Source organism: Rhyacophila brunnea, unplaced genomic scaffold (genome assembly GCF_057557595.1).
Source record: "Rhyacophila brunnea isolate RB1 unplaced genomic scaffold, BYU_Rbru_1.0 scaffold_3, whole genome shotgun sequence".
Taxonomy (NCBI): domain Eukaryota; kingdom Metazoa; phylum Arthropoda; class Insecta; order Trichoptera; family Rhyacophilidae; genus Rhyacophila; species Rhyacophila brunnea.
Genome location: NW_028232965.1, coordinates 15823480 through 15967658, shown reverse-complemented (window position 1 = coordinate 15967658; position 144179 = coordinate 15823480). Strand labels below are relative to the sequence as shown.

Below are 144179 nucleotides of genomic sequence, written 5' to 3'. Positions count from 1 at the left end.
TTAAGGGGGTCACCGGTGACCGGCAAAGAAGACCTGCCTTAGAGTTGTTCTACAGTGCCGGCGGACACGCGCGCAGTGCATTTTTCGATACGCGGTGACCGGCATGGCCCTTCTGTATATTACTGCCACTTGGCCTGAAAATATGTCTTCCCAGTCACAAAATATAGGCTCACTAATGTAAAGAATGTACATAATGAAAAAAAAAGTTTTCCTTTTAAATTGTAAATGTGTTTTTATTGATATAAAAATAAAAATTAAATAGATTATAAAAATGTAGTTAAGTTAAAAAAAATATGTAAATAATAGAAAAATAGAATTACAAAAATGATTATAAGGTATGTATACGTATATTTCCAGTTTATGTGTATCCAGGTATTATATACTATCCAATTTGAAAACTTTTATTCCGTATTTGTGCCTTTTCTGTTTATTATACTATCTAAATCTAAATATAATTCGACCGCGAAATGGCACCATGCTCTCGTCAACACATATGGATAGGTGACCGGCGAAATGGCCGGCCCGGCGCAATAGAATAAATTAACTTGTTGGCGCCGCGACGGACACATGTGGCCGGCACATCATAAAAACCAATATTTACGTAAAAAATCATCAAAATGAAAAAAAACATTATATTCTTTCATAACCTATCAAATAATACCTTAGAAACAAATAATCATTTTTTAACTATTTTGTGTAAAACTAGTTGGCGATCAATTTGTTAATATACATAAGTAGTACAATTATTTCATTATGATATAAAGGCGAAAAAGAGGGATCTCTAAAAGAGATAAGATTTGGTTTGAATGCTAAATACAATTAGAAATTACAATTAGGTATTATTAATTATGGCGCCTCTAGCATAGTGGTCTATGTGCATGGGCACGAAACCCGAGAGATGCAGGTTCGGTTCCAGTACGCCATTAATATTCCTTTTTGCAAAGATAGATAAAGATTCCTGTGGGTATCATGTTGGACTTCTGACATTCAAAATATAATTCCATAATACTGTGTATCAGAGGAAAACAGAGCTTAGTCTAAATTCACTCCTTTTCAAGAAGATACAGTTTTTGACAATTTCATATGTTTCTGTGTAAAATTACTAATTTAGAGGTGTTGATTTGACTCACCCCATTTCTCACATATATAATATCATATGCACATGTGTTGGACCAGGTGATCGACAGACCTTTTCAAAATTCAAAAATAACAAATACTACTCATTCCCTCTTTACTTTACTTGATACCATGTTTACACGTGCATGGATTTACTGCTGACAGTACGTATTATCGCGGCCATAATGAGAAAATGCATGTGTAAATATGTATTATCATGCAAGTTGCAAGATTGCATGCATGAATCAAGAAAGTTCGGAAGCTTCTGAATTTTCACGCGACAGTTGGGATTGTTGGGACAGTAGAACGATAGTGGCGAACCTGCCGGTAAAAAAACGAACTACACCAAGCAGACTCATTTTTAGGTTAACCAATATTCACAACCTGTCAAATAGTACCATAAAATGACAACATCGCGTCTCGCTTACTCTTGAAAAATGAGATTGGCGAGACAGTCAGCACTTTTGAAATATATATATTTTATATAAATATATATATATATGCGATAATTTTAAATACACACTATTGCTGCAAATAAAACCATGCACGTGTACAGGCGCTATTACTATAGATATTGTTGCTATAATTAAGATGAATAAAATTAAGTTCTATGTACTTAGTACTTATACACTTTGGTAAAATAAAACATTGGGTTATTTATTATGTTTTATAACAAAATTGAATATTTTATTTTTGGCCAAATAAAAATAGATTTCTATAAATATAATGAATTAAACAGATGTATTTATCAGTTTCTCCAGCTATTAAGCACAATCCCCAATTAATGTGTTTTGTTCAATGACATAATTATTTTATGCACTGTAGTTTATTTCGCAATTTGACACATTTTCCAAACTGCAAAACATTATCTCCCCTTTTCTCTCAAACACAGTTTTTTGTTTTGTATTGGACTATTATTATGCTATTTTGCTAGTGTGCAACCATAGAGTGGCCATATTGTGTAGCATAATGGATAACAATATAAAAAATACTATTAGGATATCGTCCTATGGATGGTTGTATATACAGTACACTCTCAGTAATCCGCCGCTCGATTATCCGACAACTACTATAATCTGCCGTTATTTTTACTAGTTGAAAGCACAAAATCAAGCTCTATAATTCACCGGTATTCGATTGTCAAATTCAGTAGTCCACCGCGTACAACGCAGATGAGACAGGATTATTTTGGAAACTTCTCCTTCATAAAACGTACGTTCATCGCGAAGACTAATGTACCAAGGAGGAAAGTGCCCAAGGACCGCATCACAATTATGCCGTGCTCCAATGCAACCGGGACACAAAAACTGAAGCTTTTGGTCACAGGGAAAGCCAGGAATCCTAAGTCATTCAAGAATATCTGCCTCACTGAACAGCTGGTTGTGTCAAGTGATTTACTGTTTAATATTGAGTTAATAAACTTAGTTTACAAATATGTATAATTTAGTAAATACTTGATTTTAATTATAAATCAAACTGTAATTTGCTAGTACAAATTTTTCAAAAAAACTGTTTTTACGAAATACCTGTTTTAATTTTACCATATTTTTTATGTATGCACTATAATCTGCCGCTTTCACTAATTGGACACTTGTCTGGTTTTTGCGGTGGCAGATTACTGAGAGAGTACTGTTTTATAAATGCTGAAAAAAATTATAACTTACCTACCCTTGTTTCATCCTATGTGTGAGACGATACCGCCACATAACAGATGCATCCGGCTACCTTAGACACATTTTAATAAATGATTATTATTTTCAGATCTCATCATACAATTAATTCACTGGAGGAGCGTCGTAAGTCCTTGCACTCTCAATATAAATTTCAATGCATGTGCGAGGCGTGTGTCAATGATTGGCCTACTTTACTTAATTTACCCCATGTTCACACCTCTGACAAAATAAAGGCGATGTTCACAGCTAAAAATATGATGACCAGTGACTTGTACAAAAGCCTGATTAAAGGTAATAGAAGTGTCGCTCTTTCTATAGTCCAACAATTATACTCAGACGCTACAATTCTTGAGGAATATGTTCCAAATAGTGAATTGGCACAATACCAAGAAACTATTAAGCAATGCTGGTCACTTTTTGGTAATGTTATTAAGATGAAATAAACTCAAAACTAATTATTTGATTTAACTTTGTTCTTGCATTTGTATCAAAACTTTTTATATTAACATATTGATAAGTGACACATGTACTTTCAACAATTGAGGTGTTTAAAATTTTTAATTTTAATATTTTGACTATTTTTAATATTACATGAGAACCTCGGGTTTCTGGACTACTTTTTGATTGTCACTTTCATTTGATTGTAAGACAAGGGTACATTTAAAATACATAATTAAGTAGTAAAAAATATATTTTCAAAAAATACTTTTAAAAAAGTTTACTTACCTATTCTAGAATTGAAATAAATTGATATTTTATTATTTTTTTCGATTATCCGGTTTTATCATTATCCCAATTAGTTTGGAATATCGAGGTTCTAGTGTATATGAGTACCTTTACATAAGTAGAGAAGTTACTTGGGTACTTAATATTCATAAATTAGTTTATAATATTAAAAGTATAACATATTATATATTTTTTTATGGTATGTAATGTTATTTAATTGTCCACTGTTTTAAAAATACTAGGCGTCCCAATGAAACCAAAGGCACGGGTGCCTTTTTGGCTGATTTGACTTAAGTGCATGGATTGGTTAGAAATCGACCAAATTACATTATGCCAAAGACATTGAAGTGCTACTGGCTCTAGAATTGGGCGAAATAATGACCTTATTTTTCGTATATACTAAATACAAATTAACCAAAGGCACTAATATGCCACATTCGTGTATGAAAAGTAAACGTCTATCTTTTTCGATGTACCAAAGACACTGAAGTATCACATTTGTTATTTTGGCATAATTCAATCATTATTACCCATATATTTTTTTCGCGAAAGTGGCACATACATGACTGGCTTTTGTAACTTGAATATTATGAGTATTTGAACACATTGGTAAAAATTTTCAGATAAATTTTATTAAAAATATGTTGTATTATGATGATTGATAGATTCATGAATAATGAGCAGTTTTATTATTTATCCATTCTTTTTCAAACTGTCAGTTGACAAAGTATAATAAGGGGCTGTAAATGAACATCGAAAATTGCAGATTGTCGGCGCTATTGCCAGAAAAAATGGTGAAACTATTGACCAGTTGCTGAGCAATGTATGACCCGACATCAGTGCCGGGCAAGTGAGGCCGATATATTTTGTGCGTACACGTGACTTGAGATAAAGCAACAATGGCTGACAATGAAGTTTCTGCAGCATATCGTCCTAAATAATCACATTCAAAAATCAAAGAAAGATTTGGATCCGGTCCTACTTATACAAACGTGCAACAATAAGAAATATAAGCCAGGAATTAGTTATTGATAATTTTTTATTTTAAAACTTTACAAGAATGTCAAAAATTTACTTTGAGTAGGTATTTATTAACTATAATTGAGCCCATATCCGGAAAACGAGCGTTATCCTGAAAACGGCGTTCAAAGATATTGACAGTTAAACATTTCAGTTGATTGTTGTGGAGATACCCGTTATTGAAAATATTTAATTCTGATGAATAAAAGTAGTTTGAGTAATTGAGAACACGGTTTATTAAACAAAAAAACTTTATTGGATAAACCATCATGTTTATAATAAAATATACGGTAACAAGTTTAACGCTATTTTCCCGTATAACATAAAATAATCGTACAACTTTGATTTTGATAGTAACATCCTTTACCCTAAGTTTTTAAGTGAGTCACTTGAAGTGATGTCTTCATCAGATCCATTTCCAACATTTATTGGGATAAATTCGAATAAACTTTTTAATTAATCAGCACTTTGTTGGCTTCACAAAAGGCAAACAAGACAAAAAAAATGTCTTCCATTTATTTTGCATCCCGTTGGATTTTATTTCCCATTTCCCAAAACTTGGAAAATAAATTATTTTATTCAACGGCTGAAAAAAATGTATTGCACAACTTCTGACAGCACTTACCCACATACATCAAAGTATATTTTCTTGATAATCTTTCCTTTAAAAGTTTTAGAATTTTGACCACTATTCGTTTTTGACGTAATAATTAGTTTCATCAATGACACGCCTTTCTTAGAACAAATAGATTCAGATTTTTTACTCTGAAGAGTAAAAAAATATTTATCGCAATAACAAATGGTAAGGCTGCGAACGTCTGTAAGCACGAATTATGTGTACAGTGCCGCAAACTTATGTGAAGAATTGATGGGGGAACCACAGTCGAAAATTACCCAATCAAGACTCGCAACTGGACAGAATCTGACATTGGAATGGCGTATTCAATATGGCGTCCATATGGGTTCTAGTAGTTCCATTTTTGACCATTATTCACATTATTACAGTTGGTTGGACGGTATGTAGTGTACGGCATAGGTATTATGGCATACGAATAAACAGTGTGTAACGCGTGGTCAGTTTGGACTGTCTACTGCCGCCTATTGTTAGAATATCAAAGTAATATTTGGTGAGTGCATGCATAGGTGTAACGCTCGTTTTCCGGATATGGGCTCAATTAGTGCAAAGAAAAAGAAAGTAGATACAGTTATGAAAAAATCAACACCGATTACTGCAATACTCCCAATAACGATTTTTAACAACTGGAGACTCATTCAGGGTGTTCAACTGTTCGGGTCACATTGTTCCAGATTCAGAAATTTGTGCAGCTTTGACAGTTACCCTTTTCATATTTGGATCTTTATATAGGGAGAAGAAAATAGATTTCTCTAGGAATTATTGCCGTATTTTCGATTGTGTTCGGTATTCGATAAATCGACCTACCGTGCTGCCAGAAAGTATGCGCAATATATGGAAAAATTCGGCACCATAGACTACTATTTTCATGTTTTGCAGAACTATTAACGGCAACACAATTATCGTATCATAGTGCCGTATAGAGTTGTTTATTTACGAGCCCCATTAGTTTATGGTTGATGGCTTGCCATTTGTTTTCAGAATATTTGGGAATATAGATTTTAATAATGTGAATATGTCAGGAAGAGCTGAAAAATGGTGGAACTAGCAAGAATGAAGGTTAATGCTGATAAAGATTCCAAGAAGACTCCATCCTCTAAATGTCAATCTGTAATATAATTACACAGGCACATGAGAATCTATAAATGAGCGTGACTTAAATAACATAAATAATTTGTTATCTCTTTTGGAAGAAGGACTTGCAACTTTTCAATGATGATGATTATGACAGGACTAATAATGGTAAATATCTTTTTACAATATAAGGTCTACTAAAATGTTTTAATTTGATTCAATTTTAATACTAATTGTCTTATTTTATGTTTTTCGCCTACTAAATGAAGAATGTTTTGTGAATTTACAGAAATCGTCAATATGGATGATAATCAACTCTTAGTATGAATGTGGAGAGTGATTTGGATTTTAGTTGTGACACCAATGAATCGTCTTCCTCCGTCTAGTAATGACAGTAGCTCCAAAAACGATGGGAAGTTTGGAAAATTATCTCATTTTATTGTTTATATAATATTATAATCTACTCTTTTACTTTTACATTTCAGATGAAATCCCTAATACTGGTGAAACAGCTGATATACCACTGAAAAGAAAAAAAATCCGAAACTTTGGGTAAAAAGTATTCATAAAGATAAATGGTTGAAAGGACCATCATATTTCAGTAATAAAGGCGTAAAAAGATCAAGTCGTAAAATGTTACCTTCTCTGTGTGAAAGGAAATCCAAACATCTTTATAACTGAAGAAATATATGATCATTTCCGACAACTTTCTTCCATTGATGATCAAAGACAATTTATATTTGATCATATTTCTAGAATACCAAAAAATAGAACTACTAGAGACAACTAATTCTCGAAGAATTATTACAAATAAGTATATTTTCACTTACGAAAACATTAAATTATTGTGACTTTTTCCAGCGCACTTTAAATGTAGAGGTAGACACATTCCTCACAATGAGTGACACCGAGTAGGATTGTATTAAGCATATTTTTTTCGTTTTCTTCAGTTGAGTCGCATTATTGCAGACAAAAATCTAGTCAGAAATATTTGGATGCCTCGCTTGACTATAATGCATCACATATACAAAACAGAATGTGAGAAAAATAATGTTAAACCTGTTTTTCTGTCAAAATATAAACAAGTTTTCAACCTAAATTTTCATAAACCCAAGAAAGCATAATTTACAACAATATGACGGAAGATGAGAAGACAGGAGAAAAGGAAATACATAATAAACACCTTGAACGCTGTCACGACGCTCGCGCTGAAAGGAATCGTGACAAATGCTTAGCAAAAGAAAATTCAAATGTAATGAGTATTAAATTTGATCTGCAAGCAGTGCTGAATACTCCAAAGGGTCAAGCTGGTCAAATATTCTACCTGGGAAAGTTAACCATATTTAACTTGAGTATTTACAACTTGGCGAAAAATATCAACCTGTGTTTTTAGATTTGTTATGTCAAATCCTGAGATACAAACTATTAACATGATGTCAGATGGATGTGGGCTCAACATAAGCAACGTATTTGTTCCTCTTAAAAGAGCATCCAAATTTGGAAACAATAAATTACAAATTTTTCGAGCCAGGCCTTTCAGAAATGGATTGCGATTCAATACATTCCAAAATCAAGCGTGTTTCAAAACATGTCCCCGTCTATGTGCCCGAAGGATGGGCACAATTAATAAGAGTCACACGGAATCTAAAACCTTTTGAAGTGATGACTTTAGGTTATAATTTTTTTGTTTTCAAACGTCTTGCAGCAAGTAGAATCTGGACCGGATTATCATTCCAAAAAATTTGGTGGTCGCAGTTTAAAAAAAATAATACATTTCCAATTGACTGAATTGGAGATTGAGACAAAAAGTGAAAATATATCGATAACAAAAGCTTATTCATCTTTAAAATCATGTCGCGGAGTCTGGGGTTGTTTGCCCGAACCTGATTCTACTGAAGATGATACACAAAATTATAATCTAACTATATAAATGTAAATGTCCTCGTAATTATAAAAATATAGCTTTTTAGTTAACCATAAGTCATAAAATATTTATTTTTTTATTATTTACTCCAAGTACCCTAAGTATAATATAATATATTATGTTAAAATATTATAAAATAAAGCAGAGAATATCAGTTATATAATTTTTAATTATTTTAATCCATTTCCTATAAATCCCGGTATTAAAATAAATAGAATTAGCGCAAATGTTACAGAAATATTAAACTTATCTAAAAATCATGAATGTGTCGAAACTCCGTAAATATTATTTTTTTTATAATTATAAACTAGACCCCGAATAACTAATATTATTATACTACATCAAAATTGTAAGGCTAATAATAATCCAAAGGTAAGGTAATGAATTCCCAAAAATGTTTAAACTCAATTATCTCAGAAGTGTCATTTTGCACATTGGTGACTTTGGCATGATTGGGACGCTAGGTTATAAATACTTTTGTTCATTATTATGTACATAAAAGTTGGTCTCAACACAATTCATCTGTGTACTGTCAAACAAGAAATTCTTGTCCACGTATTAAAACCGTGAACTAATTGTGTTGTGACACTTCCATTTTCAAATGAGAAACCCCCCCAAATTTCTCATTTCATTTTATGCTCCCGTGGTGTATGGCTACTATTAAAACTTTATATAATAAAAATATGTCTAAACTCTTAGGAGTGATGTTAGAAATAGTATTAGTAAAGTTTTGGCGTATTGCGAAGAAGAAAAGGAGTGGCATCTAAAAGGAGGGCCGATACAATATTTCAACACTCCTCTAGCACGCGTTACCGCCATGACAGCTGCATCAAAATGCAGTGTTGCAGTACTAGCAATATTTCCCCAAATACTGGGAATGATGTTTGTATATATTATATTTGTGTGTATCGTAATTGTGTTTTATTAATATTTTGATGTGACGAAACATATGTGTATAACCTAATGATGTTAACAATATTATAATCTTATTTGTATTTACCCCTGTTTATTTTCATTGTATTTAAACAGATACATATTGTTTTAAAATTTATAATAATGAGTTGGTAGGTAGATATTTATATTTTTATAGAAAATGATTTTTACAGTAAGTATGTGTTTTTTCAACAACTTTACTAAAAATACCAATTAAAAGACATTATTTATAAATTATAAAAAAATGTGATTGGGTCGTCTATATATTTAATATGGATAGCTTTCACTTTTACTTATTAAGTCATAACTTGTGTTCTCTTAATTATTTAATTAATAAATACTGACAGTAATATTATCCTCTAATGTGGGTTTAATGATTTATCTCCTTCCAAACTCAATAACTACCCTGTGTTAATTAATCTAACTATCATAATAATTAAGATGTGAAATTATTTGAATTTATTTTTCTATTATTTAAATTAAAAACCTAATTTCACAGGATTTGTTTTCTCAAAAGAAGTATTCTACATGTGACTACAGCGATTTGATATTGTCAGACAATAGTAGAAATTTGATTGCCTTGACGGAATTGTTGTATGTATATGATTTCACAATCGACCAAAGTGAAGTTTTTGAAAAAAATACATTATTTTAGTTGCTTATGCAGGATACTGTAAGGAACCAAAGTCGACGTCCAAACCAAATGGATTTTGGTAGGCGCTAGGTACAGTAGTATAGCACTTCATGTTTTTCTTATGTACCTATAGGGCAAGCTAATTTATATGAAAAAGTAAGGACTCACGGACCTTTCATTAATGTGGCACTGTCAGCGTTGGATTTGTCGTTTTTCTCTAAAGGTAAAAAAATATTGACATTGTAACCCATGGGAATAGGATAATATTAAGTATATTAAAATACATTACTACTTATTATATTTATAAGCTTATTGTTATACAACATTTTAACTTGTATTCTATGTATATTTTATTATATAAGTACAAATAATTGTTGGTAAATAATTAAACTTTTATTAGAAATTTTATTGAGGATTGGCACTTGCACTTGGACTATGAGACTAATTATTGCGGTATTGCTTAATTATGCATAATCGTAGAGAACTTTAAAGATTTTCGTCGTTTATCCTTCCTTGTCCGAGTTTTTGACTTGTATTTCGTCCTCGAAAAAACCTTTTTTATACAACTTGGGTGTGTCTATGTGGGTTGAACCAAAAGACTTTGCCGGAGGTTACGCATATTATGATGTACGTATTATGAGTATAACATTATTGCAACGACCATGTCTATTATCACATAAGGAAGAAACTGCAAACGTAAAAAGTATTCATGCTACTACTGTATCCTACATAGCTTGCCTTTCTTTGGGCTTTAGACATACATGGATGGAAGCGAGTGCTAAAGGAGTCGTAAGACCCGTAGAGTTATAGCGCTGAGAAGAAGTCAGTGCATACTTGGTACTCTGGCTGTGCAAGTTCCAAGTTAATTTATATGTAATTGAAGATCTTAATCTTCCACATCAATTAACTGTAATTATTTACTTACCATTTTGACTGTATCTTCATGTATGTATATTAATGTTATGTAGATCTACGCATTCATAATATATTATTTTCATTGCATATTTTTCAAATATTATGTACATACATATTTTTAAATAAATTTTCTTTAACAGTTTTTGTGTTTTTTTTCCTCACCAACAATTTGACCAAGTAATTCATTTATGTCCTTTCATTGAACAAAAATTTTCGCTGTCTTCTGTTATAATACCCAAGATGTTTAGTTCTCCAATTCGTCGTTTACCTATTTTTGGCAGAAAAATTAATGCACCATATTTAATATTTAAGGTCACAGGAGTCGATCCATAAATTTATTTAATTTCTACAACCTGTATTATTAATTACTAGTTCTTTGTGTCATATTAGGTCACTTGACTGACATTTATTTCATAAAAGCATCTTTACCCTGGGGGCTAAGTGGTTTTACATTGTCTTCTTCTGTGAGGTTTTTTTTTGATTAGGAGCTACCTTCCGTTACCTGGTTTGTTAGTGGAGCTGTAGTTTCTCCATTTGCCCATATCTCTTATCAGTCGGACCAGTGGTATTGCTATTATTGCACATGGTTTGCGGAGCTCCAATGACAACATGCTTTCGAGATATGTCTGTATCAGTGTACCATGAAAATATCCGTGTCTGTAAATTTGTATGTATGCAGTTCGCCGTATCACACTTCACCGTGAAAGTTATATCGGTGATATTATATGGACGTATATTAAAGACCGTCCAACCTCTTTGGGTCATATAGTACTGAGGTAAAATTCATGTCTAAATAAAACACAGTTCTTGTTGGTTTACAGGAAGTCAGCGGCAAACAAATTTTGAAAATAGCCGATATACTGGCTGATTTGTTAGGTTTTCATTCTTGAATTCATGAATTTTGCTAAAATCAGCTGTGAAAATTGAATTTATGTTCATATTGAATCTAATAAAATTGGAGCCCGTAAAGTATACGGTCATCTCTTTCCGATAGAAAGCTTACGGTGAAATGTAACAGAAAATATTCTGGGCTGATCACATTACCAATGAGGAGAGTTAGACAAACCAATAAACCTTTGGTTACTATCGAGTGGAAAAAAGCTGCATACTTAGCCATGTTTTCTGCAATGACAAGTAGGTATAATTAATTCGTAATGCAAGGAAAGCAGCAAATGTGTGCGTGGAAGGAGATTCTCTTGGTTGTGTAACCTCTCTAAGTGACTCAATTTCCAAGCCGTTGGGAATCTTAGGAAACTAGCTGAGGATAGCTATACGAGTAGATAAATAAATATTAAGCACTAAAGACAATTATTTGTACGTAGGTAGAAAAAAAAAAAATTCTATCGAAAGTATTCGTTTCCTACAAATATTGATTTTATTTTAAATCCTCGCCATTTCTTGAACAAGTAAGATGATGTGAGTGAGTTTTGATTCTCAAATTACAGCAAAATAATATCACCGTATTTACCTTTTCTCATAAAAAAAATGCAGTCAAATTCGCATAGTACCTACAACACCTCTTAAGTATGCTTACGGGGAACACAGAATTAATGGGAAATTAACTGAAATACTTAACTGGTATGGAGTATCAGGCAACCGATCTCGAGTGTGGAAGAGTAGGGGATCATCTTGAACATGTGTCAAGAAAACATCATTCCTTCGTTCTGACAACTGCTCTCGGTTTATGCACTGATGCTCATTCAATATTGGTGTATTTGAAGGTCGCAACACACTATTGTATGTCTATAATATGTGGTTCATTTTCGTAGGACAACCACACATTCAAATCCTGCATCAAAATGTAGTGTATAGGGGTATAGCCTATCAGAATTATATTTATTAATCTGTTCTGTATATGCTTATACACCTACTGAGTTGTCTAAACACTAGATGATATTTATATTTGGCCATTTTTTTCCGATTTATACGCGGTGAAAATGAGAATTCTGCCATTCTTGGTAGTATTGACCCATGTCCCTGATAACTATCTTAAAAATTGGGAGCATCAGTTGTTTGTTCTCCCAATGTGCAGAACTAACCTGCCATCTGTAATGCCGATTGGGAGGGCAATAACTTTGTTCAACCAAATCACTTTGGATAAAACTTTGAGCGACCAAGACTTTCCATCCTTCTCGGTCTTCCGCTTCTCTCAGGGCAGAATGGATGGTGCCCCCAGTAAGCTCTTTCACATGGACATATTCCACCTACGTGAGGATGAGTATTAATAGGTGGACATTGTTTTATAAATTCCTAAAATAGGGTCTGATTGGCTCATTCGGTATACTGGTGTAGGTATGTACCGCAAACAATTTTTTTAACGGTTCACAAACTTGTCTAAATGCAGTCAATAGTTTAAAATTTAACGCATGTTTATACCTGCCAACCAATTAAGTCGAATATTGTGGGAAACTTCAGTTTCGCCGAAAAGAATGTTATTTTGTTTAAAGCATGCAAATTTGGACAAAACTATTCAAACTATATTTTTAGTAGGTAGGTAGGTACCTAATTTCTTTTATTTTGTTAACTGTCAATTCATGGTGGAACTGCATTGTATTGTTTTTATTTAATAAAACGCAATTTTTTTTGTAGTACTTACTTATTCCACTTTTATATAATAGATTAGGACCGGTTTCGTCTGCCTCTTAAAATGTCCCTCTGAGGCGTACGAAACCGGTCCTAATCTATTATATAAAAGTGGAATAAGTACTACAAAAAAAATGCGTTTTATTAAATAAAAACAACAATAGGTAGGTACCTACCTACCTAACACAATTAATGGGTGAAATTAGAGCAATATATTTTCAAAACATTTTGTAGGTACCTACCAATGTTTTAAGTCTATTTTTTTAAAATGTACTTACCTAAGTCATGCCGCATGACAACATAAATTTAGTATTATAATATCATGGTATTTTTGTGATATAAAAAAATTCGATACCTACTACTTTACATGACGGCCCTATCTATGTCGCAGTGCCGTCAACCGTACTATGGCGATAGTACAAAATGTACTATAATTTTGATTCCGCAAAAAATGTAAAATAATTATAAATCATACTGTAATTTTATACGAAATCGCTTATCGTTTGCATAATTATTCAATACGAAAAATAAAATATTACATGTCCTATTTTTACTACCTCCCTACATCCTACAAGCCATAGAGGAGTCCAATCTCTTTGTCCTACCTATTTTTTCCAGAAATACCTACTATAATAGTAATAATTTTACACATTAATAATAGTATTATAATAGTGTTATATATAACATTGTTATTGATCGATATAATATTTATCGACGAAAAACACAGAATTACTAACTCGTAAATATCAACTTTTTTTGATAATGGAGAAAAAAGTATTGATACCGTCAAAACTGGTAACATTGCCCGCTTTTTTGATAAAAAGTTATTTATCGACACATTTTCATATAGTGGTGTAAATTGGTAAGCAGCTAGGTATGAAGTTTGAATGATTGTTTACATGTTATTGCATGAAAAACTGTTTTTTATACTATTATCGTGCCATATACCATTTTTTAAAATGGGCAAAATAAGCCAAACTTCGGGTAACTTTGCCCACGATTATTTAATGTACTATTTCAAGACTTATGGCTATTTATTTAAAATACTCGATTTTGTGCAGGGTCTAGTTTACGTGGTACCTTATATTACCATTAAATTCAGAGTGGTATTCTTAAAATCCATCTTGGGTAAAGTTACCAAAGGTACTTTGAAACTTTTCATACAAATGTCCAAAACATCACAGGGTTGGCAAAAAATAATAATGATAGTGTGTTATTTTTTCAGATTTATTTAAGTACTTACACCTTTTTTGAAAAAAGAATTAGGTCCAAATAATAGGGGACATACAAAAACTTAAAATTATATTAGTTTAGCTGAAAATCAAACAATAAAATTTTCCAATAACAACATGCAATAACAATATTTTATATTTTGACATGTTTGTTTGAAATTTCAATAGACCCCTCCGAATCTGAGGTTCTGGCATAATTTTCACAATGTCAAATACCTATATTAACAACCGAAATATCCTCAACTCTGGGCCAAAAAATGTGTCAGTATTTGGCTTCTTTCTTAAAAAATTTGCAGTTGCACTGTTTTCGGCAACTTTTAAAATTTGACCCATATTGAATTTTTCGCTTTTGACAGTTAAAAACTTTACCAATGCATACATCTCAGGTTTAATACTATTAGAATTGCATATTTTTACTAAGCATTCCTCATTTTTATCACCTGCGTCATCTGTTAACAATTCTAGCTCATCTTCTGTTGAATCCTCTGTTGTACTCTACCATTACTGTCATAACATGTATGATTTCTTTCGGCGTATTGACTATAAATTTAGAATAGTTTTACGGGGATTCTGAATAATTGTGTTTCTGTATCACGGGACGTCATCTTTTTACTTGCAACCAGTTCCGTTGCAATACACAGCGTTTCAGAGTTTTAGTTATTTTATGGTCTCGCTCCTAGTTTTCTGCGTTCTATTTTCATCTTATTCACGGCTGGTGTGATGACTTCCATTCGGAAAATAAAGCATAAATAAAGTAAATAGTAGAATCTAATTCATTGCAAACACATTCATAAACATTCGCTAACCAATCTATTACTTAAAAATATATAGTTGGCATCAACAAGGATGGTTTTTTGATAACCCTAACATGCTTTTTCGGCGGGAAAGGGCGTCCAGCATAGTGCTTTGGAACTATTGTTAAGATTGCCCAAGAAGAAAATATGGGCTATACCTTTGAAAAATGCAATAATTCAATTATAATTGTGATCTCAGTTATATATTTTACGACACACTTAACATTTTACTCACCTGACTTCCATAGTTTAGATGTATAATCAAAAGTTTGACACAAGAGCAGACGGGCACCAAAACAGTAGTTTACTTCAGAGTAGGATATTTGGCTTTTAAATGAAGTTAGCGGGAAAAATGGTATCAGTGTAGCAAGTAAACAAATATATTTTGTCATAGATATTTGGTCGACTTTATTTGAAGATGCCTTGTCGGGTAAAATCACTTTTTTGTCCGACTAATTCTTCTTGGTAAAGTTACCATGGAAGGGCAATGTTACCAGTTTTGACGGTACATTTTTGTTGGCCCTAACCATAGATAGTACACGTTATAGTGACATTCTGTCCCATTATTATTGGGGAATATATATTCGCACAATTGAATAGACTATTTTCACAAAGCGTTGACAACATTTAAAAAGATGTTCGTCACATCGGAAATGGATGATATTCACAAATCAACTACAACAATCAAATGATCGATTTGCACTAAGGAAAAAGTAGTCTTCACGTATCAATATACTATTGTAACCCAATTAATCGTAAAAGAATATAAACACTATGAAAATTAGGTTTAATGATTTTAAACAATATTTTGGCAAAACATAAGTATGTATTAGGTACCTACTTTCTGATTCAAATAATACTATAAATACCTATTTAAAAAGTGACGTTAATTAAAACTTAGGTAATTGTGCCGCAGATGCCATCATGAGCTTTTATGATTTTTTTTTTACGAAAACAGTTTATTCCATGTAGACAATTATAATAAATACCTTTTTCTGTCGGCGCATAGGCTTTTCGATCTAATAATTGTTAATTTAAAATGCTCATAGATTTTGATACTTACTTCATTATCACAAACTAAGATTATATTCATTTCGGTAATACTAGGTTGGGGTAGGTTAGGTTAGGTTAGGTTAGGTTAGGTTAGGTTAGGTTAGGTTAGGTTAGGTTAGGTTAGGTTAGGTTAGTTCAGGTCAGGTCAGATTAGGTTAGGTTAAGTTATATTAGGTTAGGTTACGTTAGAATAGGTTAGGTTAGATTAAGTTTAGTTAAAAAAAGATACTTATACAATCTCATGACGGCATCTGCGCCACATTTACCAAAATTTATATCGATGAACCGAAAAAGATAAGTATACCTAGGTGGTGTTATTTGGTTGTAAATTTACATCAAATAATATATATATACATATTTATATTACTGCGTTAAGCATTAATTATATTGACACCTAAGCATCATTATTCGAATTTGACTTTGAAGTCCTTGAGATAGGGTTTGCTCTTTCTTCTTCGCGTGAGGATATATTCTACTAATTTATTTTCCCTTTTCTTGTCGTTGGTCGTTCCTGTTTTTATTTACTGGTCATACCCGCGCGTAAATTTTTTATGTATGTAATTTGGGATTCTTTTGTCTTCATTATGGATTTGCCTTTTGACAGTTTCAGATGTAGCCTATGATTTGACGTTTCTAATTATCAAAAAAAAATTATCTTGGACGAACGTTAAGTGATAGTTAAGTGAACGTTAAGTGATCAGTGATTATGGCGCAACATCTGAATTACCGTGAGGAGGATATTCTAAAAGCAATGGACAACAGACGGCGAAGCAGAACTGCTACAGGAGGAAAAGTTCAACGTAGGTACGAGCGTCGATTAAGATGCTAATGTTTGAGGTATCCTCGTTACGTACCTTATTTCAGCAGGGGGACCAGCAAGGAGTGGCACAACGCCCAAAAAACAATTCTTGCCCCTACGGTCGTAGAGTAATAGATGACAAGTTGCGTCGGTGCGACCACTCGTCATCAGCTAACCATCTGACGAAGAGGACCATCGCGGCCCTCCAGAATGCGATGTTTTCCCATCGGGACAGCTTCTGAAAGCGTGTGGAAGGGTTAGTGGATTGAGCAACCAATCCTCAAAAAATCATAACAGCGATGAGCCTGTACCAAAAAATCGAAGGGGGTTTTGGGGACAACACATAATAAAATTTGCGAGAACATGACTCAGATCCTTACCGGAAGGATACCTTCACTCGGGAGGCACTATCAAGGATTCCTCCGAGCTTAAAGTCCCGGAAGGCCCTCGAACTCAAATTATGGCCGGGGTACTCCCAAGGGGCGACGTCCTGTGAGAAGGGAGTTCTCCATCGGAGGTACGGGCTCCACCAGGGATCCGTACTCTAAGCGAAGGTGACCGCATCTGGACGACCAATAACATTGGGGACCGCCTAAGAGACTTTCAGGGAGTCTGAATGGCGTAGTGTACCCCCCCCCCCCCAACATTGGTAAAAAATAATAGCCGTAGCCCGCATACCTTTTGTGCGGATACCACTATTGGTAAGTCCTTCTTTACTTTTACGGAAAGATTTTAAAACGCAACAATCAGCAGAGGTCACTCTCGAGATCGAGGACTTAAAGAACTCAGGGGTTCTAGAAGAAGCGGGTTAAACCCCCAGTTTTTTCTCTCAACCCTGTTTCTGATCAAGAAAAAAGACGGGGCTCTATGCCCTGTTTTCAACCGAAAGCGTTTGAATGCGTTCCTACAGCCAAAGCCATTCAAACTAATTCACCATTACGAGGTTGCAGCCGTCTTACAAACAGAAGACTAGCTAGTAATAATAGATCTAAGCCAGGCGTCCCTCCAGGTACCAATGGCTTCTCAACATCGTCGATTTGTTCGACTAGCCTATCAAGGGGAGCTCCTACAATTCACGATTTCCCGTTCGTGCTGCCAACCGCTCCGATTATGTTGGCATCCCTGACCAATTGGGTCGCCGAACACCTACGAAAGAATGGCTGAGAATATTCACTTACCTAGACGACTTCTTAGTAGCCAACCAATACGAGAAACAGTCTCGGTTGAGGTGGAATACAGGATAACCTTCCTACAGTCTTTAGGGTGGTTAATAAATATTAAAAGATCCTGTCTGAACCCAAGCCAACAATGAGGGTCCCTGGACATCACGTAGGACACACACACCAAGCGGAGGTTCCTGTCGCCGGAGAATTGTGTAGCACTCCGTCACCATCTGCTAATGCAGGTACAAAAAGGCAGTTGGTCCCTCAGACAGGCACATATCCAATCCCTTCTGGGGCGACTCAACTTCACATCCTACCTCCACGAGGAAGGTTGCATTGCCGACGGCTACAACGCTCCAGTCATCAATATGGCTGAGGTCCCATCCTCGCCAATTGATGACAATCCCACCACAGGCCCAACGGGACATCACGTGGTGGCTCTAGGCGATAGGATCCTCAGAGTTGACATAACGCAGGTACAAAAAGGCAGTTGGTCCCTCAGACAGGCACATATCCAATCCCTTCTGGGGCGACTCAACTTCACATCCTACCTCCACGAGGAAGGTTGTATTGCCGACGGCTACAACGCTCCAGTCATCAATATGGCCGAGGTCCCATCCTCGCTAATTGATGACAATCCCACCACAGGCCCAACAGGGCATCATGTGGTGGCTCTAGGCGAAAGGATCCTCAGATTTGACACAACGCGGGTACAAAAAGGCAGTTGGTCCCTCAGACAGGCACATATCCAATCCCTTATGGGGCGACTTAACTTCGCATCCTACCTCCATGAGGAAGGTTGCATTGCCGACGGCTACAAAGCTCCAGTCATTAATATTGTCGAGGTCCCATTCTCGCCAATAGACGACAATCCCACCACAGGCCTAACAGGACATCATGTGGTGGCTCCAGGTGATAGGCTCGTCAGAGTTGACACACATCAATCACTTCCTGATGACAGACGCAGCTGACACAGGCTAGGGAGCCCAACTGAATGAACACCACCTATGAGGTACGTGGGAACAAGACCAGTTACCATGGCATGGCATTCCAACAGGAAGGAAATGTTTGCAATTCAATCTCAGGTACAATCAATCATAGGATCAGGTCTGCTTCTGGAGACAGACAACTAAACAGTGGTGCCATACATCAACAACGAGGGCGGCACAAAATCTGTCACCCTCATAAACCTATGCCGACAGACACTAGTATTTACCAGTCTAGCCAACATCATGTTTACTACATTATACACAACTGCGTGGCAGATCATCTCTCCCGCAGACAACTCATTCCCGAATGGCACCTCATCAACACCGCAACCACCCCCCTGTTTCTGTTCCCGAGGTGGATTTATTCGCAAGCGAAACAGCACATGTCATTGCAACGTATGTGTCACGAGACGTTACAGACAGTGGCGCGCTGTTTCACGACGCCTTCAGCCGAGTGTATGACTTCAGATTGGCGTGAATATTTCCCCCACCAAACTTAATTTCACGAGTCCTAGCGCACCTGAACTCAGAAAAAGGGAAGTACTTACTAGTGGCACCGAGCTGGAAATAATGCTTTTGGGGAGTGGACTTACGAAAAAGGGCGATAGTACCTCCTTATACAATGCCGCACCTACATACGACACTAGTAGGTATGGAGACCAACCGTCCACCTCCAAGGACCCAGGACCTGTTCCTTCAACTATGGCTAATTTCGGGTGGGGTGGAAATAACATCAAATTGAATGGTGGAAGAAAGGGCACTCCTTACTTTCAGATGGCGGCCTTCGACTCTAAAAACTTACAAACCAGCTTGGAACAAATGGAAGACAATGACATGAGTAACAAGAACCTAATGGATCATAATAGCCCTCAACGAATGGAATTGGCCAGATACCTAGGCAACATGCACAACAAAGAGGGTTTGTCGTACAACACCATCCTGGTGCATAAGTCAGCCATAACCACTTTTTGCAAACCGATTATCATTGTAGATATCAGCATCAACGTGGTAGTACAACACGATATGTTACAGGCAATTTCGGTACATAAAACGAAACCCGTCAAACCACCGGTTTGGGATCCAGGACGAGTGGTAGATCATCTTAGGATAACAACACCGGTGGAGTACAACCTATTCAAAACCTCTCGCAGGACAACTACCTACTCGGCTGCTTCTCGCATCGGGGCGAAGGGTTCATGGCCTCACACTACTAATAGTAGACAATGGATTGGTGGAAAAACGTGACTACATAATTGTAAGGCCAATGTTTGGCGCAAATACAAATACCGCCAAGCATCGTCAATCGGAATGGAAGCTAAGCGCTTCCACGTGTCAAAACATCGACCCAGTATTATTCTGGCGTAGTGAGTCAACATTTCACGACAACTACCAGAGAACGATGGATACACCACCATCAGAAGGGGAAAAGAACCCATTAACTTCTCTATTCAACCATATACATGGAAAGTCACGATGGTCTTTTACCTCGTCAATGAATCATTGTCACATACAGGAATTTGGCATACCCAACACCAGGTGATAACAAACAGATATCTCAAGGACTTCAAAGTCAAATTCGAATAATGAAAGGAGTTTTACCTACCAATAAAACTCTTATTATTCATGTTGACTTTGAAGTCCAGGTAACTTCTACCTGGTTCCTTGAGTCATATCATAATGAAGACAAAAGAATCCCAAATTACATACATAAAAAATTTACGCGCGGGTATGACCAGTAAATAAAAACAGGAACGACCAACGACAAGAAAAGGGAAAATAAATTAGTAGAATATATCCTCACGCGAAGAAGAAAGAGCAAACCCTATCTCAAGGACTTCAAAGTCAACATGAATAATAAGAGTTTTATTGGTAGGTAAAACTCCTTTCATTTTTGCGATTGCCTTCTAATAAAATTGTATTGTTACAATTATTAGTTTGACATTTGTGAATTTCTACCTTTTCTTTGTGCGATATATTATTTATCGGTGAAAACAATTTTACAAATGTGTGCAGTTGTCAAAATTGAGTGAATTTATATTTACAATGAGTGATTTATGATTTTTGTTTTGTGAAACAAACTATTTTATGTGATTTCATCTATTTATTTGTGAAATCATTTAATATATGTGAAAACTATTTTCCAAATGTTAAAGTTATTTTTTTTTTTGTGAATTTTGATTATTGCATTGTGCGATTAATTCCCACCCATTATTATTTCCATAGATAAATTTTATTATTTCTTGGGCAACACAGAAAACTATTTGACATTTACACTTGACACTGACAGTTACTGCTGGCGCTAAACGGCAGTACAATAATAGAGAAATAATTTATTGATAATGATGAAGTAGGTAGGTGGTATAGATAAGATTTGTTTAACCTTTGACAGTCAGCGCCATCAATACTATTACACCATACTAAGTATTTATTTACTATACATTTGTTGAATATCTTCAAAAATGGCAGTCATTGGACGTTCATTAAAAGCTTTCAATAGTTTTATTCAAATAAATATGAACGTCAGATTCTACAGTGCAAAGACGGTGTGTCTTACGTACTCTGAATATGGAGACCCTATTAAAGTCATTACTCCCATGGAACAGGAAATATCAAAGCCGCAAAAAGACCAAGTTCTAGTAAAAATGATTGCTGCACCAGTTAACCCAGCTGATATAAACATGATAGAAGGTTAGTTATTCTAAATTAAATTTAAGTACTCCTGATTATAGATCCCTATTGAAGAAAGTACTCTCCTATTGTATTGCAAAGTGACAGTTTGTGTGGGTGCACCGTACCAAAAACCCTACAATTTTATTGATAAACTTTACATATTGTCTTATTACGACTCTGTTCTAAATAGTATGCCTAATATATTGATGTTTCAATTATTCTATCATTTATAACCTGTATTCCAACCTAATTATGTTACAGAAGAGAGCATTCGATACATCTTGTTAACTGTAGAAAAGTCTTGTTAGTTTTTGTGACGTTGCTCCCATGAGGAGGGATTTATCAGTACTCGGAGTGCTAAAAAAGAAAACCAAATAGCCAATACTAATCCATTAATTGCTGCAGAATTATTATCTTCTCTGGAAACATTTATTGTCGAGTAACTGAATACTTATTTCGAAATCATTTTTGAAAAGAAACAAATTTATTGCGGAAGCAAAGGCCTTCTACATAGAGCATTGTCCTGTGATGTATTAGTGTTGTGGAATTGCATTTTACGTGACATACTTAGAGAAAAAAAATGAGGGCATTACACACTATTGAATACCTACTCATTAGATATTGCTTGTGTCTATTTAAGGCCATGCATTAGTTGAGGCACGGTCTAAAAAGATCGTTGCTAGGCGATGTGCGGATTGCGGGTCGCGGGTGCAAAAGACGCCTGTCAAACGAAATATTATTTCTCATATAAATCCAACATATGTCCATTTTATGTTCTGTTTATTATTCTATTAGTAACAATAATAATATATTCATTGACATGTTTTCTTTTTAAAGTAAATGGGTAACGTTTTTAGTCATCTTTACACGATTTTAGAATTAATTGGCCCGTCGCCATCACGCAGCAAAGTGACGTATGTCTGACTCGACGTTCTCTCAAGGAATGCGAAGCGAGTACAAAATTTCGTCGCGCGTACAGTTGAAAATTATTTGGCGTTTCACTGATGCGTCACCTTAAGCAATTTAATAATAATTATGAACTGCATGTTTTCATACTATTTGTAGGCAGTTAAATTTGGTAAAAATATTCTTTTACATGGATCCCTAATTGGTGCTGTGAGTAGGGCCCCTGAATGATTAAATTCGTCCCTGCTTTTACTCCAACCTTTCGTAATGAAACGTCTTGATTCATCTTTGTAAAATTGTTTTAGCTGTGATTTCTATTTTGTAATGGCAATCATAGCAATCGAATTAATTGAATATATTATACATTCAAATGTGACCATTTTTATTTGTGCGATGAACGCCTTGAAAAAATGCATGTACCTACATACGTGACATGCAATCATCGCATAAGTGAAAACTCCACAGATTTTTAGTTCAATTTGAGACATGAAGTGATTCATTTTTTTATTGATGTTGGAGAAACTAATAACTAAATAATATTTACATGATCAATCGTAATACTTTATATAATTAGTATAGTTCACCTACAAAGCTTCGCTGGAGCTAAAGTTAGATGGTCTCTGGTTAGATTTTAGTACTGCTGTTATAATGGTACCTCTTAACATTTTTTTAACCATGTCCGATCCTGATAAGATCATATGGGCCTCCAGAGTGGTGGTTTTGTATTAACAGATTTTTGTTATTACAAGAAATGGATTTTAGCCACTCGCTCAACCTGTTGGGTCCATACTCTTGACTCAAACAAAAATTGAAAACAATATGTGTATTTGCTAGACCCACAACGTTATAGGCCGATGCGTAAGCCGCTCGGCCATCGTGGGGCCGTAAACAATTAAGGTGTGCAAAATCAATTTCTTCCCGTACACCGAAATTAGGCAAACTATGTTCATGGCTGCAATTCCAGACAGTTTCTATAAGCATTCCAGACATTTCGATTTAGTTGGGCTCAATTTGGTTATTATTGGGACATCTGTAGGCGTGTCTGTGAACCTGAAGATCTCTTCACTTAGATCGTTAAGCAGTTTTTTATTAGCTTTTCTCACTTATTACTATTTTTAATTTGTGCTCTCTCCCATGGGCAATTTTAACTTAGTCATGTCAACTCAAAGTGCACTCGAGTGTGTTGCGACCTGTTTTGAAAAATTAATTGCTTCTGAGACATTCTCATTCATAAAAAAATTACTGATACTTAGGAAACATAGGGTTGTGTTGCAGGACAGGTATGGTTTGGTGGGATCATTAACTTTAATATAGGCATGTCAGGTGAGATAATTAAGTCAGTTAATGTAGGGTGACATTCTCACGAAATCCAGACATCTGTAGCGTTATTGGGTTGTCTTCTGTCGGTCGAGTTCTTGGTGTGAATAGGTATGTGTGGATATGTCCATTAGCCACTTTTTTCTTTCCTTTACATTAATAGACATCAACCGACAACATTGGACCATCTGAAGGCAACAATTAAATTAGTCTCATCGGTCTGACCATGGGCTCAACCGCTAAAACATACTATATTATGTTCAGCGAACGAAATCGGAATGTCTTGATAGCGTTTTATATTATGCCTGTTGTATCACCTTGTTTTGTTCGACACTAAAACCAATATTAATTGTTTCCTACTCAAAGTATCGAATTTTAGTCAAAATATTATGGTACATTTATAGTTTTGTTTGTTTATCTATTTCTATGCAAGCTTAGCTTTTTATTAAATTGTCAAATAAGTAAAATTATTGTTTTCAATCAGAACTAATTTGTGAAAGAAAATAACTTTTATTACCATATAACTCGTTCAAGAGGTTTTGTTTCTTCTTTTTACAGGAAAATACCCAATCAAACCGACGCTGCCAGGTATTGCAGGAAACGAAGGCCTTGGGGAAGTAACTGAAATTGGTGACACTGTTACCAGTTTAAAAGTTGGAGATAGAGTTGTTCCAGGAAAATCTGGTCTTGGAACATGGAGAACTTTTGGAGTCTTTTCACAAGCAGACCTTATTAAGGTGCCAAACGATCTTGACGTACCCCAAGCAGCAACTTTTACAGTCAATCCCTGCACTGCGTACAGAATGTTGAAAGACTTTAGGCAATTGAAACCAGACGATACGGTAATACAAAATGGAGCCAATAGTGCATGCGGTCAAAATGTCATACAAATTTGCAAAGCATGGGGTATCAACACTGTTAATATTGTCAGAAATCGACCAGACATTGCAAACCTCAAAGACTACCTGACCGGCTTAGGAGCAACTTATGTGTTAACAGAAGAAGAAATTCGCACAACTGATATTTTCAAAACTAAGAAACTCCCCAGACCGTCTTTGGCATTGAACTGTGTCGGCGGTAAAAGCGCATTGGAAATATTGCGTCAATTAAACCATAGCGGAGCGATAGTAACATACGGGGGTATGTCTAGAGACCCTCTTACCATTCCTACATCGGCTCTTATTTTCAAGAATATAACGGCATGTGGATTTTGGATGACTCAATGGATTGAAGATAATTCATCTAACCCCTTGAGAAAACAAATGTATGATGAGCTTATTGAATTAATGACTTCTCAGAAATTGCGTGCTCCAGCTCATAAATATATAAAATTTGATCAGTATAGAGATGCCATCTTGAACACACTCTCCATCCAGGGCTTTGTTGGGAAGAAATATATTTTAGATTTCGAAAAATAATGTGACTCATTTTAAATATTATTTCTATTTCATAACAGAAAATTATGTGTAGGATATTATTTTTATATCCTTCTAAAATAAAGTTTTGTTAATGATTTTCATAACCACTTATGTGTTTTAATGATTTTTTTACTGCCCCTATGATCATCTTAATAATAAAATACGGGAAACATGTTTATTGATTTGACGTTATGCGCTTATCACAAAATGATAGAATCAAATACAATTATTAACCTATAATAAATTATAAGTTTGATCTTTTTAAAGATATTTATTTCTTGATATAGGTACATACAATGACAACTATAAATATTTTATATTTTGTGCCTCTGGATATTATTTATAACTTAATTTACTTTATTATTATGCAGTTTATACAAATTGGAAGCCTGTTGAAGTCTCCATTCATCCAATTATTAATGTTTGTCTCGAATAGACTCTTTATTTATTTTTTATAGCTTATAGCTTACTGGCCCAAAAGTTTATACATACTTCAATCATTATTTTTCTGCTAAACATCAATTCAGAAAACAAAAAAATTAAGTGCATTCATATGAAATTTAATATAATGAAAAGAGGCGGATATAACTAGTAACCATTGCTCATTAATCTCCAAAAATAAGCAAAATACCTTATATATTTACGAGGGTGGGTCAATAAGTCCTTAGAAAAGCCGACAGGTGGCGCAACTAGTACTGTAAGCGGTTTGTTTTCATGCAGCGGCACTACCGATTCAGTATGCTGCGAAGTTTCAATCAGATTGGTCGGGTTGTTGTGTGTTTCTCGTACATTTAAAAAAAAAATTTGCTTGTGGAAAATGGAAAATGGAGAAAATTGAGTTTAGAGCTGTTATTAAACATTTTAATATAAAAGGGTTAACAGCAAAGGAAATAAAAAATGAGTTGGATTTAGTTCACGGCATATCTGCTCCTTCACTTGCAACTATTTATAACTGGTTAAATGAATTTAAACGTGGTCGTACATCAACAAAGGATGAACCACGCTCAGGACGTCCTGTAGAGGTGACTACACCAGAAATGATCAATAAAATCCACGATATGGTGTTAAGTGACCGAAGATTAAAGTTGAGTGAGATAATTGAGGTTACAGGGATCTCAAAAGGTAGCGTCATTTCTATTTTACATGACAAATTGGGCATGAAAAAAATTTCTGCAAGATGGGTGCCGCGTTTGCTCACAGTCGACAATAAACGCAATAGGGTGGTGGCCTCTAAAGCCCTGTTGTCGCTCATGCAACGCAATCCGGATGAATTTTTTCGTCGCTTTGTGACTGTAGATGAAACATGGATACACCACTATACTCCCGAGACGAAAGAACAGTCAAAGCAGTGGATTGCGAAAGGCGAACCATGTCCAAAGAAGGCGAAAACCGTAAAATCAGCTGGTAAGGTTATGGCTACTGTGTTTTGGGATGCACGTGGAATTATTTTCGTTGACTATTTGGAAAAAGGAAAAACAATAACAGGGGATTATTATGCATCTTTATTGGACCAGCTAAAAAACAAAATTGAAGAAAAACGGCCTCATTTAAACAGGAAAAAAATCCTCTTTCATCAGGACAATGCCCGTGTTCACACATGTTTACGATCAATGGCTGAAATTGAAGAATTGAAGTTCGAATTGGTCGATCACCCACCGTATTCGCCAGATTTAGCCCCCAGTGACTTTTTCCTTTTCCCAAACTTAAAAAAATGGCTAAGTGGACAACGTTTTTTTTCAAATGAAGAAGTCATCGATCGGACAAATGCTTATTTTGAGGACCTTCCGAAAACTTATTTTTCTGACGGTTTAAAAAAAATTGAGAAACGTCTAACCAAGTGTATTGAGCTCCAAGGAGATTATGTTGAGAAATAAAAAAAAAAATACAAAAATAAAAACTGTTTTAATGCTTTTTTCTAAGGAATTATTGACCCACCCTCGTATTATCTATATACATGTGGTCAGAGCTTGTGATTGAGAAATCTCTTCTCGAGAGATAATCAGTACAGGTATTGAATCTCAATAAATCAATTTTCTAAAACTTTGAGAACTTTCGTTTCTCAAGAAATCAGCAATGAAAATATCGATAAATTGCTACTAGGAAAAATAACAGAAAAAGGAAGTCGGCATCTTTGATCTGAAACGAAATATTGAAACATTCCATGAGGGAAAAAAACTTCGACTTCGAACCCCAGAACAGAATTTTCTAAATTCGCCAGTGGAATTTGTGTTGGCAAGAAAAGTTAACAGTAAAAAAGTTTTCAATTTGATGTCAAACGGATTCCGCCAACAGAAAATTTGGACTAGATCAGTTAAAACAAGAAATAAAAATACTGCTCAAGAAATCAATAATCCAATCTCGAATTCTCGGGAAGAAAAATATTATTGAAATTGAGAATACTCAAATCTCGAGAAATTAAAAAAGGCGAAAGATCACATGCATATAACGCCCAAGTGAAGTTATTAGGTGTAAGGTTAGTATAAATAAAGTAAATCATAAACAAATCTGCATTCTTTGTACAGACATTCAACATATTATATCGAATGCAAAAAATATTATCCCAGAATGTCTGGGGATAATAAATCTATATCCTTAAAATCAATTGTGCAGTTTTTTTAAATTATTTAAAGAAAATGGAATGTTTACAGAATGACTGGTTGCTTAATACTATTTGAATTGGGAGGTCCCACAGAGTACACGTAAATCCACCCCTGCATGAAGACAATAACGTGCTGTCAGACACTAAAAATATTCTCAGTAGGTACTGACATTGCTTTGTATTCATTTTTATTGGTACTTATGTAATCTGAATCAATAGAATTCAAAGTTACTGCATATCGTCGGCCTACTATGCAAACCTTCTATGTCTGTTTTATGTAAATGGTCAGGAGAGAGTTAAAACGTATTATTTATTACAATTCTTTTATAAATAAAAAAGTTTTAAATTAGTGATAAGTATATAAAAAAGAGTGAACTTTTGCGATAGTGCCCATCAAACGGCAAGTCGGCTCTAAATTCATTTTCACAATGATGTCAATGTGCTAGCGTAGTAAGTTAATATTTGCAATGAGCGATGTAAGCGCACTGTGTAGAATGAATTATAATATGCGGAATAACCGCGCGCCTGTACAACGACGCTCCTGACAGCCGAGTAAATTAGAGACCGTCGCGCCCCTTTCGCTGGTCACATCCAATGGGCCGTGATGTATTTGAATATATAGTATTTTCGTTTTATTGTCGTGCTATGACGTCAAAAGACGCCGCGCTCCACTCAGTGCGTGTTGAAATATAAGGCACGCGAAGCGTTATGTTCGTCATACGCTATGTACGCTGTATTGTATTCTTGGTGATTCACCGTCCAAACTGCAAAATATGCGCGAGCGCCCCGCACGCCCGATTCTATGAGACCGGTGCCTTAAATAATATCTAGAAAAAACTTTTTTATTTATAAAAGAAATGTATTAGTTAATACGTTTTAACTCTCTCCTGAACATTTACATAAAACAGGTATAGAAGGTTTGCATAGTAGGCCGACGATATTGTGATAATGCAGCTAAACAAGTAAGCATCATCAACAATGAAACAATAGGTATATTACTTAAAGATAATTATATTAACTGCATAAATGAATCTCAATAATACTTGTGATTTAATTGATTAATGAAGCAGTCTTTGATTATTATCACAAAGTAAAATGGCAGGTACTTTTAATAAGACAAATAAATAGTAAATATTTATTTACTGAATTTTTGGTGCTAAAGAATTAGTCAGTAAATGTGCAGAAGATAATTGACCAGCTTTTATTATAAAGCAAGCGGAAAGGTAATCCGTACTTCACTTAATGCTCTCCGTATCGAGCATCGTCAGAAGGTCCTCGTGTAAAGTTGATACAGGTAAATTTACTTCATCAAATTTACTCAAGATCTCTATAGATTTTGAGGTATCCCTCATATGAGAATTCGGTTGGAATTTACACACGGAGCTGTGGCCTCCCGATATTTCTGAGGCTCCGTCAGAAGCGCCACCTCCCTGATGAAGTAGTGATAGATTAATATTTTCTTTTTTGTAGTCATTTTCACCTAATATGTGATGAACCAAAAAGGAAACCTCCGATACGTCTATGTTATGGTTATCGTGTGTCTTAGAACCATTTTCCAAATTATCTACTGAAGGTTGATTATCGGGATATGAATAGATGTTATCCCCCAAATCTTGTAAAAAAGTATTAATGTCATTATCCGCATTGCTCGCTTGGACAAAAGAACCATCATTTCTTTGCAAACCCAGTCTGAGTAGCAATGATACTTTGGTACGAAAATCATTCAGCCAAAAAATTAAAGAATTCCTAGTTAATATAATGTGTTCCATCGAAGACTGTTGCATTAATTTTTGAAACCTGTCTAAAGTGTGTTCCACTTTGACTGCGACAGGCTGCCCAGAAATTAATTGCAGAACTCCTTGCAAATGTCGAACTGTGAGAAAATATAATTTGTCTGGCTCAATACTTGTAATTTGCCATTTAAAAACCATTGTCATCAATTCCCACAATTTAGTCATAGAGAATGGATCTAGGCGCATTATTGAAACGGAAGCAATATCTTCCAGTAGAATGCGAATATGTTGTTGGCTGCTTAAATGTTGTGCTTCAAATAATTCGTCTAACAACCGAGGATTGAACAGGATTCCAGTTATATCTGTAAGTACTACAAAAACATTGATAATCTTAAATTCATGTTGACATGTCAAATTACTTGAACCTTACCTACTTACGTACCTATTTATAATTTCTATTTTTTGCTTACCTCGTAATCCCTTATCGGTTGTCACCTTTTGTGCTCTTAATCGTTGATCTATTACATATAACATTTCGCACCCCAAATTGATAACAAGAAATAAATTTCCGTGTTTGGACATTTTGCTGATTGTGAAATATTACTGTTTACAGGTTGAAATTCCAAAATAATCGATATTTTGGCACATCCACATAACCTCAAAATGGATGACGTTTTGTATAATATTGACAAATTATACGAACATGTACTCCATTTCATAACGAAAAAAGGAGAAGTTTCAAGTTTTTCCCAAAAGCTTCTGAAACTTGATTCTGAAGCTCAGAAAGTTGAAATGGTCTATAATTTGCTAAAAGACAATAACCTATTTGCAAAAAAGATAGACATCCAAAAGTCTGCAGAGAAGTCAACTTTATTACGAAATATTGGCAATGATTATTTCAAGAAAAGAAATGATAACAGTGCTTTGAAAAACTACAACCAAGCCGTTTGTTATGCTCCAAATCTCTCAAGAGAATTATCATTAGCGTTTGCTAATAGATCAGCTGTGAATTTCACATTTAAGAATTACAGAGAATGCATAAGTGATATAGAAAATGCACTGGAGATTGGCTATGATGTAAACTTGAAACCTAAACTCTTAAAACGCAAGGCGATGTGTGAGGACGCTATTGCAGTCCTAGATGAAACGGACAATATAGAAATTCAATGCAAACGGCAGTTCCGACTATCCAAAGAGCGGAATCCTTTGATTCCTTGTGCCGCGAATAACATTGAGATAGCTTATAGTGAAAGAATGGGTCGAAGCATCGTTGCAACAGATGATATAAAAGCAGGAGATGTCGTAGTCACGGAACAGCCATACTGTAATGTTTTATTAGAGCCGTTTTATTTGCAAAATTGTTATGAATGCTTCAAAAAGAGCGACGCATTACTTCCGTGTGAACATTGTTGTATAGTCATGTTCTGCAGTGATAGATGTCGGAAGTCGTGTTGGGGAAGGTTTCATAAAATGGAATGTCCTATAATGCCCCTCCTTGTGGCTATGAAATTCTCTAAACTTGAATTGCTGGCTATTCGAACAGTGATACAGGCGAAATGCACTCTGTCATCTTGGGAAAAATTAATTGCGACCATCGACGCAGCAGAATCAGAAATAAATCCCCTGTACCAAGGATTTTCAAGGAAAATCGATTCTGATGGAAACGAAACATTGCTTTTCGATTCTTTAAGCTATACTCCAATCCATACTCTGGTCACCAATATTGAAAAACGATCTATAAGCGATGTATTCCAAAAAAGTGTTACTGCCGCAGTGTTCTTACATTTTCTCATGGAATATACTGACTTCTTTTCTGATTGTGTCGACAATAGTCGCGATGATGTCAATAATGTTATAATCGATAGAAACAAATGTATCAAACTTACAGGGGGGCTTTTGTTACATCATAACATGACGGGTCCTTCAAATATGCACTCGATAGGCGCTCTTATGGAAGACGGAGAGAAAAATTTTGTTGAAAATGTTAATTGGGGTGGAGGTGCATATGCATTTTTAAGTCTCTTCAATCACTCATGTGCACAGAGTGTAGTGAGATATTGTAACGGTACAACTGTATCACTTGTTGCTCTGAGACCAATTAAGAAGGGGGAACAGCTCTTTGATAATTATGGGTGAGTTGCAAAAATTTTTTTCTTCTACATTTTTTTTCAATTAATTAAGTCGTTCAATGCGCAAACCGCACCTGGCGCTTAGCAATTAACATTATAATTAAATGTGGTCATTAAGTGGTCAGCAGTTAACTACTTAGTACTTACTTACTTTCAAAGAGCGCGATGCACAACCATACTTATGCGCATAAGTCCCTAAGATACACGCCTAACTGGGGCCGATTTCAACTACCTAAGTTCAGTAAGAAAAACATATATAATGTTCTTATTAGAACTCATAAGTAGAAGAGAGAAAGAACCTGTGATGTATTTTTCTTGTTGGAACGGCCGCTCAACGTCAATGGTTCTGCATTGCATGCAAAGTACTTATTTAATTCCTTAATTAAAATGGCGTTTACAAGGTAGCACTGAGATGTCTTTTCGAAGGATATAGATACATACATTTTTTGTTATATGAGTTTTTTTCGCCCACTTTTTTCATTTCTTTACATTAAGGGCTTGCGCAGACAGAGCGCGGTCAGGCGGTCTGCGTTCCGCGTTCGGCGTTCTTTGTACTGTATGGGTACACAGCCGGCGGTCAGACCGCGCCGGTCAATTGGAACGCTAGAGTTCTGGAGTTCTATGCCCGGAATTACAAAGAACGCCGTACCTCCCGTCCAGTGCCGTCATAGGAATTTGAGCAGTCACACAACATAGAGCGAAACCACACGGGGGAGTGAGTACGCAACAGCGGTGCTTTCTCACTTCCACTCGCAGTCGGAATATAGCGGTCTCGCATTATGCAGCGCTTGTGTCAGTACAACGTTTGTAAACAAATGGAACGCTTATTGTTGACCGCCACCTGTCTGCTGTCCCTGAACGTTAGCGGTCAACGGTCGGTTGAACGCAGAACTCCGACCGCTCTCTGTCTGCGCAAGCCCTAATGGCTAACACTGCTGCCAAAGCAATCCCAAATTTTTGGTTTTCCGATAAAGATTAGTGATATGTTTTTGTACATTCTGTTCAGGAAGCATGATGTCTGGAGGCAACACCTGATTTGGTTGCAATGTACTCAGACTTAAAAAATTATATTACATGTTGGTCAACCAAATTGGAACATCTGGAGGATGTTTGATGTCTACGGACAATACCACTGCCTAAAGTGTGATGCATTTAAGGAAAGCTAACATTTGGAGAACTAAACTGCTCACGGTATTCCGGTAATACTCATGTAATGACACTAGTGCCACTGCTGCCCTACTTATTAATTGTAGCCGCAATCTAATGCCCAAGTTACATGAGCAGCATCTACTACTCCCACCGAACATCTCGCCAAATCCAGAAATGCCACTTTGAATCCTTTTGACGATCCAACTCAACGATATAGTTAGCGTGATTTTATTAATCAGTTAGCAAAAAAATATAACACAAAAATAATATTGAGCTAGTATATCAATAAAATTACTTGGCAATAGTTTGCGGTGAAATTTGAAGTAAGAAAATATGAGGGAACACCATTTAGTGTAGCCACCGGCATATATAATATTTTTTGGTTTATTATATATATATATATATATTATATTGTATATATTATATTGTATATATATATTGATTGCTAATGATGATCTACGTGATTCGTCGAGTCTGTGAATCTGCTCATGCAATCAGAGCGTAACGGATATTTATTTTAATAAATGATTTATCATTTTCAGATTTCATCATGCGATCCATTCACTGAAGGAGCGTCGCGAGTCCTTGCTCTTTCAATACAAATTTCAATGCATGTGTGAGGCATGCGTCGATAACTGGCCCATGTATGTCAATTTACCCCGAGCTCTCGTCACGGACAAAAAAAAGGCGAGGTTCATAGCTGAAAAAGTCTTAACCGATGACTTGATCAATAGCCTAAAAACGGGAAACAGAAGAGTCGCTCTTTCAACAGTAGACCAACTATACCCACATGTTACGATTCTTGAGGAATTTGCTCCAAATGTTGAATTGGCGGAATATCAAGAGACTATTAAGCAGTGCTGGTCCCTTTTTGGTAATATCATTAAGATGAAATAAATTGACCTTATTTGATTGCATTTTCTTCTCGCATTTGTGCCAAAACTGTTTTGTCGAAAAATATTAAAAGTTAATAGGTAGAATACTTTTAAAATTGAGGTGCTAGAAATTTGTATGTATATCCTACAAACATAGTTGTATTTTTCATGACAATATTTGACTGTTTTAAAAGAATATATTATTATATTATGTAATGTATGTAATATTAATATAGATGTGTACTGATTTTATAAATTATTTACTACCATTATAAGTTTATTATAAAGCATAATATAGTTTCGAGGGTTTAATTTCAAACAACACTATCTACAAAAGTGCAAGTTTACAGGAAAGCCAAAAAACGTTTATTTAATTTCTTGTAACTCAACAAAGAAGATTTTTATTTAAAACCTAATGTTCATATTTTGTAATTTATTATGTATTGTACATGTATCTTGCTTAATATGGTGATGTTAAAATACGAGGGTGGGTCAATAAGTCCTTAGAAAAGCCGACAGGTGGCGCGACTAGTACTGTAAGCGGTTTGTTTTCATGCAGCGGCACTACCAATTCAGTATGCTGCGAAGTTTCAATCAGATTGGTCGGGTTGTTGTTTTTTATTTTCGTACATTTAAAAAAAAATTTGCTTGTTTACAAAAATGGAGAAAATTGAGTTTAGAGCTGTTATTAAACATTTTAATATAAAAGGGTTAACAGCAAAGGAAATAAAAAATGAGTTGGATTTAGTTCACGGCATATCTGCTCCTTCACTTGCAACTATTTATAACTGGTTAAATGAATTTAAACGTGGTCGTACATCAACAAAGGATGAACCACGCTCAGGACGTCCTGTAGAGGTGACTACACCAGAAATGATCAATAAAATCCACGATATGGTGTTAAGTGACCGAAAATTAAAGTTGAGTGAGATAATTGAGATTACAGGGATCTCAAAAGGTAGCGTCATTTCTATTTTACATGACAAATTGGGCATGAAAAAAGTTTCTGCAAAATGGGTGCCGCGTTTGCTCACAGTCGACAATAAACGCAATAGGGTGGTGGCCTCTAAAGCCCTGTTGTCGCTCATGCAACGCAATCCGGATGAATTTTTTCGTCGCTTTGTGACTGTAGATGAAACATGGATACACCACTATACTCCCGAGACGAAAGAACAGTCAAAGCAGTGGATTGCGAAAGGCGAACCATGTCCAAAGAAGGCGAAAACCGTAAAATCAGCTGGTAAGGTTATGGCTACTGTATTTTGGGATGCACGTGGAATTATTTTCGTTGACTATTTGGAAAAAGGAAAAACAATAACAGGGGATTATTATGCATTTTTATTGGACCAGCTAAAAAACGAAATTGAAGAAAAACGGCCTCATTTAAACAGGAAAAAAATCCTCTTTCATCAGGACAATGCCCGTGTTCACACATGTTTACGATCAATGGCTAAAATTGAAGAATTGAAGTTCGAATTGGTCGACCACCCACCGTATTCGCCAGATTTAGCCCCCAGTGACTTTTTCCTTTTCCCAAACTTAAAAAAATGGCTAAGTGGACAACGTTTTTTTTCAAATGAAGAAGTCATCGATCGGACAAATGCTTATTTTGAGGACCTTCCGAAAACTTATTTTTCTGACGGTTTAAAAAAAATTGAGAAACGTCTAACCAAGTGTATTGAGCTCCAAGGAGATTATGTTGAGAAATAAAAAAAAAATACAAAAAAAAAATTTGTTTTAATGCTTTTTTCTAAGGAATTATTGACCCACCCTCGTATTATAGGTATGGTTTTAAAATAATATGAAAACAAGGTAACTTTATGTAGTTGACGTTAATTACTGACGATTTAAGAAGAATCTAAAAAAGATTGACATAAAGTTGTTTGACTATCATGTAGCCGAGAATGTAAAATAAGGTTATCTAAAAAAAAATGTTATTTCCTTCTCCATTGTTTCATAATGATATATTATAAAAAAAAAGAAGGCAGTAATATATAAACATTTTCATTAATTTTATTACAGAGAAGTTTAGTATTTTATAATAAGTGGAAATTTTTTCTCACTATATAATATAATTTTGCAATGTTAATTTAACTAAGTAATTCAGTGGTTTTCAAACTTTATGTTGCTACGCAAACAATTCCAACAAAACCTATGTAAAATCTATAAAAATTTCATATAAAAAAAATGTTTTTTTACTCGAAATTTAATACACAAAGCAATTAATGATTAAAGGTTAAACTTTTCGCCAGGGCTTCGAACCGTTATTTTTTTCGTTTCAGTTTTCGATCCGGTTCAAGTATAAAACTATATATCGGTTCGGTTTCAGTTTTCGTTCTGAAAAAGATAACGGTTTTTCCGGTTCTCAGTTTAGCTCCGAGTGATTAATTTTTAAATGTTTTTATCGGGTCTAGGACGATTTGGCGCCGGGACAACTGGACTCTACGCAATTCGAAATTAAATAGACGTTAGGTACTTATAGTAACTTTAAAAAAAATATTTAATATTATCATTTATATTTAAATTATTGTATTATGATTTATTAGCTGGTGAAAATTTAAATATGCACTCATAAATAATGATTTAATCGTGCATATGTTTAAGTTCCAACGAAAAAAGAGTTTTTTATTTTATATAAAGCCTTAGGCATGGTAATTCTCAATTCGCAATAAAAAAATCATTATGTTAAGAGTAAAGCGAATTAAAACTACTAAGTAGCAGATAGAAACTGATTAAAATTTCTCGTCTACGTTCTGTATACGTATCTACGACAGTGCGGCGTCCAATTGTTCTGGCGTCCAGTTGTCCCATTCCCTTTTTATCTGTATTAAAATTTTTTTTTTTTAAATAATACATTATAAATTATGAGAATTATATCAAGATGCATCACAACTGAATGACAACTGAATTGGGGAGTAAGATCATGTTAACGCATGTGTTTGAACATGTACCAAACCGAAAAAAACCTATATTTTTTTCTGTTCGGTTCCGGTTTTCATTCTGACAAAGATATCAGTTTTTCTGGTTGTCAGTTCAGTTCCGGTTCGAAGCCCTGCTTTTCGCGCCCTCCAATTTGAAAACTGCTGCAGTAATTGATTACCAACAAGTGTTCTGCGGAAATTTTAAGACTCTTAAGCTGATCATCCGTCCTGACTGCCCCCGATCGTGAAATGTCATTCTGGATCGTTCGTTAGAGTCATGGCTAAAATAGATTGACTATTTTTCGCGCATAACTCAATCGTCGGTCGGTGACAGTTGAGTCGACGATTACCGTAAACACAATATGGTAATGATCGACCCGACTATTCCAATCTTCGATTGAGTTGTAAGGGAAAATAGGAATAATTCTATTTTGACCACGGCTCCAGTGAATGATTCAAAGCAACATTTGACAATCGGTACAGATGATCAGCGTAAGAATTTTTTAGATTAAATAATTAAATACATTGAAATAAATATACATATTATATATTCTTTTGTTAATACTACAACAGGCCATGTGGCCCAATGACAGTAGTGTAATTAGTAATACACCCAGACTTTGAGAAAATCACATAATTATTGTGACCTCACAGGGTCAAGCCCGGAGCCCCCAGATGTTAATTAAGGAATGAATACGAATAATAAGTATAACTTTTGGCTTGATTATGTGGACTTCTGTGGAAATACTGTTAAAATAATGTGTATCAGAATTTTTAAGATTTTCATTGTATGTAATGCATAGCCACTCAGAAATAATATATTATAGTTTAAAACAAATTTAAATAACATTTGAGATTAGAAATATTAATGGATGGAATATGGTCTGCTGAAATGTGACACTTCATCTAGATATGTCATTATTAGAGACCGCATTATATGCAACATAAAAAGCTTGAAATATGCATGAAAAATGCTCAAAATATGCATGAAAAGTGTCAAAATATGCAACGTTAAATAATAAAAAAATAGTGATTTTTAGTTTTTTTATTTCAATCGATCATTATTAAGTAATTATTATTAATTAACAATTATTTAACATTTTGTTACTCTTGTAAATGTTAACAATCAGGTACTGTTCCAAATGTTCGATAGTAAGATTGTGTCCTTGATCACTCAACATATATTTATAAGTGGAATAGGACCGTTCCACATCCATTGAGGTAACTGGGCAGTATTTGAATTTGGGTGCTATGTTAGCAATTATTGTTTCTAGCAAAAGTTCACCCGTCCCATTAATAAAACCAATTTGACATAAAGGTTCAAAGCCTGGGTTATTGTTCAAATTGTTTTAAATCTTTTCTCTAAGTTTACGTGGGAATACCTCTGGCAGTGCGGAGTTCATTCGGTGGATTTTATTCATTAACTGAATAGATTCAGTCTAAAATATAGCTAAAATATCGCCACTGTTCTGGCAGAAGACACTAATTCGAAAAAATGACATATTGAGTTAGTTATACCAAAATGTTCCTTATTTCAAACTTTACCGTCTGGAAACCTTCTTAATAAATAAACAGTCTTTATTTTAAAGTCATCCTTTTTACGATTACTTAATAAACTCACATGATAGACCATTTCAAACATTTTAAAAGCTTCAAAGTCAAATTACTCAAAACTAGTATTCTCCAGTTAGTGTGTTCTGCCAGAACAGAGACGATATGCATCATCACTAGATTTTAGGTAAAATATGCAATAACCGGTTTGAATGGGCTAAATATGCAAATGCATATATTATAATCCGGTCTCTTGTCATTATATACTGCTTTATGTGTCTCTTACAATTTACCCCTATGGACCTTAGTATCAAGTATAAAGCATATTATATTTTGTTATGACATTTAATGTCGTCACTGTTCCGACACTAATTTGAAAAAATGACATATTGAGTTAGTTATACCAAAATGTTCCTTATTTCAAACTTTACCGTCTGGAAACCTTCTTAATAAATAAACAGTCTTTATTTTAAAGTTATCCTTTTTGCGATTACATAATAAACTCACATGATAGACTATTTTAAACATTTTAACAACTTCAAAGTCAAATTACTCAAAACTAGTATTCTCCAGTTCTGCCAGAACAGAGACAATGTTATTTCTTGGCCACTGTTTTATACTGGTATAATATTACAACAAAAATGGTGAGGTACCTACCTATTCAATTTTTTTAATTAATTACATTATGTAAAAATTGCTATAGGATTTGAACATTAATGAAAAGTTTTGTTTCTCACTACACTAATACTTCGCTTTATGGCCAAAATCGGCAATAAGAGCTGCATGTGACAGTTTAGACCTAACTTATTGTAACAATTATTATAATACTCAATGCATAAATATGATAAACTACTGTCGATAGCCGCGTTTTGTATAGAATAGACCCACTGGATGGAATCAAAAGTTAGATGACTCCAAGTCCCCCGAATCTCCAAAACACTATAGTTGAAGCTTCAAGATCAAGTTGGTGCATACTTGGTCCAGTTTGACTGTGCAAATACTAAGTTATTTATATGTAATTGAATATCTGTCTTCCTTGTAGATTAACATTTTACTTGCCATTTTGACTGAAATTTATTGCTCTATTAATATTATTATGTAGATCTAAGCGTTCATATTTATTTCATTTTTGTATATTTTCCATATTCATCCTTTATTGTGCGAAATAAATTTTATTTATCAGTTTCTGTGTTTCCTTTGCCCATCAACGATTAAACTATGCATGTATAATGTAGATCAAGTGACATTTTCATTATTTACTTACTTATATAAATAATATGTTATTCATTAGCTTTAATATTGAAATATAAGGTTTTACATGTCTGCAAATAGAGTTACCTACTGCTAATTTTCATGTTCCTTGATCTGTGAATGTGTAAGACAATCTCATAAAAGTTGATAATAGCAAATAATATTTTTATTGGAAGAAATACATTTTGCGAAATACTTGCGATTTTACATCCATAGATGATATTTTGAACAGAACGCAACCAGCAGACAATAGATAATAGATGTAAACACCAGACATATTATATAATAATTTTAATAGAAAATCTACAGAGAAACCCACTAAAAACAAAGAACACGCAATTTTTACATGAGTCGAAAATGTGTGGGCCTGCAGAAAATAGAAAAAAAATGTTCACTGACTAGTGCGGTTCATGATGTAGCGCGATACGCGTGAGGTGAGCTCATTGTTCTGGCAGATTTTGCTAACTGACAATGTTCGTTTAATTCAAAGGTTCAAAATGTGCTACGGGATGCGGCATCAGTCTGATAGCATTTTAAATACCAAGAAAACCGAGTCTACACATTATTCCCACCTTAGCGGCAGCTTAAGGTTCAAATAAACTATATGACGATCGGGCACATATATGCTAAAAGTGATTGAGTGTCTATGATAATATCTATGCCATTCCGATATATTATACATACACTAGCTGACCCGGCAAACGTTGTTCTGCCATATAAATTATTTCTAGTGAATATTTTGGTTGTTAAATAAAAAATAACGAATCTATCGTAAGTCTGTGGGGATGGGATCTATGACAGAAAGAGGAATAGAGCGCTGTAGACGATGACCGCCGATAAAAACAAAAAAACATCAACCATTCATTTTCTCAATTCAAAATGAGTAATGATGTTCATAATGAATGAATTACCTGTGACAGGATCTCGTTGTTTAATGTTTATGCAATATCCGTCTTGTCCCTTCCAGAAAATTTGCGGATATTGGAGAGCGTCGTATGAACTGTGTGTGTCAGTGATGAACTCCAGATTATTGTTTCTTCTTCGAATCACGATGTGCGGTCGCCAACCATGATTCCAGCAATGTCGTCAACAACAGTCGCATTGAATCGACGTACATGCTCTCCAGCTGGTGTTTTATCAGGATTGATGACAATAGCGTGATTGTCACTTTGCAATTCGTGTATGTGTGCTTTGAAGAATTTCAATAATTCATTGTGCTCATTCAACAGGGCGTCCAGTTCGCCGACGATGCGCCTGGCATTAGGCGAATTGAGGCTATTGTAGCCGCAACGTGCATCCACATGATTGATGTCTTTACCGCCGCGCCGCGTTGATTTTGAACGTAGAATAGAATTTTTGACCATTTGCCGCAGTATTGTGAACTATTTCTGTTGCTCCGGACGAAGTCATTTGGAAGCATGAATTAAATGTGCGAATGGACTTCAGGAACAGGTTTGAATCTGGAACCGTGCCGATGAGCAAGCCGTTCAATGGTTCTGGTGGTATCTCAATTTCTGATAGTTGCACTTTTCCTGATGCGCAACACATCCCGGCTGACTCATGTTTGAATTTGAGCGCATGACAATGGGGACATTCTTTGTCCATAGCACCAATCAGCACTTTCGGATGAGCGGAATATTCAATATCTGGCTCGTACTCGAATGCGAGACGAAGGAACGAAGCGGATGTAAATGTTCGATGTACTTGTTGGCGTTGTCGGTCATTTGCTCTGCGTGTGTTAACTACGAACCGGCGCGCTTGGCTCCGTTCCAATTGTCGTTGTTGATTTCGTTCAGCTTGTGCCTCTTGTGATTGAGATGCACGCAATTGCGACATGCTTACACGCACGTTTTTGTTATCTTGTTAGATTTGTTCGTCTATTCTTTCTGCTCTACTATTTCGCATGTTTGTTGCTTTATTCGTTCGACGGCACAAATGGCCCCCCTTGCGTCTTGCTGGCACTGTGCACTGAAATACACGCACATAAAAATAGATAAATTAAAATAAATCGTACAAAATTTTGCACGCACTGCGTTGTGATATGCCGAATGAAATGTCAAAATGACGCGACGCTTCTCTTGAATTCTTCTCGGACGTAGCGCCATCTGTCATTCAACAACATAAATAATTTCGTTCTGTTTGAAATACGAACGACGGTTAAATTTGTTCATACAAAAATAATAAAATCGCGATTAAAAAATGGGAGGGTGGGGGTAGGAGGGTGAAAATTTTGGGTTATAGGTATTTTTTTATGCCAATTAATAAAAAAAATACAAAAAAAAAAAATTGTCAAAAAAATAAAAGAAAATTTTTCTGGATAGAGATACCCTAATCACCTAGCGTTATGAAATATACTTGTTGACCTATTCTCATACCTAACAAATATACATAAAAAAATTCATAAAAATCGGTCGAGCCATTTCGGAGGAGTTCGACCACAAACATCGTGACACGAGATTTTTATATATATAGAGATATTGTATGACAGCTATGACATCGTATTTACACTCTGTGACACCCTGTGACACCCTGTGACACAGTACCCCAATATAAGAAACGGGTTTTTCGGCATTTATATGACAAATCGTCATAGTCTGTTTTTTGAGCCATTACTATGACAGCACGTGACCGCACGTAACGTTATGATAATGTATTTGAAGCATTAGTCGTCTAATTGGAGAAGAATATGAATTGGTATTAGGCGTAACTACCTGCATTATTATAAAATTAAAAATTACGAAATGTGGTGTTCGTGTCATTCGCCATTTTAGGTTTTTAGTCAAAAAATTACATTTAAACAAAGAAATATGCTTACCTACATGTTTTCTTAATGAGGCGAACATTTTACTATCACGTCGCATGCTGTCATGCTGAGAAATTGAGTCTATGGTTTCGTCATTCCGCGATATATTTTGAATGATAGCAACCTCTATAAATCCATATATGGAAATTGCCTACTCTAATTTATTAATATTTTAAATTATTATTCATGATTCATGGTAATTTCAATTAATTTCAACAGTTTCTACGTTTGCGTATGTAGGTACGTTAAAATTATTTACGATATTGCATGCATAGATAAACAGAACCCAACCAGCAGAATAATCTACGAGGGTGGGTCAATAAGTCCTTAGAAAAGCCGACAGGTGGCGCGAATTGTACTGTAAGCGGTTTGTTTTCATGCAGCGGCACTACCGATTCAGTATGCTGCGAAGTTTCAATTAGATCGGTCGGGTTGTTGTGTGTTTCTCGTACATTTAAAAAAAAAATTTGCTTGTGGAAAATGGAAAAATGGAAAATGGAGAAAATTGAGTTTAGAGCTGTTATTAAACATTTTAATATGAAAGGGTTAACAGCAAAGGAAATAAAAAATGAGTTGGATTTAGTTCACGGCATATCTGCTCCTTCACTTGCAACTATTTATAACTGGTTAAATGAATTTAAACGTGGTCGTACATCAACAAAGGATGAACCACGCTCAGGACGTCCTGTAGAGGTGACTACACCAGAAATGATCAATAAAATCCACGATATGGTGTTAAGTGACCGAAGATTAAAGTTGAGTGAGATAATTGAGGTTACAGGGATCTCAAAAGGTAGCGTCATTTCTATTTTACATGACAAATTGGGCATGAAAAATATTTCTGCAAGATGGGTGCCGCGTTTGCTCACGCATATATAATCTATATCTATCTATAATCTATAAACGCAATAGGGTGGTGGCCTCTAAAGCCCTGTTGTCGCTCATGCAACGCAATCCGGATGAATTTTTTCGTCGCTTTGTGACTGTAGATGAAACATGGATATACCACTATACTCCCGAGGCGAAAGAACAGTCAAAGCAGTGGATTGCGAAGGCAAACTATGTCCAAAGAAGGCGAAAACCGTAAAATCAGCTGGTAAGGTTATGGCTACTGTATTTTGGGATGCACGTGAAATTATTTTCGTTGACTATTTGGAAAAAGGAAAAACAATAACAGGGGATTATTATGCATCTTTATTGGACCAGCTAAAAAACAAAATTGAAGAAAAACGGCCTCATTTAAACAGGAAAAAAATCCTCTTTCATCAGGACAATGCCCGTGTTCACACATGTTTACGATCAATGGCTAAAATTGAAGACTTGAAGTTCGAATTGGTCGACCACCCACCGTAATCGCCAGATTTAGCCCCCAGTGACTTTTTCCTTTTCCCAAACTTAAAAAAATTGCTAAGTGGACAACGTTTTTTTTCAAATGAAGAAGTCATCGATCGGACAAATGCTTATTTTGAGGACCTTCCGAAAACTTATTTTTCTGACGGTTTAAAAAAAATTGAGAAACGTCTGACCAAGTGTATTGAGCTCCAAGGAGATTATGTTGAGAAATAAAAAAAATACAAAAATAAAAAGTGTTTTAATGCTTTTTTCTAAGGAATTATTGACCCACCCTCGTATCAAAAAATCCGTAGACCTAACCAATAAAATAAAGATCATCCGGTTTTGAAAATAATAATAATAATTTGAAGAAAATAATAAAAAGACATTCACTAACTCGTGCGGTTGACGATGTAGCGCGAGGTGGCCTCATTGTTGTTTTGGCCATTTTGACAAATTTTTTTAACTGACAATATTCGTTTTTGGTTCAAAATGTGCTACGGGATGGGAACATCGGGTCTGATAATCTAAACGATAAATTTATCGATTTCACGAACCGGAACGCGCTTAGCTGCGCTCCGGTCCATTTCGAGCCCTGGTGCTAGGCCAGACTGGTCGAGTGGACGGCGGGGCGGCAGCGGCATGCGAAACTCAAACGCTTATAATAATTTGATATTGACGTATAATATAAACAACTAAAAATGGACGAGATGTTATTAGATATTGACAGACTGTGCAAAAATAATGATCTTATAAGCTTTTCCCGAAATCTCGCGGAAGTCTCTAAAGCTCGGAAAGTCAAAATGGTTTATAAATTATTGTTAAAAGATAATAAACTCTTTCATAAAAAGATTGAAATCACAAAGTCTGCAGAACAATCAACTTCTTTTCGAAATATCGGCAATGAATATTTCAAGAAAAAAAATGATAACGGTGCTCTGAAAAACTACAACCGAGCCGTTTGCTATGCTCCAAATCAATCAAGAGAACTTTCGTTAGCTTTTGCTAATAGATCAGCTGTGAATTACACATTTAAACATTACAAAGAATGCTTAAGTGATATAGAAAACGCACTGACTGTGGGCAGTGCTCGAAATGGAAAATTTCACGAACAGGAACGCTCTATAATTTTCCGAAAAAACGGTATGCTTATTTTTTTCTTTACATACGTACGTACGTTGGATGTATAAATGCAACAATAAACTTTGAAATTCTTACGTGGATGTATATTGAGCAAGTGGGCAAGGATTGTCAGCGCCGCAGGCGAAAGAACCTAGTCTCAACAAAGTATACCATCAAGAATTGTATTATTCTTTACTCTTACTTTATCTACCACCCACAATCAGCAGGCATGTTACTTCTACCACCACTCGTCACTGCTTATAACTTATATTACTGTCTCATTTGGGATAGTTCAGTTTGTTAATTAATTAAACTTAAAAAACAACATATCCACATACCTACCATAAAGATTCAAATTAAAAATTAGTTTACATATGAAAAATTTTACAGATTATAGATTCAAGACGAGCACAGAATATTTTTAAAAAAATCAAAGAAATAGTATTAAAATAGTGTTTAAAAATAAAGAAATAGATGCAGCAACTATTAGAAAAAATAGTAAGTACCTATACAGAGACGAGTAAATACAAAATTTATACAGTACATATCTGTACACCGATAGAGCTAACTACGCCATTTAATTATTTAAGAAGTTATAAAACAAAGAATTATAATTATTATAATTATAATAAATCGTTCACATAAACTCGTTCTCACGCAGGAGGAATATACCAATATCCGAAGCAATTTGGTTGAACACAGTGTGTAAGCGTTCTTAAGATAAATCAATCGGATAAAGCCATGGATGGCATCCACACAGCTTCAAACAAAGGATCCTCAAAGATTTCTTTTGAACCTTCTCCATTAGGCCATACCTACTTCTAAGAAAAGGTTCAAGCCATCATCACCAAACTACGTAATTATAGCATTTTAAATTACCAATGGTGTATCATTAATTATCGGCTTTTGAGCTTTGAGAATCGATGTCTCCGCCGAATCTTAGGGATACATTGGTACGACCGCGTTACAAATACCCGAGTTCGTGAGCACAGCAGCCTTCGGTGATTAAAGTTATCACGAAGAAACGATTTACGTGGCTGGGACACGTATTCCGGATGCCGCCAAAGAGTGCGGCACTTCGTACCCTTGTGGCACAGCCTCAAGGGTTCCATCGCCGTGGCCGCCTCTCCCTCACCCTGCAGCGGTGCTACAAAAGCGACCTATTTGCTGCAGATCTGACATGGCGGGAGGCGCATGGCGATGGACCGAGGGAAGTGGCGCCAATGCTTGCCCTATGCCCCAATATTAGGACATGACAGGGTAGAAGAAGAAGTATCATTAATTATATAAGATAAAACATGACGGAAGGTGCAACTCGAGTTGCTAAACACGATTCCTATAGAATAATATAAAATTGTCATTAATCAGTAGGTACCTACCTATATTCAACATTATAAGGACTAATATTGTAGTGTATGTATATACCTATACCATAGGCCCCACATCGTGAAGCTGGCCCCCAAGCTAGGATCTTTGGTGGGGCCCCCTTCTTATCGCTAAGAATAAAGGCAGTATGTACGGGGTAACAATAATCTGTATATTTAGTGTTTTATTGTATATTTTAAAACATTCATACGAATTATGGAGATGTCCGGTATTGATAAACAATTAAGAATTGTTTCGTATAACCACATAACTATAAATAATAGTATTGTAAGAAAATTCTTTTTTTTACTATTAAAGCAAATTTGTGATGTGTGTTTATCTCACTTATCTGGTCGATTCGCCTCGCCGGGCTCCTCCTGAGCACGGGCTCCCAGGCAAGAGCCCTCTCAGCCCCTCGTTGTGGAGACCATGACCTATATGTTACAATGATGATGCTTTGGTTACCATTATTGTAATATACGTACACTTACCACCTCAGATTAAAGAACTTACCACCGTATTTATTTAATCTATGACTACCATCTAAAATTATTTGTTGTCCGCACTGAACACGTACTGTGACACCCCCGTATGGTCCCCATTTGGGTGTGTCTTTGTGTACCTGGAGACGCCCGAATCGGTATCAAAGCCAACAAATAATAACGGCTGATTGCGAAAATAATTAAATAATGTATAATACCACTAATAAATAATATCTGACCGGCAACATTGTCCAAAGAAAAAAAACACGTATGGCAACGTCGCATTGTGCACAGCTCGCGAGTCCAACGGTTTTTTTTTTTTGGCGCTCAGATCGCGACAAGCAGCAAAATCGCGAACGCGTACATTTTGCGCTCCGTAGAATTAAATGATAAAAAATGTAACCATATAGTATAAATTAACACCAAATAAACCTCGTCGTTTCCGAAACCATTCCAGTGTGTCAATTATCCACCTTCATCCCAAATACAGACGATAAAAAAGAAAACTAAAAATAAAAGTGACAGTTGAGAAAAATTCACACACACACGCAAAATGGAGGGGAGTGATAGTACCTACCTAATTTGTGAGTGTATTTTAAACTAAACGATTCAATTTGTGTTGTTTGTCCTTACCTAGTCTCATTATAGTCATTATTATTGCCACGGTGATGAATAATGATATATTTTTTTTTTTTTTTTCGACCATGTCCGATCCTAATAGGATCATATGGGCCTCCACAGAGTAGAGGTTTTGTATTAACAGATTTTTTTTACGAGAAATGGATGTCAGCCACTTGCTCAACCTATTAGGTCCATACCCTGACTCACACACATATTGAAAAACAATATGTGTACTTGCCAGACCCAGGATTCGAACCTGGGACCCACGGCATGATAGTCCAACGCTTATGCTTTATTTTAAACTAAACGATTCAATTTGTGATGTTTGTCCTTACCTAGTCTCATTATAGTCATTATTATTGTCACGGTGATGAATAATGATAATACAGAACAATAATTTATTATTATGATAGTAATAAAATTTTATTGGCGGATATTCCTTTTTTTTTAAAACAAATTTACAACAAAAATTAACTAAAAGTTCTCTACATAGTAGGTATCTATTATTTCTATTATTTTTAAAGTAGCAAGTTACAACGTATGTAATTATAACACAATAGAAACGTCCCTTAAAAATAAACTAATTACGGTAGGCTATTCAATAGTTTCATACCAAAAACATTTTTGTAGGAAAATGGCATAATGGTGCATTTATTTATTATTCACTGTAAAAATAAGGGTTTACGACACGTCATAAATATTTTTTAACACGTCGAGTCAATTGTCGAAATGACATTGAATCAGAAAACCCTGTTTTAACTGTATTGTCGATCTTAAATGCTTATCGGAGTGAATTCTTAATGTTTTAGCAGATTTACACGAAGTACCTACTACTTAATTAAACCTTCATAAAATTTATAAATATCCACTCATATTTATCATTTTCAAAACGAAAAAATTCTGCTTGTGGCCACTGGTCAACAGCATTATATGTTAAATCAGTTTGGATACCAACGACAAATAATTTAACCAAATTTCAAGAGAACAAATTTAAATAATACAAAATGTTTTAAAAAACAAGCGATTATCACTAATAAGTATATTTTAGTGGAATTGTACGATTTAAATTACCAAACTTTATCATATTAATTTTACCACCGAAAATTTTGCCCGCAAAAATAGACGTGGGTATAAAATTAACACGGCGATTAGATGGCGATGAAAATAAATAAGTTTTATCACTCACAATAAAATATAAGTAATAAATTAGTAGGTAAGTAAATTCGCAATGCATACCAGTCAAAGGTAAAAGCGAGACTGTACTGAGATATTTCATACTTTAGAAATTATTATACAAATATGTAGGTGCCAACTTTATTTTTTATTGAATTTAAGTTATTTATATACAAAAGGTTTTCAAACAATGTCAGTAAAGGCACAATTCTTTTGTAACTTGCAGCTGTAGTTACTTTTTTTATGTAAGTATGCAATTATTTGGAGTGCTTAGACAATGCATTTAGACACGGATGTATCGACACAAAAAAGAAAATTGAAAGAAATTTAGGGATGTCATAAATTTTATTTTTAACCCTTGCACGCCCGGCATGACATAACTTCGTGAATTTTTAATTTTGAGAAAAACTTTAAAAGATACATTCACACATAAATATCTCAATCTAACGAACCGCAACGCAATTTTAAATGAATCCACGAGCCGGAACGGTATATTTTGGAATTCCACGAACCACAACGGCGCTCCGGTGCGTTCCTGTCCATTTCGAGCGCTGACTGTGGGATATGATGAGAACTTGAAACATAAACTTTTTAAACGAAAAGCCATGTGTGAGGAGGCCATTGCAGTCCTTGATGAAACGGACGATATAGAAATGCAATGTCAACGGCAGTTCCGACTGTCTAGAGAGTCGAATCCTTTGATTCCTTGTGTTTCAAATAACATCAAGATTGTTTACAGCTAAGAAATGGGTCGAAGCATTGTTGCTACAGCTGATATAAAAGCAGGAGAAGTTGTAGTTACGGAACAGCCATATTTTAACATGTTATCAATCCATTTCTATTTGCAAAGCTGTTGTAAGTGAATGAATGTCGGAAGACGGGTTGGGAGAGATTTCATAAAATTGAATGTCCTATAATCGTGACTATGAAATTCTCTAAACTGGAATTGATGGCTATTCGAACGGTGATAAGGGCGAAATGCAGTATGTCTTGGAATACATTAATTATGACTATCAACGCAGCAGAATCAGAAAGGCATCCCCTGTACCGAGGATTTTCAAAAAAAATCGATTCTGACGGAAACGAAACAATGTTTTTCGATTCTTTAAGTTATACTCCAATCCATACCCATATTGAAAAGCAATCTACATTCGATATCCTCAAATACAGTCTTACTGCCGCTGTGGTCTTACATTTTCTTATCGAATATACCGACTTATTTTCTGGATGTGATGATGTCGATAAAAACAAATGTATCAACCTCATAGGGGGGCTTTTATTACACCACAATATGACGGCGCCTTTAAATATGCACGGAATAAGCGATCGAATGGAAGGCGCAGATAATAATTTTGACTATGATGTAAGTCGGCGGTGGAGGTGCATATGCATTTTTGAGTCTCTTCAATCATTCATGTGCGCATAATGTTGCAAGATTTTGTAACGGCACAAGTATATCACTTGTTGCATTAAAACATATTAAGAAGGGGGGAACAGCTATTTGATAGTTATAAGTAAGTTCAAAAAAAATCTTTTCCCCATATACCTACGTACCTACATATTATATAATTTTCGGTAACCGGAAAAAAATAGAACGGTGACAAAACAGAACATGACAAAACAGAACAGCCAGAGGAAAAATAAAACATTCATTTTTATGGGATCTATTTATTAATGAAATACGTATAAAACTTAAGTTTATAAACGAAATATTTATAAACATTTAATATTTTTAAAATTTTCAATTTTTTAGTAAAATCAACTGTTTATCAGTGGCGAAGGGTGACTTTTGGAAAGAGGTAGGCTGTGGAGTAACCAAGCTTGTCAGATATATTTACGGAAAATAAGAAGATGACCCTATATTACTACTGATGAATAGGTACACTAAATCGATGAAATTTCAAAATCTCAATTAGTTTGATATAATTAGTTTATAAATAAGCAATTAGATTGAATTATGTATTTTCCACGTAACATACGCCCAAAATAATATATTATCTATCATCTTTGAAAATATCCGTTGTTGTGTAGGTATAATATGTTCCATAACAATTTATAATTCAACCCGTAAAACTAGACATTTTAAAATACTTATATATTTAAAAGACAGACTTAGGTAAGTATAAATAACTGATAAATAAAAATCGCGAGATAAATTATTTTATATTTTTAACACCAATCAATATTTATGTGTGATTGAATCCCATAGAAATTATTTTTTAAATCATCTTATTAATTATTTTGAATAAATATGCGGATGTAAGCGCTAACTAAACAGCCTATGATTTCGGAATAAAAAGCTGGACAGAGACTGGCGTCAGTGGCGTCACGTGACTAAAAACGCATACAAACCACTTTTTAAATTCCCATCGAATATTTCATAACATAGTTGAATCCATGCGGCAGTAGTTATGGTTATAAACCTTACTAATTTATAAAATAAAGCTATGTACTTCTGAATTTCGACGATAGATGACTATCAATTATCTTGGATTTTTCAGTGTATTTTTTTTTTTTAATTTAAATTATTTGCTTGAAGATCTATTTTTCTTAGTAGGTAGGCTTTAAATAATCGCCTACTATGGAGCCTTCGCCACTGCTGTTTATTAGGTATAGGTATATACCTACATTTTTTTTACAAACCCGTTATTTTGAAAATAATGCATTTTTTTTTATATATAAAATTTTATAATGCAATCATTGCATGTTGGCCATTCAGCGTATAAACCTCAATAATTTATCTGTTTGATTTTGTTAGGTAATCATGCACGACTGATACTTTTCTTTATAACTGCAATGTGGCCTCAGGCCTGTATGAGCTTGGCCAATAATCAGTGCTCGAAATGGAAATTTTCACGAACAGGAACGCTCTATAATTTTCCGAAAAAACGGTATGCTTAATTTTTTTCTTTACATACGTACGTACGTTGGATGTATAAATGCAACAATAAACTTTGAACTTCTTACGCGGATGTATATTGAGCAAGTGGGCAAGGATTGTCAGCGCCGCAGGCGAAAGAACCTCGTCTCAACAAAGTATACCGTCAAGAATTGTATTATTCTTTACTCTTACTTTATCTACCACCCATAATCAGCAGGCATGTTACTTCTACCACCACTCGTCACTGCTTATAACTTATATTACTGTCTCATTTGGGATAGTTCAGTTTGTTAATTAATTAAACTTAAAAAACAACATATCCACATACCTACCATAAAGATTCAAATTAAAAATTAATTTACATATAACAAATTTTACAGATTATAGATTCAAGACGAGCTCAGAATATTTTAAAAAAAATCAAAGAAATAGTATTAAAATAGTGTTTAAAAATAAAGAAATAGATGCAGCAACTATTAGAAAAAATAGTAAGTACCTATACAGAGACGAGTAAATACAAAATTTATACAGTACATATCTGTATACCGATAGAGCTAACTACGCCATTTAATTATTTAAGAAGTTATCAAACTAAGAATTTATAAATCGTTCACATAAACTCGTTCTCACGCATGAGGAATATACCAATATCCGAAGCGATTTGGTTGAACACAGTGTGTAAGCGTTCTTAAGATAAATCAATCGGATAAAGCCATGGATGGCATCCACACAGCTTCAAACAAAGGATCCTCAAAGATTTCTTTTGGACCTTCTCCACCATAAGGGCCATTAGGCCATACCTACTTCTAAGAAAAGCTTCAAGCCATCATCACCAAACTACGTAATTATAGCATTTTAAATTACTAATGGTGTATCATTAATTATCGGCTTTTGAGCTTTGAGAATCGATGTCTCCGCCGAATCTTAGGGGTACATTGGTACGACCGCGTTACAAATACCCGAGTTCGTGAGCACAGCAGCCTTCGGTGATTGAAGTTATCACGAAGAGACGATTTACGTGGCTGGGACACGTATTCCGGATGCCGCCAAAGAGTGCGGCACTTCGTACCCTTGTGGCACAGCCTCAAGGGTTCCATCGCCGTGGCCGCCTCTCCCTCACCCTGCAGCGGTGCTACAAAAGCGACCTATTTGCTGCAGGTCTGACATGGCGGGAGGCGCATGGCGATGGACCGAGGGAAGTGGCGCCAATGCTTGCCCTATGCCCCAATATTAGGACATGACAGGGTAGAAGAAGAAGTATCATTAATTATATAAGATAAAACATGACGGAAGGTGCAACTCGAATTGCTAAACACGATTCCTATAGAATAATATAAAATTGTCATTAATCAGTAGGTACCTACCTATATTCAACATTATAAGGACTAATATTGTAGTGTATGTATATACCTATACCATAGGCCCCACATCGTGAAGCTGGCCCCCAGGCTAGGATCTTTGGTGGGGCCCCCTTCTTATCGCTAAGAATAAAGGCAGTATGTACGGGGTAACAATAATCTGTATATTTAGTGTTTTATTGTATATTTTAAAACATCCATACGAATTATGGAGATGTCGAGTATTGATAAACAATTAAGAATTGTTTCGTATAACCACATAACTATAAATAATAGTATTGTAAGAAAATTCTTTTTTTTTACTATTAAAGCAAATTTGTGATGTGTGTTTATCTCACTTATCTGGTCGATTCGCCTCGCCGGGCTCCTCCTGAGCACGGGCTCCCAGGCTAGAGCCCTTTCAGCCCCTCGTTGTGGAGACCATGACCTATATGTTACAATGATGATGCTTTGGTTACCATTATTGTAATATACGTACACTTACCACCTCAGATTAAAGAACTTACCACCGTATTTATTTAATCTATGACTACCATCTAAAATTATTTGTTGTCCGCACTGAACACGTACCTACCTAATTTGTGAGTGTATTTTAAACTAAACGATTCAATTTGTGATGTTTGTCCTTACCTAGTCTCATTATAGTCATTATTATTGTCACGGTGATGAATAATGATAATACAGAACAATAATTTATTATTATGATAGTAATAAAATTTTATTGGAGGATATTTCTTTTTTTTTAAAACAAATTTACAAACAAAAATTAACTAAAAGTTCTCTACATAGTAGGTATCTATTATTTCTATTATTTTTAAAGTAGCAAGTTACAAAGTATGTAATAACACAATAGAAACGTCCCTTAAAAATAAACTAATTACGGTAGGCTATTCAATAGTTTCATACCAAAAACATTTTTGTAGGAAAATGGCATAATGGTGCATTTATTTATTACTCATTGTAAAAATAAGGGTTTACGACACGTCATAAATATTTTTAACACGTCGAGTCAATTGTCGAAATGACATTGAATCAGAAAACCCTGTTTCAACTGTATTGTCGATCTTAAATGCTTATCGGAGTGAATTCTTAATTTTTTAGCAGATTTACACGAAGTACCTACTACTTAATTAAACCTTCATAAAATTTATAAATATCCACTCATATTTATCATTTTCAAAACGAAAAAATTCTGCTTGTGGCCACTGGTCAACAGCATTATATGTTAAATCAGTTTGGATACCAACGACAAAAAATATACTTATATGTAATATATAGAAAGGTATCGCCTGCTGAGATGTTTAACCAAATTTCAAGAGAACAAATTTAAATAATACAAAATGTTTTAAAAAACAAGCGATTATCACTAATAAGTAGATTTTAGTGGAATTGTACGATTTAAATTACCAAACTTTATCATATTAATTTTACCACCGAAAATTTTGCCCGCAAAAATAGACGTGGGTATAAAATTAACACGGCGATTAGATGGCGATGAAAATAAATAAGTTTTATCACTCACAATAAAATATAAGTAATAAATTAGTAGGTAAGTAAATTCGCAATGCATACCAGTCAAAGGTAAAAGCGAGACTGTACTGAGATATTTCATACTTTAGAAATTATTATACAAATATGTAGGTGCCATCTTTATTTTTTATTGAATTTAAGTTATTTAAGTACAAAAGGTTTTCAAACAATGTCAGCAAAGGCACAATTCTTTTGTAGCTTGCAGCTGTAGTTACTTTTTTTATGTAAGTATGCAATTATTTGGAGTGTTTAGACAATGCATTTAGACACGGATGTATCGACACAAAAAAGAAAATTGAAAGAAATTTAGGGATGTCATAAATTTTATTTTTAACCCTTGCACGCCCGGCATGACATAACTTCGTTAATTTTTAATTTTGAGTAAAACTTTAAAAGATACATTCACACATAAATACCTCAATCTAACGAACCGCAACGCAATTTTAAATGAATCCACGAGCCGGAACGGTATATTTTGGAATTCCACGAACCACAACGGCGCTCCGGTGCGTTCCTGTCCATTTCGAGCGCTGCCAATAATAATCGCTGGCTAAAAAAATGCATTATTGCCATGTTCTGTTTTGTCATGGAACTATCATTTTCTTAGTTTGCCATAATAGTATTTATTTTTGCAGGGAAACATTTTTTTTCTATGGTTAGGTAGGTATTTTAAGTTTCTGACATTCAAAATATAATTCCATTGAGCGATTTCTAGGAAAAGTATCGATTTTATAATGTTTTGGTTTTGAGATAATAGGAATAAAACGCACATGTTTAAAAACCCAAAGCCGACTATATCAGCGCTCGTAATGGAAATTTTCACAAATCCTAAAATTACCCAAAACAGCGACTGCAGTACCTCTATATTTTTATAAGCTTATTCGCTGTCTCAAGTACCTACAACAGTTGTTTTATCAGACAAACGAAGATCGATCTCAGCCACCGTCTTACAAGCAGAGGATCCACAGGGTCCAAATATCTCAAAATCCAGAGGACATACGATATAATTTCGTGACATACAGTCATATTTTTTTGACTTTGTTAGACTTGGCTAAAAGAGCTGCTGAGCCTTGACGATTCAACTGATTTTTTCAGATGAGGTGGCGCAAGTGTATCCACCACAGTGGCATCCCAAATCGTACATTTTCCTCCCCTCTATGAAATCATCGTGATACAATCAGGCCGCTTGCCATCTTGTCGACAGGCACCAAAAGGCTCCCGCCTTGATGGAACTCCCGATGAAACGACAGATCACATTATAAAATGGTACAGGCAGTCTTCTGGCAGCATAATCCATGTCAACCATGTAATTAAATTAGGTGGGTACAAGGCACCAAGGTACCTAAACTAAGTCGAATGGTACAAAAGAAATGCATAAGGCATCATCATTCAGAAGGATGCCGATGCTAGGACATGGATAAGCTGATAAGCATTTAACCAAAGACCCGACTAACTCCGTGAAACTGCCATAAATCGAACAGTCTCTGTAGAATCGTTTAAAGAAAAACAGTTGCTTTCTTTATAACTTCGACAGTTGGATTGTCCCACTCGTTTTGTATAAAAAATATCAGGTACGGACATATTCGTGAAGTTACACGACTTTTCTAATGGGATACTAGACATGCAGCACTCGAAATGGAAAATTTTACGAACCGGAGCGCTCGATAATTTTATGAAAATATTAACGTAGCTATCCAATTTTATGTCAATATATTTTATAAAAATAAGTGGGCTCGATTTTTTTCTTATGTAGCCTATCTAGCTCAGACGATCAAATATTTTTTCCCATGAGACGAAGCGATAATTTTGGGGGTTTTATGAACCGGAACGGCGCTCCGGTGGGCTCCGGTCCAGCGGCGGCTCTACCTCAAGGGTTCGTAGGGACCATCCCCACATCGTTATGTCAAAAATAGAAGTTCGATATTTTTATCACTGTCACGACTCACGATATACATACTTATTTACATGATTAAATGAACTATTTTATTTGTTTTATCATACTGGGGAGCGAATCAAATGACCCCATGGTGAGTAAAAACGCTCGCTGTACGTCGTTGTTCATAACTGATAATGGTAAATCTATAATAATTATTAATAGGTATTAATTAAGTTAATATTTTTAAGCACGCTTTTTCGATGTGACTAAGGACGACTCAGATAATCACATTATTTATATATAGGTAAGTATAATTTGTATAATATGAGAAAGTAGGTAGGTATGTATGTATATTTAATAATTAATGGCTAAACCCCACCACCTAGAAAGTCGGCGAGCCGCCACTGCTCCGGTCCATTTAGTTTTCCCAATCAATGGTTGGGAATATGGCCGTGGTTAAGTGAATCTAGGACAAAAAAGATGGGAGAGTTATTTCATCTGTCAATATGATAGGTAGGTACCAATTTGTTTCTTATAGCCATGCGGAACCATGGAACGCCACATTATTTGCGATCGTTTCAAGGCTAGACTTAAACATAATTTCACAAGTCACAAAAAGGAGAATGAGGAGAGTCGGCTATTTCCATACAGGGAAGACTTTAAAGTAGGTATAATTAATTTCATATCACGAGATTTGAAAGGTTTATTAGTTTGTTATTGTTTGGTGAAATCTTGAATTTCCCATTGTATATTGTGGTGGTAAGTTACAAATTATTCTAGCAACAGTCGAACGCGATGGCACAATGCTTTCCGTCCGCAAACGACGTGACGTGAACCCCAGCTTATAGAATACAGACTCTAGAGCAATGGTTCCCAAAGTGGTTCCTACAGACCCCCAGGGGTCCTTGCGACTCCTGAAGGGTCTGTGGAAAAAAAAAAAATTTGGGGGTGCCTGGACAACGTCGGGGGGGGGTCCACGAAAGGTTTAATATAAAAAAATATTTGTGACACATTTATATGACTGACTTATTTGCCTAAACTAATTTGAAGCTATAAGGTGATCAATTAAATTTAACCAAAACTAAAACTATAATATCTGCGTTTGTTGCAAAAAAAAGAAATCGATACAAACAAAACTTGGGGAGAGGAGAATGCTTTCAGTTTCCAAATCTTTCAAAATTGCAAAAACGAGATGATGATTAATTGCTAGCTTATTAGAGGATACCACAAATTCTGGTTACAAAAACAAATACCAATTTTATATCCTGCATTATGGGTCACTGCAGTGGCGCACTCAGGATTTAATATTGGGGGGGGGGCCCAAGGAGGAAAATGTAAATTAGTCCCATAGGCTCTTTTTCTTCATATAATTATTTTTACATACTTTTACAGTTTCTCCTAGTTTTTATTAAATTTGAGGCATAGTGGCGGTAACCGTTGAACGTGTCATCAGCGACTGACGGATTGGAAGTGACTAACAGCGACCATGCTGGACATGTGCGCCTAATATGCTAAAACATTACTCAAATACTATCGGCTGTGCTACCCGCTTGGTCTAGAGAGCTACATTATTTATGCCGAATCCACTGAAAAAAATGTTCTTTTGATTTACACCATCACCGACTGTAGTGGGTGTAGTCGTTCTTTTCGCCGAATGTTTATCGTCGATTTTTGGTTTTTTCATTGAGGTTCCAAAATATTAATTGAAAATGGACAAAAAAAAAGGATTATTGCATTTAACTTATATACAAACCTACTCAACACAACAGCCTAATTTCTCGTTTATCGGTATTTTGTCTATTGCACTCGGCGTACCTACACCATGGCCCCCACATCCTGAGACGGGCCACCAGGCTAAGATATTTGGTGGGCCCCCTACCTACCGCTGAGATTAAAGGCAGTGTGAAACACTACATTAACGTTTTTCAAATTGTGTTTTAGTTCAAATTAAGGTTATCTACTTATACGCTGAACTCATCCCATCCATGACCTACACCACCCCGGAATTCGGGTGGACACCGAGAATTTTTTGACAGTTCCATTAGGGATTGGGTTTCTAAAAAAACCCGACATTAGTGTTTCGAAATTTTTGTGCTAGAAATTAAAATCTAAGAAATTTTTCTAAAAAGGGTGATGGAGAATAATTACAAATCATTTTTTTGCCGTGTTTTTATTTGTCTAAGCCCAAGGTATAGTTTATTGCCTTTCAATTCCAATGTTTAAAGTCATTCTGATAATTTTCATGTTTGGGGGGTGCCAGGGGCCCTTGCTCCCCCCCCCCTGGGTGCGCCACTGGGTCATTGTAAAGAGGCTGTTGATTGCTTTCCCGTCTTCATATTTAGTAGAACGTAGATTTAGTGCAGTAATGAACCTCATCACGAAAGAAAGAAGCCGACTAGAAATTAGTGCTCATGGAGACTTGCGAATGTTACTCACAAACATGCTACATGTAGTACTAAGTACGTACTTCAAATATCAAAATGTATTATTTTTATTTTATTTTTACATGACAATTTGCCATTCATTCATTTGAATCACCACTACCTCGCGCTACAAAGAATTTTCCAAGGTTTGTGCAATCCGAATTGCCGAATCCAAATGCATTTTTCTCAGCCGGCACAAATTCCCTTTTTTCGTGCTAAAATGAGAGCAGGCGTGCTCACAAGGGTCCAGATCAGTCTCCAGTCCCTGTTTTGTCCAATTTTGATATGGCTGAAGAAGTAGTGCGGGATGGGTATAATTTGGTTGGGCCATTAACTCCTACTCAGTGACATACATAGGCAAAGTACTGCCCTTAACGGCCCACATGCTCAGCGTAGGTCAAAATGGAGCTTTTATGGTATTTTCAGAGCATAACCCTGGACATTTCTTAAACGTTATAGATAATCTATTTATATAATTTTGAAGCCTTATTATCCTTTATATTTATTTTAAACATTTGATGACTGCATTAAGTGTTTGTATTACATAAAATAGTATTCTTTTAAACCTCTCGCTCTAATGTTTTAGAATATAGGCATATTTCAGTACATCCATGTGCAGTGGTGCTAAGATTTATTAATTTTTAAACGCATTTACAAAACCATTTCACACCAACCAAATTAATGTTAACATTAATAGTGACATATTTACGATAAAAAAATATATTTTATAATCTTTTTGATCCCAAATTTGACAAGAATTATACATTTTATTATTCAAAAATGGGCACGATTAACATATTTGAAGATAATTCTAAAGATACTGATTATTAGTTATGTCTTTGACCTTTCAAATGTGATAAACATCCTATGAACAATGTTTGGTTTAAGTATAATAATTATTGACCTAAGAATAAGGTCGTATTTTTTTGAAATACGCCATTTCTATTGGCATTTCCCAGTGGCTAAGCTACAACATACGGCTGTAGCCATAAATCGACAAACGATAAATGAAGTAGGTAGTTTTCGTGCAAAATTTAAAAAAAATTAAAAACAGAAATATGTAATATCAGGAGCGTAGCAAGGTATTTTAGCGCACAAGGCAGTAATAAAAAATACGCCCCTTACGTATGCAAACTATAAACTATAGGAATATATTATTATATGTAGTAAGTACCTATGAATATTAGGTTCACGTATTATGTTTGATTACTATTAACATATTATTATATTATGTTGAAATAATTTGGATTAAACATATTATAATAATATGCGCATTCACCAATGGTTAATGCACATTGTCAACGGATACAGTTAATTCTCGTTTACATACTATATAGTACAGCACTCGGAATGGAGCGGAACGCCCCGGAGCGCCGTTCCTGTTCGTGGGATTTCCAAGGATGGCGTTCCTGTTCGTTAAAACCTCGAAAATGGCGTACCGGTTCGTAAAATATCCGACGGACAGCGAGTCGTCTAGTAAAATCCTCAAGCGTCATACTTAATATTATTACGTTCCGGGTTAGATTTAAAATTTACGATAATGAATTGATAGGTACAAAAACATAAATATTTTTTTTTATTAAAAAATAATTTTACTGGTTTAGAACCACTGAATTTTCTATGACCCGTACATAATGTACTTAAGTTTTTTTGAAATAGTGATACGAGTAAATATAAGACAACGTATTTGAGAACTAACCTTTTTCAAGACAATACTGTTTTCAACGAATTTGGCATTGAATGCACTAATAGACAGACCCTTTTGCGTCAAAATTTTATACAAAGAAAAGCACTGGGTAAGATTTCTTGCATTGTCGCACGTTATGGGACAATAATTTATTATGAAAAAAAAAGGTTTTTATGATTGTTAGGAAAGGTTGCAAGCTATTTTACATTAGAATGTAGATTTACTGTAGTATTAATTTATAAAACGAGACATTTATTTTTTTGCAAGTTCATACATATTATTTTAATACAGTTAAGGTTAAGGTACATGCCTAAATATAGTGAGTTAATAACGTAATAGTTATAATGCACACTGGAACTTTTAAATTTTTAAATGAAACACACGTTTATGATCAATACGGCAGTGGTAGGCAATTGTTTTTTGTAATGAAACTTTAAATTTTGTATCGAGACAACCATAATTGACCGAATTGTCCATTTATCATATTATTATGTTAGCGAAATTTACACGGGTTTGACGCGTTCATAGTTTTTGTATTTCATAATGCAATCGGGGTCGTTCATTGGTCGTTTATCAATATTTAACCCAATGCTTACGGGCCCTTTTAATTAATTTTGTAATTAACGTGTTAATTTGCATTTGAAAAGTAATTAGCAAAAACACAATTTTGTGCGGCCCGTAAACATTGGGTTAAGTTGTATGCAGCCAATGATAAGCGTTTTCATCAGAAGAAGCGACAAAATTAGACTCCTTATTTTTCCAAATTTAATCATTTTAAGTTGTGTTTTTTTGGTTTCTCATTACCTAATCCCCCCCCCCCATGCTTTGCTGCTGCTCTACACTAATTTATTTTTTATATTTCTTACATTATTGATGAATTGATGAAGTTCAACGGAAATACTTTGCAGTGAAAAACTAAGTAGGTACCGAGAGAGATGGAATAAAATAAGGGAGGCCTTCATCCAGCACTGGATCGACCGAGGTTGATGGGTTGGGTTCTAAATAATTATTATTGCATACATGAAAAAACCTAACGATTGCAGCTGCTTTGCTAAATTTTTAAATTTCCGAAAAAACTTGTGCTCTGACATCGTTTAAAAACTCTTTGTAGGTACTTAATAGCTTAAATTGTTGTTTAATAATTTCTAAGGGGGTAAAATATTTCATATTAAATAGTAAATACAGTCATGCTTTTCCTTGTGACCAGAACATACGTATTTGCTGTTTTACCTACCTACTCAACGTTACGGAATCGCCAGATAATAATTATTTATCCTAATCTACGAGGGTGGGTCAATAATTCCTTAGAAAAAAGCATTAAAACAGTTTTTATTTTTGTATTTTTTTTTATTTCTCAACATAATCTCCTTGGAGCTCAATACACTTGGTTAGACGTTTCTCAATATTTTTTAAACCGTCAGAAAAATAAGTTTTCGGAAGGTCGTCAAAATAAGCATTTGTCCGATCGATGACTTCTTCATTTGAAAAAAAACGTTGTCCACTTAGCCATTTTTTTTAAGTTTGGGAAAAGGAAAAAGTCACTGGGGGCTAAATCTGGCGAATACGGTGGGTGGTCGACCAATTCGAACTTCAATTCTTCAATTTTAGCCATTGATCGTAAACATGTGTGAACACGGGCATTGTCCTGATGAAAGAGGATTTTTTTCCTGTTTAAATGAGGCCGTTTTTCTTCAATTTTGTTTTTTAGCTGGTCCAATAAAGATGCATAATAATCCCCTGTTATTTTTTTTCCTTTTTCCAAATAGTCAACGAAAATAATTTCACGTGCATTCCAAAATACAGTAGCCATAACCTTACCAGCTGATTTTACGGTTTTCGCCTTCTTTGGACATGGTTTGCCTTCGCAATCCACTGCTTTGACTGTTCTTTCGTCTCGGGAGTATAGTGGTGTATCCATGTTTCATCTACAGTCACAAAGCGACGAAAAAATTCATCCGGATTGCGTTGCATGAGCGACAACAGGGCTTTAGAGGCCACCACCCTATTGCGTTTATTGTCGACTGTGAGCAAACGCGGCACCCATCTTGCAGAAATATTTTTCATGCCCAATTTGTCATGTAAAATAGAAATGACGCTACCTTTTGAGATCCCTGTAACCTCAATTATCTCACTCAACCTTAATCTTCGGTCACTTAACACCATATCGTGGATTTTATTGATCATTTCTGGTGTAGTCACCTCTACAGGACGTCCTGAGCGTGGTTCATCCTTTGTTGATGTACGACCACGTTTAAATTCATTTAACCAGTTATAAATAGTTGCAAGTGAAGGAGCAGATATGCCGTGAACTAAATCCAACTCATTTTTTATTTCCTTTGCTGTTAACCCTTTTATATTAAAATGTTTAATAACAGCTCTAAACTCAATTTTCTCCATTTTCCATTTTTCCATTTTCCACAAGCAATTTTTTTTTAAATGTACGAGAAACACACAACAACCCGACCAATCTGATTGAAACTTCGCAGCATACTGAATCGGTAGTGCCGCTGCATGAAAACAAACCGCTTACAGTACTAGTCGCGCCACCTGTCGGCTTTTCTAAGGACTTATTGACCCACCCTCGTATTATAATATTTTACATTGAGTGACAAAAAAAAATATCATTTCCTCATCTATTTTTATTGTTATAATTTTATATGTATATTTTTCGGGTTGAATGAACTGTGTTTTTGATGGTTAAACTAATAAAATAATAGATTTAATAACTTAAATCAAATAATTCCATAATTAATATATATACATATTCGTGAACATCGTATGCATGTTAAAATTTTTTGTATTGTTTAAGGTACAATACGAAATAAAAATATTCAAATAAATCAATCAGAATCCAACGGGATAAATATATGAAAAATTTCCCTGTATATAACTATTTCTATAACATTGGAAACCTAGTAGAATAAATTATCCTACATGTCCACATGATGTAGATATTTTTTTTTCTAATAATATTTACCTGCACTTCTGAGGTTGTTTAAAATGATTCATATTTAATAAAGAATGCTACATTTGTAAAACTTGTGTATTAGATATTTTTTTAATTAATTTATTAAAAACCATGCCCTTGCTTTTTCGTATACGATGGATTTTAATTTGATTAAAAAATAGTTACCATAATCAAAATATTTCGAATTTACGAAAAATCAGAGCTTTGAAAAAAGCGGCATGTATTTTGTACCGAAGTATCTTCACTCATATTTCTATCCACTCTTAGGTGCATATTTTTATTCAAACTACTAACGAAACCAATGGGAAATTGTGATTAGTTTGTCTATTATTTCATGTATTTTAATAATGTTTCCCACTCCAATTAGATTCATATACGTTTAGTTATTTATATTTGTATAATTATTAATGTATTTTTTAGAAAACGATTTCGTAAACTAAAATGAATCTATATTTATATGTTACCACTAATTATTATAGTCGATAGCATATTGGGCGAAGATGATGATGAAATAAGTAGGTGCTATAATTTCGCACTATAAGAAGAATTGGAGAACTTGGAAAAATTGCTCGAAAAACGTAAAAAAATCCCTTGACTTTTACGGTCAACGTTGACGGTTTAAAATGAAATTTCTTGAATTCTTCGGTAAGCATTTTGGTCAGAAGAGGTACCTAAATAAAAAGGGGTCTCGGAGTTTCTCAAATTCTCCGTTATTTTTTTTCTGAGAAACAAAAAACCTGTACATTTTCAACAAATGACAACGCGTCCTATATTTTTTTCCCCCAAATACTATAATTTTAGAGGCTCTGTACTATAATTCCACTTTGAAAAGATGGCAACACTGAGTACACTGATGGTAGGACGTTGGAAGATGCAACAAGGTTAGCGAGCAACATAGATTTTAAAAAATCTAGTGTCTTATGTAGTTGCCAGGCCAAGCATAATTTATTTTCACTATTAAACATAGTGTAATAATAATATGTTCCCATTTATTTTGTTAATATTTGTATCAGTTAAACCGTTAAACTAATTCATTACATACGCAATATTGTCATTGTATCTAATTATGAATAGGTACTTGATAACTGTTAATATTAATTGTTAATTTTAAATTACAGACCTACAAACCTATATAAAGAATGGATGGGGGAGCCACTGTCGAAAACTACCTAATCAAGACTCGCAACTGGACAGAATCTGAGGTTTTCAAAATGGCGTCCATATGGTAGTTCGTAGTTCCATTTTTGACAGTTCTTTAGATAAGTTTGTAGGACTGTATACAAATGTATGTAATTTATATAAATGACTTTTATTTTTTCCCATTTTTGAATATGAAAATTAATTTTTAATTTGGAGGGTTTTTTAATTTTATTTTCAAAGGACGTACCAGAGATGGCGCTATTTTAGTGGGCTGTCTTTTGTCTCTTTCGAATCTATTATTATCCATGATCGGAAGCCGAAAGCAGTGCTGCCAACCGTACCATACTTATAGTATTATTCGTACTATAATTTTGATCCTCGTACTATGTATCGTCACTGTTCTGGCAGAAAACACTAATTCAAAAAAATGACATATTGAGTTAGTTATACCAATATGTTCCTTATTTCAAACTTTACCGTCTGGAAACCTTCTTAATAAATAAACAGTCTTTATTTTAAAGTCATCCTTTTTACGATTACTTATAAACTCACATGATAGACCATTTCAAACATTTTAACAACCTCAAAGTCAAATTACTCAAAACTAGTATTCTCCAGTTAGTGTGTTCTGCCAGACGGTATGATATAAAAAAGGTATAGTACGCCCAAAATACTATGATTTTGAATATCGGAAAAAATGTATTCTTATCTTAAAGATTTAAGTTCGACATTAAAATACGCCAAAAATACTACAATTTTGTAATTTCCGTAAAATATAGAGTGGAGCAAAGTACTATAATTTCAGAAAATTTGGCGAGCCGAGAAAAAAAGTTCTTCAAAAAAGGTAAAGGTCCAAAGATTTAAAATGGAATTTTTGAATTTGCCGCTAAGCATTTTTGGTCGGAAGAGGTACTTAACTAAAAAAAGCATTGAAATTTCTCAAATTCAGTTATTTTTTTTGCTGAGAAACAAAAATCTGATACATTTTCAACAGAATATGACAACGCGTACTATATTTCCCCCCCAAATACTATAATTTTGGAGGCTCTGTACTATAATTGTAAAGATGGCAACACTGGCCGAAAGTCTGATTGGAAAGTCCCGCCAGTCTGAATCCTGTCAAAAGTTTTGGTTTTTCCAATCATGAAAAAATACGGCAAGTGGTAACATAATTAAAATAATTATGTCCTTCGATATCTAGATGAACGGCCTGTTCCGCATATCCGTGTTTAAGTTTACATATTAATATTATCTATGTATCCATGTGAGAATGGCATATCGTCGTGGTAAATGCAATAGGTCGTATGTCAAAAAATCTCAATTTTGTTTTATTGCACCATAGTGACCAGCTCAGTCATCTACACTACCTCCAATAGGTCTTATGTCGTTAGACCAATAAGAAGTCGACTATCCCAACTCTTGCAAAAAGACGAACCGACACGTCATTGATATTGGTCAAGCCAAACAGTCGTATGTCAGAGCTCATCATAATGATAGTAATGTTTTTGTTTGTTTTTATTCCTCGTTCTTGACTTTATACTAAAGAATTCGTCAAATAATACGCTGTAAGTAATTTACCAATCAGTATTTTTTTTTAAATTTACTTTATAATTACATTATTGTTGTTAGTTTTAGTAAAATTTTCAAGATTCTTTCTACAGATAATCTAACATTACTTTTTGTCTCATTTATTTATTGCCAAAGTAGGTAATTATTTGTTCACCAATCACGATTGACAGTTTTAATAAGACACTGTTTATTTAGTTAATAATTATTTAGAAAGCTATCAAAATGATTAATGGAAGTCGTGGGCGGTACTTGGTGTCTTTAGCAGTCAGCAACATTACTTCACCAGATAATAATGGTAAGAATAAATAAGATTATATCGCCACAAAACAATAAGATGTGGAATGGAGATGAGATTTTGCTGAGATGCATTAAAGATTATCAAATTTGAAAATCATTATTTTCTTTAGGACCTCAAATAACCTGTGGAGTAGTAGGAACCACTGACGATATGGCGTTACAAGTTGAACCTGGGAATGCAGTGGAACTTGAACTCTTGGTCTTAGAGCATCCATTTGAAGTCACTTTTCAAAATATTGGTTGAGAAATAGAACTCGATTTCGCTGAGGTTAATAATACTTTGACTGTCGAAACTCCAATTTTAGAACAAGCATCAACAGCATTCATCAAAAGCAACAACAACATTGTATCAACACAATCAGCCCCGAGAGAAAATATAGATTGTGATATGCCGATGACTGAATATCTAAGTGGCCCTGAACATTCACTATCTGACATCAGTAGTGACTCTGAAGCTCTGTATCAACCTGAATCAAATCAATCAAGCTAATCAGAAGACTTACAGGAGTTTGCTATGCAGTCTGACACCTATAGTGACGAACCTACTGAGCAAGTCGATTAAAGGAAACGAAAAGGGCAAAGCAATGATTGTAAAGAGTGGAAAAGGCAAAAAAAACTCACAATTGCGATTGCTAGGCAAGTCTTATGCAGGCAAGTATAGACAGACGTCTAAAAAAGAATCTAAGACCATAGGTCCATGTTGTGGTGGGCATAGTGACATGCTCAAATGGGTAGGCCAAAAACAGCCTTTATGTGTGATACAATCAGTGATGGAACAAAGCAGCTTGCTATTCACAAATTTTTGGAAGATAACAAAATAAAACTACCTACAAATTACTTTTCTAAAAAAATATTCTTTTAAAACTGTTCTTTTTTCTTTTAAGTATGTATTTACCTGGTCTATTTTTATGCAAATACTTAATTAATTTATGATATTTTCAAATAAATCTTTTTTAAAAATATTGTATGTTTTGAATATTAACTTTTAATCTTTTCTTTTAAACATTGAAATTGTTTCTACACAAGTGCCTAATTAAACACAGATTTTTAAACAGATCTCCAATTTATAATTTAAAAGATTTTTTTATTAGTCTAAGCTTACTTTTTAAACGTTTATGTACACGTTTATAATAATATGTCTATATTAATATAATAATATATTATGTTTCATTCTAAATACCTAATTTTAGTATTTTCAATTTAGGTATGTTTACATAAAAATTGGACTTATGTCAACAAAGGTGGCCAACTTTGACGAGCAAATAGTCATATGTCAACCTAACTTTCTAAATATTCATCTTACGTCAAAATGATGATAACAGTCTTAACAGGGAACAAATTCAACTAAGTAAATAAATTTGTGAAAAAAATCAGTGCAATGGGGTTAAGATGGGATAGTTTTTTGTCTCTCCTGAAAAGTTTGGTATCTTTGACATACGACCCATTGCATTTACCACGACGATATGTGTTGGCACTCTGATCGAATAATTCGTCCAACGACCGAGGAATTTATAAATCAGTAATATTTGTACCTAAGTTGTACCGCCAAAGTATTGGTAAGTAATAGTTTTATTTTTTTTTTCAAATTATGAAATTAAAACTATTTTTAACATCCATTCACATCTACCTATTCCTATTTCGGTACCTTGTTATACATTTTGCACCCCAAGTTGATATGAAATAAATTTCCGAGTATGTAGGTACTTATTTACATTTTGCTGATGGTCAAATTTTACTTTTTTTTAGGTTAAAACCGTAATAATCGATAATAACCATATTATCATGACACATAACCTCAAAATGGATGATATTTTGTATAACATTGACAAACTCTATGATCATGTTATGAAATTTGTTATTGAAAATGGACAAGGTTTTAAATTTTCCCAAAATCTCGTGAATCTTGATTCTGAAGCTCAGAAAGTTGAGATTGTCTATAAGTTGTTGAAAGATAATAATTTCTTTGCTAAAAAGAAAGAAATCCATAAGTCTGCGGAAAAGTCAACTTCATTTCGAAATATTGGCAATGATTATTTCAGGAAAAGAAATAATAACAGTGCTCTAAAAAGCTACAACCAAGCCGTTTGCCATGCTCCAAATCTATCAAGAGAACTATCATTAGCGTTCGCTAATAGATCAGCTGTGAATTACATATTTAAGGATTATAAAGAATGCCTAAGTGATATAGAAAATGCACTGACTGTGGGCTATGATAATAATTTAAAACCTAAACTTTTAAAACGCAAAGCCATGTGTGAGGAGGCCATTGCAGTCCTAGATGAAAGGGACAATATAGAAATGCAATGTCAACGGCAGTTCCGACTATCCAGAGAGCCGAATCCTTTGATTCCTTGTGCGGCGAATAACATCAAGATAGTTTACAGTGAAGAAATGGGTCGAAGCATTGTTGCTACAGCTGATATAAAAGCAGGAGAAGTTGTAGTTACAGAACAGCCATACTGTAATGTTTTATTAGAGCCGTTTTACATGACAAACTGTTATGAATGTTTCAAAAATAGTGACGCATTACTTCCGTGTGAACATTGTTGTATAGTCATGTTCTGCAGTGAGGAATGTCGGAAGATGTGTTGGGAAAGATTTCATAAAATTGAATGTCCTATAATGCCTCTCCTCATGACCATGGAATTTAGTGACTTGGAATTGCTGGCTATTCGAACAGTGATACAGGCGAAATGCAGTATGTCTTGGGATACATTAATTACGACTATCAATGCGGCAGAATCAGAAATGAATCCCCTGTACAGAGGGTTTTCAAAGAAAATCGATTCTGATGGAAATGAGACACTGTCTTTTGATTCTCTAAGTTATACTCCAATCCATACTCTTGCCACAAATATTGAAAAGCTATCAATAAGTGATTTCTTCCCGAGGAGTGTTACTGCCGCTGTGTTCTTACATTTTCTCATTGAATATACCGACTTTTTTTCTGACTGTGCAGACAATAGTCGTGATGATGTCAATAATGTTATGGTCGATAGAAACAAATGTATCAAACTTACCGGGGGTCTTTTGTTACACCATAATAATACCAGTATTACAAATATGCACTCAATAAATTCTGTTATGGAAGACGCAGAGAACAGGTTTGATAAAGATGTAATTTGGGGCGGAGGCGCTTATGCATTTTTAAGTCTTTTCAATCATTCTTGTAATCAAAATGTTGCAAGATTTTGTAACGGCACAAGTATATCACTTGTTGCCCTAAGACTGATTAAAAAGGGTGAACAGCTATTTGATAATTATGGGTAAGTTGCAAAAAATCTCTTATTCGCATCCGAGTTGCTTAAATCCTTTTGTGGCGCACTCCAGCCATCTCAGTTTTGGCTGTCCAGATCTTCTGTTCCTCTCAAGGGGATGCGCATATAATCCGCCTCGCTGATAACTCCTGCTGGCATTATATGCACGTGGCCGATTCAGCGCCGTCTGTATTTTTATATACGACAATGTTTTCACCCCTCATAAGGTGTCTATAACTCCTCATTGTAGCTCAACCTCCAAAAGCCATTTTATTTAACAGCCACAAATACATGCATTACTAATAATTAATTTAAATATCATTCAAAAGTTTTCTTATCTATAAAATATCTTTATCGTCCATGATTGTATTTTTTATTGCAAGGATAAATTTATTTTTCAATAGGATCAAATCAAGATAACTTCCACCCAGTGTTGCCATATTTTTCTATGCTGATTATAGTACAAAGACGTAAAAATTATAATATTTCTGAAAAATATGTAGTACAGGAACATTTTTCATCTTGAATCCTTTAAAATTATAGTATTTTGGTATATTTGGCGTAAAATTATAGTATTTTACATTTTTTGCGAAATCAAAATTATAGTATTGTACTATAATTATAGTGCTGTTGGCATCACTGCTTCCACCCTATAAGTACGTACCTACTTGAAATAGTGGTAAGAAAATGTTAACTTTTTTTACCATGTGTCCCACTACCTAACGGACAGATATGTCTGGAAATCTTGAAACAGATTTATTTTAATAATTGATTATTATTTTCAGATTTATTCATTTAACCCGTTCACTGGAAGAACGTCAGGTGTTCTTACACTTTCAATACAGATTTAAATGCGTGTGTGAAGCTTGCGTCTACAACTGGCCCAAATATGATGATTTACCCCGTGCTCACATCACTGACAAAGTGAAGGCGACGTACATAGCGAACACATGCTTCGATGATTTGCGCAATAGACTGTTTATGGGAAACAGAAGTCTTGCTCTTTCTACAGTAAACCAATTATACCCACACATTACAGTTCTTCAGGAATATGCTCCAAATTTGGAATTGGCGCGATATCAAGAAATCGTTAAGCAGTGCTGGGTACTCTTTGGTAATATTGTAAAAATGAGAAAATCGACTTGAAATAACATTTTACTGTAGTTCGATTACATTTTTCTCAAATTTATTTATGCCAAAACTGTTCGAGGTGCTTAAAGTCCTCGTTTGATTATTCTTGACAATCTTTGTTTTAAAAGTAGCTAACTAACTAATTAGATATATTGTTCTCTTTCATTAATTATTTAGTAATAATGACAGAAACTGCCAGGCACAACTACACTTACTTATTACTTAACAGGCAGGACTTATATATATTTCAATTATCTATTAGAATATTAATAGATAATTAAAATTAACTATTTTTTTTATTCAAACGAATAATTCACAAGATTTAAGAATATATCATTGTGATTATTGAACATTATATAATTTAGAAAAACACTTTCTGAGAGAGTATATTATAACCAATAGAAAAAATCTTTTTTGAAAAAAGAAAGCCACCCGGCCGGGAATCGAACCCTGCATCTCCTATGGGTAAACGCCCCAACCGACGCATTTTATTCAATATGCTACGGTGTGACATACTAATAGCGACAAATTTAAACTATTGGTTATTTGAATACCTACTCATTAGCGTTCTTCGAAATCAAGCTACTTTGGCAATCGGTTTTTGTTTCTTAAATCAAAGTAGGTAACTATTTTACTATTACTATAGATTACTAACCGACGTCGTGGAATTTCTCCAATATTTTTTAGAAGTAACTACTTGCACTTGCTAATAATTTATATTTAACTATTTTTTTTATTCAAACGAATAATTCACAAGATTTAAGAATATATCATTCTGATTATTGAACATTATATAATTTAGAAAAACACTTTCTGAGAGAGTATATTATAATAGTTTAAATTTGTCGCTATTAGTATGTCACACCGTAGTATGTATATAATGTATGTATATAGTTTTTCTAAATTATATAAAGTCAGATAATTAAAAAATGCGAATAGCAACATCAAATTACTTAAAATACATTCCAATTAATTATTAGAAAACCATCTTAAAAGCTTGGATGTCACTGAATTTGCAATCCACCTTTGGAGTTTACCAGGGTTGATACTGACTGAGCGCTTGATTCTCATTTCAATGTTTCAATCAGAGCCATATTGTTTATACGACATGACACCCATTATGGATTAATCTATTGTCAAAATAAAATAAACCCTGTATTTGTATACCTGCAACACATAATATCACAATTGTGATGAGTAATTTAATCTATTTGAACTCAAGGTAAATTTTTGATAAACAATATAAGTCAATAAATCGTAACAGATATTAAAAAAAAACTAATTTAATGTTCGAAAGACTGGCATCCATAATGTAGATATTATATACCAGGGGTGTCAACTAATTTTTATTTAACATGTACTTTGGAGAAGAAAATCCTCCACGATCTGCTTTTTCTCAAATTAAGGACATACATATATATTATATAAGTATAGTATATTAATAATAGGTATATATTTAAACCAAAAAAGAATCTTTCTAAGAAAATTAAATAAAGCGAACATAGAAAAAATTTAGGTACTGTTCGGTTATCAGGAATACAGCGGAAAACACATTTTGAAAATACCTGATATACTGGATTATTTGTTAGTTTGGGTTAGTTTAGGTTAGGTTAGGTTTGGTTAGGTCAACCTCACAAATAATCCAGTGTATCGTGTAATTTCAAAATGTGTTTTACGCTGTATTCCTGATAACCGAACAGTACCAAAATTTATTTACCTAACTGTAGTTATTTTATTTTGAATAGCTACATAAATTTTATTTTGAGCTTCTATTGAGATGCTACAGAGCTTGAAATACTTATCCTAAATTGCAAGGTGTCTATAATTTTTGTATAATTCGGGGTGTAATTACTCAAACCATTTCTCAAACATGATTCTAAATGTTTGTCCGTTAAAGTTATTCTGTACTTCGATTTTATAATTTTCATTTGCGAAAAGGCTGATTCGCACAAGTATGTCGAACCAAAACATGCACAAAAATTTTCAGCACATTTTAATAGATTTGAATACAGTATAACCCAGTGTTGCCATATTTTTCTATGCTGATTATAGTACAAAGGCGTAAAAATTATAGTATTTATGAAAAACATATAGTACAGGAACAATTTTTGTCTTGAATCCTTTAAAATTATAGTATTTTGGTATATTTGGCGTAAAATTATAGTATTTTACATTTTTCGCGAAATCAAAATTATAGTATTGTACTATATTTATAGTACGGTTGGCATCACTGGTATAACCCCTATTTTACATTTTTTAAGGGACTGGAAAAAAAGACCTAATTGGAGGGAAAATGTAGAAGGGGGGAAAAAAAGAACATTTAAATTTTATGTTTCTAAAAAAATCATGTATATTAGTTTGTTGCATTTTTGTTTTTTTATTATGTAATTATCTTTCAAGACTATATTATAAACATTTAAAAGTGTCATCTTGAATATCAGCAAAGCTTGTAAAGTAGGTTGTTAAACCCTCGGTGAACCTCATTGCTTCTTCTTTTGTTGGAATATCAACCTCTTCTTCATCAGACAGTTCTTCAGAAGCGCGCGTAACTCGCATATTTTGAATACTTCCGACGTAAATCGCGGGAAAGAAAAATGTAAATGCGGGTATTAAATGTACTGAAATACATCGGGACTGAAAAAATTACGCGCAATTGCCAGGAAAACGTGAATTCCGGGCACGTAAAAATGAGGTTATACTGTATTAAACTTATCTGCTGGTAAATATTTCCAAAATTTATCTTCCAAAGTTCTTGCTTTAATGTAAATATCATTTTGCAGCGTAATTATTTCCTCTTCAAGCTTCAACATATCCATATTATGAAAAAGTTGATAATAGATAAAAAATTTGGATAATAGAAATATTTATAATAAATGTAATCCCATTATACTTCCAAATTATGAATAAATAAATTAAATATTTTTGGCGATCAACCAAAAATCATGTCGCAATCGACTGGTAGATCGCGATTGACCTTATTGGCACTCCTGATATTATACGGTAAAATGGTAAAAATAACCATACATTTGAACAGAAAATGTAAATATTAAAAACAGGTAATTAGGAATGAAGATGAGATAGTTCCTCTTTGGTTTAAAACCTCAATTAACACATCACAAAATTATTAATATTGTTTCCACCTATTTGCTGAGTTACTATTGAAATCGAAATGTATCGTAAACTGCCATAGGTAAAAAAATATTTGAAATGGCAGCTCATAGAGTTTACTGAGTTTAAAAGTAGGTAACCTCTAATTTTAATACTATTTTGTTATAAAAAAAAAACTCGTGGAGAAATACTATGCGAAAATGTATTAAGGCCATGCATTAGTTGAGGCACGGTCTAAAAAGATCGTTGCTAGGCGATGTGCGGATTGCGGGTCGCGGGTGAAAATGACGCCTGTCAAACGAAATATTATTTCTCATATAAATCCAACATACGTCCATTTTATGTTCTGTTTATTATTCTATTAGTATCAATAATAATATATTCATTGACATGTTTGCTTTTTAAAGTAAATGGGTAAAGTTTTTAGTCATCTTTACACGATTTTAGAATTAATTGGCCCGTCGCCATCACGCAGCAAAGTGACGTGCGTCCGACTCCACGTTCTCTCAATGAATGCGAAGCAAGTACAAATTTTCGTCGCGCGTACAGTTGAACATTATTTGGCGTTTCACTGATGCGTCACCTTAACAACAAAAAATGTGGAAGTCTCAAATAATCTACTTTATTTTATGATTTTAGAATATCGATATAATTTGTTTACTATCATAACAACCCTATACAGGAATACAAAAGCAATGTTATAATATTGCAAGCATATCCAATGCATGGATTTTGGGGCAATCGCATCATAATTGAGTTCTGAAAATGTAATGTATTCAGAGGCATAAAAATTTGATTTGGTTGATCGTTTGAAGGAAAGGTATTAATCATTTTTATTTTTGTTTCCTTAACCAGTTAAAAATCTTTATCAAAGTAACCATGAGGAAGCCTGTGTGACCTTGTCATACCACTTGATTTGTATTTGAACACTCATGGCCCGCCATGGAAGTGACAGAAAAAGATGTCAATAGGCGTGTACTGACTGAGTGAGCAGCCTCGGGCATTTGCTTCGCGAAAAACGCTGCGTGAGACAGCTCGCAGCAAAATTAACGTCATGCGAGGCAGCCGCGCGCAGAACCTTTGAGCATCGATAAACCGACAACGATTGACTGAGCATTTTGCTGCCCGAGGCTCCTCGCTCAGTCAATACGCACTTATTCGTCTCACTTTATGCTGAGGTGTAAAGTTCCCTTACTGTCGTGCAATACTTCTGCTCTTCATACAGTACGGAGTGCTCAAAAGAAGATATAAACTTATTATTTTCATGATGAACTGGATATTGAGTATTTTTTTGTGATGGTGAAAGACAAATTTAGTGTTGTTGCTTAATTTGTTACACCTCAGTGTCAGCCAAATATACATACATTTATGTTCGAGTTGAAGTATGATAATGGGAGAGTCAAGTGGTAGATCACTGCCAGTTTTTTGATACAGGATTGTACTGATCACAGTCGATTTGAAGTTGGACATGCCTGTAATATTGTATATTATTATAGAAACCAGAGAAATCAGTTTTTGTTGAGCCAAGAGAGAATGAGTAATAAATCTTTAGCTTGAAATAGGTACATCTATTTAAAAAAAAGGCAGTTTAATTATAATAATTAGTCCACATTTAAATTTCAAATTAAGTCATGCTGATTTTTATTATTTTTACCATGTTCGATTATAAGATCATATCGAGGGTATACTAACAGAACGCATTAACTCAGTTATTGCTGTTTTTCTGTTTTAAATGCCAAAATGTATACAATTTTACGCTCTACGTCCTGGTAAAACGCACAAAGGCATAGGATATAATGGTGAGAACATAGAAACATTATTAAATCATATTGTTATTTTTTTATTCTGATAGAAAGCATGAAAATGACCTAATGCGTTCTGCATATTTTTATAAAAAATACAGGACTCGTAACATATCGTATATTGTGTTTGCCATAAAGGTTAGTCTTTATAATGTAGAAAAAATGTTTTTAAAACATAAAAAAATCTACGTGGGAGAACGCTTTAAAAAAAAATTAAAGTCCTTTTTGCGATTATCTCAGAACTTGTTTTAATGACTTAATGCTTTTTGTCAGTATACCCTCGATATATGCGCCTCCCCAGAGTTGTTATAATGCCTACATTTTTCTTTATGGAATTCCTGAAGGTTACATGTAAATTGTACGTAAAACATTTCACCGTAGCACAGTTTGCCGTGAGCTTTCTTATCGGAAAGAGATGACCGTGTACTATACGGTCTCCAATTTTATTAGATTCAATATTAACATTAATTTAATTTTCATAGCTGATTTTGGCAAAATTCATGAAATCAAGAATGAAAACCTAACCCAACTTAAGCTAACAAATAATCCAGTATATTGGCTATTTTCAAAATTTGTTTGCTTCTGGCTTTCTGTAAACCGTCAAGAACTGTGTTTTATTTATACATGAATTGTATGTCAGTACTATACAACCCAAAGAGGTTGGACGGGCATATATTTCTGATACGACAACTGCATACTAGTAATGAAGAAATGGATAGATTGGCCCCATTGTTAATTAAAAAGGACCTGGGTGGAAACAAATGCTATATGAGTTCAAGAAAGGTGTAGTGCCAAGAAGTTGGTGCTGTTTGACTGTATAAGTATTAAGTTATTTATATGTAGTTGAAGATCTGTCTTCCTCAATTATTAATGATTTATTTGCAGTTTTTACTGTATCTTCGAGTTTATAATGTTAATATAATGTAGGTCTAAGCATTTGTATTACATATTTTCATACTTTCATATTATATTATGTATAAGTGCTTCTTTATTTTGTGAAATAAATTTTCTTTTCATTCTCCTTTTTGTGTTTTTTTGTTGCCCACCAACAATTTTATTATTACACTATGTTATATGTTTTTTATGGTTATTTCAAAACTCAAATCAACATGTTCACTTGTTTTTTTTTTTTTTAATGTTAATGGGTTTATAAATGATATATTTTTGTGCTCTTAAATTTGTAAATGTGAATAATTTTCTTGCAATAAATACAATTTTGCAATATTCTGTGTTAATGACATCTTTTAGTATACCTAAATGTGAAATACCATAATTTGTATTAATCTTTGACAGCTGTAAAAAAATGACAGTAGGTAGGTACCTGTCACGCTGAATATAAATTGATTAATGAAACTGAAATTAAAATGAAACATTAAAGATAAATCATTATTTTTTTTTTGTATGCAAAAAACAGTTTGAAAAACTGGATTTAATGATTTGGATAAATGTCAGTATGTGTGATACTTTAAAATTTGTTTATTAGACAGCATAATGAGGTATCTCGTCTCTGGCAGTGGTCCGGTTAAAAGGTTACTGATTTTTTTTACCTATTGCCAAAAATAAGATCATTTTATGATTGGCCTGAATTGATCCGCTGCTGGATAAATTCCTCCCCATAAGTCCTTCCACTCCTTTCAGTCCTTAGTTTTTCGTTGTCATACATTTCTGCCGAACCTAATGTGTTTATTGTTCCAGTGCAATGAAAATGCTACGCCCTTTGTGGGCTCCTGTCTCTGACGCAATGCTACAAAACTATGGTAAATTGACATTAAATATTTAATCTTCTTCCAGATAGATCACTGAAGCATATTCCAGTTTGATGTAAGTGTCATTTTTGTTCAACAAAATATAAATCTATAATCCTGAATTTGAATGAACCAGTGTTACCATGGTTACTAAAATTTCATTAGATTTACTGTTATTTATATAAGAAAAGACTACTTTTCACATGGTTTTATCGTAGATTTGCGACAATGTCCGATCCTAATAAGATCATATGGGCCTCCACAGAGTGTAGGTTTGTATTAACAGGATTTGTTTGTACGAGAAATGGAAGTCAGCTACTTGCTCAACCTATTAGGTCTTATACACAAATTGAAAAACAATACGTTTACTTGCCCGACCCAGGATTTGAACCTAGGGCGTACGGCGCTATAGGCAGACGCTTAAGCCGCGTGGCCATTGAAGGCGATCATAGATACTCGTGGGTTTCTAACAATGTGCACAGTTTAGAGGCTACTTTACAATTGTCACAAGGTAGAATACTTAGTTGATTTTCATACATTGTATAGTGTTCAGAGGTGTTTTTTTTTGTCCTCGTTTTCATATGTTTATTCTCAATATGTATAGACTATACAGAATAGTTTTCATCAACGTCTTTGTTAAAATCATTGATTGCAAATATTTCACAACATTGCTAGGTATTCACATTTGATTTTGCTAGTACGGAACAATATGTAGCTGAATACCTGTCATAATAAGTATTCTGTAGAAAACCAGAAATTGAGGAGGTGAGGTAATCCTGAATAATAAATTCTTGTTTTTGTGCCATATCCATTATCAGATGTTGGCGATGATTTTAGCCATCTTTTCCCCGTCTGTCACTCTTGAAACCAGTCTGAGATTCTTACCGGAAATATTCCCTTACATGATAAGATGCTGGAGTTGATATCTTTCGGGATGCGTCATGATGTTTCCAAAGGATGACAGTGTTTTAGTTTTTACTTTGATTATTTCCTTTGGAATAAAAAATACACACCATAATATTAATAGTTATAGCTATTTTAATGTTATTCACTGATAATACATTACAATCATTCATTCATTTTAAAAGTGGGATTAATAACGCATACATAAAATAAAATCATTAACATTTTTTTATTTCTGATAGGGACGACATAACAGAATGTAATGGTAATAATTTTATGTGCAAAAGAGAAAGGAGACATACCGATTAGTCATTTAGTTTAAAATCATTACTTTTCAGGAGAGCCAAAAGAAGATTGATTTATAGACAACTGTGTATGGGGAGTTCACATTTCTATGTGGATTTTAGTAATTCAGAGACGTTAATTTGACTCATCCATTTTGTCATAATATTTAACTCATTCTCAATTTTTTAAACTTAACTCTTTTTCTTTTACACAAAGAATTATTACATATTGTTAACATCCGAAGGCACTTACAAGGTAGGTATAATATTATGTTTTATGTAATTTTAGGATTTACCATTGCAATTTAATTTGTACAGAATCTACAATACCATGACATCTAGCTAAAATATATACAATGTTTTCCTGCCCTCAGAATTTCAAACACGTTATAATAATAATATATTGTACAACATGTGTGTCATTGAAATAAGATTCACCAGCATTCTTGTTACAACCAACTGCTTTGATAAATCAGCTATATGATGAAGGCGGATCGTAACTCTTTTACAGAGATTCTTGAATATCTGTTGATCTATCACTCTTATCAGGATCATATCGCACAGTCTATGAAAAAAATATCAAACATTAACATTCAATACAAAGCCTTAAACATTCAAGGCTTTTACATATATCAAAAATAAAATGAACTCATTATTTTATTGTTTATAATTATTATTGAAACAAAATCCTCCGCCAAATATTTAATTCAACATGAGAGAAAATATTACAATAAATATTTTTGTAATAATATGTAAAATGTACGCTTAACTATTTACAAAATATTTTAATAAATTACTACTATATTCTAATAATTGTGCAAGCTCCATTATTTCTTATATTATTAAGTATGTTAATTTTTGATAAATAAAATAATTAGATCTGCATTAAATCAAGTGAAGTTTTTGCCATAACAACATAATTAAAGTTTTATCTTCACCTCTATTTGTTATCTATTCTATTAATCGGCGTACTCGCACTTATTTTAAGTAAGTGTATTTTTGTCTGTTTTACAAATTAATAGCTGGTATATATCTGGTAATAAGTATCATTATTTGGTTCATGAATGTAGTGTCAAATTATAAATCGTGTATTAGGTGGTGTTTTAAAAGTTATTTTTTTTCGTTGACTGATTGCATGATAATTTTTATGAAAATGTATTCAAAACACGATGTATCATATAGTATTCATATTTATAATTATTTTTGTATCTATCACTTAAATATTATTAATTTGTAAATAATCGTGAGCTATAACTTGCTATAAGTGATACTGTTAAATATGATAATAGACTAAACACTGTTCTCACGGATGCACCATTTTCTTGAACACTTCCATACAGTTTTATTCTTCCGTCTACCTCAGGATATATTGGAGATTTCTGTGTTATGTATTGTGATAAGCTATCTACGTCATTGATGTTTAAAATAGTCTTTGAAGTTACGTTATCTCTCAACATTAAATATCCATCTCCGCCCCCCAGTAAAAACTGCGGTATTAACACGTTATAGTGTTGAGCTTCATCTATCTTATAATATTTTGGAATGTTGCAAGCACCGCATCTGGCAAATGCTTGTACCACCCTTGATCCTTGTGGCTTTGATATATTATATTCTACTCGAATTCCAGAAAATTGTAAAAACGCACCCGGAATGTTAACAGGGTCATAGTTGTAAACTGACCATTCGAGAGTATTCATCAATATTTTGCCAGTAATATTGACAGTCGTGATGGCATTATCGAAAGGTAACACAGTCAGTATATCTCCGCGCGTTACGTTACCGTCGACCTTCCCGGAATCAATGGATGCCCTTATACCACCGCTTTGCATTAAAGCTATGGGTGCATTTGTCCAACCGTCAGTTCCAGCATAATCTAGAGCTTGCGTATAAACGAGGCCATCTGTGATCAGATTGCCTAAATTGCATTCCGCCACTCGGCATGAAAAACCGTCTCCATCGAGTAAAACTTTTGTTCTTCCGACAACGTGACGTGTCATTCCTATCACACCGGGGCGATATCCTTCCAACGCTTTCAGAACATCGTCATCTTGAGATATTGAATTATCTAGCAATATCGGTTCACCCGTATAAGAGATCAGTTCTCCATTTTTGTCAAATTTCAATAGCAATTTCCCTAAATACTTGGTGTATGCATATGCTTGAACAACTATCACTTTTTTCCCTGACTCTTGCGTGACGACTGTAGGATAAGGTCCTTGTTTTTTTTCACTATCCGGTTCTGTGCCATTCCATAGAAATGTATTCGTGTGACCTCCGACAACGAGATCTATCCCTTCGACTTCTCTGGCAATCCTTCTATCGGTATCGTAACCGGAATGCCCCAATGCAATTATAATCTTAACATTCTTCTTTTGAAGTTCAGCGACTTCTCGTTTAATGGCCGTTACTTCATCTTCATACTCAACGTGATTCGGCGATACTAAATATTTAGTTTCTGGTGTTAGGTAACCAATTATTCCAATCTGAGTTCCATTTTTGTTAAGAATTGTTGAATTTTTAAGATTTTGTTCATTTGATAGATCCGGTTCATTTTTGACATCAATATTTGCAGCTAGTACAGGACATTTCAAGTTTTTAATGAAAGGCGAAAGGCCTCCCACTCCTTCGTCTAATTCATGATTTCCAAGAGACTAAAATTGAAAAAAAAAACAAAATCTTATATTAATTTATTTATGTACATACTCTAATGATATTCTAATGCATGGTAATCTCCTATTAACATTTAAATATGGGGAAAAAGTATCGAATGATCCGATATTCATAGTGCTCAATATGTTGGATTGCAATAATTATAATTCCGTCTTGTGGAAATATTTAATATTGCGTTCCGGTTCATCGGGTCTATTCTATACATAAGGCTGCTTTCAGTCTGCTACGGCAGCTAAATAGGGTTGGAAAGTATCGAATTATTAACACTTTTGTGACAATTACAATAATTTAGTTATAATTGTTACAATAAGTACTATGTTTTAACAGCACCTCTTGGCTGTGATAAATTTTAGACCTAGATAGACAGTTTTGACAGTTCAGACAGTTAACTTATTGTAATATTGTTACAATAAGTGTTAAATTATTCGATACTTTCCTACCCTATTTAGCTGCCGTAGCGAACCGAAAGCAGGCTTGTGTATAGAATAGACCCGCATGAATCATTAAAAGGCAATTAAATTCATTTTACATAGGCACTTATTTTTAAAGTTTAATACAAAGCTTATGATAAAAAATAATAATTATGACGTCTCTCGTAAACCACATTTTTCACCTGTGGCGCTGACAACATTTAAATGCTATAAGTTTAAAGAGTGTTTTTTTGTATTTGACCATCTGAGCTAGGTAAATATATTCATACAAAAATAATCTAGCACACTTATTTGTATATAATATACTTGGATAAATATATAAATATTTTCATAAAATTATCGAGCGCTCTGGTTACTAAAATTTTATGTTTCGAATGCTGGATATTGACAAAAAAGTATCAACATTGATATTGTATTGAATGCAAAGTATCGATCGCTGAGTTCATTACGCCCTATATGTATATAGTTAATATCTTGAGTGCGCAAAGACTCAGACAAATTGATCATATTACTAGATCAAATGGATCTAGAGCTCTCTATAAGATCTATGAGTGAACCCCAATGAGCACTTGGTGCCTGAGCCGCCTATAAAGGAAATGGGCGGAAAAGGTCAAGCGGAATGTATGTAGAGTGTGAATGGCTGAAGAGAGATAGAGCTCGGGCCAGAGCTGTTCGGAGGACAGGTTGTCCAGAAGCAGGTAAGTAAGTAATCATAACTTATGTACCTTTTCTATGCCTTACAATATTATTATGGCACTATCTGACAGGCCGCAGATTTTTAACGACACACGTTGAATGTAGAGCGAAGCTCTTACTAAAATCACTGTAATACCGATAATTTGTGGCTTAGTATTTCATAATAATTATTGAAACAGATGTCTGTGTGTTTATTTTTTTAGATTATGCAAATCAATCGACAGTGGCTAGTAATTTGAGTTTAAAGTCGGATGAGATAACTTGCGAAATTTGTATGCACGGCTTGTCGATCACGGCCTCATAGAGCAAGAATATGAAGGCATAGAACCGGTTATATATCTTGGTTTCAACAAAATAATTAGGTACCAAATCAAATTACTCTTTAACTCATTTGACACGGCTGCCGTGGCCCCGTTAAGCGGCCGATCGATCCAATTAGCATGTTATTTAAATGCGGTAATTAAAAATTAATTAAAAGGTACGCAGCGATTGTGTTAACCAATGCGCCTTTATATAATCGTTGATTCAACAATGTTATTGTTATTTTTGAGAAGGTAATTCATGTGATATATAATATAACAATGGCGAAGGGTGGAGGCTGTTAAGATCTGACATAAATCTTGCACACTTTTTCAGTCATACTTAGTTGTTTTTGTGGAATTAAGAATATATATTACAGATGGTGATAGGTAGTGTTTTAGAATTCATTAAGCCCTGCCATAATCGTTATTAAAAAAATCTTCTATCTATAAAATATCTAAAATTATGTATGGTTTAATGGCATTATTTTGGATATTTTATAGATAAACGAATATTTTTTGACTATTATCTACGGCTTGGATTAGGTAGGGTTTAATTGAATTTTAAAAACCAACAGATATTATCTACACATTGTAGTATTTAGTTCAATGAAAACAAAAATGTTTGACTGACAAAGATTTATGTCGGATTTTAACAGCCTACCTCCACCCTTAGCCACTGTAATATAGGTACATATTTGTTTCCTGGAAACAGTCTAGTATGTGATCAAAGTTTTTAGATAATTGTATCCAAAGATTTTAGCCTCACTAAACCAAACCATAAAATAACAATAGCAGTATTTGACAGAGATAAAGATAATTTTGCTACAACAAAAAATGAGCCAGAAAACCAAACTGACCGAAGAGTTGATTAATATTCTAAAATCTAGATTATAGAATGTCTTGTCCTACAGGCAATTATTTATTATTCTGTTTCAACTTTTATATCTACTTCTCTACTCTTTTTTAAATCTCCGCTATATTGGATGGATTTAAAACATGATAAATACAGTGCCTCATAATCGTCACCAAATAATACCATGTGTGATATTTAATACATACCACTGCATCTGGTAGGAGCAAGTTTATGAAGTCGGCAGCAATTTTCCATTTGTATACTGCAAACCAAACAGTTCCGGTATATGTATCGCCAGCATTTAAATATAAAACGGGGGGGCCTTCACCTTTCGCTGCCTTATTTCGTGCATCTCTTATCCTGAAAACATTAACAAAAATAGTTCGTTAAAATCTCTATAGGTACATACTTAAATTATGGGATATTTACATATAGGAGAGATGTGTTATTCAATCATGACATCGGCTTTGCATTTAAACAATAATTTATTATCTTAATTTAAGTTAACTATTTGGTCAAGTTTATAAATTAATAGCCTACACCATAATGAAATTTATGAATAATACCTAAATAATTTTCTTATCAAGCACAATATGGCCCGCGGTAAGCTGCATTTTTGAGGCCGTACTTCATAATTCAAAACTGAGAAATAAAATATAAAATGCTGTAGTAGGTAGTTTTTATTCAATAAGGTTATTATGGCATATGAAAATGCAGAGACTGCGCTGGATCGGCCATGCGCTTTGAATTGCCAGAGGAATTATGGAAAAAGGATCATAATATACGTGTCCTCTCAGAACAAGAAAAAACCTACACGGTTAAGGTAAAGCCTTTACTGAGCCTATTTTAAAGAGGCGCCTAGCGGAAAACACGAAGCTTGCAATTTGAGTGTTTTTTTTATAATTCACAATTTCAACTGAATTAATTAATAAATATGTATCTGAAAACATTAAAAAGAAAAATTGAAAACTTTGACATATTAATGTCATTGACGTCCCCCAATGACATTAATATGGACGAAGGATCTAGAAAATAAAATGACACTCACTTTGTGTCGGGTCTGCCGGATGGCGAAATTCATATTTTAATGTCGGTATCCTACGCTCAAATGAACATTCTGCTTGCAAACGGTCTGGCGACACCGCTGGGTCTGCCCATACAAAATTTCTGACTGTCAGGTTTCGACTCCACCGTTATTATTGTGTTACAAAATGCCAATGTGCCTAGTTAAAAATTGTAAAAAAAATCTACTAAACACTCCAAGAAAGATGGGATATCACTTTTCATGTGTTAGTATTATTTATTATTTATAAAATGCCATTTTAAGATAATGTTTATTCAATGCAATTGAATGACAGAAACCATTGTACAGTCGCCTGTGATGCGCTGGGCTCACTTGCGTCTAATCTCCGAGAAGTCGTAAGTAACCGAGAATTTGTTTCTAACGCAATGAGTCATGACACTAATACGCCATTACAATAAAGGTTATATTACCATAAATTCTCGAAGCTTGTATCGCATAATGGAAATGGATACGTCATATGGTCACGTGACATCTACCTATACATCTGTGAATGACTTTCATGCACAATTTCTCGTGCGCAAACAAAATTCACATTAAATTTTATAAAATTTTTATTAAATTGTAGGTTTATCTTTGACTTAAAATTAAAAAACAAAATCTTTTTAATGTTTTCAGATATATATTTTATTAATTAATACAGTTGAAATTGTAAATTATCAAAAAAATGTCTCAAATTGCAAGCTTCGTATTTTTCCACTAGGTGCCTCTTTACAATAGTAGGTGCTTACCTTGATTACTAGGGAACGTCAGGGATTTCTTCAAATTTTAGCCTTAACCTTGCACATTTATTTAATAAACTATTTTTTTATTCAATGATTAAATGATTCAAACCACAAAAGCCAGTAATCAAAGTAAATAAAGTAAAACGCTTCAGTTGCATGACGCTTAGTTTAATTTCGTCATAATTAAGTACGAAGTAGCTATATTGGAAAGTACATTGACAAGAATTTGATAAAAAGTCCTGTCCGGCATCGCATTTTTTCTAATATGTGTCCTTAGGTTTTTATGTGTAAGTATGCATAATGTTAATTGTTTTTAAAATTCATTTTGTTTCTATAAATGTATTTTTCATGTAAATATTCTATTCTCACTACAATGTCATGTACCTAAGTGTATTTATATTATATTTTGTAAGTTTTTTTTAAATTGTAAAATCTAGTCATGGCATAAGCTGGAATGTCATGTATTTTTTTGGTGCGTGTAAATAAATAAAAAATCTTATACCTGTTGGCAACTCGGGCGAATCCACCATAGCACATTCCGGCTGCCTTGTCGGCCGGGTTGCAAGTTGAAGATAGTTGAGAAGTCTGCTCGAAGCGGGCGTGCATGTCATTGTTGTGCAGGATCAACAATTCAAAAGGTGGCGGTTCATCTCCTGCGTTGATGACGGCAGCCATATTGCTTGGCAATTTTGCACATATTGAGAGAAATACCAGTGCAATCGCCACAGTCTTCATTTTGAAGTCGAATAGTCAAACTTATTTTCAAACGTCCGCTCTGAAAATTATAAAAAGATAAATTTAATAATTAAATCACCAATTCTCTCATACACCACTATGTTCCATAAAACTGTGTATCACAATTTCACCTTTAGACGGAGCAAACCATCTACAGTGTGGGAGTATTTAAAAAAAAATATAAGATCTAGGTTTTAGGTGAACTGATGTGCTACTGTGTACTGGTGACATCTATCGACTGAATAATATATTAAGCAAACATTAGGCCCCAGATAGTTGCACCAATTTATGAGTACCATGGGTCTTCCAGTGGTCGCAGGCCTTGCGTGTCGTAGAATCTTAAGAGGAGTGGAACCAGCCCGGTAATAAGGCTGTTCGATAGCTAAATCATCCGGGTCATGAACCTCAGTCATAAGGGCCTGATGAAGAATAATATGAAATAATATTCCATTTACCTAAATAATTTGTATTTTTTCCGTTTCAAGAGGGGGGGATCCGGACCAGTAACCCCTCCCTGTGCACGTACCTGCGTGTAGGTACTGTGTATTTACATTATTACTATTCGTCGACTATTTTCTGCGGGGTGAACAGAGAGGTGACAGAAAATAATGTTGAACTAATTTCTTTTATTTTGTTAACTGTCAATTCATGGTGGAACTGCATTGTATTGTTTGATTTAATAAAACGCAAATTTTTTTAATGTTGAACTAGTTGACTTTTGACCGCATCTAGCAATATAATATCAAAGTCTATATTATTACCAACATAGCGTTTTAACATTCCAATTTCATTTCTCACGTAGATTATTGAAAACATGTACCGTATCGATTTCGAATGTTAGATAAATATTTATTTTTTCCGATATAGAACTTGGTTTGATCGTTTATTTATACACTTGTGTTGATTTCTAGATCCTAAGTTTGGTTGGTTTAATCGTTTAATCAGAATCTCTCGATTCTACTTAACCTAACATACATTAGATGTGTGAAGTGAATCATAATATTTTTATAACATCACCTATATTATATGTTGATGGAACATAAACGATATCTGAACTCAAGCATCATTCTACTCGAACAAAAATTGCCTCTGCCTTGCTTTCTGATAAATAGGGTTTGGCAAGATGTTTACGGGTTCGATTCACCATGAAGTCACAATAGCTGCATATATGATTTACATAGTGACATCCCGTGGGGGTAGGCAGGCCATGCGTTGCTTATGGGCAGCAAAATATAATGAGCAGGAAATGAAGGAACGACTATGATCATTACAACTCCTGGAAGCATTGGCGGTTTTCCATGAAGCGGACGATGTGGTCGTTTCGTTAAAAAGTACGGATATCTTAGTTTGAAAACATCCGAAAGGGGTCTCCATACTCGTCAGAACCTCAGATCTCCATGTATAAACATCGCTGTTTGAAAGTCGGTTTCGTGGAAATGCTCTATTCCTTAGTAGATTATGACGTGTACGCAGTGTATCTCATTTTTTCAAGAATTTTATTGCATTTGTTATTTAGTATAAGATTATAACATAATATGTAACCTAACCTAACCTAACAATTTTGAATAAATTTTGAGACTAAAAATGAAAAGGAACGACGTCCTAAGTCTGCCTAAGGCTGGCACTTTCCCTAGGGACGTCGCGGTTGGCACAAATGCCTGTGATTGTTACACTAGGTACTGTAATAATTGGTACCCTTGTGGTCTATTGCAGTGTTAATAGTAAAAGTAAATAACATGTGAAGAGAATAGCGGAAAAGACATGTTGTCACTAAATTTGCGAAATGGCAGCCCCATCTTGAGTAGTTTTTTAGTAGTAGCTATCTATAGTAAGCTGTGGAATAGAGATTTGAATGCCACCTAGTGGTAAATTTTGTGTACTTCAAAATCTCACAACACTTGAACACTATGGAGAAAAAAGCTTCAGTCATATAATTAAGCTGATATTCCAGTTTAATATTTTGACACATGCTCAAAAGGGTGATTGTCGACGCTTGCTTACCAGTGACTGAACCCTAATTCAAGAGACTAACATTGTCATTCTAATTAAGATTACCATTATTTTGCATTATACTACGTAATGCTACTTAAATAAACAAATAATTCGCAAAAATCTTTGGTACTGTTCGGTTATCAGGAATACAGCGAAAAACACATTTTGAAAATACCCGATACACTGGATTATTTGTTAGTTTGGGTTAGTTTAGGTTAGGTTTGGTTAGGTTAACCTAACAAATAATCCAGTTTATCGGCTATTTTCAAAATGTGTTTTCCGCTGTATTCCTGATAACCGAACAGTACCAAAACTTTTATTATTTTTATTTACGTCTTGTTGTAGACTGTGCAAAAAAGGTGGATTTCAATGACATCCTTTGATTTTTTTTATATCTTCAAAAGTAAAAGATTTCCATGGTTTTGGCTTTATTAGATGATAGTATTATAAATAAATGAACCTACATCAATACATTAAAAAAAAAAGTGTCAGAAAAGAGGTCAATATGGGTGTAGCAATCTTAAATTTCGTCCCCTGAACATTTTAACAAAACTGACATCCCACTTTCTTCCTTCCTTCATGTAGCAGTTAATAAATATTTATTTTATTTAATTTGTTCATTTCCGATATATATTATTAAACTACTTGTAGATAAATATACAATTTTCATTCTTTGGAATCTTACAGTCACAGTAATTACTAATTTCCGTCAATATCAGTGATTGGGTACTAGATACTATAATTATTATTATATCCACCGTATAAGTTGTCTGCTGAGTGAGGGCGCCACATGCTAACATTTGACATATCATTCGATACTTTTTATACAGTGACCAGTGACGTCCCTAGATAAAATGCTGCCCCTAGCCAGGGCCAAAATGCCGCCACATTTTTTATATAGTATTTGTATCATCCTTTCATGAGTCCAATATCTAATAAATGTGTAGTATGGATACATTACTAACAAAATATCAGACTAATTATTCGCAAATCTGCACGTGTCGTTTCTGGTCACCAAGGACGTTGAAGGGCAATGGAAGTAAACTAGATATCGAAAACCCGATAAAACCAGTGAGCTGATTTTTTGGATGGAAAGATATTTTCGTTATTACTAAGTTTATGTAGCTATTTATATTCCAAATGATTTTCCTCGATTTGCCGCCCTTCGAGTAACTGCCGCCGCCAAGCGACGCTCAATCTGCCTACCCCCACGGGACGTCACTGACTGTGACTGATGAGCTTGGTTCTAAATTCGAACACCTGACGATTTATGATGGTAGGTAGGTATATCTATAACTGTCAAATATTAATCACTTTATTATCCACACGAAAATAGCTCTATCATTAATATGCGCTCCCCTAGTGTACCTTCATGGTATTTAATATTACAACTGACTGCTATCATTAGATCATTAGAAGAATACTATTGTCATGCAATTATTATAGAATATAGGTAATAAAATAAACTATAATACGTATTATTAAAAATATATTAATATGCTTGTATCTTTGTTCTTTTACAACAAGATTGCAGTTATAAACGTAGGTACGAGTATTTAAGTAGTTGTGATCAAAATATTACAATGGATTACGTGTAATTTAAAATGAATCACCTACAGCTGATTAATGTCTAAAAATGGTCATCTTTGTGACAAACAGAAAAAAGTACCTACCTATGTTTAAACTCAGTCTAATATTAGCAGTGACGTCCCAGGGGGGTAGGCGGGTCATGCGTTGAATAAGGACGGCGAATGAAGGAACGAATATAAATAGTAGGTACCTACAACATTTGAAAGCAGTAGCGGTTTTCAATGAAGCATACGTTTAGTTTAAAAAATATATAATATAAACAAACCTGTCAACATTATATAATATATATTATTGTACTTTACTATCCATGTTAATGCATTTATTATAATGGCGGCTAATCGCACAGATAAAATGTTCACAAGCGTGCCTCCGAACCTGTCAGCGCCATAGACCTCCGCGTATCTAAAACCAACTATGTTTGAGAGCGGAGAATTATCAATAGATGGTTTGTATGACAATTTAAAGATTTTTAGCGATGGTGGAGTTGTCACTTCATAACTTTGCCGCGGTTCTAGGATGACAATTCTAAAAATATTTTTTTTACCTAATATATTATTATCTTCGTATTTTCTTATTACTACATAATATATGTTATATTAACACAAGAGAATATTATCATTTGATAGAATTTTATGCGAGGTAATCGGAGAAAGAGGTGTATCACTGTAGAAAAGGTGCAAAGTTATAATGCGTAAAGGTACTCTATTTGCCTGTTTAAGATAGCCAAAAGTAATAAATAAAACAGATAAGTAGGTAGCTGGGAACGTAACAATTTTTCAGACAATTTGAAACTTAAAATTTGAACTTCAACTTAACTTAAGTTCTACAGAATTGCCCTTGAGAATTGAAAATATGATTTTTTTACATGTGGTCCGGAATTGTTGCTCTACTGGTAATATTCAAAGGTCGCCGACAATGCTTTGGTCTAAAGTAAATAATGATCTCTTAATTAAATTTAAATCATAAACACTGTCGAAGTGAAGAAAGTATGGGGTGACCAAAAAATGATATCTTCTAATATACGTAAATGTTACTAAATTCAATTTGTTTATCAGCTGTTTGGTGGGAAGTATTGCAACCAATATGATGGATAGCCACGATCCGAAGAGCGGCGCATTGCCTAAGGACGTCACTGAATACTACTTTATTGTACGAATATTACGAATATCCAAACATGTATTAAACATCTGATTCACAAAATTACGACCCTGTTTAACTTTAAAAATTATTCAATGAAAATGAAATACTGCGACTAGTCAGTTGAGTCAGTCTAAATTTAATTAAGTATATAGGTAATTATTAACTAGGACACAAATAATCCAGATAAAACCACATGCTTTTATATAACCGCATTTTTTATCGAAATAAATGCTTGAAACGTTTTAGTATTATTTCTGTGGCTATAAATGAGATTTCAGACATTTATTTGACACAATTTATGTACCTAATTAAATTGTTTTAATTTAGTAGGCCAATCATTGGATTTTTAAATACAGCATTAATGTGTGTAGGAGTATAAAACTGTTTATTTTCATCTAATTACAGATATTGATCAATACTGTAAATTGTACGTACATCAATATAATATTTGGCTACTCTGAGCGTTTTTCCTTCTATAAGGAATTTTTATTCGTGTTAACAATTTTATTTATGAACGATAAGAGACTGATTCAAGAGAAGTGAACAACTCAAGTTTAAGCTCCACTAACCTACTATCATCATCAGCCTGAATCTATCCACTGCTGGATGAAGACCCCTCCAAGCTGATTCCACTTCTCTCAGTCTTGTGCGTTGCGTTGGCACGTACTTCCGCAAATCATTTCATCGATCCAGCGGCCTCTCTAGGTCTGCCTTCCGGATGTTTTTTACGTCTTGGTTGCCACTAGATAACTAGATTTGTCCAGCGATAGTCCCTTCTTCGAGCTTGCCCAGCCCATTCGAGCGAACTCTATTAGATCGCAAACCCGTGTCCGTTTCTGTATTCACTCATTACCCTTTTTGTACTTTCGTGTTATGCCCAGCATACACCTCTCCATACCACATACTATTTCTGGAGCTCTCTTTTACTTAAGGTCCATGTTTCACACGCATATGTGATTACGGGAAGCATACACAGGTTGAACACTTTGCGCTTTAGGCACAGTAGTAGGTCACTTTTGAAGACATTATTCAGGCGGCCGAAAGCACTCCAGCCAAGCTTTAATCTGTGAGCAATTTCATCAAATATACATCCATTTAGAGACACTTGTTGTCCCAGATAGACGTAATTTTTCACCTGTTCAGGCTGAGTGCCATTGATGAGGATCTCTATTAGGCCCGCAAACTAGTCAGGACACGAAATCGAACGGAACGCACCGGAGCGCCGTTTCGGCTCGTGAAATTTGTAAAATTATCGCTCCGTCTCGTGGAAAAAATATGTTGACTGTCTGAGGTAGATAGGCCATAGAATAGAAAATCTGACACACTTGTTTTTATAAAATACACATACGATTTGATAACTATGTAAATGTCTTCAGAAATTTTGTCGAGCGCTCCGGTTCGTAAAGCTTTCCATTTCGAGCGCTGAAAGTAGTTGAACATGACTTTTGTCTTTGTTACATTTATTTTCAAGCCTATTTTGTTGGAGGTCCATTCTGCTTTGGAGGTCTTCTGAGTCTTGCTACCTATACTACTGATATACTACTACTATTATTATACTACTACATTTTAAAGTGTTCGTTTACGTTTACACTGTTAAATAATACAGAATATATTTTTTTAAATACAAAATTGACAAAACGTTGTATAGCAAAGGGATCTGGGAACTTTTTGGGCATTAATTATCTCTGAATATATTATTTTTTATTAAGGTGACACATCAGTGAAACGCCAAATAATGTTCAACTGTACGCGCGACGAAAATTTGTACTTGCTTCGCATTCATTTAGAGAACGTGGAGTCGGACGCACGTCACTTTGCTGCGTGATGGCGACGGGCCAATTAATTCTAAAATCGTGTAAAGATGACTAAAAACTTTACCCATTTACTTTAAAAAGCAAACATGTCAATGAATATATTATTATTGATACTAATAGAATAATAAACAGAACATAAAATGGACGTATGTTGGATTTATATGAGAAATAATATTTCGTTTGACAGGCGTCATTTTCACCCGCGACCCGCAATCCGCACATCGCCTAGCAACGATCTTTTTAGACCGTGCCTCAACTAATGCATGGCCTTAACAACAATACTACCCCTTCCAATAATTGATATTGAGATTTTTTTCATAAATTGTGTAGCATTTGAAAAACTCAAAGATGTATTTAAATCATAAACAGTTTATTGAAACCACTTGCAGGTATATTACAATCATAATTATCATACCTATGTATTATGTGCGATAAATAAACTTAAAAAATAGAACCAAACCAAATGAAAAGAATATAAAGTATAATATACCTACGTATTACTTACTTTCGAACAAGAACTTCTTGTCCACGTGTTAAAACTGTGAACAAATAATCCCCTCCAGTGCAGCTAATCGCACTTCCGTTTTCAAATGAGGAACGCCCCCAAATTTATCATTTCATTTTACGCTCCCGTGGTATACAGACCTGTCAATTTACTTAATTTGAATCCTTTTATAATAAAAACATGTCTAAAACTATTAGGAGTGATGTCAGAATTATTATTAGTAGTTTTTCAGCTTATTGCGAAGAAGAGAAGGAGACGAGAGCCGATACATTATTTAAATGCGTCTCCGGCACGCGATGCCGCCATGACAGGTACTTTACTGAGAAGTTTTATATATGCGACTACAGCGATTGCCTGTTATCACCGATATCTTGTTGTCGGACAATATTTTAAGTTTTTTCAGTATAAAAATAAAACACAGCAAGTTTTCCGCTCAACCTCTTTAAATCGCTTACAATTCATTAATTCAAAAAAAAATGTTAGGATTTGTATTAATAAATTATCTCATAATTATTAACTTATGATGTTTTTATAGCTTGTTATATTAATTGGGATAACATAGTGTTTTAAATATGTAATTGTTTTTTCGTGTTTTATTCTGAAAGACACACAGTAAAAACATTAAATCAGTTGCCAAGTATCCCAAGAACACTTTGGACAAACTACCGAACACCGCAATCATTTAAATACAGATTCATTCAAACAGTCAATTCCATAAATTATTATAAAATGTGCAGATTTTGCCTAGAATTTGGAGTGGCTGGCATTGTTATTTTTATGAATTAGTCGCTAACATGTTTGAATTATTGGCCATTTCGAATAAGACTTAATATGCTTGAGTAAAATCAAAATCAATCGCCATATAGTTAATACAACTACCCGTGAAAAGACAGGCTGTCGTCAAGTAATGATATAGCTAGGCAAGTAAATACGGTGATCTATCATTATTTAGTTGGACAATCATACAAAAATCTCAAACAGCAACATGATATGCCAGTGGTAGCGAACCTATGGCACGCGTTTGAAGGGAAAACATACATAAATAATAATAAATGACAGATCGCATTGTATAAAAAATAGCAGGCAAATACTCTTCAAGAATAAGCATTACGTTTAATGCAATTATATAATTGTATAGGTTGGTCCTTAGACTTTATGCGTCACATATAATATTATCACACTAACGTCATCAGGCGGCGGGGAAGCCGCACCGCGAACTTCTGATTTTGATTTACAATGCTTGCGACTACTGTAACGAGAGAATATCTCATCTGATCAGAGCAATTCCTATGTCAATTTGTGCGTAAAGAACCAAACATGGTAATACAGTAACATTTTTTTTAAATTCTACCCACATAAATAAGAAACAACAAGTTGGTGGAGCTAGTAGTAATAATTCTTAATTAAAGACAGTTTTCAAAATTGGTGGACCGAAATGTATGGCGTTATTTGAAAAAAAGTGATAATGCTATATGTGTACTATGTTCTGTGAGTGGTATCTAGAATATCATCATTTCTTCTTAAAACCATTTTCCCCCCATGAAAAACTGCTCGGCACGTCAGACGTCGAAAAATAATATTTGGGAAAATTTGACACACATACATAAAGGTTCGCCAACCCTGGTATATACATTACTTAACAACACTCTGTCCTTTCATGGGGAGTTGTAGTAATTATAATATAGCTAGGCAGGTAAATACACTGATCTATCATTATTTAGTTGGACAATCATAAAAAATCTCAAACACCAACATGAGAGGCATTAGAACCCTATATCAAAACAGGTCACTATCTTTTAATGTGCCAACGCAAAGTAAATATTTTTTTTCGATAACTACCAATCAATCATATAAATAAAACAACCGTTGGGGTAATGCAATCAAATTTAATGTTGCAAGTAATGCAAAAAAAATATATGACTCGCTCCAATTAAAGTCAAAAAAACTATTTTTTGTAACACAATATAATATATTTAATGCCTATTGTAATTTTACTAACGGTATCTAGCGACAGAATACGAAGCATGCAATTGATTTTTTTTAATAATTTACATTTTAAAGTATTTTTATTAATTAATATGAAATATTAAAAAGTAATTAAAATAAATATTTTTTTGAAATTAAAAGATAAGCTTATAAAATGTGCGTTCATTTAACACTGATTTCATTCATAGGTTGTTGATTAGCAAGTTCTTTCGAAGGTCATTGAAGGTTTTTGAATAATTTACAGTTTTAATGTATTTTATATTTGATTAATTTTGATTATATGTATAATTTTGAATTGATTAATTCATAATTTGAAATATAATTTAGTACTTATACTTTACCATTCGCAAGTTATTTTTTGAATCTCGCCAGCGGCTAGTGAGTTGAACCATATTGTTGATATTTTTTTTCTATTTTTCTCGATTCGTTGCTTATACTACAGTAGATAACATTTAAATTTATCACGGTGTACCTATAATGTTTGTATGAGCATTAATTTTCAAATAAAAGCACAGAAAAAAATCCGAGGAAACCTGCATACCGAATATCTCTTGAGACAAAATTAAATTAAAATAAGAATATTAAAAAGATACTAAACCGCGGAAAATTAGTTCACATGAATTAGGTAGTAGGTATATGGGATTTTTTTAACTGATGATTTCCTTGTTTTTTGTCAAAAATTCGTCAAAAATACTTAAAGGAAGGCAGAGAACCTAGCGGAAAAATACGAAGCTTGCAATTTGAGTTTTTTTTTGATAATTCACAATTTCAACTGTATTAATTAATAAATATGTATCTGAAAACATTAAAAATATTTTTTTTAAGTCAACGATAAACTTACAATAATTGTAAAAAAAATGTGAATTTGTCACATATTTGGTACATAGCTTTCGTTATTATTACATTACTTTAATGGTTATATTTATTAATAAAATTTGCTTTATCAAGTTTTCAAATTTTCACCGTTTCGATTTTTGACTAATTCATAGTTTTAATATTTTTTATATCTATTTTAAAAAACATCGATTTTTATAAAAAATATAAATGCGTATAACTTGAAATCCTTTTTATTTATATCAAATCGAGCTTAAATATTGGCACCATACCTTTCCATGACCATACCATACCATTCTCTGTTGGCATATTTGATCCCCCTTAACGCGTATAGACGTAATATAATTAATAATAAAAATACTTGTACCTATAGCATAAAGATGTGTGGACGGGTTGGGAGCTTCTGGACCGACGTGAGAAAAAAAAATATTTCCAACCAAGGAGAACATAATATTATTTATAATTGAATAAATAAGTACGATTATTGTCACATAGTAAGTTAAATAATAACGATAATACATTTCACAGTGGTATTCAAACTGTGCACAGTGGCAATCAAGCAGTTTGAAAAAAAAGACAATCTTAATATAATGCACTGATGCTGCACAATCACAATCACAATGATAGAATCCATTGTCGCAGTAGTTTGTTACCTCCAATGATTTTTCTCACAAAATAAATTTTAATTATTTTTTTAATTACCTTCAAAATATAAGTCAGTAAAAGATAACGTCATATATTAACACTAGACCAAGCCATGAGGCTTGTTGGCAGTAGTGTAATGAAACAGTAGTGTATTCAATAATATAAGTTCACTTTTCCCTCCACCACCCGCCTCGTTTCCACACCCGTCGTGCAAGCGTATGCCGCGGTGTAACGAACGTTAGACGCCATTCAAAGTGTTGCTGAGAGTATCCCGGGAGCAATTTCCCAAGACCTTGGTTAGCGTGCACAAGAGTGTGCGTGATTCCTGCTTTGATATAGTAAATTACGGTCAATTCTCGGTGAGAAAATACCTTTTCGCTCGCCTTAAATGCCAGAAATTATAAGTTAAACAATCACAAACATCCAGACTATGTGAAAATCAGATAAATAAATTTGTATGGCCTCACCGCGATCGAATCCAGAGCCCCCGGATGAAAGGCCAGTGCCTTACGCACTGAACCATGAGAACATAATTGTTCTGAACAGCATTTTCTCACCTAGTTTAAAAAATAATTTGACAGATTTTTCACCTGCGGTGCTAACGATTTATATATGTGTATATCAGAGATTTATAATAATATAGGGTGACACTTTTTCTAGGTAATATGTCAATGGGTAACTGTCTAATTTGATTCAAATATGTGAGAAACTGCGTACAATATAACAAGCTCACGGGTCCTCCATTCCGTTAATTTGTATTTTTAGGACGCCGTTAGAAGATATTTAGACTTGAAGGGCGCCGCGAAACTGATTTATTAAATAAACTAACAAAACTCTCTAGTTTTGTGTTCCTTGTGTAAACCAATGGCAATGACTAAGCATTAGCCAATCTTGAATATTTATAATCATCGTATTATTGGGTACCTATATGATTATTGTTTCTTTGCGCATTCTTCTTTGCGAGATAATATTATTATGTGATGTGAACAATTTTCTTGTATGCAACATGGTCATGTTTGTCTCGATGGGTTAGTGAACAGATGTTGTAGGTACGTCCAGTTTTATATCATGTGAGAAAATATAATTTAAAAAATCAAATCTATTGTGTAACTTCACAACCAATAAAGATTTGGGCACCAATATTTACGTCATCGTATTAATAATTTTATATTTACATATAAAACACTTTTCTTTTAATGGCTTTTTACTCGTCCACTAAAAGAAGAAGAGTTCGAACCCTTATATATGCCCCTATGGATATCCTAAACTTTTCCTGCGATAGAACACGAAATTGTAATGGAACACCTTGTTTATTTTGTATGGTTGGTAAATAATACATAATACCTAATCAATAAATTTCAATAAAAAATGAGAAAAAACCATAATTATTTATTTAGTACATATTTTTAAAACATAAGAAACGGAAGAAAGATAATAATAGCTTGTTTTGACACACTGGGGTACTCTTCTGGTAAATTCGCGGAACATAGTTCTGACAACCCTGCCCTAACTCACCATATATCTATTTATAGTATTCATTGTATTCCATTATTATTATAACTACTAGAATTATACTTGTTCGTAGTACCTACTAATCTATCAATTGTCTGTAGCTACGGGTAGACAAATATTTATTTTTTGTGCGGAAAACTTTGTGGAAAGTCATGTCTAAAAATATATTAAGTACCTGTAATTAATGGCGAGAAAATAATATTTTTATCTACATTGGTATTTTTAGAGAGAGTACATAGCGTCTAAGATTTAAGCGATTTGCGAGATCCATATGATAGTTACTGTTATATGGACTGCGTAACAGTGGCGAAGACTCCATACTAGGCGATTATTTAAAGCCTACATTCTTAAGACAAATATTTTTTAATTGCATATTGACATATTTATATACTCAATCACTTCATTATTTTATGTTATATAAAAATAATTTATTTTGCCAGCGAGAGATGTCGTATTTACAAAGTTAGTTTACAAAACAACTGCAAAGGTATTAAAAAATATACCACAGTGCGCCGTAAATAAATAATAAACGCGGACGTCTCGACGTAAATAAATCTCCGATTATGTGTGAAATAATTCTGAATTTTTGTCGTATGGACTTTACGTCTCGTAACCTCAGCAAATCTGCTGATTTGTACGAAATAATGTAAGCTCCTATCGCAGAGCCTAAAACATTCGCGCATAATAATGTTGTCACGACTGCGCACTTTGTCCAAAATCATTAATAATTAGATAATTAAAAAAATAATTTCAACGGCGTTTAATCGAATATTAATAAGTAAGTGTAGATTGTTTTTATAAATAAAAATAAATTTTATCTAATGATTTTTGATGGGTATACATGTTTTGAAAAATACGTAATTTAAACACATCGCTCATTTTTATGTCGTCAATGAGTTTTTGAAGTTTCATTGAATTAGTGTGTCGTTGTCATTTACTACTGTGTACCTATTCATTCGTGGTAAATATTGTACTATTCTCGTAAGTATACCTGACAAGTGTGCTCTTTTTATCAGATCTCCACAGCCTACCTCTTTCCAAAAGTCACCCTTCGCCACTGCTGCGTAACATCAATACAACACGATGTTTGCGCTTGTGGTACTATCTCTCTCGTTCAATGGTGCTACAGTCGAAACCAAGCAATATATTCTTGAATTCTCCACGCTTCGCGGCAATAATATGTAACTTATTCAGAATAACATTGTCTTTTTATAATTTGGTGATTTTAGTTCATTTTTGCTAACTTATTTATTTACAGGAAAATAAAGTTCTGTTTCAAATTTGTATGATTTAAAGGAGACCGACTGGCCAGTTGTCTTCCTAGTTTGACAATTATTTTAGTTCACTCATTCACCTTCAGGCTGAAAACTTTACTGCCCTTCCCGTCGAGTTAAAAACCTACCTTATATGATTAATTTAGAGATTACTTACAATATTACGGTCACGAAACCTTGCGTTACTATCAGGTATCCTTGTATTATTCTATGTATCACCTGGCAGTGGGTTTTATCATTTTAGTTTCTTGTATATAATATTGACATTGCATATTAAGGATAAACGCGCATTCTTGATTATTTAATCGGCCGAGTAACGCATACATCCAAAATCGTACTAATGTCAAAGCGTTCATGCGCGCTGAGAATCGGCCGATAGAAAAACGGCAAAGTACGATCGTCCGATTAATAAAATGAATAATTGCTCATGCACCCTTAGCCAAGTTTTGTGTCATTGGCGCGTTTCTTTGACGCAATCGATTTGACAGAAAATTAAAAGCGGCATCCGAAGAGCTAACACCAGTTACAAGGTTAAATTATATTGAACTTAAAAAAGATGCATATTTCTCATAAAATGTAAAATATTACCCAAATTAAAAAAAATACCTGCATTTAAAGTTTTGTTAATAAATATATAGTACTTATATAAAGAGAATGATGTCACGTGTAGGAGTAGGCATGTCATTCGTTGTTTAAAGACAGAAGATTAATATTATATCTACATAATATTATAAAACTTTGATGGTTTATTCTGTAGTTGTGAAATTTTCTCACTAATGTCGCATGCTGTTAGAAAAGTGGAAGTTTATATAATTATGTGTCTATATATATTGTTAAAGGCTTTGATTAATTATAGGTACGTTTATTATTGTAATTCACCTGTTTCCGTTGTGTTTTAATATAAATTCATGTTAGCTATTTTCTAAATACTATATTGGTGGGTACACGCCTGTATGTCCCTTTTAAAAATCAAAATTAGATCGTTCATTTTTTCTCGTAGAGGGCCTTAAAATCAGTCTGTGCGCCGCCACTACGTCACTAAACGCGTCACTGGTGACAGAGCACTCACGTGAAAGAAAGACTGATTAGATGACGTTAAAGCTGTGTCGCGCACTATCACGTGAAGTCATAGTAAGTGCCGCTACGGGGGAAAAGTGTGTAATATCGTTTTTCTTGGTTTTTAAAATATTATCAGAATGATGCTCCCATCCAATAGCACATTTTGAAGCTTTAAACGAATATTTCCAGTTAGAAAAATCAGCCGAAATCACCGGAACAACCTACCTAGGTCACCTCACGCGCACCGTACTGCATCGACACCAGCATGACTCAATGAACGTTTTTTTATCATTTTCTACATGCCTAGATTTTTTGTTTTTAGCGGTTGGCACTATGTATTTTTCCATAGGAATATTGTCTATTATATATGGTCTGCAGATTGGGTGCTGTTAAAAATATTATATATGGATGTAATATCGCAAGTAATTTTAACGTACGCACACGTAGAAGCTGTTAAAATTAATTGAAATTAGCATGGATAATGAATAATAATTCAAAATACTAATACATTAGAGTTGGCACTCTCCATCATTGAATTTACAAAGATGGTATGGGGATCGTTCAAAATATTCTGCAAAATGACGAAACCGTAGACAAAATTTGTGACAGCGTGACAGTACGCGACGTGCATCATAATATAATCACAGCTTTATAATACTATTTTAAACCTACATGTACCTACTGCACTGCTTATAATTTTTTTTATATAATAATAAAACAGTTGCAATATGTAATGAATAAAATATAATTTAAAATATTTTTTCCCAGTACTTCTTCTCTTTTTACCAAAATAGGTTTAATTAATTTTATTTTGGGATCTATAAATAATGTTTAAAATGATAATATTATGTACCTACACTACCTACCTACATATTATTATCATTTTTTTACACTTCCAACTTAATCTAACACTTCCGTGTATCCTTTTTGTTTCTAAGTACCTACCTACGGTCTCTTCTGTGAAAATTGGCAAACATCAAACCGATTTCCACTTTTGAGACTAGTGACCAGGAAGTAGGCGCTTGATATTATTATGCACCATCTCATCAGACCTCATTTTCACCTCTCACCTGTATCATAAATAAAATTGTAGGAAGTAGCTAGTATTTATTACCACGCATAATGGCATTTTCAAAATACTCATTATGTTATGCATTTTTGCAATCCCGCTTAATTTCTCAACCCAGAAATAATCCCGGAATTTAAAAAACTTGAATCATCGGATTAACGGATTAGATACTTATATTTTTTCACAAAAAGACATAACAACAGCATTAACTTAGAAAAATACCATTTAATTTTCACGTAATTACTTGCTCAGAAATAATATCTACAAGCCACATCCTGAAGCGGGCCCCTAGGCTACGATCTTTAGCGCTCCCCTACCTATCGCTAATGATAAAGGCACTACAGTAGCGTTTTCTATTTCTAATTAATGTGTACATTTAGTGTTTTTTTGTATATTTTAATACATCCATTTAAATTGTGGAGTTGTCGAGTATCGATACGCAATAAATTGTATCGTACAAGCACATAATTTTAAATAATAACATTATTGAATGAAAATAGGGCGGCAGGCGACTTTTTTTACTATTAGAGCAAATTTGTGATGCGTGTTTATCTCACTTATCAGGTCGACTCGCCACGCGGGCCCCCAAGCTAGAGCCCTGTCAACCCCCCTTGTGGGGGTCATGCTTTAAGTATGTCATCGATCAAGGGAGTAATACAAATTATTTAGTAAGTATATATTATATTTTTTGCCAGCAGACACTAATTTTTATTTTTGTTAAAAATGTCCCTTGTGTACAACTAGAAAACATACGAATCCTGTACGTAATTCCGATATTGCAATCCTTAAAATCTATTATATTCCCCACAGTATTGACAAATTGAAGTCACCCAATATCAATTAATACCAGACAGTTTGTTCTTATAATATTATGTAGGTACTTAAATATAAGACAAATCTTAAATTACCGACCACTTATTTTTTTGCCAAAAAATATTATTTTGAAAGCAATTGCATTTTTTAAATCTATTTTATACGGTCAAACTGTGTACCGTGTATTCATTAAATCGGTTATAAACGAGCGTGACAAAATCTACTGGCATTAAAAAAATCACTACGAGGCGATTATATCTATGGCGACCTTCAGTGTCCATTTAAATAGCGTGACAAAGAGGTGCTTCGAATTTCATGTTTTACTCACATTATTATGAGCGATGTCAATTACACATGAAAAAATATTTGAAATCAAATCATACGTGTGACGGCTGTTGACAGTTTAACCATGTCAAATTTACAGACATCAAATTACACGCCAGGTACAACATGACAGCGTATTATTGCTCAATAGTTTTTTTCTAGCTAAAGCAATTAACCAAATTATTAACGCGATGATTTTCCGAAAACAGTGGAAACTTACAATCAATTAACTATATTGTAATATAAGTCGGCTATGCTATGGTTTACTAATTTTACCCAAGTTTTGAAGAATTTTGTGTTAATCATGTAACTGTGTGTTATTTAAATAAACAGGTGGTTTATAAAGAAAAATATATAAAAATGCCATTAATCTCATAACTTTTATGTGATCGTAAAAAATATGTATAACTACCTATAGAGTTTCGATGCCAATCCCGTTTTTGGTTATGTTGAAATATGATCATTAGGTTAATAATATAGAAAAATGTACTTGACACGTTATACATATCCTGAAACATCAAGTAAATGAGTAATGATAATAGGTGAAACTAATAAAAAAATTTAATAATAACCTACTTCCATTCCTTCTTATTGTCATATTATTTTAGAGTATAAACTATCTTTTAAAATAAATAATCAATATGGTCCCCCTCATAGATGTATTAAATAGTTCCCCTATTATAAATATAAAGTTCACAATCAAACTATTGAAAGACTTCAACGTCATTTTCTACGTTTTCCCCAGATGAATATATTATTTCCTATAGTAATTTGTTAGAGATTGGAGAATCGATTAGTAATTAATCATATGTCATCATTAAAATCAAGGCGGCAAATAGCTGACATTTTGGTTTTGTTTAAATCGTAAATTCAATTTTTCACTGTCACTAACTGTTGATCATGATCCAGTTTCGTGTCCCTACTAGGCAGGTAAAAAATTGCGATATTTTTCACGTTATTTTTTTTAACTTAACTTTAACTTCTCTGTTTATTCAGAAACTAAAGCTTCATTCTTTTTTTTAATATTTTTTCTATTAACATGTTCAATACCTAACTCCAATTGAAATAAATATTTTTTTCTAGTTTCTACCTATTCAGCAACTTTTCATAATTTGATATGCTGTCTTTTATGTTATTGTACTTTTTCTTCTATTTTTTTATTTAACAATAAATTGTATTTTTTGTTGTTGTATAAATTGTACATGACTGTAATATTTATTATTATTAATCTGTGTGCTTTGTTTTACTGCTGTATATATTGTGTAATATATAATACATAATATATTGTTTCATACGCCGTTAATAAATAAATAAGAATTGCTAAAGTATCCACAGACGAAGATATTATTATATTGACATGAAAATTTACAAATTTCAGTGTAAACGCGTACCTATAAGCATTATTTGTCAATAATTTGTTAATCGACTTCTGAAATTGGGACAATTGGGAAATCGATACAAAGAAAACTGTTTACTTTAATTGGCTAGAAAATTGGTTTCATTGCCAATTTCGACATTAATTTATGTATAACTTTAAAAAATCAATAATGCTATAAAATCCAAATACTGCTTTAATATAAATTAAACACCATAAACTCGACTTCTTTGTACATTATTTATTCATTTCAACTGTAGACACTACTCTTCGGGCATATATGATGATATTGATGATAAGGTGACTTACTAATTAATCCGGTTATTAAAATAAAAATCAGCTTGAACTTATTTAACCCATAACTTTTTTGTTATGGCTCCTTCATCTAGAATTCCATCTTTAAGCCAGGCCTGGGCAAACTTGGCATGTCTGTGGGGCCCGCGAGCTTTAATCGTATTTCAGAAAAAGTTTACTCTTTTCTACATTTTGACGCCTTTTTAAAAATAAAATTTGAATATAAAGGTTCAAATAGACTATATGACGATCGGGCACATATATGCTAAGAGCGTTTTAGTGTCTATGATCAAATCTATGCCATTCCGACATTTATACATACATATTGTATGACAGCTATGACATCGTATTTACACTCTATGACACCCTGTGACACAGGACGCCAACATAAGAAACGGGTTTTTCGACATATATATGACCGATCGTCATAGAGTGTATTTGAAGCATAAGTACATGAATTACAGTAATTACACCATCGAGAAGAAATCTGAAAATTTGACAACACTCTTAATTCAGACAAATTCGAACAAATTAAAAATTCTGCTCGAAAAATGTTAGTTATTTTTGGATCAACCTACATAATATAACAAACATTTTCCATTATGAATATCAATAAAAACTCTTTACGATTAATCATCACCGATGAAAATTTATAAGCAATTTTAAGAATCTCAACTACAAAATCAACACCTGAAATTTAATAAATTTGAAAAATATGTAAATCAATTTAATTCTTCCATTATTGTTGGCTATTAGTGTATCATTTATTTTTTATATTGAAATTCCTTTTTCATGATAATACATAACGTATGTAAAAAAAATGTATTTTACTTGCGGCCCGCCATTCGTTTTATATTCCTAATGTGGCCCTTATCCAAAAAGATTGCCTAGGCCTGCCTTAAGCTTTGACTCAAAAATATTCAGTATCATCTTCAAAGTTGTAGGACCAACCGTCCGCATAGGAATTTGAATTAGCATATGAGGGCCTGGAAGAATATATAAAGCTAGCAGAGTATTTACGTCGGTGCTCGTCTCACGTACTGTACATGGAAAGCTGTCAACAGACTTTGGGGCGTACTCAAGATGGTGAAATGGAGGATTTTATGCAAGGCATGCCCACTGAAATGCAACTTCAACGAGATTCTACAAGCTGGGGAAAACGGGGTTGCTCTTGTGAACTTGAGTGACGTTTTGTCGCAGCCGATCCCGACACAAATAAGAAGAACCTTTATGGTGGAAAATATAGGCAAAACCGAAGTGAATTTATCACGGAAAGGGACGCGCTAAACGGTGGTGTTGAGCGTGCTCAGTATACCCGTGCGGCAGTATTAAAAGAGCGGTGAAAACATTTTATAATACGTAGGTACGTATTATTTATCATTAAGTATAATATAATATAGTCAAATCAATTATCTACATTCTACGTAAACTGAATCTAATGAAGTGTATTAAAGTACCTACGCATGTTTCATACTACTGAAGTATTACACTTATGAATGGTTTGAAGAAATAGCACTACATAATAAGATATAATATTTCTAGTTATATAATAATTATTATCCTAATTGTGAATCATGTCATGATGACTGACGATATGTATCACAGTTGTAAATGGCCAAAAAATTCAATAATACCAAACGACTAACACTAGTTTCGGTATTATTTTGTAATATTGCCCAATCGACGAACAAAAAAATAAAGTAAAAAGTATGGTTATTAGCTTATTCTTATTACTTTATTAGGTACCTACAATGTGTGCGTGTGTGTGTGTTTTTTTTTATTTAAATATAATTGATTAATATATTGAAATCTCTTGTTGACTAATATATTGACCATTCCTCCTGCTTCATATATGTTACAATTAATTTATATTAAGCAGATTAGATATTCCGGTCGGTCTGGTAATTGTCTAGTCAGTTTGTTAACGTCAGACGTATCTATCAAAAGTATTTTAGTTTAAAATGGACGACTTACGAAAATTACAATAATTGGACATCATCCTGTTGGCCTTTCTAATTCTGTGTGCACAGTGGCGTGGTCGAAATTTACATGTATGATTGATTCCGCTCGCTACTTGAAAATAGAAATCTGTTTTTGCATCATCGACTCATCGCCGAAACTGGAATCAATTATATTAATTATCTAGCAGAGATAAATGGTCAATTGTTACAATACATACAGGAGAACATTAGTGAAAAGAATATACTGGGAAGGTGCTTATGCGATCTGAAAATATTTTATGTTTAGGATGATCAGTTATTAGCCATTCAAGCCTTTTGGTTTATGCATAACATCCGATTACATTTACAGATTGGAAAATCATAAGTAGCCAGCGAAGTTAGAATCAATGATCCATTAATTACAAGCACGAGGCATTAAAATACAAATAATATAGAAATATCAATTATCAATATCATTCCCATTTTTTAGTACGTATTTTTTTATATTCTATAACAGTGATAGATAAATGAGACACGCGGGAGAAGTTTAAACTATTTTTGAAACGAAAAATAATCTATTGTTGTTATCAGAAAAATAAAAGGTTGGTTATTATCACGCAGTGTTCAACTATTTCACTACCTATTGATTCGGCAATTTTTTTTTTATACTCATCCACGAACATCGTTTTTGAACGAAGTTTCCCATATATATATTATCATATACCAATAATCACAGCGGCGGCTCTCGGGATGTTCTGGGTTCGATTCCACGCGAGGACACAATATTTATGTATTTTTCTCAAAGCTTGGTTGTTTGTGATTGTCCAAAATGACTGACAACCACCTTGTACGAAAAAGTGGGACATAGTTATTAATGCTACTTATATAAGTGAATGTGAAACATTGTGGAAGTTTACAACGTTTGAATCGTACCCAGACAATTGAACGCATGGACAGATTCGCAAGCTTCAAAGTAGCTGCAACATTGGAGAAAATTATGAGATTACAAAAAAGCGAATTGTGCATTGACCACTAATTTATTTAAATAACATTTGGTAATACGAATTGGGATTTATTTCTTAGAATAGCGATAGCAAACTTTTTATGGCTACATTCCAAAAAAAATTAAAAAGATATAATATAATATTGTAATAATGGATGCGACCAACGAATGCATATTATTTTATGAGGCCACCCTGAATTTAAAAAAAATGTGATCCTTCGCGTATGCGGGCACAACGTTCCACAGAATCACATTTTACATTTGATATATTGGTGAAAGCAAAATTATATGCGATATTTGTTATTATACAACCAGAAGTTACCTTTAAGCTTTGTTACTTGAAAAATCGTTTAAAATAATATGCAATACTTTTTCATATACAACCAGAATCCACTTTTTTTCCGACCATGTCCGATCCTAATAGGATCATAATATTGGCCTCCACAGAGTAGAAGTTTGTATTAACAGATTTTGTTTTTTATGAGAAATGGATGTCAGCCACTTTACTCAACCTATTAAGTCCATACCCTGACTCACACACAAATTGAAAAACAATATGTGTACTTGCCAGACCCAGGATTCGAACCTGAGACCCACGGCGTGATAGTCCAACGCGTAAACCGCGCGGCCATCGTGGGTGTCCACTTAAACACACAAAAAATGCATATGGGAAAACCATCCAAATGTGTGTTTGTGCATGTTGCAAATGTTGTTCCCTGCTTCGTTACCTATAATTTTTGTGAGTGCCACATGTTCTCCACCGCTGCCTTAATAATTCGAGTTTACAGTAAATTGACATGGTAGATTTTTATTTTTATTAATTATTACTCAATAATCATAAAGTAACCAAGGAACGATAACATAACTGGAATAATGAAAATATAACTTAATTTTTCATATGCGTGTAATTGTAAGATGCGGGAAATTTTCTGTGAAATCATTTGATCCATCTTTTAATAACACGAGCAATAGCGCCTGTACACATTCGTGGATTTACTGGCACCAATAGTGTGTAAATTAAACGAACACGATAATATCTGTTTACACGTAAAAGTGCTGACTGTCTCGCCTATCTCATTATTCAAGCGTCAGCGAGACGCGATGTTGTCACTGTATGGCTATTTGACAAAATGTGAAAATTGGTAAACGTCAAAAATGCTTTGCGCGGTGTAGTTCATATTGTTTCCGTCAGGTTTTCCACTACTGTTCTACTGCGCATACGCATCCGTCAAACAAGTTCCAATTATTGCGTGAAAATTCAGAAGCTACTGAGCTTTTTTGATCCATGCATGCAATCTAGCAACTTGCACGGTAATAAGTGTTCACACCAGCATTTTCTTATGTCCGCGACGATAATACGTAATGTCAGCAGTAAATCCATGGACGTGTAAACGGGGTATAAGTAGGTACAGTCTTAGAAACTTATCTAAAGAACGGTCAAAAATGGAACTACGGACTATCATATGGACGACATTTTGAAAACGTCATTCAATTGTCAGATTCTGTCCAGTTGCTAGTCTTGATTGGGTAGTTTTCGACTGTGGCTCCCCTATCTATTCTTTAGATAAGTTTGTAGGTCTGTACTATTACTTTCTTAGTTGCTTTTTATTACCTACATAAGTACTATATTCTAAATACGCATACAATGTATAACTTATTAATTTACAACTTTACTGTTTATAATATTATGTTGATACTGCTGGTAGGAAATATAATTATTATATTAAATGCATTGTGTAAGCACGCCACAAGTATCTACTACATAAATGGCTTATCATCCGAAAATTAAGCCATTTTGCTGATTGTGATTAGGGAATCCAATCCCGGGATCCCGGGATCCCGAGCTATTTTCGATACCTATGAATCCCGGGATTGATAAACATAATCCCGGGATTTCGGGATTGATTTTTTTTATCAATTTTTATGGAAAATATAACAGAAAAAATACTTTTAATACAAAATAACTATATTAGAAATAAACTGAGTTTGAATGAAGTTTGATGTGTAGGTTGCCGATTCATTTTATTTTTTCACATAGATTATTAAAAATGAGAAAGATTGGTAAAAAAACAATGCTTCGCCCTTTTAACAAAGTAATTCCACCATGATATCATACGTTTTACGGCAGTTTCATATTTGGCTGACTAATTAGATTTATGAAGCGGAAAGGCCATAAGTACGCCATGATTATTTGCTTTACTATTTTAAATCTCGCTGATCTATTCATTATGTCTTTACTATCAGAAATAGCAATCTCATATTAAATTCACATTATTATTTATATTATAATATTATTTACTCCATTAAACTTGTGTATTTCCAAGATTTAACGTATACAATATTAACAATAAATGTCTTAAATAGTATAAATTATACTTGATTTATTTTTGACCGATTTTATCAATGTTATTTGTAAATATAAAAATTTTATATTAACAATGGAAAAAAATCCCAATCCCGGGATTGTCAAATTGTAATCCCGAAATCCCGGGATCAGAATTTTGGCTCGGGATTGGATTCCCTAATTGTGATGTATCAAACGTCAGTTTTGCATAGTAATGGAATGATTGCACATAAGTAATCTTCTCAATGGAGACAACTGATTTTGTACCTATTTTGTGCCCGCATTTCAAAGTAACGATAACTGCAGATACCTTCATACTCATACCTATTTCATACTCGTCGATGTAAATCATTATTATAATATGGAACATACTATGGAGCAGGGGTGGCCAACTTATATTGCAATTGTGATAGACTTTTTGCATGAAAATATACCTCAAGGGTTCCGTCGCCGTGGCCGACCTTCCCTCACTCTACAGTGGTGCTTCAAAACGATCTACGCGTTGCAGGTCTCACATGGCGGGAGGCATGAGACATGGCGATGGGAAGAGGAAAGTGGCGCAACCTTGTGCATACCCTATATGATCCAATACTGGGGCGCGACATGGTGAAGAAAGTAAAATTCAAATATTTATTAAAATTCTTATTAAGTAATATGACTTTTTAGATTAGAGAGGATTATAAATAAATTCTAAATATGAAATTAAAAAAAAAATAATACGATGTAAAATGTGTGTGACAAAGAACAGATTAATAAATATAATTTAGATAGGCTATACCTAAATACACTACATTTTGACGCAGGGTTTTGAATGTGTGAGTGTCCTACGAAAATTGACCACATATTTTAGAGGTGCAATAGTGTGTTTAGCAACCATCACATACACCAATATTGAATGAGCGTCTGTGCATAAACCGAGAGCAGTTGTCAGAACCAAGGAATGACGTATTCTAGACACTTGTTTATGTTTATCCCACATTATTCCATACTCGAGATCGATTGCCTGTTAGGTAGTCCACACCCGTCAGGTATTTCAGCTCCCATTAATTCTGTGTTCCCTGCAGTGACGTCCCGTGGGGGTAGGCAGATTGAGCGTCGCTTGGGGGCGGCAGTTACTCAAAGGGCGGCAAATAGAGGAAAATCATTAGGTATATATAGAAAGCTACCTAAACTTAGTAATAACGGAAATATCTTTCCATTAAAAAAATCAGCTCACTAGTTGTAAACAAAATAAGTATATTAATTAGGTAAGTACTATAAAATCTTCAACAGGACTTTATTTTTTTGTCGGATTCGCGATGTCTAGTTTACTTCCGTTGTCCTTGGACTTCACTTTCTTCACAGTCACTCACGAGTTATGGAAGTTGTCAGGTGTATTTTTAAATGTACCTACCTATGTGAAACCGTAGACTCGCGATATTGTCTATTGAAGCAGAGATGGCATAGTATACCTATATCTTGTTAGTAATGTATCCATTCTACACACTTATTAGATATTCGAGTCATGAAAGGATATAAAAAGTACTCTATAAAAAAAAATGTGGCGGCATTTTGGCACTGCCTAGGGGCGGCATTTTGTCTAGGGACGTCACTGGTTCCCTGGTGTGTGAAGACCGAACGTATTTTAATTCCACATTGGGAGGATGATGAGCATACATTCGAGATTAAAAGGTATTTTTTTGTAAAATATAACCTATACTATTAGGAGTATTAGGTACCTGGACAACCTGTAAGTATAAAATATAACCACCTACCTCATTTTTACCCGAATTTAAGCCAATAGTAAAATTGTAAAATCGTATGTTTAGTAAAAGATATGTTCATAAACGAACGGATATAAATTATTTTAGGCAGACTATATTAATAAGATGACATATTTTGATATGGGCTTGTGTTCAATAAGTAAAATAATATTTGAAAAAATAAGTTTATTGTGTTTAATAGGTACCTACCTACCTAATAGTTATCTACGATTTAAAATTGGGTTAACCCTCAATAATAAATAAATTATTCATTATATTATACTTGGGCTATAAATACCTCAGTTGAGGCATGATCTAAAAAGATCGTGGATAGGCGATGCGCGGATTGCGGGTCGTTGGTGCAAATGACGCATGCCGAACGAAATATAATTTGTCATATAAATCCAAAATGCGTCCATTTAATGTTCTATTAGTAACAATAATAATATATTCATTGACATGTTTTCTTTTTCAAGTAAATGGGTAACGTTTTTAGTCATCGATTTAAGAATTAATACTCCCGTCGCCATCAAGAAATAAATCGACGTATTGTCACCTCGACGTTCGCTCTCCGAATGCCAGCGAGTCCAAAATTTCGTTGCGCCTATAGTTGAAAATTATTTGTCGTTTCACTGATGTATCGTCTTAATATTATGAAATATTTATTAAAATACGTTTTTTTGTTTATTTATATTTTATACTATCCTTGAGTTTGTTGGAAGAATAATAATTAATACAGTAATGGATAGCATACAGAGGCACGATATTATATTGTTCATTAATTAGTATTTACCACTGGCATAAGTATTTTCACATAAGTTGGAAAATTATATTTTCGCGTTATCTACGTTTCATACAAAAATAACTTGATGGAATAGGTAAGTCATGCTTATCAAGAAATGTTTATATTTTTTATTTGTGTAAGTCAACTAACTTGGTTTAACCCATTTAATTGCCTGTCGTGGTAATAATGGACCATAAAACAATATAGGTACTTACTTTCAATTTACGTTAGAATTAATAATTCTATATAATATATAATTCTTTTCTTGTAATTCTATTAATATATAATTCTTTAATATATAATTCTTTTCTTGTAATTCAATTAATATATTATCACGATATCAAAGACGTTTTCAATATAATTTCATTATAATTACTTTATTTCAAGAAAATATTATTTAATTTATATTTTATACAGTGATAATAAAACTTCGGAAGGAATTTATTAAGTAATAATCGATTATTAATCACATAATACTTTTAATATCAATGTCAAATAGCGTATTGGATTATCTTATTAGATTAATACATAATAATATATATTAAAACATATGTACTCTTGCTATGTGAATACACGAAATAAAATAGGCACTAAGTTTCCGAAACCCCCCCACCCTTTCCCCCCTTTTTATGTTTACTATATTAACAATAATTGTAAAAAAAATGTTATGTTATCAAGTAATTTAAAAGAAAAGTGACCCGAGTCTACGCTCACCCGTGTTGGTACTTTATGCATAGTAATGCGTATATATATTTTAATTATTTACATATTCTATATCCACAACATCAACCGAGAATTAGAGCATTTCTACGAAACCATCTTTCAAACAGCGATGGGTTTAGGTACATGGAGGTCTGTGGCACTGACATGTTTGGATGCACCCTTGTGTGCACCCATTATACGCGCGATAAACCACGTAATGTATATCCATTACAATGGATATACAACACAATAAGCGTGATTTTGTCAGGATTTTGTTAAATCGATTATTTAGTGAATTTAGATGTCGATACTTTATAATGAAGTAAAAGCATCGTTTGATTCATGGAAAAACGGTACTGCTCGCAAAAATTGTAATATGTGTATATATGCCTTCATTCGCCGCCCTTTATAATGTACCGTCCCATACCCCGACGGGACGTCACTGGGTGAAGGAACGGACTAACAGAAGACTATGGGCTTTCGAAATGTGGATGTATCGGCATATGAAGAGGATTTCCTGGATCGGTTACTGGAGGATTACCAATGAAGAGATTTTAAGGCGCACCTATTAGTCTATCGCTAACATCAAGAGTAAAAAGGCTGAATACTTCTGCCATATTTTAGCAGGGAAGGTGATCTATACCAGCTCTTATGTTATATTTTGGCGCATTCTTTTGAAATTTATAAGACGCGTTGGTTGGTTACCACATAAGCGTGAAGTTTGATAGTTTTGACAGAAAATGTAACGTAGTTAGAGCGACGTTAAGCGAGAGAAAATTATGCAATAGACTTGATGTAAGAGCAGTCCAAAATTGTATCGGTAATTAGTGCGCATTAGAACAAATCGTAACCTGCGCAAGTTCATGGTTAAATTTATTGTTCCACCATAATATTCTATGTCATAATCGACGAATAGTTTTCTTGTTATCGGCCTAAATCAATACCGCGTAAGAACCATGCATAATACATACTAACTGTTGAAAACGCATAAAAACCATACCGTGCGTAAACCATCATATTATGGAGATGGTCATCATAACATTAAAAAAATGGTTCATTGATAGACACTAAAGATTTTGAAAAACTTCTTCTATAGAGATAGAACCTAAATGTCTGAAATCTAAGCAAAAAAGGACATAAGAAATTAGCTACAAGCGACTTCACACTTCTACTATGACATTTATTTGCAAATTTGATGACCGTGTAAAAAGACAATCCGCCACGATAAGTAGATAAGCAGCCGATAATAATAAACTTCGGTTAGTAATAAACGTGTAGTTGAAAAATCCGATACAATTTGTGTAAAATCGTTTATAACTGTACACACGATTAGCATAAAAAATGGTCGCCATATTGCGTAAATACGAAAATCGGAATAGCAACTGAGCGATTTACATGTTTGTGGCTTTTACCAACTTCACCGTGCTTCACCTACTTGCTAAATAATTTCAAATGTCATAACAGAGAATAGATAAGGTATAAGACTCCTTCTATGTATAGTCAAAACTCTTTGTTGATTACATAGAACGACGATAGGTATTATGAAAGTCTTGCTGTCTGCTATATTCCAAGATACATCGATCAGTCTATGAATGAATTCTGTTTCACTCTTTAATTTAAAATAACAATCATATTAAAATCATTCGGCTCCAGCCAATTTACTATGTAATCGTATATTTAGAAACCAGAAACATATCGGAGTCGGGTCCATAGAGGTCTGATTTGCACAGCTTTGCAACTGTATGTATGTGGGTTTAATTTTGATACGAAAATAATATGCCCTGATGAATTTTATATCTAGTACATAAAATCACATTCACCATTATTTGTTATGTTAATTGTTTTACTTATTCAGATAATTGTTGCCGCCTACAAATTGCATTAGATATCTTAAAATGGTCCGGGTATGTGTCGTACAAAACAATTTTTTGTCATTCATTAAATAATTGCTTTATAACGTAGGTAACCGCTTATTTTTTTACGGACGTTCTTTTTCATTTATGTCATTGTTTATTTTTAACTGATAACACCAAAATACCACAAATTTCACAAACGGAATTGTATACCTATGTACATAAATAATCGCATACCTACTTAACATGATAAGAGTTCTTTCGAGCTGTTTGTAAATTACTGCTTATGACAGATAATTATATCATAGGTAAATGTTATTTACACGGGTTAGGTCATTATTATAGGTGTTATAAAAAACCTTATTCTATAGTAATGGAACCTTGATGTGTGAAATTGAAACAAAAAAGGACCACTGGTTCACTGACTAATTTACCTTCAAACAGATTAATTTTCAGGGAACTTCACACCACTGCCATTACATTTATTTACCAATTTGCAAGGCCCGTAAAAAAACAATCTATCAGCCAATACTACTACACTTCGGCATTATTATTTAGTTGAATCAATGAACATATAAAATGTCAGCCATTTTGTGTAAATAAGAATATCGGAATGGCAACTTGGCGATGTTAATATTTGTGGAATTTACCAACCTTACCTTGCTTCATGCTTTTCGTAAATAATTTCAAATATCATAACAGAAAATATAACGTATAAGGCATTTTTTATTTATAGTCGAAATTATTTAGTTCAGGTATTTTTCATATATTTTGTTATTAAATAAGTATATTCAGCTTCGATGTAAATGTATATATTTTATATGTGACACGTAAATAAAAATAATGCACTGTGTATGTATATGAATAATTTATAATACGATTCATCTAAAAACACAAAAATGACCACATTAGAAATACATTGTTTTGTAAAACAACTAATATAATATGTATCCTTCATTACTGAAGAAGGTGAACAGGTTTTCTAAAAATGAACGAAAAAGGCACAATAACAAACAATTTTTTCTTAATTGTTTAATGCATATTGTTTAAACTTGTATTTTCTTTTCTTTTTAATTAGCTTTAAACTCTGACCTGGATCCTGGGCGCCTCACGAAGATGTTTCTTGATAGATTTTTTACGAGAAATGGAGATAAGTCACATGCCCAATCTATTAGATATGAACCTACTATAGGTTCAAAAACAACTTGAAAACATCGTAATATTGTGAATTAAATTTTCTAAACTAAAAATTCGAACCCGAGGCCCGTGACTTCATAATTGGATACGTTACCACCAGTGTTGCCCATTATCGTTAATAATATATGGCAGATAAGGTTAAAAAAAACTAGTTGATATAAAAGCATGCTAGATTATTTTATCGATTAGCATTAAAAAAACTATTTCATAATTATTATGAACATCGTTCACGAGAACAAATATTAAAGAATAAATTATTGATTAGCGACTAAAATTATGTCGTAGATACAACTGAAAATTAACGAAAGTATGATATTTTGTAATTGTATTGTTAATATACAAAGTAGAAAAGGTCAGCATACTGATTTCCAAGCAAATCTGGTGTAGTATTCTAGTTTTTTGTATGAGAAATTCTGAGCTGTTTTTACTATAGCAAAAAACGCTAGTTTTTATGTTATACGACAAGTGCATATTTTGCAAGTTATTACATATGCTAGATCTGGCCAGAAACACGATAAGTTGACAACGCTGGTTACCACTCGTCTATCGTGATGCTAATTAATACTTGGGTATTATTTTGTACGTATAATACGGACCACTGTAGAAATCAATGGGCGAGGAATCAGCCAAGAGCACATACCGACGCGGTGTGATTGTCGGCTGATGGTATGCCGATGAACTGGAAAGTCGCTTGGCAAGTGGACAACCGTTTGACAATTAATGCAGTCATACAGTGATAGCCGACGTGCACACAATTTCCAAATGACAATCAAAAAACTCGCCAGATCGACAAACTGATCATATTCGGTGGAATAATCGACCCCGGATGATAATGATGTTGAGTGTCCATACACCACAGACAGATTAACTCTTAAAGGGGGCCGGTATATACCGATATATAATATCGGTTTTATTATGTACATAATAGACTGATTTTTTGTTCTAAAAATAAATTTAATGTAATAAGTATGGCTACATTTACATGAAAGGAAGTTGAACATGATTGATGCTGGTTGACTAATAGTGTTGATTTTTGAAGTGTAACTTTATGCCTAGAAAGAAAACATACGAATGTGTCTCATCATAGACTATAAAGGAAGAAACTCCTAAAAATGGCAGCGGATCCGAGAATGGAGAGCAAAAATAAATGTTCACTTCTATCGCCTCTAATCGCTGTTCGACTTTTTTTTTAAATTTGTGGCAATTTGAAAAAAAGAATCTTCTACTCGGCAATTAATTTATTTTTCAGGAGCTGATTTATGATCCCTGGACTTTAGAATGTTTAGCCCTACGGTAAATCCAGTCCTGACAAGGAAGTTGTTTCAGAACACAGTTGGAACAATTTCGTGACATTTTAAATAGAAAAACAAATAAGTGCGATTTTCATGTTTTCCGGATATATCATTTAAATTTGAACAACTAAAACAAACTTTAGAATACCTTTGTAATAATATAATCGATTTTTACAACATTTTCAGAAACTCCACAACGTAAGCACGAGAATAATAATTATTATTTGATTATGGTCGGAAAAAATAATTGATTACCATTGTTTATTTAATACTCTGGTACATATATGCATCAGCTGTTATTTAATAATTTCATTGTCGTTACGTAATCGTATTGCATGAAAAATATCTGCATAGCTGAACAATTAAATGACACGGAATTAAATCCTGCCAGGAAATTTACATTAATTATAAGCCGACTTGTTAGCCGCTCGAACATCTTGAGCGTTCGAATCTTAGGTCTGGCAGATACAGATATTGTTTTTCAATGGAGTATGGGTCTAATAGATTGAGGAAGTGGCTAACATCCATTTATTATAAAAACAAACTCCACTACGTGGAGACCCATATGATCGGATACAGTCAAAAAATATATAAATTTAGAAAGCGCTTCAGAGAGTATTACAAGAGCCGTTAGTTAAAATGTGTCGTAATTAAGTATGGTACCTTTAACATAGTGGTATATGTGCGTGGGCGCGAAACCCGAGAGATGCAGGTTCGACTCCTGCGGCGTGTCTAACTTTTCTCAAAAAGATTTTTGCTATTGGTTATAATGTATTTTCTCAGAAGCGTTTTCAAAAATTATGTTTTTTAAATACTTGTACAGTTTTAATTATTATTGTATAGAATATTATCAAATTTCACATGTTATTACTATTTTAATGGCGTATGTAATCAATAGTATTAACACTAAGATTAAAATTCTTATCAACTCATTATTTTAAATTTAAGCTCCACAATCAATTTGTTACGTATATTGACAAGGTTGACAGAAGTTTTTAATTATAATGCATTACCAATTTCAACTTTATGTATTTAAAATATAAAACGTTTTATTGTTCGCTTTATTAAAGGCAGAAAAACGTGTTTTTCTTGAATATTCAATAAACTTATTATTTCAGTGAACAATTTTATTTATACATTTTCTTGTTATGATAATAATAATTATGCAGAAGGATGTACTTATTCGTGTGTCTGACAATCTGTTTTTGGATGCTGCTACAGACGTGGTTTGAGAAGACTTTTTGTCAAGTACAATAACATCATAAATTTTCTTATTTTTTGAACCATTTCAGTGCAGTATAAAATATTTTTATCACTTACAAAATATAATATCACTTATAACCTATACCTATTATAATATAATTGTGTGAATATATAGTATTCCTGAGAAACAATAAGACACTGATACTAATAGTAAAATTATATAGTGAATACATTTTCTAACAGCTTAAATAATGTATGTACCTACCTATTAAAATAAAAGAAAATATATACTAGGTAAAAAATAAAGACTAGTTTAGTATAGGTACTCAAATGGACATTGTAAACTGAAACATCAGCATTTAAGCATTACTATATTAATGTATTTTATATTAATTATAAATTTATTTTAATTATTAATTTTATTGATGATTGGAATTTAGTAAATAAAAATAATATGTTGGAAATAAGTGTTTATTTTTAAAAATCCTTTAGTGATTGACATTTTTCACATAAGTGGATAGGTACCAATGGCGAGGGGTGGAGGTAGGCTCTTAAGATTTGACATAAATAGTGCACACTAAACTTCGTCAGTAATACTTATTTGCTTTCATTGAAATAAAAATGTAATTTTCAGATGGTACTGTTTAGTTTTTTTAAAATTCAATTAAACATTGCCTTGAATAAACCATAATAAGTATGCTATGGGCGATCCGACCTAAATAGTGTCCACTTTTTCAGTCATACTTACTTATTTGTTTTCGTTGAATTAGGAATACATTATTACAGTTACCGCTGGTTAGTTTGTAAAAAATCATTAAGCCCTGCCCGAACCAAATCATAATCTAAATACATATTCTTCTATCTATAAAATATGTAAATTATAATGGCATAATTTTAGATATTTCATAGGTAAGTAAATATTATTTTACTATTATCTACTGGTACTAATTCTACTATGACTTAGATTAGGCAGGGTTTAATTGAATTTTAAAAACTAACAAACATTATCTACACATTTAATATACATACATAATAATATACAAATAAATTTGGCTGGCAAAGTTTTAAGTTTTGACGTAGAAGAAGATGGAGGCCAAAGATTCGCTGGTTAGATGGAGCTGTCAGTGACTGCCGTATTCTGGGGATACCAAATTGGAAAGCGGCCACACTGGATAGGGACAGGTGGAGGAAGCTGTTGGAGGAGGCCAGGACCCACACCGGGTTGTCGCGCCCCTGATGATGATGATGAAAGTTTTAAATCGGATCTCAACAGCCTACCTCCACCATTCGACACTGATAGGTACGTAGTTTTAGCCGGAAAACATAGATACCAATTATCGACAAATCAATACGTCATCACAATTCATAGAATTTTTCCTAGAGAGAGATAAGATTGTTTTTAAAGGTTTACTATATTTAAGTTTGAAGAGGCGTGTATGGAGACAAACATGTACAGCCTAATAAATTTTATAATAATGTTATGCACTAGTGTTTTAAATATTTATGATAATCGTTATATTTTTAGCAATCAATTTTATATTAATGCACGTTAAAAAAATAATTGTAGAATAAATCAGTCTCACGTTTATAATTTTTTCAAAAGATGTTGATTGCCAAGTCTATTTCAAACGCATGGAAAATAGCGTTGATAAAGAAGACAAAACAATGTTATTCGGGTTAATAATTTTGTTTATTTAAAATTTAAAAAAAAAAACTATGTATACCTAGTGCCCCATTCATCAAAAAAAGCGTAGAAGGGAAATAATCAGTTGGCAAAATTCCAATAAAATGCTAGATGTCATAACATAATCAATATAAAAAAAATTAAATACATTGGTAAAGCTAAAATAAACATTTTAAATGGGTGCACATGTTAAATTAATATTATATTATTGTGTAATGATATCATCGCATTTTATCTACTGCAAAGTTTTTTTTTCATTTAATTCATTCCGACCATCTCCGATCCTAATAGCCTCCTATAATCCTCCACAGAGTGGAGGTTTGAATTAACAGATTTTTGTTTTTACGAGTAATGGATGTCAGCCACTTGCTCAACCTATTAAGGCCATACTCTGACTCATACACAAATTAAAAACCAATATGTGTACTTGCCAGACCCAGGATTCGAGCTCGGGACCCACTGTGTTATAGGCCGACGCGCCATCGTGAAGTTTTTTTTGGCCACAGAATATTATTATTGTGTGACAACATTTTTAAGAGAAAATATCTTAAAATGTGTATTTTCCATCTGATTATTATGGGGTATAAATTGTGACGAATCTAGTCTCGTCAAGAGGAGTTAAGTAGGTGCCAGTGTATGTAATTGGCTTTTTCATTAGTCATCACAGTATTATTAACATTATGGTATATTATACCCATAATTACTATGAATATAGAGAGCTAGTGATGTAATTTTATGAAAAAAAAATATCGAGTAAATTTATATTCCAATTTTAGCCACCTACCTCTTCATTAACACGAAAAACACACATTTGTTTGGAAATGGATTGGAATAATATTTTTATGGAATGAAATTAATGTAAACTGAAAATGCAGTCTTGGGGAAAAATTAAATATATTTTTATAAATCTCACATAATGTTTTTGCCTATATATATAATATTAATCCTCAGTAATAAATACGTAGTTAACCCTCTGGCTTAGATTCATTCATTGGTTAGTTACTAAGTATTTTTTTCACTTATGTGAATTTTGCAAGGAAAATAAACTTTCAATATAACTTAATATCAACTTTCTAATTATTTATAGATCTATAAAAAACATATTTACGTAAAGTTCAACATACCGTATTTTGTAAACAGTTTTCAGTATCAAACAGCTGTCTTTTTCTCAAACATCAAAAAAGATTTATTAACTCCATTCTACAAAATTAACAGTGTCACAGACAATCGCAATAAATCTCAGAATATAATCCGCTGGCACTAACTAGTTGTATTAACAAAAATAAATAATTCACTTTTTTTCGTTCTATTTTTTGAATAAGGTAATCTGTTTTGCGGGAAACTAGACTTCAGTGAAAGAATATTTCTATATGACCGCTCATCGACGACTGACAAAGTTTCTACATGTTGCTAAAACGAACGTTGTGTGCATTGCCCACTCGTGGTACAGGTACCTCCATTAGAATAATTTATATTTATCTACGTTAAAAACAAAACAATAAGACCGACTGCTAATCTCAATAGAAACACGTCTAATCGTTGTCGTATATGACTAATTTTAATAATAATAAAATTTATCTCGGAGCATGGAGTAATAAAATTCTTACTCCGAAACGGCAAACAATTTCTTAAACATGTTTAACAATATTTAATAATTATTCAACACTTTTATTTATTCTCGTTAAACAAGTTTTGTTCATTGTTAAAGTCGTTTTTTTTTAAAATAGACGTAATAATTCTTTTATCAGAAATACATAATTCACTAAATTCAGTCAAATTAAAATGCATTTTTATTGAAATGTTATCTTAAAGTGCTAATAAAGTATTTATTATACACAGAGATTTTTCAAAATTATTTTATTCAGATATTATAACTAAATAAAATAAGATACTTGTATAACATAATATCTTACCAAGCAAACTAGCCTTTAACTACGAATCACATTCTTTCAATTTTCAAATTACAGATTTCGCTTAACAATTCATGGTATTAATATCAATTTATAGGCACATATTGTAACCTCAATTCATAATCTCAACTAATTCAGATGTCCAACTATGAAATTACTTACTCTATGCAACATACGATGGTGCAAATTACTGTCCCACATATTGGTCGTGACAAGAGTGTAAACACTACACAGGTACAGTGAAAATATCACAATGTATATGCGTATATAGGTATATAATAACTCTTGGGTATATATTATAGTAATACAGTGTAAATTGTGAGTTACTTAAAAATCAGTCATAAAGTACTAAACAAGCAGACTCACAATATTATTAGTTTATATTTGTCGTTATATACAACAATTGGTAAAGCATGTTAATCACGTATTGACTATCACAAAATAAAATGGATTATCTTTAATAAGATGATAAGGTGATGTTTTATAATCATTTAACTTATGCGAAAACAAAATATCTTTTGATAACACTTTCTACGCAATTAAAAAAGATAATACAGGTATATATATATTGATAAATGTTATCTACAGAGTGTTTTTATAGAAACGATATTCAATCACCCACAGCTAATCAGAATGTCGTGTAATCCTAAATATCTGAGTTTTCTATCAACATCGCTTGATCCGTAAAATGCAGAACACCATTCAATCGTAAGCCGAGTCTCACATATAAACTTGTCTCGATTGCAACACGTCGAATATGTCGATGTGATTTTGTTAGTACCTATTCACAAAACATATTATATTATGTAACCTAATGGGCCTCCGCTGGAATGTAAGATTTTAGTTTCTAAAAAAACAGTTTTTTCGCATGCAATAAATTTCACCCGACACGCAGGTTTAATTCCAAAATTTCGCACTTCATCTTTAATTTTGGCTGGCCGTGTGACGTCACTGTCCTAGCATAGCCTCGCCTATCCGCACGGAAGAAAGTTTTAATGTTGCGCCCGATTTCGATTTGTGACTATATCCCAGTCGAGATGATTTTCAATGTGCGACTGGGCTAACACACAAATGAAGACAAACACAAATTGAATTTTTTCGTTCGGTTAGAGTAAAAGTAAATTACCATTATCGCTCCTAAGCGAAGCATATAACTAATAATGTTACATTACATTAATTAGGTACCATTTTACGTGGAATCTTTGTTAACCATTCGATAACGCAGATTGTAAATTAACACGTAATTTTTATGCACAAAACTGTGCGGACTACACTAACTACTCCACCGCGAGACTAAAACGCATGCAGTATTATGACGTTATATTTATATATTAAGAGTTGTATAATAATATTCAGATTAAAACTTAATGCGAAAGTTCTATTGACTGTTTGATTAAGTATAAAATAGATTTTTTCATAAAGTATGCATTTAATCTAACGATTGTACTGTATTATAGAATCTATATATAATGAATTGTTATAAAATACAATAAAACATAATACTAGTACTAATTATCTATGTTTGTTGCGAATTATTAATTAATTCATAACAACCGTGGGAAATGGGCTAGATATCTACCTACGCCACTGAGTTTTGAATAAAATTATTGAAATACCAACACTTCCAGTTATATTGTAAGTTTGTACTAGACTGACTGACGAGTATCTATATTTTATGTGAAGTTTATTAGTTGTATATAATTTTTAGACACCCGGTTAAAGGTCGTGGCGGGAGTATAATATTATCTAATACGGTGTTGTCATGTTTTTTACATACAAAATATTTCAATAGAAAAAAGTTTAAAAAAAAAAACTAAGCGTGTTGGATTTCACTCATGTGGTAAAAAAAAAAGAAAGATTCTCTTTAAAAATTTTAAGTGAGATAGTATCTGCTTAGTCTCATTTAAAAATAATTATTACGATTAGGTACACATAACGAAATAAGTACCTGGGTACAAGGTGATACAATGAATGAAAGTGAATAGGTATGTCTCATAATGAATTTACATACTTTCACTTCAGCCCTTCGCAGATATTTCGTGACGTAGCGTTTCAGGAAGAGCTTATAAATAATTGTCAGTAATACATTTCACCGTAGTACAGTTTACCGTTGTTTTACCGAAAATAAATGTCCGTATAGCATTGAGACCGTGAAATTATGCGTTCTTTGTAGAGCTTTGCAGACAGTTATTTTCCAATTTTATTAAATTCAATAAGAACATTAATTTAATATTGATTGTCGATTGGTATTAAATAAGTATCTGACAATAACGCTGTCATTATTATCAGATATTTACCATAATTTCTTATTATACACTATAAAAAATGATTGTATTTCTAATTTACTTACCTACCTATTTTCTTTTGTATTCCGGTTGGTTTTATTACATATTTTGTAGGTGTTTTATTTAGACATTAATTTAATCTTAAGACGATACTTCAGCGAAACGGTAAATAATTTTCAACTATAGGCGCGACGAAATTTTGGACTCGCTGGCAATCCAAGAGCGAACGTCGAGGTGTGAATACGTCAATTTTTTTCGTGATGGCGACGGGGGTATTAATTCTTAAATCGTGTAAAGATGACTAAAAACGTTACCCATTTACTTGAAAAAGAAAACATGTCAATGAATATATTATTATTGTTACTAATAGCAGAACAAACAGAACATTAAATGGACGCATGTTGGATTTAAATGACATATTATATTTCATTCGGCATGCGTCATTTGCACCCGCGACCCGCAATCCGCGCATCGCCTAGCCGCGATCTTTTTAGACCATGCCTCAACTGAGGTATAGCCTTAATACTATACGACCATCTATTTCCGATACAATATCTCACGGTGAACTGTGATACGGCTTATTCCATACGTACGAATTTCCGGACACGGTGAATGGCGTGTACTAGAGTGCAAGAATCATATCTAGTCTACTAAACGCTGTATAATTGTCCTCCGTCGAAACCAGGCTGCAATAGCCGATCAACTTGACAGAAGCTCAGGCAGATTGTAGTAACCCTTCTCTTCTAGCCGACGTAATATGGGTATGTGATTGGTAACCTTGCGATTCACCACTCGATCTGTCCAAGCAGGCCAAAAAATTCTGTGGCCGGTTAAGAACTAGGAAGCTTAATAGTCTGGATTCGGCCTGGTTATATCCTTGTGCCAATTAATGTTTGGAAAGAAAAATGTTTCCTGCGTTTTCTGGATCCGGTCCATCGCTCCTGCTAGACTTGCAGCGCGGTATCATGCGTCATTTTTTACGCGATCATCTTCCAATCATACCGGCTGATTGAGGCACATCTCACCGGAAGCTACAATTAGATGTCAAGATACCACCCACAAAGGCAAAATTAAGTATAGACATGTCATAAAATTACAAATATATATATGACACAATACGATAGCTTAAGGTAGACCCATGGGGAATGGGAAAACTGGTCGCCAGAACAAATGGGCACTGGATTAAATAAATATACGTTCATTACGATTATACACAGAAAGTAGACGAAGAATTTTAATCAGTTTCTATCTATCTACTACTTAGTAGTTTAAATTCATTTTGCTCTTGACATAATATTTTTATTGTGGATTGAGAATTATCATGCCTGAGGCGTTATATAAAGATAAAAGAACCTTCTTCTCGTTAGAATTTAAACATATTATGCACAATTAAATCATTATTTACGTGTGCATATTTAAATTTTAAATTTAAGTATGCCCCGTAAGCCCAGGCCCCCGGGCTAGAGGCCTGTCAGCCCCCCCCCCCCCCCCCCTTGTTTGTGGAAGGCATGACCTATCTAGATACTTGACGTCATAAAGACGTCACGAAGACCTTTAAATGTGTTGCAGTGTATAAAACCTTTCCAAGTGGTCGCGGAACACCTATTCAGGTTTGGCGGAACATAGTTTGGGAAACCCTGCATTAGATTATGGCCAATGTGTTTACCAAATAAATAACCAGTACAATACTAATCTCGTAAAAAATACAAAACAGTAAAATACTAGCCGCTTTTATTCGTATCGTTTTGTACTGCATCTTCCGTGATGCTGGTGATATCATTTTGAATGTGTTTTTAGACCCCTTTTAATTTTAATTGAGTTCCTGAATAGCTTATTGGAATTACTTACATCGAAAGATTCACAAGAATTCTATAATTATTTTACTGAAAATATTTCCGAATAGGCGCAAAGCCTCCCTGGAGCACGAGGCTGATTGGGCCCAATCGGTCCAATCAGGTCGGGCAAAACCGGGTCTACCCACATATCGTTTTATTACCTTCAGGTTTGAGTGATTATGGTATTAAATGGTATGGCACGTCATGACAAAATAGGTTATCCACCTCTATTTACAACACTGATGAAAAAATGCATAAAATTATTATGTAGGTACCTATATATTGTATCAATGGAATTGTGTATATATACTATATTGTTATGCATAATATACATCAGTAGTTTCAACAAATTTCACATTATTTTTAGGTGTTGTGAATTGTGATAATATATGCCTACAGATAAAAGTGTGATAACTCCTAGTTAACCTTTTAAACAATAAATAATTAGTAGTCTTAAAATATAAAAATTCCAAGAATCAATTATTTAGATTGAGTTTACTTATAATTTATTATATAATGTAGGTACCCATAGTTTGCTATATTACTGTTCATTTTAGATGCCTACTCATCTCAGATGTATCTGTAAAGACTTGAATCCCTGAAGGAAAACTGATGGGGAAGTGGATATGTCACCATATGCCATATTATGTAGATGTTGTGATTGAGCACTGGACTCTGTAGTTTGCTACTCGGGGAATCCAAGAGTAACTGTAGGTAGACTCAAAGATGGTGAAAGATAAAATTGTGGATTTTTCGTTTGCTAGAATCTAGTTGAATATCTGATATTCTATCGATTTTTAGTGAATATTTATACCTATTGCAAGTTAGGTATGTATAATACATTCCTTGAATTCTTGTTATTTGGCTACAAATAAAATATAATACCTAAGAACTTATTTTTCTCATCATTCATCTTTTAGATAACCAAATATTTTTAATTCATATCGTTTCGAATATCTTACCATAACACGTTTGTAGGTCTGAAAACGACTGCCAATAGAGCTTCCGTGCATCATCTTAGTTTCGCCAATTCTTTATCGTATGCATGAAAAACTTTTCTTCTTCCTCTTCCCGATATGACCACATCCTAAACTTGACGTTTCCCCAATGTGGATCTAAGTGTCCTCATTTCTAGGCTTCACTATGTAGGTACATTGTTTATTCTAGCCTCGATCTCATATTATGTCTGTCATAATACTCATACTGTCGTATGCATGAGATTCCCAAAAACCTTATAGGCTATAATTATACTGCACGTTTGTATGCATGAGTAAAAACGTAATTAGCTGTTAAGTGACGTCACGAATGTGACATATCATGTGTCATGGTGTTCGTATTATAAAATTTCATTCCCCGATAAATAATTCAAAATTTTGAAATTGTAAATGTGTCTGAAAGTGTGCGAACGGTACCATATAAATTTGATAATTATACATGAATAATTATTATGAAATTTAAATAATTTATCAGCTATTTTATCACATGTATTTTATAATTATTCTACTGTACGAAAGGTTGTATTGCCAGTAAACTTTTCCATTTGGTGGCAGCACTGAATACATTTGGTGGCAATACTGAATATTATTATGACTAACTTCACTTCAATTATTGAGATCTCAAAAGAGAATAAGAATAAAAGACAGAAAATGCAAATGATTTAAGACAATAATATGTAACGATCTCTGTATAATATTATCATTTATACCAATCACCGTATGATACTATTGATGTTTCCAGTGTATTTGAGAGTTGTGCCTCGTTTATTACAGTTATCTTACAATAATTAACTAGGTAGGTAGGCGGTACCGTAATATTTTGAAGAACGCAGAATGCTTACAATTGTATATTTTAATGCCAGATACAGCAGTAGATACATATTTTTGCGGTGGTTTAGCGGAGATATTTTATCGTAATCTTACGTAAGTCCATCTTATGTCTCCATGAGAAATATTGCAAGCGAAATAGGCGAAATAAGCGAGGCATTTTATCAGTTACCTACTATCTAGATTATAGACTAGGGATCAAAATTATACGTATTTTGTAAACAGCACGACTAGGAACTGTTTTTAAAGTTCGCAAATGTTTTACAGAATCTACAAAACGAATAAGGGCCTCAACCAAATGTTTTTTGCAATGAATGCAAAATTAAAATGACATTTGAAAGTGACAGCTAGCTGAGGCAGCCATTTTTAATGGCGCGTGACGTCAGATTGCTTACGTCACAAAGAGTGTTATTAGCTATTCGATGGAAAATCGGTTAAATAGCTTATAAAGAATTTGGGAATCTCATACATACGGCCCATAATCGATATTACGCACGTTTTGTAAATTTGTGTTATTCTGACTGTTCTAATGTTTTTGTTTTTTCCTTACGATGTTTTGTATCCACATATTTGGTAGTAGAAGCATTCACTGCTCTGGAAGCATAATCCTTCACAGATACCTGGATAGAGGGATATGGAGGAGATTTTTGAAGATCCAAAATCCGCCCCGGGCTATTGGGTCACTTATAATGATGATGATGATGTCTTGTAGGTATCCTGAAATGCTGCGTCTTCGTTTACTTTATATTTAATTGTACTATTGAGATATAGAAAACTGAGCATACCTACCCCTAGATACTTCATTTGCTCGACCTGATCTATATATGTATATTTGTGTCGCTAGATTTCAAAATCAGCCAAGTCCATAATGGATGAATAGGAGAAAAACAGCTGTTTTATTTTCTCAAGTACATAGTCACGAAGGTGAAAGTTTATATTATTTCGATTATAGAATATTTAAAATGAATATGTTCCACATTTCGATATTGCAGAAATGTTAGAATGCAGTAGTTCTTCAGCAATTCACAAAAAAGTCAAAAATACCTAAGGCTGATTTTGAAATCTAGCGACACATTTGAACAGAAGTTTTCATCGATAATCAATATCAAACACTTAATCAATCTAAAATACTTTTTAGATACCACGTCATAAAGATAATATGTGTCGCTAGATTTCAAAATCAGCCAAGTCCATAATATATGAATAGGAGAAAAACAGCTTTTTGTTTTCTCAAATACAGTCACAAGGGTGAAAGTTTATATTATTTTGAGTACCTATAGAATATTTAAAACTAATAAATTCCACATTGTGATAATGCAGAAATGTTAGAAAGCAGTAGTTTTTCAGCAATTCACAAAGAGGTCAAAAATACCTAAAGGTGGACTTGGCTGATTTTGAAATGTAGCGACACATTATAAACGTAAAAATTGGTCGAGTTTCAAATAGTGATAAAGATAAATAATATATGAATAAGTAAATATCTGCGTTTGTAAATATCAAATCACTAAAGCTATACTATACTAGCATACACTGATGAGTAGTATTTATTTAATAAATTCACTACAACTAACAAACGCTGCAAAAAATAGTATATACCTACCCAATCAAATATATTTAGGCACTAGAAAAAAATATTGATTGACAGATACGATTTGAATAATAATATTATAATTAATTCCTACTTTATTTATGACGTTTAGTAATGTCGGACATTAGTAATATTCTAGTATAACTGCAAATAAAAAATGATGGATAATAAAACTTGCCCATAGTAAAAATTATAAAAAATAATAATATAGTGATATGCCAGGCTCTGTATAATCTTATTCATGTTTTTACATATTACTATCGTTGATTATTATTTAATCAATAATTTTACTTCGAACAATTATTTTAAACGCTAGAATACAAAAATATTAAATTATAACGTCTCTACGTAATCATAGTAGATATAAAACCTATAAAGTTTTCTTATTTTACTGGCATATCTAATATATTTTTACTGCCGATTTAAAAAAATCGGAAAAAGTAATAAATATTTTATATTTTCAATGCCTGATTATCAATAACCAAAGGTAAATCCAAAATCACATTTTAGTTTTAGGTAGATACTTATGACCAAAAACCTGTATTGTGGATAGTTTATGATTATCAGTACCTACCAAAGTCCTCACTATCAATAAGGTGTAACTTCCGACAAAGTTACTAATTTATTAAACTTCAATCATGAAGGTAAATTAGAAAATGGTAACACAGCACGATTAAGCCGAACACAAGTAGGTATATATCATTGACATTAGAAACTTAATAAATATATGAAACTTATCAATATTAATAATTAACTTAATCCATACATACTGTCTTCAAGATGTTTACCCAAATTGTGAAATCGCTCTCTTACCATACCAGTAAATTAGCAAATTAAAAATTTAAAAAAATATATTATCTTCGTTCCTCCATTGGGCAGAAACGTTTATCTGGCTTAGCTACAATCTCCATAGAAAACGCTATACTTAACAGAAACACTGAGCAATGAGCGTATCATGAAAGCGCGACAAATTTTAGCATGGATATTAATTAATTCTATATATTTAGTTGAAATGATTCAAACAAATAAATAGTTATAATTAATTATGAATCGCTTTATGTTAAAAAGTTTTTAATAAAAACCACTGGCCAGACCAGTCATGATGATCTTAACTGTGTTGTATCTGTGGGCCGTAGTTAGGTTTTATGTATTTTGATGCATTGTTATTTATTGTTATTATCATTAATTTTGGCTGCGCTGCTGAATAAAAAATGATATTGTATTGAATTATTTACGTTGAGGGATGCGGTTGATAAACCTGTTCGGATTGATAGATTCTATGGAGTTATTATTATTCTATTGGATTTTTGTTAATAATTAATTTCTATCAATATAAATTCAAAATATGTAGATTATCAGTTCAAAGCATCCATTAGCAATTTTATTGGTAAGCTTAATAAAAACTTCCACCTATCGATGAAAGTTGATTTTTACGGTCTTGTTTCGAAATCAACAGTATGATTAATGTCCCAGATAATGATTTTTGACACATTTTTTTACAAAATAATTAATTAATGCTTGCGGCAAAAGAGGTAAATACTATCTCTTTCAGGGGAGAAATGAGGTATTTAGTGCCCACACCGGAAAAGAGAAATTCCCCAGACGTAACATAAATTATGTACAACTTGTTTCAAAAATAGCATTTTTTTACAAATTTAGATAATACCTACAATGTTTATTATATATTCATTTAGTTTAGGTAATAATGATTTCATCTCCGACTATTTATAGAAATCAGTGTTGTAGCTCCCTCATCGCAAGAGTACCCAAAGTAAAAGCATGGCTCCCAACCGAACAAGGGCTCTTAAATCTCAGTTCGATAATTGTTGATGAATTTTCTATTTTATAATATTACACCGATCACAAAAATAAATCATACGAAGTCTGATATTTTGTTGGAGGTACATGTAAAAAAAACACTCTCTTTTTAAATATTCATAAAATAATATAGCGGGTGTGAATATGCATCATGTTATTTGAATGTCCTCATCACCTGGTAAACATGGGTACACATTGCTGGATTCTTCCACGATTATTTGTTCGTAATTGGGTTATTTCCGTGCGTGTTTTCGTTTCTTCCTTCCTCGGTGTTACGGGTCTGTTTCAAACGCCACTCTCACGAGAAAATGTATTAAAGTGATTGCTCAGTCTCAAAATTTTTAGGATCAGTTGACAGTAAACGTTGCTCAGAGTAAAAAAACGATGCTAGCAAACCAAACATTGGATAGGTATTTTTCATTTTGTGATTCGAAATTTGATCATCGAAATACACTGGCACCCCAAGAGTGTCAATGTAAACGACAGGCCATGTTTCAAAACTTTATGGAAAATGTAGTCTATATTTTTTATAACTTTTTGTGTTTATTGAATCGTCATAATATATACGTCAAAAATAAAAATATTGGTAATACAAATAATTAAATAATTAACAATGAGATAAAGGTAAAGCACTCAGTAGTGTTGTCGTATTTCAAACAATTCCAGTGTTGCAAAGTGTTAAATATAATATTTTCATTGGATTTTAGGACGAAAATTTAATAAAAAAAAACATCCGGAGCAGTGGAGCACTACAAATTTTTACTGCTGCTCCGGGTAAAACCCCATTGCTCCACTGCTCCGTGCTCCTGCTCCGAGCTCCGCTTCAACACTCTGTTTTTACATTAGAGTGACATAAAAAGAAGGAAATTTCAGTGCCTACGTATTTTAAAAAGTTCGAATAAAGAAAAGTTTATAATATTATGTAAGTCGTTAGTTAAATTATATACATGCTTAAAGTAGAATGCAATCATCTCACCTCACCTACATAATTTAACCTATTCTAAGCATCTAACATCACACATAAATAAGTTACGTACATGCTATTGAGATAACACAAATATTTTTCGGTGTTATGAAACAGAAACACCAATTCCTATGTTTAAAAAAGTTATAAGTGCGATGTGCGTGGGTTCAAATCTCGTTCGGCACATTTTTGTCGATGATTGTTTGTAATAAAGATCTAAATTTTATAAAAAATATGTGTTAAATAATTTGGTAGTTTGAGTTTAAAAATACCTTAGTACTAAATTTTGACTGACTTTTGGAAACGGATAAATAAATTTGAAATATTCCGCGTGATATAACATTATGCCATTCTGCACAATTATGGGGAAATGTCCTCGCAAAAAATAGTTGAAAATCGCTTCTTACTGATGAAATCGACTGCCTTTTGAATAATCCAGGTTGAAAAAATCTATTTGATAAAAAGAAAAGAAAACTCAACACTATATTCAAAATGATTTTTTTAGTAATTTGAAATATTTAAAGTGTACGCTGTCAATCAACTTTAAATTAGGAATTTTACCTTCATTTTGACATTGAAATAGTAAGAAGGAACCTTGATTAAAATGTATTATTATAATGTTGCCATGGCTTTTCAAAGACTATAATTGAACAGTGAATTGAATTTTTAAAGTTGTCACAACATTTTATCGATGATTCTTTGATATTTTTTTCGTGTAAATTTGACGGTCCTTACAAATTTAAACATTTATTACAAGGACAAAATTATCGACCAGCCCAAACGGCTTAAGGTTAAAACAATACTTAAAGAAAATATTGACGCACGTTTAGTTGTTATACAGAGGCTATATTTTTAAAGCAAACATTTACGGAGTTTCATGAAAAAATGTTAAATATTATAATAGGTGAATTATATTATACGATGTGTAGGCGGTGGTAAGTAGCTACATGGGTAAGAAAGTAAGTTTTTTGACAGAAAATGTAGTGTGTTGATATCATTTTAAAAGAAAATACCGCAGTTCTCCGAGGAAAACGTTTGATGGAAGAATGAACAGATCCAATGAACAAAAGTGAGACCTTTTTTAGTTCTTCCGTTTATCTTGTCTTCGTTTTATCCAAACTTTAAAACAAGTCAGGCTATGAGAAATCGCTAGATTTAATGGTATAATATGCTAGATCCGATTTTTGCAAGATATAGATTTTTACCACTTCCAAAAGTTGTTCCATCGATTATAACTATACCACTCCACAGCGACGTCCCTTGGCAAAGTGTCACTCTTAGGCAGATTTAGAATGCCCATCCATTTTCGTCTCATTTTTACTCTCAAAGTGAATGCTTAAGTCTTAAACTGAGAAATGCAACAAACACTTTTTAAAAAATACGTACATATATTATCATCTACTGATGATTGGAACATTTCTACGAATTTACATTTCTCTTCAGCAGTGATAGTAAGTACATAGAGCCATTGACAAGTTTGGAGCCCCCCTTGTGATTTCTTTAAATTAAGTTGTCGATACTTTCAACGAAGCGGTCAAATCATCCGCTTAATGGAAAACTGCCACCGCGTTCAAAAGCTGTACTGATAATATGGCGTTCCATAATTTGCCACCGCTAAGCAGCGCATGGTTTGCACTACCCTCACGAGACGTCACTGCTTCTCCAATATTTCCTCGGAGATGCATGAAATATTTATATTATATTATAATTTAAAAATAAACCATAAGCTGAAAATTTTATCAGCGATTATTTTCTTGCTCCTTTTCTATTATCACCTCACGTACTTGCAACGAAGAGGAAGAAAGAAAAGGAAGAATTGCAATACCGGTATTCCAAAACCGGTATCCCAGTATTTTTAGATACAGAAAGACCGGTTTTAACAATCAGACAATACCGATATATTCGGTATTGAAAGTAGAAACGAAACGTGTTAATTAACATAGAAGGCTTAACAGGACTGTATATTTTGTGTGACCAGCAATGACACATGCTATAATAAAATTAATATTTTAAAAAGATTTATATAATATAATATATTGGAAGATATTTCAGTTGTTTTCCAATTATTTTACGAATATCGGTATTCAATAGAAAATACCGAAATACCGGTGTGGGAATTTTAATTCGGTATTTTAATCCCTGCTCATGGTAATGACAACATTATTTTTATTTATATTCAACCGTTACATTTTAAGATACATATTTGATACACGTGCTAAACATATTTTGCATAACATATCATGATTTGCCAAAACGTAAACACTGATTCTCTTTAAAAGAAGAAATAAACACCCCGGAATACATTAGTTTACATAAAAGCCGTAAACTAATAAACGATAATTATAAGTCTGGGTGATATTTACACTTCTCCCAAGACATCTAGTTTTCATTGCTACCAAAATGATAAAATTATATTGTTTTTTTCTGTCAGTTGATAGTTTTGGCATAGCTTTGGCACTGGCGGGCTTAGAAACCTGGAGGCCCGAGGCACCGATTGATTTTGAGGCCCCTATAATAAAATATAATAAAAACCAAACCTAAATTCTAACTACCAACGTACGTAATAAAGAAAACAATCTATCTCGGTTCTATACGTTTATCCTGGATACAGCGGCAAACACATTTTGAAAATAGCCGATATACTGGATTATTTGTTAGTTTGGGTTAGTTTAGGTTAGGTTAGGTTAAGCTAGGTTAGGTTAGATTATCCTAATAAATAATCCAGTATATCGGCTATTTTCAAAATGTGTTTGCCGCGGGTCTAGGACTATTTGGCACCGCGAACTGGCCTCCGGCGATTGACCTCCGGTAATTGGCCGCCGGTACAATCGGACGCCGGCCCAATTGGACGCCGACCCATTTCGACGCCGATCCAATTGGCCGCCGGGAGATTGGACCCCGCACAGTTGAATTAAATGCGCAAAGGAATAGACGAACGTTACGATTTGTTGGAGTAAATAAGCAAGTCAGTTTAATATGCTTCTATCTTCTCAGTAGTTGTACCTTATACATTTCGCGCTTGACACATTTTTAATATGGATTGAGAATAATTATTATGCCTTATGATGTTTATTAAAAGAAAATAATTCTTCCCTCGTTAAAACTGAAAGATGTGCATAATCAATTAATTTATTGTGTATACATGGGTACTTATTTATATTTTACAACAAATATTTAAAATAATGTTAGATGTTAGAATGAAAATAACATTATATTTCAGTGTTTTATCGACTACATATTATAATAAAGCTTAAACATGTATATTATTATGCATAGGTACGTGCGTATTTTAAGATACTCGTAGTATGAAATTACAAACAAAATATTAAGTAAGTTATCTGCTAAGTATAAATGTTTCAGTAGTTTGATTGATAAACTACTAAGGTACTTACTTGACAGGTACCTACCTACCCAATTTTTATAATATTGATATATATTGAGAATTATTATGCCTTACGATGTTTATTAAAATAAAGGAAGTTTTTAGTCGTTAGGTATAATTAAATATATTTTACAAATCAATCAATATTTGCGTGATTTTATATTAAATTTATAACAATTATTTGATTCTTTCAGCGTCTTTAAGGTTTAAAACAGTATAATTAAACGTATGTATTAACATAAGTACTTAAATAAAAAAGTATCTTCAATATAAGATTTATTTATTTAAGAAAACAGAACATTGTGGACATAAAAAATCTAAATTCAAGACGTTCACAATATGAAACTTATATAATAATAATAATAAACATAAGTATAGTTTTATACAGAAGAATAAAACTAAATAGTATTAACCCTTAGACTGCTACGCAACGATATATCGTTGTTTTTGATATTGGCCACAACGATCGTCGTTTTGCATTTGATGCCTGAAATGTTAAGTTAATTTTGGAACATACTACTGCTTCAGCGGTATGAAACATTTTTGATATATTTAGTTTTATTGTTGTGTAATATAACTTGATTTATATGTTTTGTGACTGGGTTGGGTTAGAACTTATAACTATTGTATTATTTTTCATCGCATCAGCATTTTTATAATAAAAGCATTAATTTCAAATACAAATTTCAGTTTACAAAATATATTAAATTTCGTTTTTTATTTGTTTACAGTCAAATTCTGGGTGGAATGACAATTTTTTATTTAATATTATACATTTGAAACAGTGGGAAAAGTATTTTAGAACAGTGTTTCCCTAAAAATACTAAAGATTATACTAACTTAATTAATACTAACTTACTTATTTCTAATTTACTAAAGTAAAATACACGGATCGTGACTCCCTGAAGGGACCGTAGATTTTCTATTAAATTAAAGTGGATTTATACTATATAAAAACAATTTCATTTATAAAAAAAATAATGAAATAAAAATCATTTGCAATATTTTAAATGTTCCGATAAGCAAACACCATGAAGACCTTTTTCACAACCATTTGTTTTCAATAGCTGTTAAAAATAAAAACTCGATAGTTCGTTTCGCTCGTACACGTGGTCGTCAGTATGATAGAGCGAGAAAGAGAATTTCAATCAATTTTAAAGGCAGACGAAGGGGGGAATATCTAATAGCCTCATTATCTATTCAAAACGATAAACTAATTACAAAACGTGTTTTCATAATATTCCGATTTCGCAGAATCAATTAGAGTGGTAAGGTGTCTAAAAATAATACAATACTTTAATTTATCGACAATTATTGGTAGCAATCTTCGACCGGATTTTGCACAACATCGTAGCAGCCAAAGGGTTAAATTACGAATAGTAAGTAATCTATTGTACCCACTTTCAATGCATCGGTGGCTTGGATTAATTATTAACATGTAAATATAAGAGCAAGTGGCTGACATCCATTTCTCGTAAAAAACAAAATCTGTTAATAGAAACATCTACTCTATGGAGGCCCATATGATCCTATTAGGATCGGACATGGTTGGGAAAAAAATATAATTCATTTAATATGTAAGGTAAGTATAGGTATCCAGGTATATTTTTATAATAATATCGGCATATTATTTTTTTTATTGCTAATATAAATGTTAAATATCAATTTATGGTAGAAAGACATTGTTTTAAATTCAATAAAACTCAATAGGTATTTAGTACTTACGTCAAAATATTGAATAATTTCTGATTTTTATGTTTTCTGCTGAAGTCAAGACAATATTCTTTTTCTCGTTAGGACTTCATGACTGAGGATCGTGATCCGATACGTTTTGAGTATTATTTTATAGGTACGCAATTTGTATAACGCATATTTTTAATATGTTGTTATAATGTAATAACTAATAAGTGTGTGACTGGTTTGAATCGTTTCGAGGCCCCATTTTAAATCTTATGATGAATTTATTGCGTCATCTGTATCAAAAAAACGTGCCTCTGAATTTTGGTGCCTAACGACGCACTTATTTTTATCCTTTTTCATAGGGAATTTTATTCTGTAATTGCCTAACTTGCTTGCTTATATTATTACTTATTAGTGTTATTTCAGCGTAAGTATTGACTTTGATGGTTTTTTTTAAAGTTATACACTGTGTTCATTAATGACACATCATTAAATTCGTAGACATACCTTGCGTGTTGAAGACAAATCAAACCATTGAATGTCAATCTCCTTCATATACGCCAACTTCAAAGAATATCGACAAACTATTATTAATTTGTTCTAAGAAGATCTATCATTTTGTAATATTTCCATAATAGATATTATAATCAATGAATAAATTGTATGTTTATGCGGCTTCCGCTATTTAAAACTCATCAGCAAGTCCACAATATTAGCATTGTGAACGGACTACTTTACTTGAACCGAATTAGGATGGTAGTTAGCTGGAATAAACATGCTGTCCCTCTTTGACATTTCCCTCGCAACAATAGAAAAATCCGGTATTAATCAACCTAACTACTATCATAATAATAATTAAAAGGTGAAATTATTTGAAATTATTTTTCTATTGTTAATTATCGAATAATAATTGGACTTATATTATAAGTGAATTACTAAGAATAGAATTGTTATAAATTAAAAACCGAATTTCGCCGGATTTGTTTTATACAAAAATGACAACACATAAATCTTCTACACGCGACTACAGCGAGTTGTTATCGCCGAGATATTGTTATGGACGGTAGTTAAATAATTATTCATATTGAAAGTAACTTTGACGATTTGCTACGTGTAATACGGGCTGTTACCTTTTTAGGTGCTCCCGTACCGGCCAAAAGCAGCCGAAAACAGCCGAATCCAACATCAAAAAATTAACGTTTATGTTGTCGGACTATAACACAGCACCACTAAAATATATTATCAACAGTGACGTCCTATGACGCCCACAGTGGCCGAGCGGCTTACGCGTCAATTTATAATATCGTGGGTCCCAGGTTCGAATGCTGGGTTTGGCAAAAATACACATATTCAATTTGTGTTTGTAGTCAGAGTATTGACCTAATAGGTTGAGCAAGTGGCTTAGTGCTCGTCCGTAGTCATTTGGCGGGCGCGGCGCGGCGGCGTCTTGCAAAACTCAAACGTATAACCGTGTGTATTATGCCCCAAAAAAACACACTGTCTACGAACATTTTACAAACGGTTATACGTTTGAGTTTCGCAAGACGCCGCCGCGCCGCCCCCGCGCGACCACTACGTTCTTGCACTTACATCCATTTCTCGTATAAACATAAATCTGTTAAAACAAATCTCCACTCATTCATAGGATCATTCCTATTAGGATCGGACATGGTCAAAAGAAGAAAAAAGACGTCCTGTTGGGGTTGGCAGGGTATGCATTGCTTAGGGGCAGCACATTATAAAGGGCGGTAAATGAAAGTACGAATTCGATCATTACATTTTTTTTAATCCATGGCTGTTTGAAAAAATGCAGATGATGCCGTCGCTTCATTAGAAAGTACCGAAAATATATGTTTTTAAATATATAAGAGGGCCTACAAACTTGCCAGCGCTTTGAAATTTACATACCTAAAATTATCGCCATTTGACAGTAGGTTTACTGGAAATGCTCTAATCCTCAGTCGACGACGATGACATGTTGTGTATGTCAATTTTTCAAGATTTTTGTAGAATTTTGTCTGTTAAAGGTAGTCGAAAATAAGTGGGTAGTAAAAAAAGATTGATATTATCCTAGGTACCTAACGAATTTCCATATAATTTGAGACCAAAAATAAAAGGGCACGGCATTCTAAGTCGGCCTAAGGGCGACACTTTGTCTTGGGACGTCACTGTATATCAACATAATAATATAATATCAATATCAACATTTGTCAATACGACCTAACATTTTAAAAGCGTCTGTGCTATTTTAAATGGTTTTCATTTTATTTCCTAGATGTATTCGTTGAGCTATTAGATATCCGGGTAATTTTAATTGTTTGAATTATGTCGGGTTTCCCAAGTTCCTCGTAGATTTCCCAGTTGTAACATATGCGCCTCACTCCATCCCCATTTTTGCTCCAAATATCGCGCTCCGGATCTTGAATGTCAGATGAATATTAGAAGACCATTTTTAGATTTTTAATTTTATATAAATGTTGGTAATTACTTAGGTGCTTACTTCTTAATTATGCATATTATCTTAAACGGAAAAGTTGGAAAAAACTTTTCAAATTATAATATACCTATATAACCACGGAATTTACTGTTTTATTTGTCATCTCCACGGAATTTACTGTCATTAGTTGTATTTTCCGCATTGCATACATACCTACTTATTCGCCCCCTTAGAATGTGTTTCACTGTCATTTCTAAGCAATGCGTGAATTGCCTACCCATACGAGACGTCATTTCTAATAAAATAGATTGAATAAATGAAAACATTAGCTAATATGTGTATTGCCTACACTTATTTTATCATAATATGTCCGCGTTATTCAAAACTAATACCCACATACATAGGTACGTCGTTATTAGGTACCTACTGTGCTGTAATTGTAAGGGTATGGAAATTTGAAACAGTTTGACAGAATAGATAACCGAATAATTAAATATGTATTTTTATTGGATTTTATTCATTTCTAGCTGCTACATAAACTCCCTTCCCAAGATATGTAGGTACCTAACCAAACTTTCAAAATGCTTCATTCTTTAAAAATATTAGCTTTACATATTTTTTTCTATATCAAGTACATACCTGTAGCGAAGGGTGGAGGTAGGCCGTTAAGATCCGCAATAAATAGTGTATATTAAGCTCTGTTAGTCAGACGTATTTGTTTTTATTGAACTAAGACTATTTACAGATGGTATTGGTTAGTTTTTAAAAATAAATTAAACCCTGCCTAAACCAAACCATAATAGTTTTGGTATATTTAAGGCAATACGACACATTGTGCACACTTTTTCATTCATACTTATTTGTTTTCGTTGAATTAAGAATATATTATATTACACATATTGTTTGTTAATTTTTTTTTTCATTAAGGGGGTACACGCTCATCGTAGGTCAAAATGGAACTTTTATTGCATTTTCAAAGCATGATCCTGGACATTCCTTAAACGCTTAAACGTTATAGACAATCTATTTTTATAATTTTGAAGCCTTATTATCCTTTATATTTATATTAAAGATTTAATGACTGCATAAAGTATTTTTATTAAATAAAATAGTATTCTTTTAAACCTCTCGCTCTAATGTTTTAGAATATAGTCATATTTCAGTACATGCATGTGCAGTGGCAGTGGCGCACCCAGGATTTATTATTGGGGGGGGGGGGCAAGGAGGAGAATGTAAATTAGTCCCATAGGCTCTTTTTCTTCTTCATATAAATATTTTTGCATATTTTCACAATACACGGCGATATATTTGTACAGTTTCTCCTAGTTTTTAATAAATTGGAGGCAAAGTGGCGGTAACCGTTGAGCGTGTCATCAGCGACTGGCGGATTGGAAGTGAACAGCGACCATGCTGGACATGTGTACCTAGTATGCTAAAAGATTACTTAAATAATATCGGCTGTGCTACCCGCTTGGTCTAGAACAGTGTTTCCGAAAGTGTCGTACGCGTACCCCCTGGGGTACGGGAAGAGTTTGGTGGGGGTATGCGCTGCACCGGGTTATGGCTACGCCTGGTCCAACAAGCATTAATACAATATCCATGCTAGAAGGTTTATCGCATGCAGAAATAGAGCAATTGTTGGAATTATTAGCTTCAGACGGATTCTTGCAAAATAAATATAAGGAGTGTACTTATACATCATTTAGTTTGCAAATGCAACATGTGTATCCAGTTTTAACAGAGACATTCCTGAAATACATCTTGCCTTTTCCAACTTCATATCTATGTGAAGTTGCTTTTTCAGCATTTGTAGACATTACGTAAAAAAAAGGAACAGCCTTTAGGTGTGGAACCGCACCTCAGATTAAAATTAATAACCAATGAATGTTATTTTTTATAATATAACTTTTATTTATATTTTATTATGAATGAATTTTATTTTTCGTTTATTATTATTTTGTTTATGTACTACAAAAGGAATATATAAATATATTTTGATTGTTATTAAAGTACTTACATGCATTTTTCTTTGACGAGGAGTACTCAGTGTTACGAAAATTATAGAAGGGGTACACAGATGTCGAAAGTTTGGGGAACACTGGTCTAGAGAGCTACAATATTTATGCCGAATTCCACCGAAAAAATGTTCTTTTGATTTACACCACCACCGTAGTGGGTGTAGTCGTTCTTTTCGCCGAATGTTTATCGTAGATTTTTGGTTTTTCAATATTGAGGTTCCATCATATTAATCAAAAATGGACAAAAAAGTATTATTGCATTTAAATTATACACAACCTACTCAATACAACACAGCCTAATATCTCGTTTATCGGTCTTTTGTCTATTGCACTAGGTGTACCTACACCATGGCCGCCACATCCTGAAATGGGCCCTCAGGCTAGGGCAGTGGTCGGCAAACTGCGGCTCTTTGGCCCCTTGAGTGCGGCTCTGCGACAGATGCTCTCTGCCATATTTGACATGGTTACAAAGAAGAAGCAAAGAAAATGGAAGAGGTTAACCGTAAATGTAATGTTGAATAGACCGAGACTTTGCGTTTATTCAAAACTTAAATGGCTTACCGACCTGTATTTATGTGTCGAGAAAAATTGGCGCATTGAAATTTAGAAAGATACAACTAAAAACTCGTAATTTTGCGCTAAATATTCTGTCGATGATGCAAGGAAGAAAGCAGCTGAGGAGAAGAGTCAAGAAAAATAAAGTTCTGTATTTAATTAGGTACTGAATAAAATCTGTCAACAATGTTAATATTGCAAGTTTTGTGGTTAGTAAAAAGATTTCCAAGAGAGGAAATCAAGAGTAAATTAAGAAATCGATTTATTGATGAGAACCTGGAATCGTGCTTAAAATTAAATCAACAACATACGAACCTGAACTTTACAAGGAGATGCAAGGCCATTATTCACATTGAGTTTGTCAGTCATTGTCATGATTCAATTTTATTGATACCTGACTTACAATTCAATTTTTATTAATAAATAAGATCAGTATTACGTATGATATTCAGTTTTATTCAGTGTACCTACCTATAATTTAATTAGGACTTAAAACCTTAACTAAAGTTTATTAAGTAAATTAGCAGTGTACCTACTTACTACCTACGTATATAATTTAAGTTTAAGAAATTTGGCTCTCAAAAGAAATCTCAATCGTTGTACTGTTGATATTTGGCTCTATTGACCAATGAGTTTGCCGACCACTGGGCTAGGGTATTTGACGGGTCCCCTATCCACCGCTTAGATTAAAGGCAGTGTGAAATACTACATTAATGTTTTTCAAATTGTGTTTTAGTTCAAATTGAGGGTATTTATACAGTGAATTATTGGCGATTTTCAATACATCTACTTTAATAATGGAGCTGTCGAGTATCGACACATAATAATCAGAAAATATATTGGACAATTATATAAATTAAAATGTTCATAGTCATGAAGTATAATATTACCACAGGCGACTTTTTTATTATTAAAGTTAATTTATGATGTGTGTTTATCTCACTTATGCACGCTGACTGTATCGAAGAGGACTGGAGAAAGATGGGGAGGGCTGGAGACTGGAGAGGAGCAGCCAGGGAAAGGAGCGTGTGGAGGACAATTGTAGAGGAGGCCAAATCCCGCCCCGGGATGTAGTGCTGAGAAAGAAGAAGAAGTTTATCTCACTTATCTGGTCAACCCGATACGCCAGGCCCCCCACAGCCCGGGCCCCCAGGTTAGAGCCCTGTCAACCCTCCCCAGCCATGACCTATACCACTCCGGAATTTGGGTGGACACCGAGAATTTCATTAGGGAACGGGTTTCTAAAAAAACCTGACATTAGTGTTTCGAAATTGTTGTGTTAGAAATTAAAATCTAAGAAATTTTACTAAAAAGGGTGCTGGAGAATTACAAATCATTTTTGCCGTGTTGTTTGTCTAAGCCCAAGGTATAGTTTATTGGCTTTCGATTTCAATGTGTAAAATCATTCTGATGATTTTCATATTTTAGGGGGGGGGGCAAGGCCCCCTGGCCCCCCCTGGGTGCGCCACTGTGCAGTGGTTAAGATTTTTTACATTTGTTAATTTTTAAACGCATTTATAAAACCATTAGTATAATTTATGTCGACATTATTATAGTGAAATATTTACGATATATGCGTAGATTGAGGAAATCTGCCAATTACATAGAATACAGTAGGTAAGTGGTGCGCACCTTAAACTACCTTTTACATCCAGTGACGTCCCGTGGGGGTAGGCGGATTGGGCGTCGCTCGGAGACGACAGTTACCCAAAGGGCGGCAAATCGAGATAAATCATTAGATATATATAGAAATAGCTACCCAAACTTAGTAATAACGGAAATA

At 33.5% G+C, this 144179-nt stretch overlaps 6 protein-coding genes and 1 long non-coding RNA gene across 12 annotated transcripts in view; 5 read left to right on the top strand and 2 right to left on the bottom strand.

Annotated features, from left to right (window-relative positions):
- The window catches only part of LOC147067961 (protein-lysine N-methyltransferase SMYD4-like), a 9790-nt gene extending 2392 nt beyond the window's left edge, over positions 1–7398 (top strand). The window contains exons 3-5 of one of the 5 annotated variants that reach the window (XR_015071333.1): positions 2878–3080; positions 6151–6411; positions 6729–7398. Coding sequence is in view for 3 of the 5 variants with exons in the window: in XM_085952390.1 (XP_085808516.1) it covers positions 2878–3232 (355 nt within the window). In the remaining 2 variants the exon portion in view is untranslated. Of the gene's footprint in view, positions 1–2877; positions 3487–4281 lie in introns of those variants that run through there. The other 4 variants (XR_015071334.1, XM_085952391.1, XM_085952389.1 and 1 more) reach the window with 4 other exon arrangements.
- Positions 7399–21532: 14134 nt separating this feature from the next.
- Positions 21533–27441, top strand: LOC147067960 (enoyl-[acyl-carrier-protein] reductase, mitochondrial). The gene is made up of 2 exons (XM_085953057.1): positions 21533–21950; positions 24714–27441. Exons 1-2 carry the CDS (start codon positions 21722–21724, stop codon positions 25571–25573), a joined length of 1089 nt encoding a protein of 362 aa, XP_085809183.1. The 5' UTR covers positions 21533–21721; the 3' UTR covers positions 25574–27441.
- Positions 27442–29386: 1945 nt separating this feature from the next.
- OSCP1 (Organic solute carrier partner 1) lies at positions 29387–30571 on the bottom strand. The gene is made up of 2 exons (XM_085953058.1): positions 30376–30571; positions 29387–30276 (listed from the first exon to the last, which is right to left on the bottom strand). The coding sequence occupies exons 1-2, from the start codon at positions 30485–30487 to the stop codon at positions 29408–29410; spliced, it is 981 nt and encodes a 326-aa protein (XP_085809184.1). The 5' UTR covers positions 30488–30571; the 3' UTR covers positions 29387–29407.
- Positions 30173–39708, top strand: LOC147067958 (protein-lysine N-methyltransferase SMYD4-like). 2 transcript variants are annotated; one of them, XM_085953055.1, is made up of 3 exons: positions 30173–30269; positions 30519–32037; positions 33726–39708. In XM_085953055.1, exons 2-3 carry the CDS (start codon positions 30569–30571, stop codon positions 34078–34080), a joined length of 1824 nt encoding a protein of 607 aa, XP_085809181.1. In that variant the 5' UTR covers positions 30173–30269; positions 30519–30568; the 3' UTR covers positions 34081–39708. The 2 variants fall into 2 exon arrangements, with proteins under 2 accessions (XP_085809181.1, XP_085809182.1); XM_085953056.1 differs by lacking the exon at positions 33726–39708 and adding an exon at positions 33041–33227 and having other exon boundaries at positions 30181–30269.
- A 25900-nt stretch (positions 39709–65608) lies between these two features.
- On the top strand, positions 65609–78374 carry LOC147067957 (protein-lysine N-methyltransferase SMYD4-like). Its single transcript, XM_085952555.1, has 5 exons — positions 65609–65649; positions 68448–69232; positions 69500–69674; positions 70451–70676; positions 78270–78374. Exons 1-5 carry the CDS (start codon positions 65609–65611, stop codon positions 78372–78374), a joined length of 1332 nt encoding a protein of 443 aa, XP_085808681.1.
- Positions 78375–78572: 198 nt separating this feature from the next.
- On the bottom strand, positions 78573–121491 carry LOC147067956 (protein 5NUC-like). The gene is made up of 4 exons (XM_085953053.1): positions 121226–121491; positions 85899–86171; positions 83797–83950; positions 78573–81289 (listed from the first exon to the last, which is right to left on the bottom strand). Exons 2-4 carry the CDS (start codon positions 86129–86131, stop codon positions 79865–79867), a joined length of 1812 nt encoding a protein of 603 aa, XP_085809179.1. The 5' UTR covers positions 86132–86171; positions 121226–121491; the 3' UTR covers positions 78573–79864.
- On the top strand, positions 103720–142275 carry LOC147067955 (uncharacterized). Its single transcript, XR_015071381.1, has 3 exons — positions 103720–104585; positions 104808–105720; positions 141002–142275. It is a non-coding gene; the product is annotated as an uncharacterized LOC147067955 (long non-coding RNA).
- The last annotated feature ends 1904 nt before the right edge of the window (positions 142276–144179 follow it).

Excerpts from the sequence above, each read along its gene's own strand:
- LOC147067960 (XM_085953057.1), top strand. The coding sequence starts at position 21,722 with ATGGCAGTCATTGGACGTTCATTAAAAGCTTTCAATAGTTTTATTCAA. Across the intron at positions 21,951-24,713 it reads TGATATAAACATGATAGAAG|GAAAATACCCAATCAAACCG; the intron begins GTTAGTTATTCT and ends TTCTTTTTACAG.
- OSCP1 (XM_085953058.1), bottom strand. The coding sequence starts at position 30,487 with ATGTCCAAACACGGAAATTTATTTCTTGTTATCAATTTGGGGTGCGAA. Across the intron at positions 30,277-30,375 it reads AACCGATAAGGGATTACGAG|TACTTACAGATATAACTGGA; the intron begins GTAAGCAAAAAA and ends ATGTTTTTGTAG.
- LOC147067958 (XM_085953055.1), top strand. The coding sequence starts at position 30,569 with ATGGATGACGTTTTGTATAATATTGACAAATTATACGAACATGTACTC. Across the intron at positions 32,038-33,725 it reads CAGCTCTTTGATAATTATGG|ATTTCATCATGCGATCCATT; the intron begins GTGAGTTGCAAA and ends TATCATTTTCAG.
- LOC147067957 (XM_085952555.1), top strand. The coding sequence starts at position 65,609 with ATGGCAACACTGGCCGAAAGTCTGATTGGAAAGTCCCGCCA. Across the intron at positions 65,650-68,447 it reads CTGATTGGAAAGTCCCGCCA|GAAAAGAAATAATAACAGTG; the intron begins GTCTGAATCCTG and ends TGATTATTTCAG. Across the intron at positions 70,677-78,269 it reads GAAGTCTTGCTCTTTCTACA|ATGTTGGCGATGATTTTAGC; the intron begins GTAAACCAATTA and ends ATCCATTATCAG.
- LOC147067956 (XM_085953053.1), bottom strand. The coding sequence starts at position 86,131 with ATGAAGACTGTGGCGATTGCACTGGTATTTCTCTCAATATGTGCAAAA. Across the intron at positions 83,951-85,898 it reads TTCGCCCGAGTTGCCAACAG|GATAAGAGATGCACGAAATA; the intron begins GTATAAGATTTT and ends TAATGTTTTCAG. Across the intron at positions 81,290-83,796 it reads TGCTCCTACCAGATGCAGTG|TCTCTTGGAAATCATGAATT; the intron begins GTATGTATTAAA and ends TTTCAATTTTAG.